This window comes from Podarcis melisellensis, assembly GCF_964234715.1.
Source record: "Podarcis melisellensis genome assembly, chromosome: 11".
NCBI lineage: Eukaryota > Metazoa > Chordata > Lepidosauria > Squamata > Lacertidae > Podarcis > Podarcis melisellensis.
This window is the reverse complement of record NC_138543.1, coordinates 11237812-11375091: the sequence shown is the minus strand read 5'-3', so window position 1 is coordinate 11375091 and position 137280 is coordinate 11237812. Positions and strand designations below refer to the sequence as shown.

The 137280-nt window shown below is 43.7% G+C and overlaps 1 protein-coding gene across 3 annotated transcripts; it reads right to left on the bottom strand.

Moving 5' to 3' along the window:
* Positions 1 to 41513: 41513 nt before the first annotated feature.
* LOC309380555 (kelch domain-containing protein 3-like) lies at positions 41514 to 127256 on the bottom strand. Of its 3 annotated transcripts, none has more exons than XM_081930658.1 (19): positions 127058 to 127256; positions 125525 to 125596; positions 123854 to 123926; positions 123436 to 123478; positions 121151 to 121229; positions 114776 to 114864; positions 110438 to 110584; positions 108765 to 108816; positions 99669 to 99769; positions 91541 to 91626; positions 86434 to 86515; positions 82435 to 82520; positions 76220 to 76304; positions 71398 to 71446; positions 65237 to 65327; positions 57147 to 57247; positions 52043 to 52127; positions 48317 to 48421; positions 41514 to 41803 (listed from the first exon to the last, which is right to left on the bottom strand). In XM_081930658.1, the coding sequence occupies exons 2-19, from the start codon at positions 125584 to 125586 to the stop codon at positions 41699 to 41701; spliced, it is 1521 nt and encodes a 506-aa protein (XP_081786784.1). In that variant the 5' UTR covers positions 125587 to 125596; positions 127058 to 127256; the 3' UTR covers positions 41514 to 41698. The 3 variants fall into 3 exon arrangements, with proteins under 3 accessions (XP_081786784.1, XP_081786785.1, XP_081786786.1); XM_081930659.1 differs by having other exon boundaries at positions 125525 to 125593; positions 127058 to 127201; XM_081930660.1 differs by lacking the exon at positions 48317 to 48421 and having other exon boundaries at positions 127058 to 127201.
* Between the last annotated feature and the right edge of the window lie 10024 nt (positions 127257 to 137280).

The following is a 137280-nucleotide window of genomic DNA, read 5'->3' as shown; positions in this document are numbered from 1 at the left end:
CAAGAAAATCTTTAATAAAAAGTTTTTTTTTTAAAAAAAGTCACCATTTGTTAAGCAAACAAGATGTCCATCTTTACCCGTTTTTCACGAAGGTGGGTGAGGAAAGGATTCATCAGGAAACAGTGCCAGATTACCGAACAGGCAGAGCAGGAACTGGCCCATGGCTCCCCGCGAGAACAGGTCAAAATAATATTTATTTGATCTGGAAAGAAAATTACAAAAATGTATTGGGAGATAATTTGCAATGCGCCCCCCCCCCACTCCAAGATTTCGACTGCCTGGGGGCCTCCACAGGGTTTAATCCGGCATTGGCAGGAAATTCCAGAAGGAACTATGGAAACTGAAGAATCACTCATTTACAGCCCCCTCTCCACTGACATGCCTTGGCAGAAAAGTTTTTTTTTTTTTTTTTTTAACTATTAGATTCAGAGGTTAGTTAGCTTGAATCGTTCCAACAGGAGAGAACTTATACAGCTTCACTTTAATGGCAGGTATATTTTCCTTCCCTCTCTCTCCTTCCAGTGTGGGTTTATGGCAAAATTGTCATGCCCATGTATGCCTCTTAGAATAGTTAGGGAATGTTTTACTCTTTAATTAAGGTGTGTATTGGCTACCTGATTAGTCTGTGACATTGTTGTCTAAAGCAACATTTTATGTGGAAATTGTTTTCCATTTGGTTGTGTACCTATTCATGCGTTTTATTTATTGTTTATGATTTTTATTATGTTGGTAATTATGTAAATCTTGTCATGTTGTATGCCGCCTTGAGCATTGTTTTAATTATGGAAAGGCGGCATACAAAAAAATTAAAATGATGATGATATATATTCTGTCACTCCTGTTTTATATAATAAACCAAGCTTTCTTTATTTCTTTGTGTGAGAACTTCTTGCGGGTCAAAGAGTTAAGAGAGTTAAAATCATAGAATTTAAGAGTTGGAAGGGACCCTGAAGATCATCTAGGTAACCCCTTGTGATGCAGGAATTTGCAGCTGCCTCATAAGGAAATCGAACCTGCAACCTTGGTATTCTCAGCACCAAGCTGCAGCCAACTGAGCTAACTCTTTTAACTTAGTTCGGGTCAGGGTTAAGGTAAACTGAGTTAGAGTTAACTCAGGGACTGAGTTAGAAGTTAACACACATCTAAGGTAAAGGTAAAGCGACACCTGACCATTAGGTCCAGTCGTGGACGACTCTGGGGTTGCGGTGCTCATCTCACTTTATTGGCCGAGGGAGCCGGTGTACAGCTTCAGGGTCATGTGGCCAGCATGACTAAGCCGCTTCTGGCGAACCAGAGCAGCGCATGGAAACGCCATTTACCTTCCCGCCGGAGCGGTACCTATTTATCTACTTGCACTTTGACATGCTTTCGAACTGCTAGGTTGGCAGGAGCTGGGACCGAGCAATGGGAGCTCACCCCGTCACGGGGATTCGAATCGCTGACCTTCTGATCGGCAAGTCCTAGGCTCTGTGGTTTAACCCACAGCGCCACCCACACCCCTAACCCACATCTAGGGTTGCCATATTTCAAAAAGTGAAAATCTGGACAAAAAGTGAAAATCTGGAGTTGAGCATTTTTTTGGCCAAAGTCATTGAACTTTTTTTTTGCAGAATCACAAAGAAATTGGATGGTTTTTGAGCTATTTCTGAAGGAAGGAAATTGGCAAAAATGGCACTCCCGGACATTTCACCGATTTCCGCCCACATACTGCTTGAGGCTGCAGTATTCCGAATATATCCGGAAAATTCCGGACGTATGGCAACCCTACACACATCCCTAGCAAGAGCACATCATAACTCCAGCAAAAGATCCTAAACCTCTCAGCTGGCCGCACACAGGTGAGTCCAGGTACACACCCATAACAGCATCTCATGAAATCTAGCATGATGTAGCACATCACGGTACCTCTGGAACATTTGTGTTAGGTAGGAATGGGCTGGCATGATTGGAAGAACCCGCATGGGAAGTTGTGCAGGAGGCAGATAGAGTGGAAGAAGGAGTTTGCCATAGTGATATAATAATGAGTTGACCAAATCTGCCACAGTTAAATAGTCAAGCTCTTTTCACAATGGTAGGGCAGGTGGAAATCATACCAGAAAGCTCACCATAAAACCTATGGAAAGCTAGTCAGCACCAGGATTAACTTCCTTCCTTGAATAATTGCCTAAGGTGATCAAAGAGAACTTTCAGGACTCATCCTGTGAAGGTATGTTTTGTAAATTCTAATGATCAAGTCTTGACAGCAATTACCATATGAATACACAACTTTACCTATGAATGCCTCTTGATTAGTTTTTAGTATGCACCTCTTGTTCAAAGAATCAAGGTAGTGAAGGAATAATAAAGCTTTTTCTTTCTTTCAGTCTATGGTTATACTTGCTATGTTAATCCCTGTCTTTATTGACTCTGAGGACAATCATAGTAATTCAGTTTAAAATAACAGCTCTGTCTTTAAAAACTCATTGGGGGGGATGTAGTAGCTGGTCCTTTTACCATTTTTAGCCATCCTAGCAGCATTGAAATGATGGTTAACAAGCATGTTCCTTAATCTGCACTATGAATGCTTCACTGGACTCAGGCCTATGGACACAAATCTTCTAGAAATCTAAGGTACCTACACAGGCACAGTGACATACCTGTTTCCCTCAGTGACATCAAATCATCAAATTGTAGAGCTGGAAGGGATCCCAAGGGTCATCTAGTATAAACCCCTGCAATGCAGGAATCTCAGGTAAAGCATCCATGAGAAATAATCCTACAACATCTCCTTAAAAACCTGCAAGGAAGGAGAGCCCACCATCTTCCAGTGGAGTCCGTTCTACTGTCAGACAGCTCTTACTGCCAGAAATTTCTTCCTGGTGTTTAGTTGGAATCTCCTTTCTTGTGACTCAAGAGACGTTAGATGTTGGGGAGGCCAGGCATAGGCAAACTTGGCCCTCCAGATGTTTTGGGACTACAACTCTCATCATCCATGACCACTGGTCCTGTTAGCTAGGGATGATGGGAGTTGTAGTCCCTAAACATCTGGAGGGCCAAGTTTGCCTATGCCTGGGTAGGCTCAGCCCCCTTTCACCCCAAACTCCCTCCTTCACTCATTTTCTCTCTTCAAAGCCCCCAGACAAACTCCCTTGCCTAGACTTCTCCCATTGCTCCCATGGTCTCCCTAAGGATCACCTTGACTGAGCCTCTTTGAAATTGGTTTAGATCATGGCTGTCACTCAGGAAATGTTGGCTACATGCCGAACTTGCAGACAGGGGGATGTTTCTCTGCATCCCTGTGGTTCCTCAACACATGGAGGATCCACTCTTCTCAGTGCTAAGATGTGTCCCATCCTGTTCCCAGTACTGGCTGGCCTTCGCCTCCATGGGCCCCTCACAATCTTTGTTCCCTGCAAAACTGGGGTCCCCCAGCTGTGCTCAGTTGCGGTCCTTCCGCACACACCCAACCCTTCCCGTGTTCCATTTTTCTATGCAAAGCTTGGTTTAGGACTAGCAAAACAACAACAAACAAACCTATGATCACGTAAAGCATACTCAATAAGCACACGAGACGTAACCGGCTTTGTTTTTAGATAAATAATATTCATGTATCAAATCATAAATTTCAACGGAAGTAACTCATAAAGTTCAACCAACGAAGAAACCAGAAGACCCAGTGGATCAGATCATTCGCTAATCAGTTCATGCATAAAGTCCATCCGCGTAATAGTGTCTATTCCACCTGTCTGTTCATAAGGTCCAAACAATCCACATTAAAGGTTGTTACAGTTCCACAGAATCCTTTCACAGAGTCTAAGACAAGGATTTCCAGAATATTGGCCTTGTTTCGCCATCCTGGGCTTCATCCGGAAAGCTCATATGTTCATACAGAACAGTGGATCTTATGGGATAGTTTGCCATATAGGGCAGCATTTCTGCAGGCCCTTCTCCCCACAACCTCCATGCCCCACAGCAACTAGGATTCACTAGCTGGGCTCTCTTGGGGCCTTCCATCTAACCAGCCCCTTGCTTCCTGCTTCTCTCCTTTTTTAGCCACCCATAGTGGCTGGGGAAACCCAGCCAGATGGGCAGGGTATAAATAACAAATTGTTGTTGTTGTTTTGCTTTCATGCCCCCATGTAAGAAACACCAACCCATCCTTGGACACCGTGCTTGGATCTGGAGGGTTTGTCGAGGCAGCACCTGCTTAAACTGGGGTACCAATGGGTGAGCCACTGAATCAGTGCCGGATTTACGTATAAGCTAAGCAAGCTATACCTTAGGGCAGTGTTTCCCAACCTTTTTTGGGCAAAGGCACACTTCTTTCATGAAAAAAATCTCGAGGCACACCACCATTAGAAAATATTAAAAAATTTAACTCTGTGCCTATATTGACTATATAAAAAGTACAGTGGTGCCTCGCAAGACGAAATTAATTCGTTCCGCAAGTCTCTTCGTCTTGCGAGTTTTTCGTCTTGCAATGCACGGTTTCCCATAGGAATGCATTGAAAATCAATTAATGCGTTCCTAGGGAAACCGCCTTCAGACCAGGTCCGGGGACAGTCTGTCCCCCGACCTCTTCTGAAGGCTGGGGGGGACGGGGACAAGGGCTTTTCTTCCCACTGCCAGCCTTCAGAAGGCTGTTCTGAAGGCTGGCGGTGGGAAGAAAAGCCCTTCTTCCCACCTCCCGCCCCGCAAGCTCCGGGGACAGGAGGGCTTTGCTGCCGACCGCCAGCATTTTAAAAGCCCCTGCTGTCCCGGGGCGATTTTAAAATGCTGGCGGGCGGGAGCGAAGTCTCCGCTGCCCCGAGGAGATTTTAAAATGCTGGGGGTCGGCAGCGAACGCTTCGCTCCCGCCCGCCAGCATTTTAAGATCGCCCGGGGCAGCGGAGAAGTCTCCGCTGTCCCGGGAAGGCAGGCGGGGGGAGCAAAGACTTTTGCCCCCGCCTGCCTTCAGAAGAGGTCCAGGACCTCGTTCCGATGCCTGGCGGCGGGGTGCGAGGTTCCCGCCCCACCGCCCGGCATCGGGGCATTGTTCCGATGCCCGGCGGCGGGGTGCGAGGTTCCCGCCCCACCGCCCCGCTTCGGAGCAGCGTTCCGAAGCGGGGCGGCTGGGGCAGGTGTTCCCGCCCCCCCGCCCCGCTTCGGAGCAGCGTTCCAAAGCGGGGCGGCTGGGGCAGGTGTTCCCGCCCCCCGCCCCGCTTCGGAGCAGCGTTCCGAAGCGGGGCGGCTGGGGCAGGTGTTCCCGCCCCCCCGCCCCGCTTCGGAGCACCGGGAGAAGCGATCTCCCCGCAGCCCCTTGCTTCAAAAGAGGTCCGGGGGCAGCGGGGAAGAAGTGCTGCGCTTCCCGCTGCCCCCGGACCTCTTTTGAAGCAAGGGGCTGCGGGGAGATCGCTTCTCCCCGCAAAGCCTTGCTTCAAAAGAGGTCCGGGGGCAGCGCTTCCTGCTGTCCCCGGACCTCTTTTGAAGCAAGGGGCGGTGGGGAGAAGCGATCTCGGGCGCCGCGGCGTGCAGGCGCACTGCTCGCTCCTCTTTCCGCGCAGGCGCCTTCTCTCGCTCTTTCGCCTCCTTTTCTTTCTCTCTCGATGGTCCGCCTACAAAGGAGCGAGGGAGGCGCCCGCCATGTTTGGATTTGCATCCAGCAGGAGATGCCGCCGCCGCCCCGCCTCTCCCGCCTCCCTCCCACGGCACACCAGGCAAGGTCTCACGGCACACCAGTGTGCCGCGGAACACCGGTTGGGAAACACTGCCTTAGGGTCCCACTCTCTTGGGGGCCCTCAAAAAATTAAAGGAAAACAACCACTGGGTGTACATTTCCAAAATACCTCAGGATGATTAAGCATTTCCGGGTTGCACACTGCGGCAACCAGGAAGTAACGGAACGCGTTACAGTACTTCTGGGTTTCGCCTCTCGTGAAGGCTCAGACGCTCAAAATGACGTCACGTGCATGTGCGGAAGCGGTGAAACGTGATCCGCGCAGATGCGTCTTATGTTCGTTTCAGGATGTGAATGAGGCTCCGGAACGGATCCTGTTCGCATCCAGAGGTACCACCATATAAGATAAAAAACAAATACAGTAAAATAAAACCTACATACAGCAACAGTGTTTTGTGTTGGGTAGGCTCCTATGATGTAAGCCTGTTATATAAAGGGCCCCATTACCTTCAGTAGCTTAGGGCCTCATCAAACCTAAATCCAGCCCTGCACTGAATGAATCTTCCCCAACACTGAATGGACTGAGCTTTGCAGCCCCAACAGCAAAGTGGATTTTGCAGGGAGGACCAAAGATGGAGACATGTGGATCTGGGTGGGGGGCTGCACACCCACTGGGGTGCAATGGGGAAAGGGAGAGGGTTGCTCTGGCTTGCCTCTGGCTCAGGACCCCCTGCAATTCCCTGGCTGGGCATCCTATTCTATATGCCTCGCTTTAAAGTCTAAACCACAGAGCCTAGGACTTGCCGATCAGAAGGTTGGTGGTTTGAATCCCCGCGATGGGGTGAGCTCCCATTGCTCGGTCCCTGCTCCTGCCCACCTAGCAGTTCAAAAGCACATCAAAGTGCAAGCACATAAATAGGTACCACTGCGGTGGGAAGGTAAATGGTGTTTCCATGCGCTGCTCTGGCTCGCCAGAAGTGGCTTAGTCATGCTGGCCGCATGACCCGGAAGCTGTACGCTGGCTCCCTCGGCCAGTAAAGAGATGAGCGCTGCAACCCCAGAGTCACCTGTGACTGGACCTAACAGTCAGGGGTACCTTTACCTTTACCTTTTAACATACACATAGGTGGAATCTATAAGAAACGCTGTGAAAATGCTTTTTTTAAAAAAAGTTTCGGAAAGCACATTGAATTTCGCATAGCTCACACATTCAGAACATTTTAATTGCAGCTGAGTCCACAGACATCTAAAGGGGTAGCTATACTAATCTGTTGCAGCAAAAACCTTAATGAGTGATGCAGTAATTTAAAGCCTAACACAACTTATAAATGCATAAACTTTATGTCAAGCCAACCACAACAGATAGATGCATGGGTGCTCTCGATGGGTTGGTTGGTTGGTAGGTAAACATACAGTGACACCAAAACATCCCCTAGAGGCACAATTAGTTTATAGAGTAAGGTTTCTTGTTCCTATTAAGCCATAGCTGTCAACGTTTCCCTTTTTCTTAAGGGAAATTCCCTTATTCCAAATAGGATTCCTCACAAGAAAAGGGAAAAGTTGACAGCTATGTATTAAGCCCAAGATGGAGGGATTCAATTGCAAATATGGCACAAAGTCAGCCACTTCCCTCAAATCTCTCCCAAGCATTTCTTTTTGTTGTCCTTCGGTATAGTGGTACCTCAGGCTAAATACTTAATTCATTCTGGAGGTCTGTTCTTAACCTGAAACTGTTCTTAACCTGAAGCATCACTTTAGTTAATGGGGCCTCCCACTGCTGCGTAATTTCTGTTCTCATCCTGAAGCAAAGTTCTTAACCCGAGGTACTATTTCTGGGTTAGCTGAGTCTGTAACCTGAAGTGTATGTAACCTGAAGCGTATGTAACCCGAGGTACCACTGCAGAAGCTTTTTTGTTGAAGAACAGGCACTTTCGTTTGTTACAAAACATACTGAACATTGAAATACACCTTCCTCAGTTTCTGTATTGCTGGTGCTGCCTGCTGTGCTGGAGTTACTTGAATATATAGGGAGACGGAGGGTCCCCCCCAATTTTTATATTTGATTTTCAATTTATATAGTTGGCATCACAGTCTGTTGTAGCAGCTGTTTGCTCAGTTTTGATGAATCAAGCAGAACTGTTAAAAATCACAACTGAAACAGGTCCCTCAAAATTCCATATCCAATTTTGTATTTTAGCAGGAAGGTATTTATTGGAAGGAATCAATAATAATAATAATAATAATAATTGTATCCTGCCCTCCCCTGCCGAAGCTGGGCTCAGAGCAGCTAACATCATATAAATAATACAATATACATAATATACATAAAAACAAGCAATTAAACGATTAAAATGAATCCTAAAATTAATTCAAATAAATTGAAATTAAGATTAAACTGGACAAATAGGAATCCTCAGATTAAAATTGAAAACAGTTAAGGACCTGTGAGCAGGCTGGGAAACCTCCTTCGTGTTTGTTCTTATACAAAGAGAAAATGAGTCAGGCTGGTAGAAAAGTTGGTAGAAAACATGATTAAATAGAGAACAGAATTATAAGCATATAGGAGAGCAAGCTTTGCTAAGGAAGACTTGGAATGATCCGGCAAGGAAAAGTCCTGCTTCATGACATTCTTTGGATTAAAGAAGTCATCATCCATTAGATAAATAACTGGTTAAAGAACAGGAAGCTGAAGGTAATAATAAGTAGGCAGATCTTGCAACGCAGGCAAGTAAATAGTAGGATCTCTCAGAAATTTCTAACAACAATTCTTCTTCTTCTTCTTCTTCTTCTTCTTCTTCTTCTGTGATCACTCGTAGCTGAGTAAGATTGTCTTCCATAAACGTGGTTTTAACAATGAGTCTGTAAGTGACTGTGGAGGTCAATTTGGGAGCCACACGTCCTTCTATAGTGGGGACATTGGTTTCCGGGCGGAAGTTGATCACCCAAGCATGCCTTCCTCTTAGCGTGTTTCTCCCTTGCGTCCTGAGTCTTCAAAGCCCATGATACCTTGGCTATTCTCCAACTGGAGTGCTCGCATGCCAGTGTTTCCCAGTTGTTGGTGTTTATACTACATTTTTTAAAAATTGCCTTGTGACAGTCTTTAAACCTCTTTTGTTGACCACCAGCATTACACTTTCCATTTTTAAGTTGGGAATAGAGTAGTTGCTTTGGAAGACGATCATCAGGCATCTGCACAACATGACCAGTCCAACGAAGTTGATGTTGAAGAATCATTGCTTTGACATTGGTGATCAGTTCCAAAAAGATGTGTAATACAGTGGTACCTTGGGTTAAGAACTTAATTCATTCTGGAGGTCCGTTCTTAACCTGAAACTGTTCTTAACCTGAGGTACCACTTTAGCTAATGGGGCCTCTCACTGTCGCCGCACTGCCGGAACACGATTTCTGTTCCTGAAGCCTGATTCCTGAAGCAAAGTTCTTAACCCAAGGGACTATTTCTGGGTTAGCAGAGTCTGTAACCTGAAGCGTCTGAAACCTGAAGCATCTGTAACCTGAGGTACCACTGTACACCACATGTTCACACACAACAATCATTCACAGTATGCTAATGAAGCCTAAGGTGGGGGATTAACCAAGAAACAGATGTTGCATCATATTGATTAGTTCAATGAAAACATCAACTCGCGAGAGAGAAATGTGTAATCCTGTAGAGCAGGACCTGTTGTGCTGCCAAATTCTTTTTTTTTTTTATAAATATTTATTAAGATTTTTAAAGAAAAAAAAAAGTACATTAATAATAAACAGTATTGTTTTGCTTTAACAAAGTTTCATGTCATCTTTGAACTTCCTCACGCCTCCCGCTCCCATTTACATCATTAATAAATTTTTGTCGAGCAAATTATCATCTTATTTCCAACTTGTGTACCAATAAAATACATTAAAATAATTCTCCTTCAGCTTTGTTTCTCTTAATCTCTCTTATCATCATTTCCTGATCTATTTTAGTGATGGCCAATTGTTTATAACCAAGCATCTTTTTTAACATTCCATTAAATCATAATATTTTTGTAAATAAGTCTTAAATTTCTTCCAGTCCTCTTCCATCCTTTCTTCTCCCAGGTCTCGGATTCTGCCAGTCATCTCCGCCAGCTGCATATAGTCCATCAGTTGCATCTGCCATTCTTCCAGTGTGGGTAGATCTTGAGTTTTCCAATTCTTGGCAAGTAGTATCCTTGCTGCTGTTGTCGCATACATGAAAAATGTTCTATCTTTCTTTAACACCTTCTGGTCGACAATGCCCAGGAGGAAGGCCTCTGGTTTCTTAGTGAAGGTATACTTAAATACCTTTTTCAACTCATTATATATCATTTCCCAGAAGGCCTTCACCTTAGGGCAGGTCCACCAGAGGTGGTAAAATGTTCCTTCATTTTCCTTACATTTCCAGCATTTGTTATCTGACGAATGGTATATTTTGGCAAGTTTAACTGGGGTCATGTACCATCTGTATATCATTTTCATTACATTTTCTTTCAAAGCATTACATGCAGTAAAATTCAGCCCAGTGGTCCACAACCTTTCCCAGTCCTCAAACATAATGTTATGCCCAATGTCCTGTGCCCATTTTATCATAGCCGACTTAACCATTTCGTCTTGTGTGTTCCATTTCAACAGCAAGTTATACATTCTTGAAAGTACCTTAGTCTTAGGTTCTAACAGTTCTGTTTCCAACTTCGATTTCTCCACCTGGAACCCTAACTTCTTGTCACTTTTAAAGATTTCCTTGATCTGAGCTGTTGTGCTGCCAAATTCAACACCTGTCTTCAGCCCAAACTAGGAGGACCCCACCCAAAACACATTCATAGGCACCTATGAGTCAGTGCAGGGTCAACCAGAGGGACTGAGGCTCGACCAATAGCCTAATTTACCCAAACGGCTGACTCTTACATGCCTCAAAGCGCCTACTCTTATTCTGCACCTCTTCCTTCGTCTAATCCAGCCTCACATTTCCAAGTTCATTTGGTTGATTGCTAGCACCTGCTGGTTAATAGCCTAGAAGATATTACTATTCATCTCGGAGACTGCAGGGGTGCCAACTGGAATAAAATATTTGAGAGGGGTGGTGGGGAACGAGACAGGTAAGTTCTGCTCTACTTAATCAATCGCAAGACGTGGCGCATGCACACCATTTGAATGGCAATACCCATCAACTTTGGGGTGCCCAACCCTCTCAGATATGTTTTTTTTGGGGGTAGCCAAAGGGACCTCGACCCCTGGGACTTGGCTCCTATGTCAGACAGGCAGTGTGGTGTAGTGGTTACAGTGTTGGGTTGGACCTGTGAGATCAGGGTTCAAGCCACCACTCAGCCACGAAGCTCACTGTGTGACATGGGGGCCTGTCAGTCTCCCTGAGCTTAACCAACCTCACACAGTTTTTGTGTGGATAAAATGGGGAGATGGGGACTGCTCTGGGCCTGGGGGTAACCTGTGAAATGCTGTCCAGGTCCAGTCCAGGATCCAAAGGTTCTGCTGGGAGACAGTCTGACAGGGCCAATGCAGGACACAAGGCAGGAAACCAGGCAAAGACAGGTACAGGATCTCAGGCAGGATCTAGCATACAGCAATGTTGCTTCCACAACCCAGGGCGGCGGCTGACAGCCTTTTATCTTTGTCAGGGTAGTGGCCGGTCCTGATCCCCCAGTGACTCACATTCCTGTTTTACCCTAAGGCGAGCACTTAGGTCTCTCCTTCTCTCAGACCTTAGTCTCTGCAGCTCAGGAGACGCCGGTGGGTTATAGAGCCAGGGGCCGCCTCAGCCTCCCCTGACCCAACCGGTAGTGGAGCAGCTGTAAGTGATGTCCCAGCTGAAGGCAATAATGTAATCCCCGCATCTGGAACCAGGGCAGGCTCAGGCCCCTGACTTGGCCCAGCTGGTGTTTGTTGCAGGGGAACCTGTGCAGACTGGGACTCTTCAGGATCAGGCCCCAGACTGGGTTGAGATGATGCCTGAAGCAAAGGATCCAGTGCAGACTGAGTCTCCTCTGGTTCTGAGTCCGAGTCCCAGGCCATCACAGGGACCATGCATGCTACTTTGAGGAAATATGGGATATAAAGGCAATATGCTATTACTAAATATCAACTTCAGCTCCTCCACTGTACGCTGCACAAAATGACTTGCACATCGCACCAACAGGGCGTTGTGAGTTGTCGGACCCTGCCCTGCTTTCCTTTGACGGCTCTCAAGCGATAAAAGGAGGCAATATCTGGCAGATGAAGAGTCCAGAGATTCATCCTGAAGGCAGGTGAGTAGCAAGCAGGTGAAGGCAGGTGAGTAAGAAGCAAAAAGGTTCCTTTTTAACCAGGCCTTTGGTTGACCTGACTGATATCCTATACCCTTTTAAAACATGACTCTTTTTTGGAGGGTGTTACTGGTTTATTGTTTTTATTTTGATTTTATATATTGCGATCTTTTTTGTGAACCGCCCTGAGACCTCTGGGTATAGGGCGGTATATAAATTCTAATTCTAATAATAATGAAATATACTCAGAGTCGAGTGTGGATTTCACGCTCTTTAATCAGCTCATAGTAGTGAGGAATGAAAGTTTTCCCCAAATATCTGCTGTATATACATTCTTTACACAATGGGCCCCACGTGATTGGCTAATTCCTGGATTCTCCTGTAGTCCCAATCAGGTTGCGGATTTACTTCCACCTGGAGCTGGATTGGGTGGCTCCTGCAGACCAATCATACTGCTGCATTGTTCTAAGACCAATCAGACTGCTGCATTCTGAATCCTATTGTTCTAGGACCAATCAGACTGCTGCATTCTGAATCCTATTGTTCTAGGACCAATCAGACTGCTGCATTTTGGATCCTATTGTTCTAGGACCAATCAGACTGCTGCATTTGGATCCTATTCAACTCAGTACATAACTAATAATAATAATAATAATAATAATAATAATAATAATAATAATGAGTTGCAGTCCTCCAGATGTGGCTGAACTCCATGTTTGCCATCATTGCTTTGTAAGTTGCTCAGAAGTAAGCATTACGGAATGAAGTGGTGCTGATTTCTGAGTACCCATGCACAAGATAGGCTACCTGAGAGACTCATTCCAACTACCATTCTGCATAAGTTTTTCATTGCCGTCCAGGAGGGATCTCTACAGAAAAAACAAGGTGTGCTCTTGTCCTTCACAAAAATACTAAATACAGAATATATTCCATCTTTTCCAGAATGGCTGACTTGATAAAGAACAAGCTAAGCGCTCCTTAATATCTCATGCCACAGTGTGGTCAACACCACCCTCTGGTATTACACTTCTCAGATTTAAAAGCAACCCTAAAGGCCATTACTTAAAATTAAATAATCACTCATTTTTGTAATACCCTTCTGGGCCTCTGATCTCTCTGCGTGTTCTACCTCACTTTCCCTTATTAAACCATCCTTTTTCTCTTGCTATCTCCAGGATGATGCACTTCCTTTCTACTCTCTGTGAACAAAATAATTGCAGTCTTTTGGAGTATCACAGAATCTTGCACTATATCTGGGATGCAAATACGCAATTACAGAGAAATGTAGCGCATCTTTATAGAGTTCTGCTTTTTGCCAGGTGGTCAATGCATTTTTTAAAAATTTTATTCTTAAGGTTCAGCTGCTGTCTGTTGTTTTTGTCACATTTATTTACCCCTTGAAGAAACATTGTTAGCTTCACAAAAATAATGTACGGTGGTACCTTGGTTCTTAAATGCCTTGGTACTCAAACAACTTGGAACCCAAACACTGCAAACCCGGAAGTAAGTGTTCTGATTTGTGAACTTTTTTTGGAAGCTGAACGTGTTCTGTTTTGAGTGTTACGCTTCTGATTTGAGTGCTGCGCTTCCATTTTGAGTGCCACACTTCCGTTTTGAGTGTTACGCTAAGGTCTGTCTGTTTTTGCTATTTATTTTGCTTTTTTGTTTTTGCAGGTCTTTTTGTTTTATTTTTGTTATGTACTGAGTTGAATAGGATCCAAACTGCAGCAGTCTGATTGGTCCTAGAACAATAGGATCCAAAATGCAGCAGTCTGATTGGTCCTGGAACAATAGGATCCAAAATGCAGCAGTCTGATTGGTCCTAGAACAATAGGATTCAGAATGCAGCAGTCTGATTGGTCCTAGAACAATAGGATCCAAAATGCAGCAGTCTGATTGGTCCTGGAACAATAGGATCCAAACTGCAGCAGTCTGATTGGTCCTAGAACAATAGGCTCCAAAAGGCAGCAGTCTGATTGGTCCTAGAACAATAGGATTCAGAATGCAGCAGTCTGATTGATCCTAGAACAATGCAGCAGTATGATTGGTTGGCAGGAGCCACCCAATCCAGCTCCAGATAGAAGTGAATCCACAACCTGATTAGCCTACAGGAGAATTCCGGAATTAGCCAATCACGTGCAGCCCATTGTGTAAATAATGTATATAAAGCAGATACTTTGAGGGGGACTTTCATTCCCTCCTCACCACTATGAGCTGAATAAAGAGCATGAAATCCACTCTCGACTCTGAGTATATTTCAGCTTTTGTGACTGTGTGGAACTCAGTTTAGCTGCTGATGGATTGATTGTGTGACTGCAGTACATTGTTTATTGCTTCCATTTTATGGATCACTGGTCTCGTTAGATCGTAAAATTCATGTTAAACTGCTGTTTTAGGGATTGTTTTTAAAAAATCTGGAATGGATTAATCCATTTTGCATTACTTTCTATGGGAAAGCACGCCTTGGTTTTGGAACGCTCTGGTTTTCAAACGGACCCCGTAACGGATTAAGTTTGAGAACCAAGGTACCACTGTAGATGGAGAGATAGCAGCCTGTCCAGGAAGCAAGTTGCTAAGCTTTGTAGCTGAACAGGGATTAACCTAAGTTTTTTATGCACACATTCATATTTGCTGCAGATGCATCCTGCATCCACAAATTGCTCTGGGAATTTAGTTGTGTTCCTATGATGAAAATACACCAACTCCATAAAAGTCCAGGCTACCTGATATGAGCCTTGAACTGAGATCATCCAGAGATGCCCTTTTCTCTGCCCTGCCAACGCTTGACATGGAAATAGAGGCGTTCTTAGTGCCCAGATTTTTGAATTCCCTAAAGAGTGAAGCCAAACTAGCCACTTCATTGATAGCCTTCTGCCAACAGATAAAACTCTGTTTATTTAAATAGTTGTTTGATCTACTGGGCCAATTTTTGTTTGTTTGCTGCTCTGTGGTTTAATATGCATTCATCCTTTTAATTACATTTTTATCTACTCTTACTTGACTTTTATTGTCACATTGCTTTCGTGTTTGTGGATGTTTTAACCGGTCTTAATCTTTCTTACCGTGCCATACTATAAATATAAACTCTGTTAACAGGAGCGAATAACAGCAAAGGCATTGTGGCAGTGCTTCTGTAATCATTGACAAAATAGCTGTGCAAAGGAGGCCCGGTCTGGGATGCTCTTGGCAGATACTCAAATATAGGAGATAATAAACCAATTAGATGCCCACTATTGTTTGTTTTCGGTAGTTTGCCATTACATGGCACTGTAACAAACTGATTAAGGTCATTCCCGGAGCAAGTTGCAACAGAGTTAGGATGTTTGCAGAAGCGATACAATGGAGGCGATTCTCTGTACCTTACTTAAAGGGATGCTGAGGATTTTTTTCTGAGTAAACGTACATAAAATCAGTCTGCAACAAAGGCTTTGAAAAATCTGCAGTGGCTCATTTATTTGCATTTACTATTTTTTCAGGGCCAGTGCTATCATTAGGGCAGCTAGAGTGCTCAGCTCAGAGGAATGCAGTATGCTACAGATTAGTTTTTGTTATATTTTATAAATTTCTGATAAAGTTTTACTTTCATAGTTCGAAGAATTTTATCATTTTAAAGCCATTCATAAATTGCATTTTTTTTTAATGTATATACAAAATAGACCGTAGAGTTGATTGGAGGTTTTGCTATACACACATAAAAGGTGAAAATCCACTTAATTTTAAATCTTACAGGTACCGGCACATCTAAATCTTATTTAGAAAATGGCTTCATTTTTTTCCTACAATTTTTATTAAATTTTCTGTTTACAATTTAAAATACTCATTTAAACATCTTTACAACATCAGTGACTTCCCTTCTTCTCTTTCCATGGTTCATTTTGCATAATATAAATCCCTGCATATTTTATATAAACCATTCAGTATTCCATTATTACATCCTTTGAAACTTATTTACACTGATGAATTTATCTTAATGCTGCCCACGTTTTCAAATATACACAATTTTCCTCCATATATTCAATAAACATTTTCCAATCTTCTCTAAAGATATGTTCTTCTTGTTCTCTTATTCTGAAAGTTAGGTCCGCAAGCTGCGCATATTCCATCAGTCTAAGTTGCCATTCTTCTTTAGTTGGGACTTTGCTCATTTTCCATTTTGGGGCTAACAAAACACTAGCTGCAATAGTGGCATACCTAAATAACCTTTTTTGACAACTGGGAATTTCCATATGAATTATCCCCAACAAAAATGACTGGGTTTTTTTGGGAAAGTACTTTTAAACATTTTTTTTAATTCGTTTTAAAAATAGATTCATTTTTCCAGTGAGCTATGGCTGGTAAAAAATTAACACCTGGAGCCCAGTACAACAAACGAGAGGCAGATAACAAAGCAAAGAGGGACTTTTCCTGAAATAGCTTTGCACACAGAAAGCAACTGAACAACAAGAATATGACGAGGCTCTTATCTTGTCGAAGAAAGCAGTGCGGGAACTGAATGTGGTGCTCCTACTACCAATGATATAAACTTTGAGACAGAAGTCTCACAAATTGGAGATATCTCTAGAAAACACACAGGCAAAAAAGATGTCATGAAAAAGTAAGAGTACTGCAAAAGATTGTGCCTGACTTACAGTGAAGGTGCTAACTATTGCAGTGATAATTTACAGTTTATAATATAACATGGATCACAGCAGGTTGTATCACGTGTCGTAAACAAAATCTGCCTTTTTTCCCTTATGGGATATCCAAGAGCCCATATAGAGTCCTTATGTGGGTTCCCTGTTGGTAGGAGAAAATAACAGAGGCCAACCAGAGAATATTGAGAAGCAAAGCAGCTAGTAAGCCTCATCTTTATTGATTGTTTGCAACAGGGTGCTCCTCACACGCAGGAAAAGAGGAGGATCCCAAACAAAGGTGTGCCTGCCCTTATATAGACATTTTAAATTCCCTGCCCTGGAGCTCAAGACCACCACCACCCCATACATCACACATATATCACAGAAGGGGTGTAACCCAAGACCACCCCCACAAACATCATACCTACATCACAGAAAAGGTGGTCTACAACAGAAATTTGAATGTTGTTGTTTTTCCTGTCTGCCAGGTTATCTGATAATGCCTTATCTGATTGCCTTTCCAGGTAGTTTGCCCATTCCTTTGAGATGGTGATTTCCCACTTCCTGAGACAATGGGAAAGTTCCCACACCCCCTTCCTCCTTGCAGAGAAAACATTTGGTCAGTTTGAGAGTCAAAATGGTTTAGGGAGTCAAAATGGTTTCAGGAAGGTCTTCCTGTGCTGCTCCAGACATTGGTACATTTATGAACATTTATTATATAGATATATGACCTTAAAATTCTATTAAAACATGCTTTTCCCAAAGACAAAATAGTAATAATTTCCCCCTATATAGTACAAAATAATTTCCCCCTATATAGTACAAAAGGAGACTAGCAAATGGTGAAGATGTATGCAATCAATGGTTGATATATTCAGCCTCAAAATGAGTTTTCTTTAAAAATAAAAAAGTTGCAAGAAACATGGTCAGAAGACTAGGATAATATTGGAGCAATTTTGTCTTCACATGAGAGGAATACTAACCATTTGAAAACCAACCGGGGGGAAAGCGGAATTGTGCTTATCTAAAGGAAAAACAGATGAGATGTCTGAGCCTGAGGTTATCATAAGAGAACATTTCTTGGGATTTGTTCCACTAAAGGAGAATGCAGGTGCCTTTATGAAACTCTTTTTCGACAGCTTGAGCAGATGGAATTAGCATTTGAGAACCTGTATGCTCAAGGTTATAATAAGGGGAGTAAACATGGCAGGCAGGCAGGCAGGCTAAAAAAAAAAAAAATACCGACGAAGAAAAGAGTGTCACGGCCAACCACATGTGCCAGCCTTCCCTTGAATGTGGGGAATCGTGGTCTGCCAGGAGGTATGACAAATTTAGAAAATGATTCCTATTTTTCTAAGGATCACAAATATTTTGAGAGAATTTTAAAGCATCAAAGCAGTGTTTGCACTGCTGCATTATTACTGTGATGGAAGTGTTATAAGAATTTTAAGGTCTTAGATATATAATAAATGTTCATAAATGTACCAAGCAAACACGTACATAAATATATAAACCACATGTCTGAAGCAGCACAGGAAGACAGTTCTGAAACCATTTTGACTAACCAAATGTTTCTCTGCAAGGAGGGGTAAAGATAAAGGACCATTAGGTCCAGTCGTGACCGACTCTGGGGCTGCGGCGCTCATCTCTCTTTATTGGCAGAGGGAGTGGCATACAGCTTCCGGGTCATGTGGCCAGCATGACTAAGCCGCTTCTGGCAAACCAGAGCAGCCAGAGCGGTACCTATTTATCTACTTGCACTTTGACGTGCTTTCGAACTGCTGGGTTGGCAGGAGCAGGGACCGAGCAATGGGAGCTCACCTTGTCGCAGGGATTCGACCCGCCGACCTTTGGCAAGTCCTAGGCTCTGTGGTTTAACCCACAGCGAAAAAACCTTCCTTATTACAGGAATTGGGTAATTACCATTTCAAAGGAATGGCCAGACTACCAGGAAAGGCATTCAGATAAGGCATTATCAGATAACCTTGCAGACAGGAAAAACAACAACATCAAATTTCTGTTGTAGACCGTCTTTTCTGTGATGTACGTATGATGTTTGTGGGGGTGGTCTTGGGTTACATCCCTTCTGTGATGTATGTATGATGTATGGAGGGGTGGTCTTGAGCTCCAGGGCAGGGAATTTAAAATGTCTGTATAAGGGCAGGCACACCTTTGTTCTGGGTCCTCCTCCTTTCCTGTGTGTGAGGGGAGCAGCCTGTTGCAACAAATCAATAAAGATCAGGCTTACTAGCTGCTTTGCTTCTCAATATTCTCTGGTTGGCCTCTGTTATTTTCTCCTACCAATAGGGAACCCACGTAAGGACTCTATACGGGCTCTTGGATATCCCATAAGGGGAAAAGGGCAGATTTTGTTTACAAGAGAAGTCACTCTTTAAAAAAGTGGAAGTGAAATAGGGTGATCTCGTGCTGACACCACTCTTGACTGATTAGTACTGCTGCCATTCAGCACAGTATAAAGATTCCACAGGGACCTGCACAATTCTATAACTGAAGACATAATGTCTTGGGCCCCTCTGAGCTTGATACTGCAAGCAAGACCCTAGTTTTATCCTATACCAAGTGAAGAAGGAGAGTGGACAGGGGGCTGGTGAAAGAATTATATATATAATTTTTATTTAAATTTTCCGTTTTACAATTTAAAATACTCATTTTACATCTTTAAGATACCAATGACTTCCCTTCTCTTTCCATGGTTCATTTTACATATCATAAATCCCTGTATATTTTAGAAAGACTGCCATTCATTATTCCATTCTTGCATCCATCAAAACCTGTTGACACTGTTGAATTTATCTTAATGCTGCCAGCGTTTTCAGCTGTACACAATTATTTCCCACATATTCAATAAATGCTTTCCAATTTTCTTTAACCGTATGTTCTTCTTGTTCTCTTATTCTATATATCAAGTCTGCAAGCTGTGCATATTCTGTCAATTTAAGTTGCCATTCTTCTTTGGTTGGGGCCTCGCTCATTTTCCATTTTTTGGCTAACAAAACATGGGCCACAGTAGTAGCATACATAAGTAACTTTTTTCCTGAAACCTGGGAAATCAGTCTAAATTATCCCCAACAGAAAAGACTCTGGTTTTGGGGGGAAAGTACTTTTAAACATTTTTTTCAATTCATTATGAATCATTTCCCAATACAGTCGTACCTTGGAAGTCAAACGGAATCTGTTCTGGAAGTCCATTCGACTTCCGAAACATCCGGAAGCTTCTGAAGCCAATCAGAAGCCTCGGAAGCCCCGTCCGACTTCCAAAAATAGTCCGCAAACCCAAACAGTCACTTCCGGGTTTGTGGTGTTTGGGAGCCAAAACGTTCAAGAACTAAGCTGTTCGAAAACCAAGGTACAACTGTACTTTTTTACCCTTTACAAGTCCAAGGGAGCTGGCGAAGGAATTAGGCATGGAATAGCGGCAGGTGCATTGCTTTGGAACCATTAAAATTGTATACAGTGGTACCTCTGATTGTGAACGGGATCCGTTCTGGAGCCCCGTTCGCAACCTGAAAGGAACGCAACCCGCATCTCTTGCCATGTGGGTTGCGTTTTGCCACTTCTGCACATGCGTGTGACCTCATTTTGCGCGTCTGCGCGCAAGTGAGTGGCGAAACCCGGAAGTAACCCTTTCCGGTACTTCCGGGTCGCCGTGGGACACAACCTGAAAAAACGTATCATGAAGCAAACATAACAAGAGGATTTGTACAGGATTTGTCGGTTGCAATATGGCAACTTTATGCAAAGGGAAAAGCAGCAGTCTTCTGGCATAAGTCAGAGGTAGATTTAGGGAATTGCAGCCGGTTCTGCCACACTGGGCACGGAGCTTTGAGGCTACTGCAGTGCACCACAACTATGGCGTAGTGAATTGAGCAGAATGAAGGGTGTGAGGCAGGGGGCACCGCTAAAATTTGAACGCCCAAAGTCCGCCCCTGCGTAAGTTGGAAGTAGGGAACCGGTGGCCCTCCAGATAGTGTTGGACTACAACTCTTACCAGACGCAGTCAACATGAATAGCAACAGAGGAACATGAGAGTTGCAAATGCAATCCAGGAACATCTTGTTACGGTAAAATCTGGGTGCGAGGCTGCTCTGCCACCCAGCTCATCGGACTAAGTCCACGGGTCCCTGCGGAGGGAAATGAGCTCAGCCGGAGACAGGAGCAAGCTGCAGAAGATCCAAGTTTATTGCACAACAAGTTCAAGGCGAGATTGAACAGCGAGAAAGGGGTGACATGAACTTTTGAAACTTCCCTCCATGTCCCAGAATACAGTGCAAAATACATCCCAGTTACATCATGAATACATTAAGAAGAGGTTGGGTTACACAGATTACATCATGAATACATTAAGAAGAGGTTGGGTTACACAGGATTAACATATGGAGGAGGGAGGGGGGAATATGCAGAGCTGGAGATATGCGCAGATAAGCACATCCTGAGTACCGGTGATGAGAAGACAATGGTCCATGTACTGGCATTGCCTGGAGGAAAGGCTTGGCAGAGTGATTTGACAGGATTAGGGTCTTGACACCTTGCTTGAGGGATTATGGAGGACAGGGGAGGTGTCATGGAGTCCTAGAGAAATTGAGCAAATTGGCACTTTGATTTTCTATGAATTTTATAGATTTTAGTCCCTTTTGACATTGACAATTGGAAATAAATGGATATATTGTAGCGAAGAAGAAGGTGAAGAAGACATGCCCCCCCCCCTTCCGTATCAATCTGAAGGGTGAAAAGTTCCTTCCATAAGCTTTTTGTGGACTAGCACCTGTTCTTAACAATGGAGCACTGTGAAGAAAATGACAGAGCTGCATTGTGAAGAGAATTCAAATGCCCCGACATCGCTAAGTATGAAGGACGCCATGGACTGTTGTATTTTACTTGTATGGGAATACATATATAACCAGGCTTCATTTCAATAAATTATAATGATAATAATAATTTATTATTTGTACCCCGCCATCTGGCTGGGTTTCCCCAGCCACTCTGGGCGGCTTCCACAAAGACCAAAAATACACATTAAAAACTTCCTGAACAGGGATGCCTTAAGATGTCTTTTGAATGTCAGGTAGTTGTTTATCTCTTTGACATCTGATGGGAGGGCGTTCCACATAATTGTTTGTATGGATTTTTTGCACACTATAAGGCATGCATAGGCAAACTAAGGCCCAGGGGCCAGATCTGGCCCAATCGCCTTCTCAATCCGGCCTGTGGATGGTCCGGGAATCAGCGTGTTTTTACATGAGTAGAATGTGTCCTTTTGTTTAAAATGCATCTCTCGGTTATTTGTGGGGCCTGCCTGGTGTTTTTACATGAGCAGAATGTGTGCTAGGGATGTGGGTGGTGCTGTGATGTAAACCACTGAGCCTTGGACTTGCCGATCAGAAGGTCGGCGGTTCGAATCCCCACAACAGGGTGAGCTCCCGTTGCTCAGTTCCAGCTGCTGCCAACCTAGCAGTTCAAAAGCATGTCAAAGTGCAAGTAGATAAATAGGTACCGCTCCGGCGGGAAGGTAAACGGCGTTTCCGTGCGCTGCTTTGGTTTGCCAGAAGCGGCTTAGTCATGCTGGCTACATGACCCGGAAGCTGTCTGCGGACAAACGCCAGCTCCCTCGGCCAGTAAAGTGAGATGAGTGCCGCAACCCCAAAGTCCTCCACAACTGGACCTAACGGTCAGGGGTTCCTTTCCCTTTAGAATGTGTGCTTTTATTTAAAATGCATCTCTGGGTTATTTGTGAGGCATTGGAATTCATCCATTATTATTTTTTTCAAAATATAGTCCAGCCCCCCACAAGGTCTGAGGGACAGTGGACCGGCCACCTGCTGAAAAAGTTTGCTGACTCCTGCTATAAGGGGTGCATATTTTTATCTGTTTGTTCATTACGGATAGTAGGGTTTACCTGGAAACCTAGCAAACAATCTGAAGCTCAAACATCAAGGTAGCAACTCATTTGCGGATGTGATAGATGTTACATCCCTCAGCAGCTTCTTGACTTCCTGAGGCCCACTGGGAGGAACATGTAACAAACTCCCTCAATAAAAATGGGAGTGAAGTAATGTCTGGGTGATTTAAACTTAAACTTCTGATGCTCCCTGTCAGAAACAACTTTGAATTCAGAGATTCTATGTATGTGGTAGCATATCTTATAATTCCACAACAAGGACTCTTATTGTTGTGGGGTTCTTGGGACCACTTATTCCTTGAAATGGGAATAAATTTAAGAGGAGGCACGATGAAAACAAAACTGGAACTTAATTAGCAAGCATCCAATGTAGGATAAAGCTTAGTGGTTTTGTAGTGTAATTAGTTTCAGTTAAAACTTCTTTTACAGATGTGATTGAAAACTTAAGATTTTTTTCCTATAAGACAGTTCCTAATAAGTCCAATACCTTCTAGAATGGCTCTGTTTCACCTCCAGCCTCTTTCTAGGATTGTTCAGGAAAGTCAAAAATAAAAATAAAAGGGTTAATTCTGAATAAGTTAGCAGAGATAACTCATTCCCTATAATGCAGTTTCAGTCATCTTGTGACTGTCTTATCAGTGTTGCTGGGCGGAATTGGCAACACTAACTCTGTGTAGATAAGGAGCACAGGTTACAACATTCGGTGTGCGGGAGAAATTTGTGAGACTGCGTGGGGCAAGAAGAGGAAGAACTGGAATTGTGGACAAGACTTTGTGAAGAGTTGCAGGACCTTGAAAGCTACGGAACTAAGGACTTAGCTGCAGATTTTAACCCAGAAAGGACTTTGAAGAACCCTCTCTGGGCTCAGAGAGAGAAGACTACTTGTAACATCTGTGTGTATGCATAGTGGTGTACATTGGTGTCAGCCTAGTAAAGACAACTCTGCTAAATGGCATGTTTACCATAAGCTTAACCACTTGATTTTCTGCAGCGCATATACACAACACCTAAAGAAGTGCAATTGGTGTCCTTTGACAACACTGTTTCTGATGGTAAGGCATGCCTGTTAATACCTTAACTTCTAATTTCCAAGCTTTGTGGAACTTGAAGGCTTTAGCTCTGATAAACAAGAAGGCCTTGGCTCTGATAAACTAGGTATTTTTAATCATTGAATTGAGATTTTTAAAAGACAAGTGTCAGCAGAGTGTAGAACACGGGGCTTATACTGACTTATACTTGGTTAGCGTATTTGTCCCCTCTAGCCCACAATGTTGTCTGCTCTGACTAGTTGCAGCCCTCCAGGATCTCGGGCAGAGAGGAGTATTTCTCATTTCCTGATCATCTTATTGCGAAGGAGTGCATCTCGGGCCTTCTTCATGCTTAGCATGTGGTCTGCCACTGGCTCCAGGTCTTCACTCTATTTATGATGTGGTGTAGGACGTGGGTGGCGCTGTGGGTTAAACCACAGAGCCTAGGACTTGCCGATCAGAAGGTCGAATTCCCACGATGGGGTGAGCTCCCGTTGTTCGGTCCCAGCTCCTGCCCACCTAGCAGCTTGAAAGCACCTCAAAGTGCAAGTAGATAAATAGGTACTGCTCCGGCGGGAAGGTAAACGGCATTTCCGTGCGCTGCTTTGGTTCGCCAGAAGCAGCTTAGTCCTGTTGGCCACATGACCTGGAAGCTGTACGCCGGCTCCCTGGGCCAATAAAGCGAGATGAGCACCGCAACCCCAGTCGGTCACAACTGGACCTAATGGTCCCTTTACCTTTTAGCAGCAGCTGAAACTAGAGGTTAGGAAGCAGACAACTCTGACTCATCTCGAGGTGGATCTACACACAGGGAAAACACACACACATGCTATAAATAAGAAATTAAATGATTATAACAACAACAAAACCACTATGGAAAATTGCAAATAATTTATTTTTTGCTCTCCAGCGCCATCTGGTGCTTCATGTTTATAATGCATTCAAAACACTGTTTTTTGACTAATGTAGCTGAGTCCCAACCACAAACTCACAGGATGGCCTTTAGCAAGTTATCGCCTTTCTCTCTCACACCCATCTCCTTTCACTATACTACTGACTTAATTTAGAAGGCCTTAATAGCAATCCCAAAAGTTAACATATGTCAAGCTCCTGAAATAATAATAATAATAATAATAATAATAATAATAATAAAATAAATGTTTATTTATACCCCACTCTCCCCGGCCAGAGCCGGGCTCAGGGCGGCTAACACCAGTAAAATTGCCGTATTTTTTGCTCTATAAGACTCACTTTTTCCCTCCTAAAAAGTAAGGGGAAATGTGTGTGCATCTTATGGAGCGAATGCAGGCTGCGCAGCTATCCCAGAAGCCAGAGCAGCTAAAGAGATTGCTGCTTTCACTGCTTAGCTATCCCTCTTGCTGTTCTGGCTTCTGAGATTCAGAATATTTTTTTTCTTGTTTTCCTCCTCCAAAAACTAGGTTCATCTTGTGGTCTGGTGCGTCTTATAGTGCAAAAATACGGTACATTAAAAACATAATGGGGGGGGGGGGGAGAAAAAAGAAAAAAAAAACCAATTTAAAATACAATTTAAAATGCAGCCTCATTTTAATAGTAGCCCACAGATCAAAACCATAAGGGGAGGGAAACATAAGGGTCAGACTGAGTCCAAACCAAGGCCAGGCAGAATAGCTCTGTCTTGCAGGCCCTGTTGAAAGATGTCAAGTCCTGCAGGCCCTAGTCTCTTGTGACAGAGCATTCCACCAAGTCGGGGCCAGTACTGAAAAGGCCCCGGCCCTAGTTGAGACCAACCTTGCGACTTGGGACCTCGAAGGTGTTGTCATTTGTGGATCTTAAGAACCTCCATGGGGCATACCAGGAGAGGCGGTCCCATAGGTACATGGGTCCTAGGCCGCATAGGGCTTTAAAGGTCACTCAGTATTTATATGCAGCCCTGTCCCTAAGTAGTAGTAGTAATTCTATACTTCATTTACTTCACCTGTTTAATAAAAACCTGGTAGCAATTATGTAGACTCCCCCCTCCCCCAATGCAATAGACTGAAGCAGGACTTTTATTTTTGGAGTTTCAGTTTGCATCTCTCCCAAATAAACTTGGTTTGAATTAGTCTTGAGTTTGGTGTTTGTTGGGCAGGCGGGCTGGAGTTATGTAACCAAATACATTTTCCTTCCATGAAAGAGTTTTCTTGTTGAAAGGGTGAGAGGTTCTTCCATGATTCATAATACTGGCATTTTGTTCTGAAGCACTTTAAAGTCAACACCTCGGATGTCTGCAACTTGTATCACCACAGGAAAATTCTTGGTTCTTTTTTTCCTTTGTAGGTTTGGGAAAATTGGAATGAAAAAATAACAGTGAAAAATGAAGGAAGTTGTGTGTGATGAGGAACAGCTGAGAATTTTATGGTCAACTTGCATAAACACTTGTAACCCAGAAACTGAAAGTGAGTTCAGCTCTCCTCAAATAAAGCAAAATAATAGTAAGTTATCACAGCTGTAATAGTTAAAAAGAAACCCAAAAACATTGGGATGCAGTTCACTCTCATAATGCAACACAATTGCGTTGAAACACATGTAAGAGATTTCCAGAAAATGGGAGAAGACAGCATCTTCCCATGTCAAATCCTTAAATTCAAGTTTTAGGTTACGGAATTCTATTTTTTCCCCCAAAAGATTTTTATTAAAGTTTCAACAAATTTTATCATAACAAACAAAACAAAACAACACAATAACAAACAATAAACAATATAAAACACAAAAATCAAACAAAAATATATAAATTCAACTCTTAATTTCGTATAACTTACTTTCCCAACTTCCTCACACCTCCCTTTTCTGTATTCCAATTTCCAATTTAGTTTCAGCAAATTCTTCCTCTATTTTGACTGATTTTAATATTACTTAATTTCTTTTAAATTAACCATTACTGCTGCTCTCCACTTATCTTCTAATCCCCCATCATTGATTAAATTTGCTGTATTTCTTTACTTGTTACTTATAAAACATCTTTGCACATTCCTTTCAACTTTGTCACTAATGCCGCATTATCTCTATATCCTGCATCACTTTAACATTCAAATAATTTACAATGTTTTTGCAGATAATCTTTAAATTTCTTCCAATCTTCTTCTGTTTGTTTTTCTCCCATGTCGCGGATTCTGCCAGTCATTTCCGCCAGTTCCATGTAGTCTATCAGTTGCATCTGCCATTCTTCCAAGGTGGGCAAATCTTGTGTCTTCCAATACTTTGCGATAAGTATTCTTGCTGCTGTTGTTGCATACATGAAAAAGGTTCTACCCTTCTTTAACACCTTCTGGCCAACAATGCCCAAGAGAAAGGCCTTAGGTTACGGAATTCTATCCTGTGTAGATAACAGATAACATTAAATCTTTGCAAAGGGAGCCTGGAGGCTGAGGCAAAATATGTGGCTTCTCTGGCCTTCTATTCAGCCCTTGGGACCCTCCACAAGTGACACCCCTACTTGGCCTTTCCTGGTGCTTCCCAGGATTTCTGAAATGTATCTTCTGGTCCTATCTGCTACCAGCCTATCAAACCCTTCAACTGCCCCAAATAAATTGGACATCCTGTTTTTGGCAAGTTTTGGGTTGTTTTCGAACTGCTAGGATGGCAGGAGCTGGGACAGAGCAGCAGGAGCTCAATCCGTCGCCGGGATTCGAACTGCTGACCTTCCGATTGGCATGCCCAAGAGGCTTGGTGGTTTAGACCAGAGCTCCACCCGCTTCCTGAATAAACAAGCACACAATCACTGATAGGTCCACCCACCATTGTGAGGCTCAAAGCAATGAAGATGATGTCTCCCCAGCTGTTGCCATTGGCTGTGGGTTTCTTGTGATGTCACAAAGACACTTGGCAACTGAGTGGATGTAAAGGCAGGCCAAGGGGAAAGCCCTTTTCTGTTTCCAGCAGGACAAACCTGGCAATGGATGTGACATTCAGCACTGCCCAGGTTTCTTTCACTTGGGGGAGGCAAACTGGTGAATGGAAGGAGGCAATCGTCTGGCAGTGGGATGCCTAGAGATCAATAATAAGGCAAGTTTGCTTGCTTGAAGGCTGCTGGTATCTGTGATCAGAAGCTGGTGGACATCTCATGATGGACCTGAGAGAAGCTGGCAGATGTTGGTGAAAACATTATCTGGAAAGCTCATCTCAGACTGCAGCAAGCAGAAGAAGGGTAAAGGTAAAGGACCCCTGGGCGGTTAAGTCCAGTCAAAGGTGACTATGGGGTGCAGTGCTCATCTCGCTTTCAGGCCAAAGGAGCCGGCATTTGTCCACAGACAGCTTTCTGGGTCATGTGACCAGAATGACTAAATTGCTTCTGGCGCAATGGAACACCGTGATGGAAACCAGAGCGCACAGAAACGCCGTTTATCTTCCCATCGCAGCAGTACCTTTTTATCTACTTGCACTGGTGTGCTTTCAAACTGCTAGGTTGGCAGGAGCTGGCAGGGATTCGAACTGCGGACCTTCTGATTGGCAAGCCCAAGAGGCTCAGTGATTTAGAACACAGCGCCACCCGCAGCTCTGAGGTAGTCTCATATATATTACACTCTGGCATGAGATGACGGAGTTAAAAAACCAGACTTGAGTTCTCTCAGATTGTTGTCGAGGTATTGTGTCTGGGAATGTTCAGAAGTGATTCAGCTGCATCACATTTCTACAGTACGATATTCGGCTATTGAGAAATTAAACTACTCCCCCCCCCATTGCCATGGCAGCCTCCATCTCCCACATAATTCTCCCTTTTCTTAGTATATTTGTTACTAATGCATGTTTTGTTTCCAGTACATTAAAAAGGCTACGTTTGAAGATAAATCATCTACTTATACCGCTTTTCCTGCCGCCGTCAAGAACACCAAGAAAAAAGGAAGTAATTTTTTAAATAAAAGAAACCAGAGCAGAGACTTTTTAGAAGTCTGGAAGGAAACGAAATGGAGTTTTCTGTGTTGCTGGGAAAGGCTGCTTGACTTCTTAGCATTCTTAGCAGTCAGTCAGTAATTGTCAGGTTTGCTGAACTAGACTGTGGTTTTGCCTCCTGAGTTAGAAAACCACAGTTCTACTTTTGGACACCCCCAAGTAGCATAAAAGGGGAATTTCTTGGCAGCCAAGGAGTAGAAAGAAAAAGCAGAAATGGCTGGTGAAACAAGGAACAAAAGATTTCATGTTCGTGGAAATTTTGTCTCTTATTCTCTAGTAAGTAGTCTGATGGCGCTATATGAAAATGTTTTCTTGAATCTTTCACTCCGGGAACTCAGTCATTCTTTTAGATCTGTTGCCTTGTGATGGCTCCCTGAGTGACAAAAATTAGATCTGTTAGGATATGGGAAAGATCCTCTGCACTGTGGCTCCCACACAGTGGAACACCCTTTCTGAGATCTCTATCAGGCCAACATATCTCAGTCTCAGGAATGGCAAACCTATCACTTTCAGTTTCTCTATCTTTTTGCAAGACTCTCCTCCCCCCCAACATCAAGCTCAGTTTGCCACCTTCATGATTTAAAGGGGGGGGGGGAAAGTCCTCACGGAAATCAAGCAACATTTTAGTGCAGATTTCTCATATATACATTGGGCAAGGCCCACTCAGTGCACGACTCCTGAAAAGTAAGGTAAAGGTAAAGGAACCCCTGACCATTAGGTCCAGTCGTGGCCGACTCTGGGGTTGCGGTGCTCATCTCGCTTTATTGGCCAAGGGAACTGGCGTTTGTCTGCAGACAGCTTCCAGGTCATGTGGCCAGCATGACTAAGCCGCTTCTGGCGAACCAGAGCAGCACACGGAAACACCGTTTACCTTCCCGCCAGAGCGGTACCTATTTATCTACTTGCACTTTGATGTGCTTTCGAACTGCTAGGTGGGCAGGAGCAGGGACCAAGAAACGGGAGCTCACCCCGTCGCGGGGATTTGAACCGCCGACCTTCTGATCGGCAAGTCCTAGGCTCTGTGGTTTAACCCACAGCGCCACCCGCTTCCCTTAAAAGTTCAGGACCCACGTCCTGAAAAGTAAGGATGCTCAAACAGGGGCTGTTCCAAGGGTGTGATTAGATTAGATAATTTATTACGGTTGGATACCAGCTTATAAAACACACATGGGGGTACCATCCCAGAAGGGAAACAAATATTTAAAACAAAGTACAACAATAAATTTAAAATTTATAAATGTGATAAACGTATAGACACGTAAACTTTAAGATAAGCTACCGCAGAGAGATGTCCCAGAGTCACCCATGGAACCGAGTTTGGGGATTTTCTTAACGAACTAGTTTGGGTTGGGGGATGCTCTGCACCTATAGATCTGTACACAGAATCTGGCAACCATCCGGGTCGTCTTATGTTCCAAGGGTGTGGTTCAAGTATATATGCTTTTGCATGCATGCGCCATCCCCAGAACACAGCCCGCATGCAAGACACAGTTGTACTATTTATGGTTTTTGTTTAGACATATCTAGAAGTTGAGCATAAGCTGGGAGGGCTTAGAGCAGTGGTTTCCAATTAGCTGCGGAACCCCTGTTCCCTAACCATGGACCCCCTACTTTTGAAATTTTTGGCATCTCTATTGTAGTTTTCGTTATGTGAATGGTGCCACAACCCCCCCCTGGGTGGGTTTTGTCCAAAGACCACCAATTGGGAACCAGTAGCTTAGAGCATTCACACTCCAACAGAGCTTGCTGCCCGGTTTGGTTTCTAGAGGAGCTCTTCAAGTTATCGATTTGGATCAGCACAGAGAGAAAGTCTTCAGAATGTCTTCACAGCTCTCAGTTCTGCTTGAGATCAGCCCCTGGTCTATTGCTATCTTACACACCCTGATTACGTTTTATATATATATATATATATATATATATATTATATATAATTTTTTTTTACATCCTTGAAATATCAGTGACTTCCCTTCTTCCCTTTTCATGGTTAATTTTACATATCACAAATCCCTGCATATTTTACAATAGCTATACCATTCAGTATTCCATTATTACATCCATCAAAACTTTTTGACACTGTTGAATTTATCTTAATGCTGCCAGCATTTTCAGCTGTACAAAATTCTTTCCCATATATTCAATAAACATTTTCCAGTCTTCTCTAAACGTATGTTCTTCTTGTTCTCTTATTGTATATGTTAAGTCTGCAAGTTGTGCATATTCCATCAACTAAAGTTGCCATTCTTCCTTGGCTGGGCCTAGCTCGTTTTCCATTTTTGAACTAACAAAACACGGGTCACAGTAGTAGTATACATAAATGACTTTTTTTTTACACCTGGGAATTTCAGTCTTAATTATCCCCAACAGAAAGGACTCTGGTTTCATCCAGGGGTGAGCAGAAAGACCTGCCTTCCTTTAGCATCTTTGACTTAGTTTCTGTGGCAATTGCACACCTGTACACGTTAGCCATGTGAAGAGATGCTTAATGGCTTTACCTAAGTTTGTTAATAAAGTGACTAGTTTGAGGAGCCTTGGGTGGAACCCAAATATGATATCCAGACCAACCCACCAATCCTATAACAATATTTTAAAATTATAGTTAATCATGTTTTATTCCCCCCGCCTCCTTATTAGTTCTGCAAGTCTGTTTCAAGTGTTTATTTTTCATGGAAAATTGATTTACATAGCAATTGACATACCCAGGTGAATGGGTAGTCCACATTTTCAGCAGGATTCACTTTGCTGTTGTTTTCCCGACAAACAGGAGACTGATATATGGCTCTCCGAGGAATGGGGCAACAGCTCATTAAAACAACCACACCATGAGTCTCCTATTCCCTGCACAAACAACATGAAGATTTAAGGCAGAAGGCAAACATGCCCTCCAATTCAACTCTTGGAAGCACAAAATATTTCCCCCTTGATCCTTTTATCATCTAATCAAATTCATTTGGGAAGGACCACTGCTTAGTATCGAAGTACACATTTTGCATGCAAAGGTCCCCAGTTTAATCCTTGCTGTGTCCAGGTTTCTGTCTGAGTCCCTAGAGAACTGCTGCTAATCTACGTTGACTATGCTAAACCAAATGGGAGTATGGTGTGACTTGGACAGTCTTGGTGCTGTTCATAATGCCAGCCTATATTTTGTGTTCCTTTAATCTGGACGTTTCCTTACCATGAAAAATAAAATAAGCCGATCTGTTATACATCTGCAGTCCATGTTGCCGTGAGAGCTCCTTAGCACTTTGGGGGGTTTTGCAGAATGTTTGTTGACATTTAAAAGGGTGGCCTCTATTGCCATAACCCTCTTTTTCTTTGCTCCTCAAATAAGTAAGTAAAGGTAAAGGGATCCCTGACCATTAGGTCCAGTCGTGACCGACTCCGGGATCATCTCGCTTTATTGGCCGAGGGAGCCAGCGTACAGCTTCCGGGTCATGAGGCCAGCATGACTAAGCCGCTTCTGGCGAACCAGAGCAGCACACGGAAATGCCGTTTACCTTCCCGCCAGAGCGATACCTATTTATCTACTTGCACTTTGACGTGCTTTCGAACTGCTAGGTGGGCAGGAGCAGGGACCGAGAAACGGGAGCTCACCCCGTTGCGGGGATTCGAACCGGCGACCTTCTGATCGGCAAGTCCTAGGCTCTGTGGTTTAACCCGCAGCGCCACCCGTGTCCCTCTCAAATAAGTTGATTTGTATTAATAAAAACAAATGTTGGGGGCTGCTTAGTGCCCTGAACGAAATGATTTATGTGTGCCAACCTTTCTGTAAACTAAGATATTTCCTCTTTCCCATCCTCCTCCTTCCCCCCATCTGCTTCCTTTGCCCACACATTCCCCCACTCTTCAGGCCAATCGCTGACAAACTGCTAGGTCTGCATGGCCTTTCCCTACCTAGCATGCTACCTAATATTAATCTCCAGCTTTATTCCTTTTTTAAAAACCACTTAGTTTTTCCACATTCATTTTCTTCCTGTGTGTTTCCCCTGTAAGAAGGAGACAGATGTGGGAAACACCTGGATTTTGAATTTTCAAAAGAATACTCAAGCACTGAATGTTTCTTTTTCCCATCAGCCTTACATGGAACCTGAAACCTGCAAAGCATGAAAGAGAGGCTCATATGAGTATCGGCTACCTCTTTGCACTTTCCTTCTGAAGTGTGTAACTCAATGCAGGCTCTATCCATGGATCAAACAGCAGCGGATTCCCTCCCTTTTGTCTATAATCCCCACACTTGTTTTGTTTACCATCTTGTTTGATTAAGAGTCCCAAAGAAATCAAAAGCTTGTGTGCTATTTTGTAATGTTTCGGCTACCCTAATAAATATATCGCCCTAATGTGAATTATAATATTTTATTTATATCAATTTTTCCCTCTGGGTACAGTAGGGTGAAATTGGTTCCATTTAATGGAATAAGATCACAAATAGGATGAACCATAATCAAGGTTGATTATTATTGTCCTGAGATCCTATGTAGAGTTGTTGGAACATAAAAAAGGTAAAGAACCCCTGGAAGTTCAGTCAAATGCGACTATGGGGTTGTGGCGTTCATCTCGCTTTCAGCCTGTGGGAGCCAGTGTTTGTCCACAGACAGTTTCTGGGTCATGTGGCCAGCAGGACTAAACTGCTTCTAGTGCAACGGGACACTTTGGACGGAAGCCAGAGTGCACAGAAATAGTGTTTACCTTGCCATCACAGTGGTACCCATTTATCTACTTGCACTGGCGTGCTTTCAAACTGCTAGGTTGGCAGGAGCTGGGACAGAGCAACAGGAGCTCACCCAGTCATGGGGATTCAAATTGCTGACCTTCCGATTGGCAAGCCCAAGAGGCTCACTGGTTTAGACTACAGCTCCAGCAGCATCCCGAATAAACATGCGCACAATCACTGATAGGTCCACTCACCATTGTGAGGCTCAAAGCAATGAAGATTATGCCTCCCCAGCTGTTGCCATTGGCTGTGGGTTTCTTGTGATGTCACAAAAGCCCTTGGCAGCTGAGTGGATATACAGGCAGGCCAGGGGGAAAGCCCTTTTCTATTTCTAGCAGATCACACCTGGCAATGGATGTGACATTCAGCACTGCCCAAGTTTTTGCCACTTGCAGAACACAAACTGGTGAATGGAAGGAGGCAATCCTCTGGCAGTGGGATGCTATAAAACGATAATATTGCAAGTTTGCTTGTTTGAAGGCTGCTGGTACCTGTAGTTGGAAGCTGGTGGATGTCTCATGATGGACCTAACAGTAGCTTCTGGCACAATGGGACACCGTGACGGAAACCAGAGCACAAAGAATCGCTGCTTACCTTCCTGCCTCAGCAGTACCTATTTATCTACTTGCACTAGTGTGCTTTCAAACTGCTAGGTTGGCAGGAGCTGGGACAGAGCAACAGGAGCTCACTCCGTCGCAGGGATTCGAACCACCGACCTGATCGGCAAGCCCCAGAGGCTCAGTGGCTTAGACCGCAGTGAGTGCAGTGTGTCCCTCTATAGGTGCATGAGATCTATTGAAAACCTGTGGAAATGTATGCTGTATGTTTTTCAACAATGGAGGTCAAAGAAGCAATGCCCAACCAATCTACCGAATAAGGGAAGTGGGAGAACTCCTAATCCTTTGGTTGCAGTTTCAAGCACAGAAAAAGAATTGGAAGGCTGGAAAACCACTAGAGTACATGATGACTTCAGTTTTGTACTGAAATGTGTGTTTAGAAACATGGGAGAGAAGGCTCAGTACCTCCCGAGACAGAGGCCAAGACTTTTAAACCCTTACAATTTTAGACCAAATAGCAGCCTTGCTAGAGTGTAGCTGCACCTGCAAGAAACCATAAATGTATCAATAACTATCTATGTAGTTGGCAGACTTTGTTTTGAGATTTCCCAGGATTTGAACAGCATGATGCTAACTGAAGCTGAATAGACGCCTCTTCGATTGGGGAGGGGGCTAAACGCTATAGCAACCATTTTTCATGCTAGTTGGAACTTTAGCATTCTTACAGATCCGAGGAAAGTGCTTTAAGATATATAGCTTTAAGGGCTCACCATAGAATACCGATGGGATGACATACTAAATTCTTGGAAACGTCTTCTTGTTGATGTTGGGGGATGGGAGAATAAGTCATCGATCTTGTATTCCTGAAGAATGATCTGCTTGGAGTCAAATGCCCCTTAGAACAACTCTCTATTGTTTAAAATGCTTCCAAGGACAAAGGCAACATCCACTAAGAAAGCTAAGCTTTTCCTTTTTTTCACTATCAATTTTGATGTGATTGTGTGTGTGTGCGCGCGCGCAACAACCCTCAAAACCATCCAGAGTAGCTCTACCAAAGTTAGCAAGATACCTTCAAAGCAAATGGTTCTCAATAATTTCTAGATAACAAATGTGCTACTGTGCAAAGCCTCTTTAGGCCTGGCCATAAATTGTTTCAGTCTGGATGGTCTACTCTACCACCCAGAACATAACTTTAAAGCCAGCTACCTATAGAGTGACATAAGAACTTAAGTTGAGTCAAAGGCCCATGTACGAGGGTCGCTCATTAAAGATTTCCCCTGACACACTTCCGGTTATCGTAGGAGGATGAAATTGCACATGTATAATAATACATCTCTCCATAGGTAACGTGCTAATTTGTGGCTCTGAACTCCTAACAGTTTCTCTGCTACTGGTGCTAATGTGGAGTAACATCTGATAATGGAACCAGTTGAATGCAGAGCAGTCATCAGGTTCCTGTACTTGAAAGGGTGCACACCACGGGAGATGTTCAACGAGATGGAAGGGACTTATGGGGAGGATGCCCCATCGTATGACATAGTCGAGCACTGGCATCGCCAGTTCAAGTGTGGTTGGACTTTGGTGGAATGGCTCCAATTCCTGGGCCATTGCTGAAGACACCATACGGCAAGTGGAGGACGCCATTTTGGAGGATCGCTGCATAACTGTTCACCAACTAACTGCAGATGTCAAGATCAGTGTGGGCTCTGTAGAAAAAATCATCCATGACCATTTGCACATGGGAAAGGAGTCCGCAAGCTGTCCAGCATGAACTTTGGTTGTGGAGTGGCAGGGAGTAATTTAATTTAATGCAAGTACACATTTCAAAGTTGAGAGTGTGCCTTGTGCACAACCCTCTCTGGTTGTTCCTTTCTCTCCTCCTTTGGGCCACTCCCTCCCATTGCAAAAGGTAAAAAAGGTAAAGGACCCCTGGACGGTTAAGTCCAGTCAAAGGCGACTATGAAGTTGTGGTGCTCATTTTGCTTTCAGGGCGAGAGAGCCAGCATTTGTCTGCAGACAGCTTTCCAGGTCATGTGGCCAGCAGGACTAAACAGCTTCTGGTGCAATGGAACACTGTGACAGAAACCAGAGCGCACAGAAACGCCATTTACCTTGCTGTTGCAGTGGTACCTATTTATCTACTTGCACTGGTGTGCTTTCAAACTGCTAGGTTGGCAGGAGCTCACCTCGTTGTGGGGATTTGAACCGCCGACCTTTTGATTGGCAAGCCCAAGAGGCTCAGTGGTTTAGACCACAGCGCCACCCACTTCCTGAATAAACAAGCACATAATCACTGATAGGTCCACCTGCCATTGTGAGGCTCAAAGCAATGAAGATGATGCCTCCCCAGCTGTTGCCATTGGCTATGGGTTTCTTGTGATGTCACAAAAGCACTTTGCAACTGAGTGGATATACAGGCAGGCCAAGGGGAAAGCCCTTTTCTGTTTCCAGCAGGACACACCTGGCAATGGATGTGATATTCAGTACTGCCCAGGTTTCTTCCACTTGGAGGAGGCAAAGTGGTGAATGGAAGGAGGCAATCCTCTGGCGGTGAGATGCTAGGGAGCGATAATAAAGCAGGTTTGCTTGCTTGAAGGCTGCTGGTATCTGTGGTTGGAAGCTGGCAGACGTCTCATGATGGACCTGAGAGAAGCTGGAAGATGTTGGTGGATGGAAGCCAGCGGCTATTGGGTTCAGAAGTTGGTGGAGGCTACAAGGCTAAAGCAGACTGATGTTTGTGGATGTCAGCTGATGAAGGTTCACCTTTGGAAGACAGTCAACAGAAGCCACTGAATATTTGGGGACTGAAGCCAGGGCATGAACGTGAATGGATGTCATGTTTTTGGATGTCGGCTAGTATATGTTTGTGTGAGTACATGGGAGGTTTCAAATGGGGTTGAGGCAGAATAGTGTTTGCTTGTTCACGAATGTGATGTGTGGAAGGTAGATATTCATGAACAGATGGAACTCCGGGGAGGGGGAGATATTGGTTCCATGGAATCAGAGAATCAGGGAATCGAGTTTGGGAGGGATCATGAGGGTCATCTAGCCCAACCCCTTACAATGAATTAATCTTTTGCCAAATCTGGGGCTCAAACCTACTGGCGTGCTTTTGAACTGCTAGGTTGGCAGGAGCTGGGACAGAGCAACGGGAGCTCACTCCGTCGCAGGGATTCAAACTGCCGACCTTCCACTTGGCAAGCCCAAGGGCTCAGTGGTTTAGACCACAGTGCCACCCATGTCCCTCCCCGTGCACATATGCTCACACACACATACACGGGCTCTTTGTTTTCCCATGGTGTCTGGGTGAGAGCTGGATCTGAACTGGAATGGGTCCTCTTGAGTTTGCGTTACTATGCATGCAGCCCTGCCAAAACACAATCAAATTAAAGCTTACATTGGTAGACTGCCTAGCAAAAACTAGGGCTGTGTGAGATCCGCCCCCATCACTTTGGATCAGGTGTCTATTCACTATGAATCACTTTGGGGGAGGGAGCTCCCCATGGAAGACCTCGGCTCTGGGCTGAATATGTCTGTTTCACCTCAGTATTTGGGAGTGGGATGAATGACATCACCATCAAATCGCAGGACATATCTGTAGATAAAGAGGTAACTTCTGATTATAGTTTTGAGATCTAAATTCTAATTCTAAAAATTATGCGAATCCATAAGGATCTGTGGCTTGGAGCCATATTTTTTGTACTATGGCAGTGATGGAAACTACAGTATCCATGGTTTTATGGTTCATTTAATGGAGACAGATGTGATGTGTGTTTTGATGTTCATGGGGGATGCAAACCCACAAAAAATGTCATTTCAAGAGAATCCATTTTAGTGGCTCTAGCTTGTGTGCATGAGAGTTGCATTCTCTCCCGATTCCTGCGACGCTTTGCTTTCTCTCCCTACTTCCCCCTGGTCACTCAATTTTCCTCCTTCCTACAATTTTCAGCCTTCTACAGCAGTGGCCACCCTGCTTTCTGTTCAGCTGCTGATATGAACACAGAACTGAAAAAGCAAGTGAGAAAGAGCATTGTTCTTCCCACTTTCTCTTTCACCCTCCAATGCTTTCCAGGGTTCTGATTGGCAGCTTGGTGCTGATTGGCAGCTCGGCACACAGAGCTTAAAGAGAACGTTCCCTATACTTCTGAAGGATGGCTGGATATAACTATCCTTGCCACCTTATGGGAAAGGGGACAAGGAATGGTGGGGCAGTGGTGTCCTCAGAGGCTTTGCAGGCAGGAAGACAAGTCCTTAAGGCAGTGGTTTCCAACCAGTGTGCCATGGCACCCTGGGGTGCCCTGAATGATGGTCAGGGGTGCGTGGACAAGCTTGGCCTCTGTCCTTCTTTCCTTGTCCTCCCTCCTCTGATGTCCTCTCACGTCTCTGCCTCTCGAAGTTTGTTGCAACAGCCCTGGCTACAAGCTTCCCAGGCGTATGGTGCCTCTAGGGTACGGCAGGGGGTGCTTCCCAGGCCTCTGTGGGGCAGTGTGAGGAGGTACCTACTCTTTGGGGCAGGGGCAGCAGCAGTGGCTGCACAGAGGACACTCGGGGAGAGGGGAGAAGAGAAGAGGAACACTTCACAAGGGAGGGTGCTTGAAAAAGGGTGAGGAGCTGCCAGCTCTGCAGGCAAGTGGTGACATAACTGGGCTCCTGAGCCCCACAGGGGTGCCGCAGAAAGAATGCAGTTGGTCAAGGGAGCCATGGACTCAGAAAGGTTGAAAACCACACAGTAGCTACATGCAAGGCACTGCGAACTCCAGTTGTAATGCTTGTTGTTGTTTAGTCGTGTCCGACTCTTCGTGACCCCATGGACCAGAGCACACCATGCACTCCTGTCTTCCACTGCCTCCCGCAGTTTGGTCAAACTCATGCTGGTAGCTTCAAGAACACTGTCCAACCATCTCGTTCTCTGTCGTCCCCTTCTCCTTGTGCCCTCCATCTTTCCCAGCATCGGGGTCTCTTCCAGGGAGTCTTCTCTTCTCATGATGTGGCCAAAGTATTGGCGCCTCAGCTTCAGGATCTGTCCTTCCAGGGAGCACTCAGGGCTGATTTCCTTCAGAATGGATAGGTTTGATCTTCTTGAAGTCCATGGGACTCTCAAGAGTCTCCTCCAGCACCATAATTCTTTGCCTATTAAGACTGCTTAACTTCACAGGGAAAGTTTTACTGGACTTATTTCTGTGTTGCCACACTTAAGTTGATGATTAATGTGAAGTTCAAGGCACTAAATAAACAAATATTATGAACACAAACTTTATTCACATAAAAACTCTCATTTTCTTTCTCTCACTGTATGGCACAAGGTGCTTTCTGATCCTCAAACTACCTGCAGGAAAGTGATTTTCAAATAATCACATCAATGGTACGGTATGTTTTTCAGACTCTTCCACTGACACAGTAGTGACCTATCTTTGATTCCAGCATGATTGTTCTACCAATCCTCCCAAATCAAGATGCATCAACACACACAAACTGGTAATGACTATAGAAGATCTGGTAATGACTATAGAAGAACCAATAGAAAGTGTAAAAGAGGTTTTAGAAGAAATGGAACAATTTGGAAAGCTGGCAGGATTCAGATTGAATAAGAACAAGACGAAAATGATTGTTAAAAATATGGAGCAAAATAAGATTGAACTATTGCAGCAACAAACTGAGATAGAGGTGGTGAAAAAGGTTAAATATCTGGGAATTTGGCTAACACCAAAGAATATTGATTTGTATCAAAATAATTATATCCCGGTTTGGAAAGGAATAAAGAAGGACCTGGAGGTGTGGGCCAGAATGAAAATGTCATTTTGGGGAAGAATCTCTACGGTAAAAATGATGGTGCTACCAAAAATGTTATTTTTATTTCAGAATATACCCATACTAAAGGGTATAGGAATTTTTAAAGAATGGCAAAAAGTAATTTCAAGGTATATCTGGCAGGGCAAGAAGCCCAGAATAAAATTTAAGTTACTGACAGATGCTAAAGAAAGAGGGGGCTTCGCCCTGCCAGATATGAGACTGTACTATGAGGCAGCATGTTTATGCTGGGTAAAAGAATGGATAAAGTTAGAAAATAATGAATTATTGGATCTTGGAGGATTTGATAACAGATTTGGATGGCACGCATATCTCTGGTGTGAAAAAAGGAGGGCTCACAAAAGTTTTGGAAACCACATCTTCAGGGGTTCATTAATTGAGGTATGGGAAAGATATAAGAATATTTTGGAACCAAAAGTCCCGCACTGGCTGTCCCCATTGGAGGTAATGAGTGTTAAGAAAATTAATATGAGGAAAAAATGGGGTACATACAGTGAGTTGGTGACTAAGGAAGAAGGGAAATGGAAACTGAAACCATATGAACAAGTTAAAGAGTATACATATGATTGGCTGCACTATCGTCAGGTAAATGAAATATTTAAAAAAGATTTGAAGGAGAAAGGTTATGTAGAAAAGGAATCAACTTACCAAAAAGAGATACTAAATAATGAATACAAAATTCTGTCAAAAATGTATAAGATATTGCTGGAATGGCATACTAAGGATGAAGAGGTTAAATCGGTAATGATACAGTGGGCAAAGGATTTTGGGTATAATGTTCAATTTGAGGAATGGGAAAGATTGTGGAAAGAGAACATGAAATTTACAGCATGCACATTGTTGAAGGAGAATGTAATGAAAATGTTTTATAGGTGGTATATGACTCCTGTAAAATTAGCAAAGATGTATAAGGTTGATAACAAATGCTGGAAATGTAAAGAGAAAGAAGGGACGTTCTTTCATCAGTGGTGGGAGTGTAAAAAAGTTAAAAGTTTCTGGGAAATGATTTACAACGAGATGAAAAAAATGTTAAGCTATACTTTTGTGAAAAAACCCGAAGCTTTTCTTTTAGGGATGATAGGAACGGACATAAGAAGAAAAGACTTCAAACTTTTCCAATATGCAGTAACGGCAGCCAGAATCCTGTTGGCCCAGAAATGGAAACAAGAGGAGATACCGACGATAGAAGACTGGAGATTAAAACTAATAGACTATGCGGAACTGGACAAACTAACCGGGAAAATTAGATACACTAAAGACCAAAAGTTCATCGAGGACTGGGGAAAATTGGTTGATTATCTGAAGAATATCTGTGAGATGAATACAACGTTAGTGGGTTTACAAGAGGCACTGTAAAAAGACAAACAAGTATTGTTTAAGGAAAATAAGGGGACTAAGGAGCAACAATGACAATATTAAAAAGAGGGAATGCGTTATAAAGATAGAAAAATGGATGACTTGCAAAGACGCTGAGGGAAGTCCAAAACAGACACAATTTGTTGAATTTGGGTTTAAATGTATAATTGTTGGAAAATTAATAAAAATTTATTTAAAAAAAAACACACACACACACCAACACACACACACCCCTACCTCTTACTGCAAACTCACAGAACACTGTAGCTATGAAGCTCACGAAAAGTTAAGAGTTAATGTGCACAGATCCAACATGCCCAAATTTTTGACAAGGAGGAAAAAATGAATTTACATTTCACCCTTCCTCCACCTGTCCTTTCCTCCTAAAGTCATATGTTCTCAGTAGTCCTCAGTACTGTCATTTCTGATAGTAACTTCTACCAGGAGCAGGATTAGAGCAGAATTCGTGGTCTCCTAGTGTATCCCATTCCAAAGTCTGAAAAAGGGAGAGGGAATCAAAGCGGCTTTCTGATCATAATCTCTCTCCCTGTTTCCTAGCTTTGCAAATCCATTAATCTTTCTTAACAAGAACAAATTTCCTAAGTTATGAATATAGCATTATATTCTGTCTGTCCATTTTAAAATGCCATGTCAGCACATACAAGCACCTGAGATATATATATATATATGCACATGCATATAAAATACTGAATCAAAAACTCAGAATATTTCCCAAAGTGGGTGGGGATTTAATTGAACCATCGTCCTGGGGCCGGATGGAAAGTTATCGAGATCAAACTTCAGTTTGTATGGTAACGGGATCTTCGTTACATAAGAGCTCAGTTGTTCAAGTGGTGCTGTGTAGCTGCTATGATTTAGGGCATGTGACCAGGCTTTATTCAGCAAACGGTTCACATTCCTTTGAACTGCTGCATTATAGAAAGGAGCTGCTGATTGCGCTGATAAACGCTTTGCTGTTCGTCTCTCAATCTTTCCTGGTCATTGAGAATCTCTTCCTGTGACAAAACAAGAAAACCGGGTTTTAGATGATTTTTTTCAGCCACGGGAATGAACTGCAAGATAGGACATCTTCCTTTAGACCTGCCCTGCAATGCTGTAATTTGAGCATGTGATTTACAACCAATCCATGTTTCTTGCAAAAAACAAATAGCAGGTTGTTGTTGTTTTTTTTAAAAAAGAAGTCTCTTGGTTGTAGTTAACACTGTGTAACACTTGCTTATGCAGCAAGACTTCCTGTTATTCTGCCCTCCCCATCATCCCAATCTGCTCTACAAGGTCTCTTGGCGCATATTTTGAGAGGTGTATGGTTGGTGACAGGGAAGAGAAGGGAGAAGTTATGTTGGGCAACAGGAAGCCTGCTGTACAAGCAGAACAGCGCAGTTGGATACAACCCTCTGTCTCAGGCCATGAACACATTAGCTGCTTAGAACACAGTGAGGTCATCCCACCGTTCTCCTGTGCTTCAAGTTGCATTGGTACATTGCAGTACACGCCAGAGGGGGGAGTGGGCCAATGTTCAGGGATGCTAGAACTTGTAGTCCCATGACATCTGGGGAATCACAGATTTCCAATTCATGCTATGGAGGATTAAGTGGAGTTGAAAGAATCCAAAAAGAATTAAAATACTTGACGGCAAAATCCAACTCCAGAGTGGACCAAACGAGGCTCTGTTGGTTTCTCAATGGGCCAACTCATAGAGAGTTTATTCATTACTGAGTTGCTAGTTGTACCTTGGAAGCTGAACGAAATTGGTTGGAAGTCGGTTCGACTTCCAAAATGTTCGGAAACCAAAGCGCAGCTACTAGTTGGCTGCAGGAAGCTCCTGCAGCCAATCAGAAGCTGCAGAAGCCCCGTTGGACGTTTGGGTTCCAAAGAACGTTCACAAACCAGAACACTCATTGCGGCATTCGGTAGCCAAAATGTCTGAGTACCAAGGTACGACCGTATTTGAAGCTCAACAGATCACTCTCCTTCGCAGGCTGAGAGAAAAATGGCGAAAACAGGATATTTATTGGGAGTTGGACAGTATGATTTTTGCAGCTGCTGCTAAAGTTGCAAAACAATGGGGCACGGGACGGAGCAATGGAGAACTTCTGAAACAACAGTGGGATATTAGCTCTGCCCAAGGCATGTTGGAGAACAGCAACAACCGGGAAACAGTTGACATAATATTTTACAAGGACAGGAAGAAACATCGCGGACAGAATAATTGCCACGCACAGGGAGAACAAGGATATAGTTTGAATGCTTCACCTGTAGATGTATAAATCATTTAATGTGTCAATATGAATAGAAGTCGTTAGTATTGCAGTTGTTGTATAAGGGAGTGTAGTTGAAATTAAAAATATTTTTGAATGCAGAAATGAAGTAAATAATCAAACTATCAAATCTAGCACGTGGAAGGCCAACTAAATTGTATAATTTGGCATCTGAAGGATTGGTATTAGTAATTGTATTATTATTTGGCATTATTATAATGAGGCTATTATTGGATTTTTGTAACTGAAAACTAATAAAAATTATTATAAAAAACCCAAACTCATAGAGACCTTAGATAGGCCAACTGGCTTATGCTTTACCTAAACTAACGTTTTCAGCTCAGGTTCAAGTGGGCTTTCAATGGAGCAGTTGTTTTAAGCTGCAATCTGATACCCACAAGAATATGCCCAGCTGAATTCAACGGAGCCTCTGAGTAGATACATAGACAGAGCTATGAGTCTGCCATCAGAGGCACCAACCGCGATTCAATTCAACATCACAAAGACATGTGATGTGCAGAGAGGCAACCTGAAGCCAGATGATCTTGCAGAGGTGCACCTTGTTTGCAGTGCTGGTGTACCGCAGCATGGGTTACATGAGTTAATAATAATAATATAATAATAATTTATTATTTATACCCCACTCATCTGACTAGGTTTCCCTGGCCACTGTGGGCAGCTTCCAGCAAAATATTAAAATACAATAATTCATCAAATGTTAAAAGCTTCCCTAAACAGGGCTGCCTTCAGATGTCTTCTAAAAGTCAGATAGTTGTTTATTTCCTTGACATCTGGTGGAAGGATGTTCCACTGGGCAGGCGCCACTACCAAGAAGGTGCCTTTTTCCCTGTAACCTCACTTCTTGCAGTGAGGGAACCATCAGAAGGCCCTCAGTGCTGGACATCAGTGACTGGGCTGGACAATGGGGGTGGAGATGCTCTTTCAGGTCTACTGGACCAAGGCCGTTTAGGGCTTTAAAGGTCATCGCCAACACTTTGAATTGTGCCCAGAAACATTAAAGTGTGGAGACAATCCTTCTTGGGAGGCGATGGTTCGAATGCATGGCTTCTTAAGTTCTTCCAACCTTGAGGCTATAGTTTCGTTTGAGGGTTCTACATGGAAATGTCAAAAAGGCAGACACGTGGAAAAATGGTCCTCTGCAAAGCATCAGTCTGAAGAGATTCTCTCTGAAAGCAAGTGCAGCATTCCATTCCACCCTTGCTGCAAATATGTGGGATTGTAACATGTCACATGTCTGTTTACATTCCAGCACAGATTGCTGGAGTCCTGTGAGCGGAACATCCGCTCTGCATTGCTTTTGTTTTTCTCTGTCTCCGAAAAGATCGACAAAGAGAGAGGCCATGTATTTCTTTGTCCTGATTTACCTTATTTTTTGCCTAGTTTTTAGAGGGGGATATCAAGAAAAAAAATATTATTGGAATATTTCCCCCGCTCGCTGTCTTGGCTTCTTTAGCCGTGCGCAGCCTCTCCGGCAATTCCCCCACCTCCCGCAAAAGCCCACAGGAGCCGCGCACCCTTTAAGGAGCGGGCAGCTCCTGCGGGCTTTTCTACGAGGAGGGAGAAGGGACTGACGCTGCCAGTCAGTCCCTTCTCCCTCCTGGGGAAAAGCCCGCAAGAGCCTCACAGAGCTTGTGTGCGGCTCTTGGGGGCTTTTCCTGCCTGCCTCCCCCCTGCATTCGCTCCATAAGAAGCACACACATTTCCCCTTGCTTTTTAGGAGGGGAAAAGTGCGTCTTATGGAGCGAAAAATACGGTATGTGTAATAAATGCATAGTTTAGTATAGTATCCACGCCTCAAGCCTGGGCTGTTGTGTGTTTACTCTGCTGAGTAATGTGTGCTCTTGCATGCAACAGCAGCATGAGTCATGGATGAACGTCGGAGGAGCATGACTGATGGATCTCCGCAACAGCAAGACTGAGAAGGGAGACGTTCCAGCTGGGGCCAAGTCAGCTAGCTTTCCATCCCACAGTTCCGACAGCCTTTTCCCCACTGATTGGGCACATGCCCACACCATTTTGTAGCCCCATCTCTTCTTCTGCTCTTTTGGCAGCCATTTTCTTCTATGTCATGTCCTCACAGCGGTCATTTTGGGACTGGTTCCCATGGTACTTTCTCAAAAACTCCAACTGTACTAGGAAAAGATAAAAAAGGACTGTGGAGAGGACTGTTGTTAGGCTATGGCTCAGTGTTGCAAAAAAAGTGCTGAAATTGATCTAATTTCGGTTATTTATGCCATAGTTGCCACAGTCCTGGAGGGAGAATTATAGCACAGTTCCGTTGTTTTTACCATTTCTCAAGATGCCTGGAACATACCGTACTTGGATGTGCTCTCAACAAAGAAAAAGGAATGATTCTGACTTAGATTGGTAGCTGCGCACCCCGATCTGTATGACTTCAGGATAACTTATTTCCAAATAAGTGAACAAAGAGTTCTCTTTAACATTTCAAGGTACATATGGATTTTAAGAAAGATTTAAAATGACATAAAAAGTAAAGCTGCTTTAGTAACAGGCCCATATCTTTCTGAAGAGCAGAATTATGTGCTTGGTTTAAAGTGAACAGCAAAAATGAAAAGCATATTTCAGAACCTCCAAGTGTCCCTATTTTCCAGGGACGTCCCTGATTTAGAGAAGCCATCCTAGTTTCTGATTTGATCCCGGAATGACCCACTTTTCCTTAGCATGTCCCTATTTTAATTGAAAAAATGTTGGGAGGATATGGTATCTGAAGGCAATCCACTATAGGGAAGTATTTTAAAATGTTCTATTTTTTATTATGTTTTTATAATTGTTGGAAGCTGCCCACAGTGGCTGGGGCAACCCAGTAAGATATGTGGGGTATAAATAGTAAAATTATCATTGTGGAATGGGACGTCCCTATTTTTACTGGAGAAATGTTGGAGGGTATGATATTTTACATGCACAAAGCCAAAAATAAATAAATCACTTGTTTCATTTACTGTTTTGTTTAAATAATATAAACAGTAGGCAGCACAAGAACTATGGTTTTGTTTTAAAAACCGAACCCTCAGCACAGGAATTCTCTAAAATCAGTGATGAATATAGGTCTGAATGGGAACAAACTATGTTTATGGCCCCACCAACATGGTATCCCTGAAACACTGACAGTAGAAAAGTCTGTGCACACACTCACACACCAAGGAACTGCAGGCTATAGCAAATTACACTCTCCGAAAGCAATTTAATGCTGTGAGTCAGAACAAGCAATATGTGAGTCATCTCTGCATTTCTGTTTGGGTCACTTCCTTGTGTAAAGGCAAAGGGAAACAAGGCCCATCCGTTAAACTGTGCTATTTCTACTTCTGCAGTCAAAGAGAGATTGCTGCTGATCTTTTAATCTTGGAATACTGTCTTTGTGAAAAACATACGGTAACTTTTGGTCCTTTCACCAGGCACATGGCAAGTGAGCTAACTCCATATAAGGGCAAACTTGCATCGGAAACTTGCAGTGTGGCGAAGACTGGAAATTTAGTACCATGAGAAAACACCCAGATAGCATAAGAACATAAGAAGAGACTGTTGGATCAGGCCAATGGCCCATCTAGTCCAGAATCCTGTTCTCACAGTGGCCAACCAAAAGCCCATGGGAAACAGGTGAACAGGAACTGAGCAACCCTGAGCTCTGTGAGGGGTTAAGGTTTCTCCTGACAACTCCCATCACCCTTGACAGTTCCCAAGATTACACTGGGGAACATTTATTTTTTTCATTTTCTGTTGCGTGAAATTTTTCCACTGTTCTTATATGTTCTTCAATGCTGATTTCAAATCTGAAATCGATTTTCGTGTACATGCTATAGTTATCTTTCAATTTCCGATATTTACACTGGGGATAAGTAGACGCTGACACGTTGATCTACCCTACCCACATGGTAATTATGGTTTTGCAAACTTAATTTTTCTTTATTTTTATAGTTTTGTAACCTAAATATTTGTATTTTTCAGATCGGACCATGGCTTCTTCAAGTTGACAAAAATGTGTAAACAAGCCTGATGCCTTTTGTTATGCTATTTTTGTCTGGTCAATACGAAGGGTATCGGCAAGAAAAACTGACATTCTGTCGCCTATCCCAGTATTCTTTCAGCATTTAGACCTATCCCGCACTCTGAGGAACTCCCAATTCCAGTTGCAAGTGTCAATGCAACAAAAAATTTGTTTCCCAGTGTTATTTGAGGGAAGCCATGCATGTTAAAGTGCTACAAGACTGCCTTAAATATAAGGTATGAAACAGATTAACTAACAAGTTTTATGGCTGGCAGAACTAAAGATGGACCCCTCAGTGCTGGAAGTACAGTTCTTGCAAAGCGTGTTCTCCCTCACGGAGAGCACGGGTTGCGGTTGGGGATGACAAGACACCTCACTGCTGCTGGGCAAAAGAGTTTGGCCATCCTTTAAGCAGGGGCGGGCTGTTACTGGGGAGATTTATATGTTGCCATTTATTGATTGACAGCCCTATTTGTTAAATACAAGGCACGCAGTGACAAACTTCCTCTTTTCGCTGCGTGCTTCAGATCACCCGCCCTCCCTTCCCTAATTTTAGGCTGTTCACTTGACCTTGCTATGCCTGTCACGGGGTCGTCTGCTTTGGGGCAGGGGCCCGGTAGGAATTTTGTCCATTTGGCCGATTAGTATGTGCCACTTGGTTTTTTGCCTACTGCGTAGCAAATCGTCACAACTTGTAAGGTTTGCAGTTAGGCATTGGTCTGGGAATTGGTTGGTGGAGGGGTATGGATTTGGCTGTGCCTGCCCCTCCAAAATGCTGCTGCTGCTGCAAGGGTTTTCCGTTAAAAGAACCCAGGGGCTCCCCCATGCTTTTGTCCGAAACCCCCTGGCAAGGGGCTAGGGCCACGCAAGCCCCTGGGAGCATTCTGGAGAGAGGTGAGGCATGGTTCCCAGTCCCGTCTCTCTCCCCAGGTGGCTTATCCTTGCTGACTTCACGGGGGGTGCGAATGTCAGAGCTGTCCCCGTGTGGGGTCAGTTAGTGCTACCAATGCCTAAGCAACCACTCACATTGCTGTAATTTGAATAAAGTTGTGGCCAAAATTATGCCAAAAACCTTAAACAAAAATTGTGTTTTTCTTTGGGGGGGTGTCTTGGGGACCTTGACGCGCAACAGCAGTGTACAGTTCTAAGTAAATGTTCCGCGAATAGCCTGTAAAACAAGCCTTAGGGACAGGGCATCAGGAAAAGTCCTAACTTGTAATATTTACCCTCAATTTGCAGAGCTCTTTTCTTTCTTTGTCGTTCTCTTCGGCTCTGGCTTGGAGCCACGCTTCATTCTGAGCTTTGTGCTTCTCCAGCATCTCTTGGAGCTCCTGTTTTTTTTTTTGCAAATAAAATAAAATCCACAGTCGTAAAGGTTTTCAGTGTTTTTCAGTCACACATTTAAAGTTATAGGATGAGATCCAACAGAACAGTGAAAGGAATGGAAGAGCTGGCACAGCTCCACAAGCTATTTTCATTGTACAGCCAGGAGTGAAAGCAGAAGTAGCAGAACAGGACCAAAAAGTATATGATAAATCAGGGTGGTCCGACTTTCAGTATGAAGTGGGCCGCAAGAGAACTTTGACACAGAACCCACACACTGAATTAAATTCCCATGTCATAATTTAAAGTTACAGGTAGGTAGCCGTGTTGGTCTGCCATAGCCGAAACAAAATAAAAAAATTCCTTCCAGTAGCACCTTTGAGACCAACCACCGTATTTTTCGCTCTATAAGACGCACCAGACCACAAGACGCACCTAGTTTTTGGAGGAGGAAAACAAGAAAAAAAATATTCTGAATCTCAGAAGCCAGAACAGCTAGAGGAATCGCTGTGCAGCGAAAGCAGCAATCCCTCTTGCTGTTCTGGCTTCTGGGATAGCTGCGCAGCCTGCATTCGCTCCATAAGATGCACACACATTTCCCCTTACTTTTTAGGAGGGAAAAAGTGAGTCTTATAGAGCAAAAAATACGGTAAGTTTGTTATTGGTATGAGCTTTCGTGTGCATGCACACTTCTTCTAAGGTGCTACTGGAAGGAATAATTTAAAGTGTTTGCAATATATTCCATACTATTTAATATCATTTTAGATGCACAATTAATACATATAATTAAATACACAATAGATTTAATAGATTTAATTTTCAAAAAAACTTAATACAAAAACAGATGTGTGCGCTTTCATTAACAATGCATGATATTGGAAGATAACAAGGGGACAACAAAGATGGATTCTCCGTGCTTCAGTGGTAGCCAAGAGACTCACACTGATGAACTGGAAGAATAATGATATGATCCCCTTTAATTAATGGATCGACAATATGATAACACTCACAACTTATGAACGGACTACTTACAGACGGAGATTTTGCTTGAATAAATATGACAGTATTTGGAATGAGTTTATACAAAATGTAGTAAGCTGTTAACATTTATATACGTATTGGGATAATAATATCAAATCTATAAAAGAGTAGGGTATTTTTTATATATTCATATATTGGTTTTTTCTCTCTCTACACATTTTTTGCCTTTTATTTTTTGTCTTTTTTCTTTGTATCACTTTGCAGTCAAACCTCTGTTCTCTTTTTTTTAAAAAAATATTTATTAAGGTTTTGAAAGATTACAAAAATAAAGAGCAAAAAAGAACAAAAAACCCCAGAAAAGTAAAAACAATTAAAAAAAGACAGATCAATCCTTGCATAACTTATCTTTCATTTCCTTGTTTCCTTGACCTCCTCACACCTCCCTTTTTTGTGTTCTAGTTCAATTTGCTATTTCAGCAAATCCTTTCCATCTTTGTTTTTATCCTAATAATTTATCTTAATATAATGTAACTTTACATTCTCACCAATTAACAATCTATTTTTACTTAATCCTTTATAACATTTCTACTAAAACCACGTAACTTCATTCCAACATCCTTCTAACATTCCTTAATTTTACAATGTTTCTGTAAATAAACTTTAAATTTCTTCCAATCTTCTTCCACCGACTCTTCTCCCTGGTCTCGGATTCTGCCAGTCAAACCTCGGTTCTCAAATAGCTCCGTTTTCAAACGTTTCAGCTCCCGAATGCCGAAAACCCGGAAGTAAATGCTCCGGTTTTCGGAACCCAAACGTCCAAAGTGGCTTCCACGTGAGTGCAAGAAGCTCTTGCAACCCATCGGAAGCTGTGCCTCGGTTGTCGAATGTTTGGGAAGCCAAGCAGTCTTCCGGAATGGATTACGTTTGACAACCAAGGTTTGACTGTATTTCTTTATACAGTGGTACTTTGGGGTTAAATACTTAATTCATTCCGGAGGTCCGTTCTTAACCTGAAACTGTTCTTAACCTGAGGTACCACTTTAGCTAATGGGGCCTCCCACTGCTGCTGCATCACCGCTAAGTGATTTCTGTTCCCATCCTGAAGTAAAGTTCTTAACCTGAGGTACTATTTCTGGGTTAGCAGAGTCTGTAACCTGAAGCGTATGTAACCTGAAGCGTATGTAACCTGAGATACCACTGTAACTGAAAACTTTTCAACAAAATATCAATGCCATAAAAAGGCACAAAAATATAAACTCATGCTTCATGTTTGATGCTTTCTCTTGAATGCTGATCTTGTGGCCCACAGGTGACTCAAGGTTGGACTGTCCTGTGATAGATTAACACTGGGCCTTGCCAATGGGGTCTCTACCCATCGGATTCAACTCTTGCGCTATGTTAAGAAAAGGGCTGCCCCTGCTAGCAAGGGACTGTTGTTCCAATGGCCACAACAAGATCTCAGTGACAGAGATCAATGAGACATTCAGAATAGCTCCAGAGAACCGATTTAAAATGCTCACAGGTGGTGGAAAGATAGATTCTTATAACTCTTGCGTGATTTGCAGTGGATCAGCAAGGAGACCTTACTCCCAAATGTTTAACCATAGCAGCAAGAAAATCCCACCCCCAGACAAACCCTAAATTATATGCCTGAAATGAAGGGAGTTTGGTATAACCGTCAGTGGGTTTCTGTGCAGGGGGGCTGTGAGCTCCATTCAGTTCCGATACTTAGATATATTTATGGGCTCAGAATTCTTTAATTTTCAATGGAAATCTTTTTGCACCAGCCTCTGATTGGTGGATCTTGGGGTTGTGGTTTAAAAAGTTCCCACAAACCGAAAGTCCACCCATCCCTGGCCTAGAATTCTTCAAACTATTTTAAATATTATTTTTCCATAGGTAGCAACAACAACAAAAGCCAAGCAGGTGGACAATATTTCAAAACAATCTAGCAACAGAAGCATCACTGCATCAAACCATTAAATCACAATTAAGGTAAAAGGTAAGGGATCCCTGGATGGTTAAGTCCAGTCAAAGGTGACTATGGGGTTGTGGCGCTCATTTCACTTTCAGGCTGAGGGAGCTGGCGTTTGTCCACAGAAAGCTTTCCGAGTCGTGGCCAGCATGACTAAACCGTTTGTGGCGCAACGGGACACCATGATGAGTGCCAGAGTACCTGGGAACGCTGTTTTCCTTCCCACTACAGTGGTAACTATTTATCTACTTGCACTGGTGTGCTTTCGAACCTGCTAGGTCAGCAGGAGCTGGGACAGAGCAATGGGAGCGCACTCCGTTGCACAGATTCAAACTGCCGACCTTCCAATCGGCAAGCCCAAGAGACTCCGTGGTTTAGACCACAGCGCCACCCGTTCCCACAAATCACAATTAGAGGGACTCAACCCTCAAACATCTCTCCAGAGCAGGTCATGTGTTGATGGTTGCTAACCATGTTCTCCATGTCAAATGTACCCCATTAAGCAATACCAGCCATCCTAAAAGTTTACTATGGTCATCACTGGATTTCCTCTTGCTTCAACCTGTTTTGACCATTTACTCATCAGTGTACCAAACAATTGTCACATGTGAAAGCTACCTAAGAAGATGTTGGAGTGCTGAGCCCAGTATTTCATGGAGGAGCAGGAACTTACCTTCTGTTGATTTTTAAAATGTTTGTTGAACTGCTCTTTTTCACGTTGAAAAGTCAGTGTTTCCTGGACCAGTTCAGCTTTGGCACTGAAAAGACCATCACAGGAGAAAATAAAAGGTTTAAATGTTTGGATTCAAGAAGCCACAGTGATCATGAAGACTGGAGAAGCAGGAAAGATCCTCCTTGAATACAGGGATCATTCTTCCTACCATACAGATGTTGAGATAAAAACAGTGGTAGTCTCTACATCTTCCTTTGAAGATGAGTCTTGATGGTTGATTGAGCTTGAAGAAACCCTAGACAAGTGAATCCTGCCCCCCCTATTTTAATTAAAAAACAAGGGGGGAAAGAGAGAATCTCTGTGACTGATTCAGGCCTGTGCCAGGACAACACAGAACTTTTTGTTTAATTAGGGATGAAATACCTTAATGCTTTAAATATTTTTGAGAACCTTTCCATTTTACAAGTTTCCTGCTCAGGGTTAAGAATGACGGTACCTATGCTTCTGTTTGGTTAAAGTGGGAAGCAGTAGTTCACGGAAAAGCACCATAATAATAATAATAATAATAATAATAATAATAATAATAATAATAAATTATTTTAAACCCACCCATCTGGCTGGGTTTCCCCAGCCACTCTGGGTGGTTTCCAGCAAAATATTAAAATACAGTAATGCATCAAACATTAAAAGCTTCCCCAAACAGGGCTGCCTTCAGATGTCTTCTAAAAGCCTGGTAGTTGTTGTTCTCTTTGACATCTGGTGGGAGGGCGTTCCACAGGGCGGGTGCTATAGAAGATAGGATGAAAGGGCAGGGATCTAAAAATATGAACTGGACACGTCAAGGTCAAGGCAGGTGAGCAATCACTTTGCCTCTTGACTGGTAATTACTCAAATGTGTGCTTTTATGTTAAAGGTAGAAATCCATAGATCACTTTTAAGTAAATCATAGTTACAGATAGGTAGCCGTGTTGGTCTGCCAGAGTCAAAACAAAAAAAAATTCCTTCCAGTAGCACCTTAAAGACCAACTAAGTAAATCATAGTTAAATGTTACGCTAATATAGGTCCAGAAGATTTAATTTCAGGGCACGGGGGAGTAGAAAGCTGAGCTTCATTCATCTGTGAATTATTTTAGTGAGGTTGGCACCACGTGTTTGTTAAAAAGAAATATTGTGTTTCTCTCAGACAACTCCTCCCATCCCCCATTTAGAGACAGAAGCTTTTGGTCTGGGCAATTAGTTTGAGAAAAGTGTGTCAGGGAGTAAAGTATCTCTTTCAGAGAGAGACAAATGCTTGCAATTTTTTTTTCCTGGCTTGGGTGGGAAGTATGATGTAGTTTTGACAAGATTCAGGGACAGAATTAAAGGAAGGGGAACGAAGAAGACCTAGAATCTTGGTATAAGTCCTTAATTAAGAGAGGACTAATTTTTAATGTGGGGACGCGGGTGGCGCTGTGGGTTAAACCACAGAGCCTAGGACTTGCCAATCAGAAGGTCGGCGGTTCGAATCCCCGCGATGGGGTGAGCTCCTGTTGCTCGGTCCCTGCTCCTGCCAACCTAGCATTTCGAAAGCACGTCAAGTGCAAGTAGATAAAAAGATACCGTTCCAGCGGGAAGGTAAACGGCGTTTCTGTGCGCTGCTCTGGTTTGCCAGAAGCCGCTTAGTCATGCTGGTCACATGATCCGGAAGATGTATGTCGGCTCCCTTGGCCAGTAAAGCGAGATGAGCACCGCAACCCCAGAGTTAGTCACGACTGGACCTAATGGTCAGGGGTCCCTTTACCTTTACTTTAATTTTTAATGAGGAGTAAAGTTATTCAGGGGTGTAACCAGAATGTAGACCATGAGTTGAAACGAGAGGGGTTTTATATTAGGGAAGCTTATAAAGAAGTGGAACTTAGTTTGGCTGGGGGCTGACTTTTTCTCTCCTGGTTTTTTTCACACAACTTTTCAGCTTGCCTTGGTTTTCCTCCGTGGATATTTTTATCCCTCCTCCAACTGCGCCTTCCCGGGTGGCATGCCGGCTTGGTGTTTCGGAGAGCTGGAAAGTGGCTCTGCGCTTTTTGCATTTCCTTTGGCAAGCCTGTCTGTTTGCTAAGAGGAGACTTTGGGCTGGAAACCAGGGAGCTATTTCCACCAGCACCCCTGCTGTGTATCAAATCCCATTTGTATGTCATTGTACACTTCAGCAAAGCCTGGTGTGTTTCCAAGTCAACCACGATTTGTCCACGTGAAGAGACACAAAGGGGGCATGGATGTCTTCATGTGGCTTACATTTCCTTTCTCCCCCCCCCCCATTTATTTTATTTTTTATTTTAACAAACAAACAAATGCACAACCCAACGCCCATTTAAATTTTCGAATTAGATCCAATCTGGGGGTTTTTCAGGGGACAGATCAAAACGCAGTATTTTTCAAGAAACTACAGGAACAGATGTGGATTGCGGCTAAAGTCTGAGTATACAGCTTCACAAACCAGCAGTGGGAGCATGCTAGATGCAGAGGAAAGCGGAATGTGTACTCCTTCCAGGCTAGGCCTCATAAGCTGTGTACATAAAGGTAAAGGGACCCCTGGCCATTAGGTCCAGTTGTGGCCGACTCTGGGGTTGCAGCGCTCATCTTGCTTTATTGGCCGAGGGAGCTGGCATACAGCTTCCGGGTCATGTGGCCAGTATGACTAAGCCGCTTCTGGCAAACCAGAGCAGTGCATGGAAATGCCATTACCTTCCCGCCAAAGTGGTACCTATTTATCTACTTGCACTTTGACGTGCTTTCGAACTGCTAGGTTAGCAGGAGCTGGGACCGAGCAACGGGAGCTTACCCCGTCGGGGGGATTCGAACCGCTGACCTTCTGATTGGATTGGCAAGTCCTAGGTTCTGTGATTTAACCCACAGTGCCACCTGCTTCAAGCTGTGTACATACTAGAGTGCAAATTTTATTATGTGCGCTTTTGTCCAAACCTGAGGTGAACTCAGTTTTGGACGAAACTTGTGTTACAAGTATTCTAAGGTCCCAAATATATAATGATGTACAAGGCAAACATAAGTATATAAACCACGTGTCTGAAATAGTACAGGAGAGCAATCCTGAACCCATTTTGACTCTCCCAAACCATTTTGACTCTCCCAAATTGACATCAAATATTTCTCTGCAAGGAGGAAGGAAATGGGAAAGCCTCTCCATTGTCTTTTGCTTACCTGTCTTAAGGGCATATTTGTGTATGAATAGGGTGAGCTGGATTCAGGAACCAAACATATTTACCATCACAAAAGAGTGGCCAGGCTGCCCAGATAAAGCAATCAGTGACCATTAACAGATATCCTGGCAAACAGGATTTCTGCTGTAGACCATCTCCTGTGATGTATTTCTGCTGTAGGCTGCCCCCTTCTGTGATGTATGTATGATGTTTTGGGAGGTGGTCTTGAGCAATTTCAAAAGTCTATATAAGGCAATTTCAAATGCCTATATAAGGGCTTGTGGACCATTGCTTGGGGTTCCTCCTCCCTCCTGCATGTGGTGAGTGAGGACCCTGTTGCAACAGTTAATAAAGATCAGGCCTACTAGCTGCTTTGCTTCTCAATATCCTCTGGCTGGCCTCTGTTATTTTCTCCTACTGATAGGGAACCCACTTAAGGACTCTATACGGGCTCTTGGATACCCCATAAGGGAAAAGGAGAGGGTTTTTACCCCGTTATAACACCTGATTTCTCAGTTGAACTCTTGTCAGTGTTTCCTGTCCACACTAGTGGGATGTATTGATGGGATCTAGTCACACTCTGTGTTGTCCCCCCTCCTCAATTAGTACTTCCCCACTCTCCCTGAGCTCTGGAAACCTGAGATCCACTGTGGGCATGTCCTCAGGTTTTTGTTGACCTATGCCAAGGCCAATCACTTTGTAAAATATTTAAGATACAAGCTTTCTGATATACCAAACGTGCACCAAACATTGGGTTAAAAACTGGGGCAGGGGAATACATGTGTGTCGCGCCCGGTCCCACCAACAAGGAGCTCACCAATGTATACAGAGTGTAGTGTGGTGATAGATGACACCCTACAAAATGACACCCCCACAAGGTTGGGTAACATGTGATTTTATATTGGATTCTCCCTCTCCCCCACCTTACCACATTGGGGAAATCCAAATTAAATTTGCAGTGAGGTTTTCCCATGCCTTAAAGTAATGAGAACCATCACCCAGCATTTTCACAGCAATAAACTTTCTATAACTTATTGTCAAACATATGCTGATTTCAATCATCTAAAGACATCGACTGCTGTCCTTCACTGGAGACCAAACCTGGGTCTCCAGTTGTTTTTGGACTACAACTCCTATCGGCCCAAGCTAGCAGGACCAGTGGCCAGCGATGATGGGAACTGTAGTTCAAAAACAGCTGAAGACCCAAGTTTGGGAAACCGTGCAATAGATGCAACAACATTTCCATTAAGTGTAAAGAGAAAGAAGGCACATTCTACCACATGTGGTGGAGATGCAAGTGACAAAAGCATATTGGGAAATGATTTATAATGCGTTGAAAAAAATGTTTAAAATTACTTTTGTGAAAAAACCAGAAGCTTTTTTACTAGGAATTCTAGGTCCACAAATATCAAAGGAGCAGAAAAGATTGTTTATGTATGCTACGACAGCTGCACAGATGTTATTTGCCCAAAGATGGAAGGAAGACAAAGTACCCACAAGAGAAGAATGGCTGGTAAAGATGATGGATTATGCCGAAATGGCAAAAATAACTGGGAAGATCAGAAATCAAGAAGATGATCAATTTAATAAAGAATGGGGAAAATTTATATGTTACTTAAAAGAACACTATAAACAATTAAAAACAATGGTAGGATTATATATTTTAAAAAAACAACACTTGCAATGTAAGGAGAACTATGGTGAGATTGGAGTATTAAGTAAATACCATAGACGATGCAGTTGGAAAAGAATAACGAGGGAAACCACTGAGGGGTGGAGGGAAGTCTGGGGATTTGTGATGATAATTGTTAAAGACAAAAACGAATAAAAAAATTAGAAAAAAAATGAAGGATCCAGAAGAAGAAGAAGAAGAAGAAACAACATTTCCATTGAGGCCAAACAATACCTACGTGCTGAGCTTCTGAAACTCGGAGTCCAGCAAAGTAAAGGCCTTTGTAATCATGTCCATTGCTTGGTTACGCACTGAATGTAAATCCTGCAGCTGAGGTGTCTGGGTGGAAAGCCATTAAGTATTAGTTAAAATGAGCTACTATAAATAAGGATTAACACACACACACCCTGCCGCCTCTTTTCTAAAAATTAACTTCTCTACTATGAGAGACAGCAGGCTTTCAGTGTTAAGAGTCACATTTCTCCCCCCTCATAGCGCAGCCCCCTTTTCGGCACAATTATTTCCTCCTTGGTGGCAGTGAAAAGGGAGAGATGAATATTGTTGTTACAATATTGATCCAGAATTAAAGTGGTCCATAATCTTGTTCTCTCATTCATCCTACTGTCGAACCCCCTCTGCAACAACTTATTAGGAGATCTTACTCTGATTTTGTATTTGATTATCCTATCTTATGTTCCAGCACCTAAAGGGATTAGGGCAAATCCTCGGCATTTATTTAATTAATAAAGCTATTATTAATAAGTCGTAGCACAATGTAACCAAACCTATTCTTTTAAACACAATACCCTCCTGCTTAACAAGTCATTTCTCAACGTTCACTACTAATTAATTCATTCGCCAAGGAGTATGTTATGTAGACAAATATTTAATTGGTGGTTTAATTGCTAAGCAAATTAAGTACAGAGTAATTAATCTGCTAAGCAATGGTGATAATGGGGCAAGCCGGGAAATGTATATAAGCAAATGATTCAAGGATCGTTTAAATGGGTCCCTCCAGCAAATAGTTTATTTGAAATAGCATCTGAGCAATGCTTTTCAATTCACATCTGCAGGAGACAATATATGTAGATTGTAGAGAGGTGAAGACTTTCTCTTGCAGTGCTGGAAGAAGTACAAAAAGGAGACCTGAAGGGTTTCTAAGGGCTTCCTATACACAACAAGAATGGCAAACACAGCTGCGATAGAAAAAGGGTTCATTTATTTATATTTGTTAAATTTGAAGCCTGCTGTTTGGTCCTCTGGGGCAGGGATGTAGGCAAAACTACTCCAGTTGCACCTGTGCATGGGAATCAGTACTTACACAACAGCAGCCTGCAGAATTTAGCAGCGGCAAAGCATCTCAAGGAATATCTCAGCACCCCAATATGTGTGCAAGAAATCAACTATGCCCTTGGATCCATTTGTTTAAAATTTGCAAACATCACCCTTAATCAAAACTGACTGCAGGACAGTTTACAATAATATAATACTTCGGACTCAGCTATTGAAAAAACAGCACTCTGAATGTGTTATAAACATGCAACACCAGATGGCGATGCAGAGTAAAGAAAAAGTCTTTGCGGTTTTACATAGTGTTTCCCCATCCTTTTGTCATAACAATTTAATTTTTGACTTATTTATAGTATTTTCTTCCTGTGTGTAGATCCACCCTGAGTTAGATATGTGCTTTCAGCTGTATATCATGCACCCCGTGTTAACGTGGAGAGCTCACAGGAGGAAAAGGTAATTCGATTTTTCAATTTTGAAAATCGAATTAAGTCTACAAGTCGATCTCTTGGCTACAGAACTAACTTAGCTTTTGAAAAATGTGTTGTTTCCCCCTTGCACACTACCCTGTGTGACATCTTGCCTGGTGAAGTTCTAGAGAACTTGAAAGCTTGCTGTGTTCTTGTAACAGCTTGGTTGGTCTCGGTAGAAGTGGGGTTCTGGAGGGGTTTTTCTCCCTTAACAAAACTGCCACCTTTGCTTCTTTTTCAAGGGGCAGTTCCCACACTTCCAAATTTAGCATTTAATGCAAAGGGCGGGAAGCTGGGCTGTGGGTGTGTTGTGGGAAAAGAAAGCTATGTCTCTCCTTGCTGTTGCTGCCCAGTGTCGGGAATAGCCACATCGCCAACAAATTACCACGTTGGGGCTCTGTGGGTCAGAGACAGACAGCCTGGGCTATTTTGGTCCGGAGGCAGAAATCCAAATGAGGTGGGGTAAAAATATAATCATCTTTCATGGTACCCCAAAATCTACTTTTTGAGGCAGGATATCTCTTGGTGCCCAATAGCACAGGTTGCCAAGGGGGTCAGGAAGTGATGCAGTAACCACGAGCCTGTGAAATATTATCTGTCTCAGTAGGGGAAATAGCAGACACTCCAGGGACAGTCCCAGATTTACAGAAGCCATCCCGGTTTCTGATTTGAACCTGGAATGTCTTACTTTTCCTTAAAGGTAAAGGTAAAGGGGCCCCTGACCATTAGGTCCAGTCATGGCCGACTCTGGGGTTGCGGCGCTCATCTCGCTTTATTGGCCGAGGGAGCCGGCGTACAGCTTCCGGGTCACGTGGCCAGCATGACTAAGCCGCTTCTGGCAAATCAGAGCAGCGCATGGAAACGCCGTTTACCTTCCCACCGGAGCTGTACCTATTTATCGACTTGCACTTTGACGTGCTTTCGAACTGCTAGGTTGGCAGGAGCAGGGACCGAGCAACGGGAGTTCACTCCGTCGCAGGGATTCGAACCGCAGACCTTCTGATCGGCAAGCCCTAGGCTCTGTGGTTTAACCCACAGCGCCACCCGCGGACATCTCTATTTTCATCAGATAAACGTTGGCAGGTATGGAGTTATCGGACCCCTGAGCCATCTGAAGACAGCCCTGTATAAGGAAGTGCTTGGGTTGTTTTTTTTAATGTTCAATGTTTTATTATGTTTTTATATACGTTGGAAGCCACCCAGAGTGGCTGGGGCAGCCCAGTCATATGTGTGGGGTATAAATAGTAAAATTATCATTGTGGAATGGGGCGTCCCTGTTTTAATTGGAGAAATGTTGGAGGGGATGAAATAGTATTCTTTCCTTACTATTCTTTAGGAAAAAAACATTGCTTCTTTCTTTCTTTCTGATGGAAAAACACTTGCAAAAACCAACCAAGTCATTAACAGGAAGTCATTCTTTTTAAATTAACGTAAGGCTTACGGCACTAAAGGAAGAATGCTCAAGACATTCAGCACACTTTACCTTTGTCTTATTTTTCACCGATGCCCCTGTGAGGATGACCTATGGCACCAGAACCTGGTTTGTCTCAGTGGACTGGGGCCTGGCATAAGCCATGTCATACCCAGCGATATATACCGTATTTTTTGTACCATAACACTCACTTTTTTCCTCCTAGAAAGTAAGGGGAAATGTCTGTGTGTGTTATGGAGCGAATGCCTGCAGGTGGCGGGGGGGGGGGATCTGCTGCAGTCGTGAGCAGAGGATCCATGGTTCCCCTTCCTTCCCTCCCCCGTGGTTACAAAACATGGATCCACATGGATCCACAGGATTTTTGCATTGGGCTACTCCAAACTCACTGTCAGATCACATGTCTGTGGCCACAGCATGAACCACAAAAATCATATATCCACTATTTCGTTTAGAATATTTTTTTTCTTGTTTTCCTCCTCTAAAAACTACATGCGTGTTATGGTCTGGTGCGTGTTATAGAGTGAAAAATACGGTATATATATATATTCCCCTTTTGCATTTTCTCCTGCTCAAATTGTCTCCACTGAATACCCCATGACATGATAGAGATACCTTGGCTTGAAATGCAGGAGAACGGCCAGGCAACAACAGTGGCAAACCATCGGATGCGTCCTTGAAACAGGTCCATACCCTCTAGGTGCCCCTATTTTCCAGGGACAGTCCCGGTTTCTGGTTTGATCCCAGAATATTCCGCTTTTCCTTTGGACGTCCCCAGTATTGGAGAAATATTGGATGGTATGGAGTTAAGCAACCCTGGAGCCCAGGAGATAAGTAACTATATAACCTTTAGAAGACATCTGAAGGCAGCCCTGTCTAGGGAAGACGTGAGGGCCTTGATGGGCCATATCTCCCTGGCAGTATCCCAACATACCGGTCTTGAAGAATTCTTATCTAGCCCTGTGGGCAAATCACTCCCCCTGGCTAGGAGTGATTTTCTCCCAATTATAAATTTTATATGGCAAGGCTCAAGGGTTGTGTATCAAAAAGGTGTTCTGACAAGCTGAAGCCATGCTGCACAATTGCCTGGGGTGGCGACAGTGGCAGGGAAGATGAGTCAGAAACATACGATATGCCCCCTTACCATTTTCTGAGGAGAGTAAGGAAACGCTCTCTCTAGGGGTCACCTTTCATTTGGATCTCCCTAACAGCCCTCCCTCATATAATACAACTATGAGAGGGAAAAGCGCATTTAGGCAGTTGTGATTTGTTTTTTAAAAAAATGTCTATTGGCCTTTTTTAGCTCCGCCGTGTCACTTTCGCTCTGCCCTCGCAAAGACAGCTTTCATTTCATTTTAGGCCATGAAGCTTTGCAGAAGGGTTTTGATGCCTCAGGTTCGGAGCGGAGAGCGAGAGCGAGAGACCTTGCAGGCCTAAGGCACCCTGATTCTGATTAAGAGGCTTCCCCCCAACATTTTTATCCTTCTGCTGACAAGTAGTGGCTCAGTTGGAGCCAGAAAAAAGGTCTAACTTGGCAATCCCAGCCAATTTCTACAAATTTGTAGGAATGTCCGCCATTGTTCCAACCCTCGCCATTTTCCTTTTCCTAGCATGGAATATCTTAAATTGTTTTGCTTAAGAGTTATCAATGTGTCAGGACTACAGTGGTACCTCGTAAGACGAAAAACTCGCAAGACGAAAGAGTTTTTCGTTTTTTGAGTTGCTTCGCAAGACAAATTTCCCTATGGGCTTGCTTCGCAAGACGAAAACGTCTTGCAAGTTTGTTTCCTTTTTCTTAAAACCGTTAATACCTATGGGAATCCGTGCTTCGCAAGACGAAAAATTCGCAAGACGAAAAAACTCGCAGAACGAATTAATTTCGTCTTGCGAGGTACAGTGGTGCCTCGCAAGACGAAATTAATTCGTTCCGCAAGTTCTTTCGTCTTGCGAGTTTTTCGTCTTGCGAAGCTCGGTTTCCCATAGGAATGCATTGAAAATTAATGCGTTCCTATGGAAATTGCCTTCAGACCAGGTCCGGGGACAATCTGTCCCCCGACCTCTTTTGAAGGCTGGGGGGGGGGCGGACAAGGGCTTTTCTTCCCACCCCCAGCATTTAAAAAAAAACCCCGGGACAGCAGAGGACTTCTCCGCTGGCCCGAGGTTTTTTAAAATGCTGGCGGGCGGCAGCGAAGGCAGCCCCGGGGCGATTTAAGACAGTCCCGGGGTGATTTAAAAGCCCCGGGAAGGCAGGCAGGGGGGACAAAGACTTTTGCCCCCCGCCCGCCTTCGGAAGAGGTCCTGGAAGGCAGGCAGGGGGGACAAAGACTTTTGCCCCCCGCCCGCCTTCGGAAGAGGTCCAGGACCTCTTCTGAAGGCTGGCAGGGGGCAAAAGTCTTTACTCCCCCCCGCCTGCCTTCAAAAGCCGTCGGGGGCTTTTAAATTGCCCCGGGACAGTCCCGGGGCGATTTAAAAGCCCCCGGGAAGGCAGGCAGGGAGGACAAAGACTTTTGCCCCCCGCCCGCCTTCGGAAGAGGTCCTGGACCTCTTCCGAAGGTGGGCGGGGGGCAAAAGTCTTTGTCCCCCCTGCCTGCCTTCCGCGGAAAGCGGGAAGGCAGCGCTGCGTTTTCCGCTCTCCCGGGAAGGCAGGCAGGGGGGAGCAAAGACTTTTGCCCCCCGTCCGCCTTCAGAAGAGGTCCTGGACCTCTTCTGAAGGCTGGCTGGGGGCAAAAGTCTTTGCTCCCCCCGCCTGCCTTCAAAAGCCGTCCGGGATAGCAGGAAGCGCTTCCCTGCTATCCCGGACCGCTTTTAAAATGCTGGCGGTGGGGAGCAAAACCTTTCGCCCCCACCGGCCTTCCTAGACCTCTTCTGAAGTCCGGAGGGGGGGGGGAAAGGCTTTGCTCCCCACCGCCAGCATTTAAAAGAGGTCCCCGGATATTTCCCTACGGGCTTTCGTCTTGCGAAGCAAGCCCATAGGGAAAATCGTCTAGCGAAGCGACGCAAAAAACGAAAAACCCTTTCGTCTTGCGGGTTTTTCGTCTTGCGAGGCATTCGTCTTGCGGGGCACCACTGTACCACTGTATAATCAAATGCATCTACAATTGCGACTACAGTGGTACCTCTGGTTATGTACTTAATTCGCTCCGGAGGTCTGTTCTTAACTTGAAACTGTTCTTTATCTGAAGCACTACTTTAGCTAATGGGGCCTCCTGCTGCCGCAGTGCCACCAGAGCACGGTTTCTGATCTCATCCTGAAGCAAAGTTCTTAACTGAGGTACTATTTCTGGGTTAGCGGAGTCTGTAACCTGAAGCGTATGTAACCCGAGGTACCACTGTAGATGCCCGTTTTGCCATACTTAAATTAGTCCTAAAACTGCACTGTTCTTTATATGCTTTTGATAACAACAATATTAATTTTATTATTTATACCCTGCCCATCTGGCTGGGCTGCCCCAGCCACTCTGGGCGGCTATAAAAACATAGTACAGTAGTATCTCGGTTTGTGAACTTAATCCATTCCAGAAGTCTGTTCTTATACCAAAATTGTTCTTAAACCAAGGCGCGCTTTCCCTAGTGAAGCCTCCTGCCGCCAGTGCCTTTCCACTGTCCAGATTCCATTCTAAGATTGAGGTAAAGTTCGCAAAGCGGGACACTACTTCCGGTTTTGTGGAGTTCGTAAATCGAATCATTCGTAAACAGGGCTGTTCTTAAACCGAGGTACCACTGTAAAAGATCAAACATTAAAAGCTTCCCTAAACAGGGCTGTCTTCAGATGTCTTATAAAAGTCAGATAGTTGTTTATCTCCTTGACATCTGATGGGAGGGCTTTCCACAGGGCGGGTGCCACCACTGAGAAGGCCCTCTGCCTGGTTCCCTGTAGCTTCACTTCTCGCAGTGAGGGAACTGCCAGAAGGCCCTCAGAGCTGGACTCCTGTTCTAGGCTGAACGATGTGGGTGGAGACACTCCTTTTATTCTTCAGTTTCAATAAATGAACTTTTCCTTTTCCAAAACTTGGTTTGTGTGCTTGTTCTTGGGTCAGACCTCACTCAAGGCACACTTAGAGCAGTGCCTTTTGCAGGGCCGTCTTTAGCAGATGTGGCGCTGGGGTGCAAATATCCATTCAGCGCCCCAAAATGAGCATGGATAGTGGGGTGTGTGTGAAGCTGCGCACTGCCAGCCATGTGTGTGTGTGTGTGTGTGTGTGTGTGCAACTCTCCCCCATGCCGCTGCAGGAGAGTGATCCCCGCAGAGGCTTGGGAGGGAAGCTGCGCACCCGCCCGCCATATGGTTGACAGGGCACAGCTGGCGGGTGTGCTGGGAAAGGGGAGGCTGCCAGCAAAGCCGCGCAGCTCCCCCACTTCTTGGGGCACCCCTGAGAGGCCGGCGCCCTGGCGCAACGCACCACTAAGCCGTATGGGAAAGACGGCTCTGGCAAAAGATCTCGTTCTTCGCTGGGAGGTGGGTGAGTTGGCAGATACACACAAGGATCCCCTCAAATACTTGAAGCACACCTAAGGTGTAATGTCACAGTGTTAAACATATCCTGCAAATCCACAGGCGCTCAGCTGCAAGGCAAAGAAGCCTCTCACATGGGCAGATGAAGGTGATGGATTATATGGAACTGGCGGAAATGACTGGCAGAATCCGAGACCAGGGAGAAGAATCGGTAGAAGAAGGTTGGAAGAAATTTAAAGACTATCTACAGAAACATTGTCAAATTAAGGAATGTTAGAAGGATGCTGGAATGAAGTTATGTGGTTTTAGCAGCAATCTTATAAAGGAGTGTGTAAAAATGGGTTGTTAACAGGTGAGAATGTAAAGTTACAATATATTAAGGTAAATGATTAAGATAAAAACAAAGATGGAAAGGATTTGCTGAATTAACTAACTGAACTAGAATACAAAAAAGGGAGGTGGAAACAAGTAAATGAAAGATAAGTTATGGAAAATTGATTTGTTTTTAATTGTTTTTATTTTTCAGTATGTCATCTTTTTTGTTTTATTATTTTTCTCTTATTTTTTTTAATTTTTTGAAACTTTAATAAATATTTTTTTTTTAAAGAAGCCTCTCACATGTTCCTATGTCCAGCACTGACAAATTGTAAATATTTCTTGATCAGGCAAAATGGAAATAAGGCACTTACCAGAACAGGAGGCGGCGGAGAAACAGATCCAGTTAGCAAAGGAGATTCTGTCAATTCGTATTTCACTTTGGGGATTTTGGTGGGAGTAAACCTGCACATTCAAACACGAGGTTTTTTTTAAAAGATTGATTTTAGGATTATACTAATTTCACACGATCATAATGAGACAGGGAGAGGCAGAGAGCGTATTTCACCCGCTTTGCACATAAAATATGCACGTAATTGGAGATAAGGTTTTGGAAAGCTAATTGCTTAAGGGATTTAAAGCTGTTCCTGAACGTGTCTCTCATCTATATTGTTATGAATCTGTGGATACAAGACACCCTAAATTCCAGATTAAGCTAGTGTTAGAATTTAATTAAGGTTGGAGCATTAAAAACTGGTTGTTAGACCTGTTTATGAAGATATGTATTAGACACATACTATATAAATAAGATGCTATGAAAAAAAATAAGATTTTCAGAGGTGAATATTCTTTTGAACTATATACCTATTTTATGGAAAGTGATAATGGGACAGCAAAACTGGATTTTACATGCCCTAATGGTGGCTAAGAGATCGATACTGATGAACTGGAAGACCAGAGATATGTTTCCCCTTAATGAATGACTTGACAACGTGACAATAGTAGCAACATGTGAACAAACCACTTATAAACACAGACTTTCTTTGGATAAATATAAAGATAATTGGAATGACTTTATACAGAATATAGGTTATTGATAAAGAAATTTTTACTAGGATAATAAAATTATATACATCTGTATACTAATGTATAGAGATGTAATTGAACATTTTTCTTTTCTTTTCTTCTCATTTTCATTCACTTCTCTCTTTTCTTTTCACCACTAAAAAAGAATAAGAAAAAAGAGACACTTCCAAATCCTAGGAAATTAAAATGTGTTAAGAACTAAGCCAGGTTTAGTTGCCATGTGTCCTCTTTTTCCAGGACATGCCCTCTTTTTCAGGGATAAAAATTCTGCCTGGGTGGATTTAAAAAAAAATTGCCAAAACATTTCTGGCTGTACTTTTTGGATGAGACATAGACATAACTTGTGGTTGAAGACTTGCTTTCCTCTTCTCCTCTCCTGCCCCCTTTGGCAATATATTTCAGCTTCTATAGCCGCATATGTTGTTGTTGTTGTTTAGTTGTTTAGTCATGTCCGACTCTTCGTGACCCCATGGACTAGAGCATGCCAGGCACTCCTGTCTTCCACTGCCTCCCGCAGTTTGGTCAAACTCATGCTGGTAGCTTCAAGAACAGTGTCCAACCATCTTGTCCTCTGTCGTCCCCTCCTCCTTGTGCCCTCCATCTTTCCCAACATCAGGGTCTTTTCCAGGGAGTCTTCTCTTCTCATGAGGTGGCCAAAGTATTGGAGTCTCAGCTTCAGGATCTGTCCTTCCAGTGAGCACTCAGAGCTGATTTCCTTAAGAATGGATAGGTTTGGTGATCTTGCAGTCCATGGGACTCTCAAGAGTCTCCTCCAGCACCAGAATTCAAAAGCATCAATTCTTCGGCGAACAGCCTTCTTTATGGTCCAGCTCTCACTTCCATAGCCTGCATATAGCAGGGGTATTTAAAATGAGAGTCGTCGTCCTAGCACCCTCTTTTTGACTCTTCAAAATATGCCAACCCTACTCAGGCTGTGCTCCTGCATGAAGTGGCAGCCTGCAGGGTAATGAGCCATTAGAACACAAAGCATGAAAGGAATTCAGTGTGTGAGCTTGCGAATAGGTGGGGTGCAGATAAAGGGAAGCCATGTGTTTTAGAATAGGTCAGTGTTAGGAGTTAAGCAACAGAGAAGGTAGTAGTGGTCTAGACCAGGGGTCAGCAAACTTTTTCAGCAGGGGGCCGGTCCACTGTCCCTCAGACCTTGTGGGGGGCCAGACTATATTTTGAAGGGGGGGGGAAATCAACAAATTCATATGCCCCACAAATAACCCAGAGATGCATTTTAAATAAAAGGACACATTCTACTCATATAAAAACATGCTGATTCCTGGACCATCCGCGGGCCGGATTTAGAAGGCGATTGGGCCGGATCCAGTCCCTGGGTCTTAGTTTGCCTTAGTTTGCCTATCCATGGTCTAGTAGAGAGAGACTCAGATGGCTATGGCTGGGGGCTGTATGAATCCAATGCTGAGCTTGGGGGGAGGGCAGAACCTCTTGGAGTGTGACTGCTGTGGATACCGCCATCCAAGGATCAGGCTGTATAGATTTGTAAATAAACCATATATCATAAAGACACCACATTCTCCGCTGTGCCTCATCTTTCCCAAAAGGAAACACAGACCCTGGGTAAGTACCTCTAACTCCCTGGGATCCCACGTTGGAGATTGGGGTGTGTGTGTGTGTGACAATATATACTAGGAATAGCTGAAATGACGAACATTTTGAAAGTGGCAGGACCTGAATTGAGGTTTTTGTCAGTCTTGTCCTTGAATCTTTAATCACTCCCTCTTCTCTCCCCTTCCACAGCAAACCTCTTTGAAAAAAGTCAGAGACCCATCCCTTCCTTTGACGTCTTCAAGCAATTTATTTCATCAACATCCCATTATGTAAAAAGGAAGTCAGCTAGATATTTATAGGCACAGGGGGGTGTTGTATGTGAGCAACCAGATATCTAACGACATTTGGAAACTGTGCAGATAACCTGACCATGTTCGTATGGAACCATTGAGAAACAAGAAAACATTTTCTTCTCCCGTGGTAACAATTCTATTGTTGCACGTGCAAAAAGCAACATCTGAGCGCTGGATTCTGGCATGCCAATTTCACGCTCATTTTCTTGAATTTATGTGCCATAGGTTTTAATAGAATCTATGAAGAATAAGACTGCATTAAGGCAGTGATGGGTTTATGGCTTATGGTTTGCCTTTCTGTATCATCAAGTTTCCATAGTCCATATTTCTTTTTAACATTACTGTATGATGATTTGCTTCTTTTTTTACCATGTTTTTCTCATGGTTGGATTTTCCTTTATTCCACTTTTTGTTAGCTCGTTTTAGATTTATGCAGTGTGCTGTCCCATACAGTGGTACCTCTGGTTACGTACTTAATTAGTTCCAGAGGTCCGTTCTTAACCTGAAACTGTTCTTAACCTGAAGCACCACTTTAGCTAATGGGGCCTCCTGCTGCTGCCGCGCTGCCGCCGAGCGATTTCTGTTCTCATCCTGAAGCAAAGTTCTTAACCTGAGGTATTATTTCTGGCTTAGCGGAGTCTGTAACCTGAAGCATATGTAACCTGAAGCGTATGTAACCTGAGGTGCCACTGTAATGCTTTTTAAAACTGAAAAAATGGCATACATGGTGACTAGTAAGTATACACACAAAGTATCAAATGTGGTGACAGTAATAATAATACAACAAAACAACAACACCACAAACTGGCTTATAAGTCTAAAACCAAATTTACTAACATACTAAGGTGCCATGTGCAAGACGAAACCTGGAGATACTGAAAACATGGAGTGGATAAATGTACAACTCTATCTTAACAAGTTACACGTGCAGTGAACGTTATACAGACTGAGCTGCAACTCTGATTATCCCTGACCAGTGGCCTTGTTGGCTGGGGCTATTAGTGGTTGGAGTCCTAACCTCTGGCGTATAAGCATGCGGCCTAACAAGTCAACTCTATACATGTCTGCTCCCACTGAGTCCCACTGAGTTCAATGGGGCTCAATCACACGGAAGTGGATATAGGTTGCAGCCTAAAAGCTGAGGGGACAATCCCAAACTCATTGTGTCGATATATATGGGAGAGAAGAATGGCAGATTAAGTTGATGGATTATGACGAAAGGGCAAAAATGACCGGAAGGATCAGAAATCAGGAAGACCAAGATGTTAATAAGGAATGGGGAAAATTTATAATTTATCTTAAAAACCATTGTAAACGGTTAAAATTGTTAGTAGGTTTGGAATAATTGGTGAATTTTGGACACGGTGGAGAAGTAAAAGATTTGGATTATAAAAAAAGATGCAGGAGGAAATGATTAACAATAGGAACCACAAAGGGGAGGAGGGAAATCCAGGAGATTCCTTGGAATCTTGTTTTTATGTTGTATGTTGGATATGTGATTATAAAACTTTAATTTGAAAAACCATATATATATATATATATATATATATGCTTTCGTAGATTTTCACGGGTACAGGAATGCAGGTTTTGGTGTCCTCGGGTGTCTTCCCGTGTAAAAGTTGGGGTGTCTAGGCGACGTTTCGACGAGGTCTCACTCGTCATCTTCAGGCTGGTGCTTTCGGCTTCTTGTTACTGGAACAGAGCAGGATCTCAGTGTTTGAGTTCCTATAAATACTGTTGAGGGGGTGTGGTGTATAGCCTCCAATGTTCTGGGCAGAGAGGAAGTTCCCAGGCTAGTGTGCCTTTTCTTCTTTTGTTCCTTAATTACTTGAGGGATATCTTGAGTGATTTCTTGAGTGATATCCTGAGTACCACTTAGGTGGGTCATTAGGTGTGGATTAGTTGCTAAAGTCTTTGTGTCTTGACCTCTTGAACTTTGTGAAGAGTTTTTCTGAGAAGATGGCTGTACTGCACTTAGTTGTGCTCTGGCTTGGCTTCGTGTATAGGGGCGAGCTGTGGTTTTGTGGCCTGTGTCAGCCAGATCTGTGTAGGGATTGCAGGGGGGTGCAGCATCCGGAGGTGCCACCATGGTTTGGCTACTGGATGGTGTCTGTAATTTATCTGTGGAGAGGGTCTGGGTTTGGGTCTGGTGTGGTTGATTGGTGATAGCGTTCTGTGTGCCTCTGGATCTGGTGTCAGTTTTTGTGGGGAGGGCTAATTTCCAGATGTCTGGCAAGCGGGATGTGTCGTCACGCTTGTTCATGTTGTGAGGGTGTTTCTCTATCTCGATGGCTTCCATGATTATTCTCTTGTGGTGATGTTCCATGTTAAAGAGCAATTTGGAATCTGCAAAATTAATTTCGTGTCCTGTTTCTTTCATGTGTTGGAAAAGAGAGGAAGTTTTTTCTTCTTTTTTGACGGCATTCTTGTGTTCTGCGATACGTGCATTTATTCGTCTGTTTGTTTGTCCAATGTACGTGGCTGGGCAGACTTTGCAGGGTATTTCATAGACCCCTTGGTTTTCCAACTGGATTTTATCCTTGGGGTTTCTGAGGATATTGGCTATTTTTTGGTTGGTGCAAAAGGCTGTTTTGATATTGTGTTTATGGAGGATTTTGCTAATTTTATCTGTAGTGCCCTTGATATAAGGGAGGAGGGCCATGCCATTGTTTTCTTCTGTGTCTTGGTTTTTGGGGGGTGTTTCTTTTTGGATTAGCTTCGTAACCCTGTTTTGCTGGTATCCATTGGCAATTAACACATTTGAGAGATTCTGTAACTCAGTTGTCAAGTGGTCTTTGTCAGCCAGGCGTTTGGTTCTGGAGATGAGAGTCTTGGCTACGGAGTTTATTTGTGCAGGGTGGTGGTGTGATTGTGCATGTAAGTAGCGGTTGGTGTGTGTTTTTTTCCGGTAGATAGTGTGTCCTAGGGAGCCATCAGGTTTTTTGTAGACAACTGAGTTACAGAATCTCTCAAATGTGTTAATTGCCAATGGACGAGTGAGACCTCGTCGAAACGTCGCCTAGACACCCCAACTTTTACACGGGAAGACACCCGAGGACACCAAAACCTGCATATATATATATATACACACACACACACACACACACACACACTGTATGTGTGTGTGTGTATGTATATATATGTGTGTGTGTGTGTGTGTGTATATACAGTGGTACCTCGGGTTAAGTACTTAATTCATTCCGGAGGTCCGTACTTAACCTGAAACTGTTCTTAACCTGAAGCACCATTTTAGCTAATGGGGCCTCCAGCTGCCGCTGCACCGCCGGAGCACGATTTCTGTTCTCATCCTGAAGCAAAGTTCTTAACCCGAAGCACTATTTCTGGGTTAGCAGAGTCTGTAACCTGAAGCGTATGTAACCTGAAGCGTATGTAACCCGAGGTACCACTGTATATATACACACACACACACAAAAAACAACAACCACAGATATACGGGAGAGGTTTTCCTTGCTATTTCCTTACATACAAACTACCATTACTACAAGAATAATTGGTGTTTCCATCCCCCTTCCCTCTGAGAATGTATAAGAGGAAAAGAAGAATGACAGACACAATACCTGCTGCTCACTCCCTGGATTCCCAGTTCTGAAAGAATCTCCTTCATAACTGAAAAGAGACAGAAACATCCATTGGCTCGGCACTAGGTTTCAGTTAAAAAGAAATCAACAGCTTACCATTTGATCGTTAAGAAAAAACCGTGAGGTCTGTTTTGTCCAAGGCAACGCAATTACAATTATGCATATACAGGACTTGCTTGGTAGCTTCTGCAGGTGATAAATGAGCCTAGCAAAAATGCTATGGCTTTCTTCCTCCAAGACTGAGGGTATGTTCACATCAGCAGCGTAACACTTTATATCTTTCAATATTTATTTTTACAATATTATAGCCACCTTGGGTGCCTCAGGAGAAAGGCTGTACATAATGCAATACATAAATAAGTCTAAAAGTATAGTCGTTTTTTATCTATTTGTTTGCTGACAAAATTTAGTCTGAGAGAGTGGCGTCTAAGCACTAATAACAGATACGTTGCTGAACATCCAGCTGTCAAAAACAACAGCTGTGTGTTTTAAATTCTACCCCCCTCTTTGTAACAACTGAACAGAACGTAATACGTTTCATGATATCGGAAATTTCACATTTAACTCTCTATCCCACGCGGCTGCCAAAGATGCGGAGTGTGGGAGGAGAAATGCAGAATGTTGTGATGTTCCGCTAAACGTAACAGAGATGGAGCCGGCTCAGGTATTAGGCAGAGTGAGGCAGGTCCACTCTGCCTCAGGTGGTGCCCCAGTCAGCTCCTTGCTTGCCCTACTGGCAGCATTCGTGCTGATTTGGGGCAAGATCATGCTGAAATCATGTGAGATTTTGCATAGCCCCAAACCAATGCGGATGTTGGTGGGGTGGGGTGAGCAGCCTAGATGGTGGTTGCCATGCGGCACTTCCCATTTTACCCAAAGTGGCGGAATGGGAGGTGCAAAGGTAAAAGGTAAAGGACTCCTGGACAGTTAAGTCCAGTCAAAGGGGACTATGGGGTTGCTGCACTCATCTCACTTTCAGGGCGAGGGAGCCGGCGTTTGTCCGCAGACAGCTTTCCGGGTCATGCGGCCAGCAGGACTAATCTGCTTCTGGCACAATGGGACACTGTGACGGAAACCAGAGAGCACGGAAACGCCGTTTACCTTCCTGCCACAGCGGTATCTATTTATCTACTTGTACTGGTGTGCTTTCGAACTGCTAGGGTGGCAGGAGCTGGGACAGAGCAACGGGAGCTCACCCCGTCATGCGGATTCGAACTGCTGACCTTCTGATGGGCAAGCCCAAGAGGCTCAGTGATTTAGACCACAGCGCCACCCGCATCTCTGCACACAGAACTACATATGCCCCTACAGCTTTGGCTGAAACAGCACATTTAGTATAAAGTCTACTTTAGTAGCTCTGTGCAGATATCCAGGCACTAATTTCGTACTCTGTTTCATAGGGTGGAATAGTGACATTAATTCTTCAGGAACATATGAGTGTTCAATGGCTTTCAATAAAGCCACAAATTATCATTGCTTCTGCACAATGGCAAGGGTCAAGTCAATGTAATATAATTCCATTATATCCGCAATGCTAACATTATGGTGTTCGCTGTTTTAATTTACAGAGAGAGATCTAAGAGGATTTGTTTCTTGTTTTTAAATAATGTTCCAATGCTCAAAGCAAAATAAAATTGGTAGCTTATATGGACCTCTCAAGCCTTTGATGCATAAAATGTAGTTAACTACTTGGAAGAACCTCTGAAATGGATTTCAAATATCAATCATTTCTACAGCAGTTTTAATGTTCAAAGTGCTTTTCAATCATGATAAGTCAGCAATAATCTTATCAATCCCCTTTCTGTGATAATTCTGTGATCATTTATCAGTCAAGGAGAAATGGCAAGTTGTCCAATGAACTATAATTTGTCCTCTTTCTCCTCCTGTGTTTAAAACCCTTTTATATTTTTGGATTATCAATTGATTTAAAGCATTTATATATTGTCTTTCTTTAAAGAGCTCAATGTGGCTAATGAATAAATTAAAACAATGAGTGATATCCAAGCCCATTCTTCTAACAGAGAAACATGATTGTAGTCTTTCACAAATTAGAACCTAAAATAACATTAAAATGGGCAAAGAAACTAAAGTCTATTGATTTCAGTGGATCTACTCTGAGTATGACTTAGTTCGCTATTGCCCAATAATGTTACAATGAAAAGAGACAGTTTGACAAGAACAGTAATTGATTTACATGGTTTTAACATTGTATTTCATATTGCTCTAACCTGCCCTAGTGGGTAATAAACCTAATAATAACAATACACAATGAAGCACTCAAACCACAGCTAGAAAACACAAACAACCATTAAATAACGTTTAATCACAGCAATTAAAACCACTTCAAGAAGGGAGCAAACACTTATAGCCCCACTTCCACCATTCTGCATAAGGCCACAAGAGAGAAGTGTGGTGTAATGGTTAGAGCATGGGTAGGCAAACTAAGGCCCAGAGGACGGATCCGGCCCAACTGCCTTCTCAATCCAGCCTGCCAACAGTCCGGGAATCAGCATGTTTTTACATGATTAGAAGGTGTGCTTTTATTTAAAATGCATCTCTGGGTTATTTGTGGGGCATAGGAATTCGTTAATATTTTTTTTTAAAAAAATATAGTCCAGCCCCCCACAAGGTCTGAGGGACAGTGGACCGGCCCCCTGCTGAAAAGGTTTGCTGACCCCTGGGTTAGAGCATTGGACTAGGACCTGGGAGACCAGGGTTTCAATCCCCACTCAGCCATGAAGCTCACTGGGCGACCTTGCGCCAGTCACCATCTCTTAGCCTAACCTGCCTCACAGGGCTGTCGTGGGGATGAAATGGGGAAAAGGAGAACCATGTCCAACGCCTTGAGATCGGGGGGGGGGGAGAGGTGGTATATAAATGTAACAAACAAACAAACAAACAAGTGCTTTTCAGAAAGCAGCCTGAGGAGCTGCTGTATAGGGTCCCCCCCCTCTCCAGACCAGATATGTGGGGGGAGAGAAAGGGAAGTTTTGCCATACAGAGATGTCCTTGCAAATTGACACAAAACCATGAAAACAGGCAATAGCATAGAAATGGCACCAAAAGGAAATAATAATCAGCCCAGCAAAACCATAGTACAGTGGTACCTCGGGTCAAGAACTTAATTCGTTCCAGAGGCCCGTTCTTAACCTGAAACTGATCTTAACCTGAGGTACCACTTTAGCTAATGGGGCCTCCCGCTGCTGCCACGAGATTTCGGTTCTCATCCTGAAGCAAAGTTCTTAACCCGAGGTACTATTTCTGGGTTAGCGGAGTCTGTAACCTGAAGTGTATGTAACCCGAGGTACCACTGTAGAAGAGTAGAAGAGGGTGTCCCAGAAGGTCTCCCTCAAACATTTGCTTAGTTATTGCCATAGTTCAGTCTTTTTCGGCACAAATTTGCAGGAAGGTGGATTCCATATCTAAAAGGCAATCCAGATTGTAATGTAACCCTAATTACACAAGAACTTGAGAAGCTGCCTTTTACGGAGTCAGTCCATTTAGCTCTGCACTGTCTGAAGGAATGGGTTTCCCAAACCCAAAACTGACTGTGCAGGCAGTTTGAAACAGGCACCAAAATCCCTATTTTCCCTTAGCTAAAATCCATTAACTTGCGCTCTGAGTCAATGTATAAACAAAAACCCGGCTGAATAAACAAGTGCTCAGAGCCCTCTCCTTTATCCGTCCATGACGGGAAGGATGGCCTTGACTGTTCCAGTAGAACAGGGATGACACGTCTAGGTCTTATCTTACGTCCTGGACACATTCTGACACACAGACCTAGTCTGGGAACAGCGCCAGAGTGTATTCTTGGAGTTGGTGACCTCTTGCTCCAATATAAGAGTAGGAACAGGAATAGCCTTTTATGGTTAAGAATACCAGAGCAGGAACATATGTGATGTCAACCTCCGTGTATAGGCTGATGTGGTTGGATTCCTGGGGAAGGGGGAGAGGGTGCCTGGAGGATATATATACTGCATGAAATTTCTCATTTCTTTGGACTTGCTGTGGACACACCACGCAGGTGCCTTTCTGCTGTTCCGGAGAGCAGAAATAAAGAACTCTTTCTCTGAACCAACCCTCGGTGTCATTTGACTTCCTTCCTCCTGTCCGGGAGCAACGCAGAGCCCACCAATCGGTAAAGTCTAATATGGCTACAGTCTACTCTGGCTATAGATCATCGATTCATACAATTGTTGAGCTGGAAGGGACCTCAAAGGTCATCGAGTTCAATGCTCTGCAATGCAGGAATGTGGCGGGTTTCCATGGCTTCACACAGCAGCCTCTCCTAACGCAACCTGGAGATGTCAGGGACTGAATCTAGTTCCTCCTACATGCAAAGCAGTGCTTTACCACTGAGCTACAGCCTTCCACAGCAGCAGCAATCAAATCACATTATTCCATCAAATATGGTTAGCTAAGATTTATAGCGTATAGAAATTTACTTTTGGTGAAATCAGTTTTATGAGGCTTAACTCATTCTGTGATACTGATTCATGAGACAAACTAATAGAGCATATTCAGCAATGAAATCAGGTGAGCAAGGAAGTTATGCACTTTGAGTCTGATATAATTTTTTAAATAAAAAGCTGGACAGCAACACTTTACATGAATATCCAGCACGCAAAACTAACGTTAGAGAAGTGTGTTCAATGATTAGTTGGTTCTGTGAAGAATAAATGATTTTGGAAACCTAGAACTTTCTAGTTGCCTCTTCACAATGGTAAGAGTGGTGCGGAACTGAGTGATGGGAACGGGTTCAAATTTAATGGCGCGTCATCAAAAACTTAACGAAACTTACTAGGCTGTCTGTCAGAAGGATTTATCAGTTTCATTCCCATGAGATCATTTAATTCTTTTTCATTTGTGCCGCCAAGGATATAGAGCTGTGAATACAGAAGAGTAAGAATGCGCAGTAACGTATTAGCTGAATATGAATTCAAACAATGGTAACACAAATCACATTTATGGAAGCTTTTGGTCTGGAGCACACACACAAACAAACACAAACACAATTTCTTAATTTCACAATTGTCTCTTTGGAAATTGCCATCGTGGAGGGTTTATCCCACAAAGACCAGGGATCTGTGGTGCCAGTGTGGTGTAGTGGTTAAGAGCGATAGACTTGTAATCTGGGGAAACGGGTTCGCGTCTCCGCTCCTCCACATGCAGCTGCTGGGTGACCTTGGGCCAGTCACACTTCTGTGAAGTCTCTCAGCCCCACTCACCTCACAGAGTGTTTGTTGTGGGGGAGGAAGGGAAAGGAGAATGTTAGCCGCTTTGAGACTCCCTAGGGTAGTGATAAAGCAGGATATCAAATCCAAACTCTTCTTCTTCTTCTTCATCTCCACTTGTCTCAGATAATAAACTGTAAGCAAACTCCCACTCTGAAATCTGCACTTTGAAATTAGAGCGGACAGTGTTCAAATTTTGCTGTCATTTGCCCTATGCTTGCATAGTGTGCTTCATCAAAGAGCAGAGGAGGCTTGACATATTGCAAATTAACAGTCTTTCCCCCCAAACCGGGCCCGTTAGGTATGACTAACAAGCACTTGAAAACACATGGAGCTTATAAATTTTGCTATCCTTGCTTGGGTCCTGTAAGTTACTTTCTCTCCTCCCCCCCCCCCCGCCCAAATCCCGACATTGTCTAATGGGGAAGTGCTGTGCCTGCTTATTGCTTTCTGAAGAACAAAAACAGCACCAGCAACTCTTGAACCTTTCAGAAATATGATAGGATAAGACAGTCTTCCTCAAGTTAATACCCTTCATAAATTTGGGGTTATGGGGTTACAAGCAATGACCATCATCCTTCCCCATTAGCCATCTTGGTTGGGGCTTCTGCGCTTTTAGTCTAAAATACCCGGGGGAAGGAATCAGGTTAGAGAAGGCTGGTGTAAAATTATTATTATTATTATTATTATTATTATTATTATTATTATTATTTATACCTCCCTATGCCCGGAGGTCTTAGGGCGGTTCACAGAAAAGATCAACTTGAAAACCACAATATATATAATAAAAATAAAAACAATAACCCAATAACACCTCCCCCCCAAAAGTGCCACATTTTATTTTAAATTTTAAATGTATCTAACATAATTGTTACAAAATATAAGCAAAATATTGCAAATACATACATACATACATATTTCAAATAAGCACATACAGTGGTGCCCCACAAGACAAATGCCTCGCAAGACAGAAAACTCGCTAGACAAAAGGGTTTTCCGTTTTATGAGCTGCTTCGCAAGACGAATTTCCCTATGGGCTTGCTTTGCAAGACGAAAACGTCTTGCAAGTTTGTTTCCTTTTTCTTAACACCATTAATACAGTTGTGACTTGACTTCAAGGAGCAACTCATAGAACGCAGTGTACATAGTAGCCTTTTTTGAGGTTTTTAAAGACTTTGGTGATTTTTGAAGCTTTTCCAAAACTTCTTTTGCAGCCATTTGGTAAGTCAAGCTTTTAAAACCTTTTTTGGGGGGGTTGGATTTTGGGTTGGGGTGTTTGGAATTCAAGGACTTGGTGTTGGGGAGGGGTTTGCAAGAATCTGGAAGCTTGTTTTTTTTCCTGCATTTTTATGATTTTCTGTGACCATTGGGGCACTCTGCTGTTTTTTAAAAAAATTCTGGATTTGAATTTCTGTGTGCTGGGTGGCTGGGGGAACAGTTGGGGAGGGGTTTGCAAGAATCTGGAAGCTTGTTTCCCCCCCCCTGCATTTTTATGATTTTCTGAGCGCATTGGGCCACTCTGCTGTTTTTTTAAAAAAATTCTGGGTTTGAATTTTGAAATGCTCTTTACAGTATGTGTGACTTTAAAGAGCACTTAATAAACTCTTGTTGTACCAAATTTGGCTTTGTTTGGACTTTTTTTGACCATAGGAACGCATTAATTGATTTTCAATGCATTCCTATGGGATTTCATGCTTCGCAAGATGAAAAATTCGCTAGACGAAAAAATTCGCAGAACGAATTAATTTTGTCTTGCGAGGCACCACTGTATATATGAAAAAAGGAAGAAAAGAGGGAAAAAAGAAGAAAAGAAAAAAGAAGAAGAGAAAAGAAGAAGAAACATTGGAAGAATTTCTTCCAAAGAGCCACATTTTAAAAAGGCTGAGGATCTGTTGGGTTCTTGGCCCCTCAAGCCCAAACAACGTCTTATGCACAAATGCATGTCACAGCAGTCCGATTATCCTTTCAAACAGGAAATGCCTTTTCTAAGTTGCAAGCTTACGCTTGACACTTGGCAGAAGGAAAGTCGGGGCTCTTCGAATGAGAAAACAGTGGCTTAATGTGGAAATGGGCAGCAGTTCACCCCAGCAGTTCAAAAACTCTCCCCCATTTCCTGGGACATCATAACAGTGGGCAGCAAAGATAGAAACTACCAGGTAAATCTCCTGAAAACTAATCTAAAGCGAGAAATGCAAGCAGATTGGAAGATTTCACGAGAGAGAAGCGATTTTAATAGCTTCTCCTGAAGATAACTTCCTTGTCGAGCAAGATCCCCATATCTTTCACAGCCACTTCTGTACCTCTGGGAATGTTGACCTGTTCCATCAACAACCCTGTTTGTATTTCTACAAATACCTTATTCTGTTTTATCCACTTAGATGCCTTAAGAACTGATTTGGCAGATTCATGGAACGTACATCTATCAATGGCCTTTTGCACTGCCAGTTAAGAATACAGTCCCACACACTCTCACTTGAAGTAATTCTTCCACTTCTAAAAAGACTGCCAGGCTAGTATTTATACTAGGCCTAATCACTCTGAAAGTTTGAACAGGAAGAGAGGACTATAAATGGCGACTAGGCTTGAGGGCCATGGTCCACCTCCATGGTTGGAGGCAGAGTACTTCCGAATATCCATTGCTTGAAACTATGGGAGGAGAAAGGGATCTTGTGCTCCAGTTCTGCTCCCTGGTTTCCCACGGGCACCTGGTTGGCCACTGTGAGAACAGAATGCCGGACGAGATGGACCAGGGGCCTCATCCTGCAGACTCTTCTTATGTTTTTATTGAAGCTATCTTCCAGTTGCAGCCTGGCCAAATACAGAACACCCTGTTTGCTTGTGTGTCTCTGGGTTGCCAGATTCTGAGGCTCCTCAAGGCCAGCATCAGTGACCTCAAGGAGGCCCAGGAGGCTCTACAGGCAGGGGTGCAAATTTATGTTGTTCATTGAAGGATCACTATATCGGTCTTTTCAGAAGTTTAGCACAGCTTCCCACACACAGCTGCCGCCATGAGGTAAACCTGGTAGTTGTGGGAGGGCCCCATCAGCAGGCCCCATCAACTGTCTCATTGCTGAGGACCACCAGACCAGTCAGCTGCCCTAAGATTGATGAGGCCTTATATCATCTCCCTCAGTATTGCCTCACCCTTTCCTGCCTTCCTCTCACTGTCCTTCAACTGTCAACTGTCTCCTTCCCCGATTCACACCTCTCCAAGGTTCTTTTTTCCCCAATGATCTCCCATTGGCCAGTCTTCCAATCCAGTTGGCTCAAAAGCAGAAGGCTGGAATTTATTTATTTTTGCACAGAGTGCATTATTGCATGGGAACCAGATTCCTAAAACCAGGGATCTTGTGCAGATTGTGTCCTGTTCTTCAATCTGAATCACTGGTGCTGGTTTTTTCACTCTCCTTAACACTTGTTGACTTTTTATTAAACGCAGTTGTACAAGAGCAACTATTTATTCGTTTTCCTCACTGCGCGGCCTGGCATTTGGATGGGTGACTTTGACAGAGAGCTGAGCTGCTCTTTCCACAATTATCTTCCGATTCTTGGATGAAACATTGTGAGCAATCTCTGCACAACAGGACTTGTTGCACAGCAGCTGCACTTCCAGCTCTTTGACGTTGTAGACAAGGAACTTTCTGAATGCTTAAGGCAACATGTGCTTTGTCTTCTTACTGCTACCGTACCCAACGTTGGGCATCAATATTTGGCCCTTGAACCTTCTGAGAACTGGTGCCTTTTTAATGGATCTGGCTTTAACTGCAGTGCTCAGGCCAGGATCCAGGCATCCCTCACACTCCCAATATTCAGTTCTCGATATCAGGAAATCCCTCTGCCATCCCAGTAACCAACAGACCTTGCCTTTGACTCTCCCAAAGCAGATAGGATGACAGGAAACGGCGAACAGTGAAAGCACCTAGCTAAATACTCCAAAATGATCAGAACACATATAAAAATATAGCTAACATCCAATAATTGGGTGACATTATTGGAATTCCTAGTATCATTTTGTTTTAAACAAAATGGGGGTGGAAGTCAGATCAGGACTGCAATACAGGGGAAGGTTAGGGCGAATTAGGAACTGTGTCCCATTAATTTCTTTTCTATTCTCTCTTCCACGTTACACCCATTTTCACCCTCCTAACCTGCCACCCAGAGGGACGCGGGTGGTGCTGTGGTCTAAACCACTGAGTTTCTTTGGCTTGCCGATCAGAAGGTCGGCGGTTTGAATCCCCGCGACGGGGTGAGTTCCCGTTGCTCAGTCCCTGCTCCTGCCAACCTAGCCGTTCAAAAGCACGCCAAAAATGCAAGTAGATAAATAGGTACTACTCTGGTGGGAAGGTAAATGGTGTTTCCGTGCACTGCTCTGGTTACGCCAGAAGTGGCTCAGTCATGCTGGCTACATGACCTGAAAAAACTGTCTGTGAACAAACACCAGCTCCCACAGTCTGTAAAGCAAGTTGAGTGCCGCAACCCCAGAGTCATTCGCGACTGGACTTAACTGTCAGGGGTCCTTTGTTAACCTGCCACCCAGGGCACATGCAGTGCCGGATTTACGTATAAGCTAAACAAGCTATAGCTTAGGGCCCCACTCTCTTGGGGCCCCCAAAAAAATTAAAGAAAAAAACAACCTGGATGTACATTTCCAAAATATAAGGTAAAAAACATAAAATAAAACCTACATATAGCAACAGTGTTTTGTGTTGTGTACTCTTCTATGATGTAAGTACAGTGGTGCCTCGCAAGATGAAAAGAATCCGTTCTGCGAGTCTCTTCGTCTTGCGGTTTTTTCGTCTTGCGAAGCAAGCCCATTAGCGGCTTAGCGGATTAGCGCTATTAGCGGCTTAGCGGGCTTAGCGGATCAGCTGATAAGCAGCTTAGCGGCTTAGCGGATCAGCTGTTAAGCGGCTTAGCGGCTTAGCGGCTCAGCTGTTAAGCGGCTTAGCGGCTTAGCGGATCAGCTGATAAGCGGCTTAGCGGCTTGGGGAAAATGGGGGGGGAGAAAAAAAACTCCACAGGAACTCACAAGACATTTTCGTCTTGCGAAGCAAGCCCATAGGAAATAAATTTTGCGAAGCACCTCCAAAACGGAAAACCCTTTCGTCTAGCGGGTTTTCCGTCTTGCGAGGCATTCGTCTTGCGGGGCACCACTGTAATGGGCCCCACTTGCTAGCCCAAACCCCAATATATCACTGGTTTGCTCATTTCTATATACAGGGTGCCTACATTCTGCATGTGCAAATGGCTTTAGCTACCTATTAGGTCTATAAATTGCCATATAACATATATTCAACACAAAAAACAGCGGCAATTTGTTGTTGACAAAGAACAGCTGGACATATCAAAGGGCCCCATTACCTTCAGTAGCTTAGGGCCTCATCAAACCTAAATCTGGCCCTGGGCACAAGTCAACTTCCCTCACCCCCCCCATGGTCCTGATCTTGATCGCTCCCATCCCCCCCAGCTGATTCTCTGAAAAGAGAAAAGATGACAGGAGTATTGAATTCAATGGGGCTTACTCCCAGGTAGGTGGGATTTGGGTTGCAGCCTTAATCACCAAACCCATATGATACACCCAGTCTTGCTTTCTGAGAGTGATCTAGTAGTCCCCGTTACCTGTTTCCATTTCAAAGCTCAGCATATTATTTAGGTGGTCTCTTGTATTCTGCATTCTTTCGAAACATGGAAAAGCTCTATGGATCCGTCCACCGAGAGAGGCTGAAATGCAGTAAAATTCGAAGAATAGCAGGCTCCTGGCTTCAAAATGATTTTCACTTACATGGCTATGAAGAATAAACGCCACATGGTTCCGTCTGCAAGCAGGGGGGATTCCTACGTAGAGTGGCATCTTCCATTTCATCCGCGCTGAACGGCACAAAAGAAAATAATAATAATGAAAGCAAACTCGCTGGCAATAATCTAAACAATGATTCTTTCCCGTGGATTATGCCGAAGGTGCTCTCAGTGCTATAAATACAGTACTGAGTAACCTCTGAATGCCTGAGCTTTGTATAATTGTTGTAAGGAAAGCTACAAGGGATCTGTAACAAAAATGAGTTAATCCTCCATTTGTGCTTGGGTAGTGGAAAAAGAAAAAGAAAGATCATTGGAGAGAGATTATTGCCTCTTTTTTTTTTTTACGGAGTGCAGTTACTGAATTTAAAATTACTAAAGCCAGCCACAACTTCAATCTAAATAGGCTAGATTCAGGAACAGAAGGGGAAACCAACTGTACTGCAATAAACCTGCCACCTATATAAACTATCTTGCATTTGTCAGTTCTCTCAAAATGCTTTACGAGTGCTGAGAATAAGAATCACATAGTACATTATTTTGACCCCTTGATCTAAGTCATTGATCATTTAGAATAGGTCTGCATACACACGATACACTTAATTTTTTAAAAATTATTAATCTAGATTTTCAAGATAGCCTACAAAAGAGAAGCATAAAACAAATATAAAACAGATCAAAAACATCAGAAACAAAAGCAATTATCATAGCAATAGTAAAAAACAAACAACCAAACAACAAAAAATTCCCCACCAACAATAGATATAAAATCAGTTAAAATCCTGGGCAAACTTTTATTTTGTTGAAAATGTCTAGAACTTGGCTTGCCCGGAGAGACACGATACACACCGAAAGCACACAAAGTCACCCCAAGAATGCTGGAAACTGTGGCTTATTCTTCACAGAGCTGTAATTCCCAGCGCCCTTAACAAATTAGAGTTCCCAAGTTTATCTGGCGAAAGTCATCTAGTCCAGCAATGTCCAACTGGTCGACCACAATCGAGAGGTAGATCGCCATGGTACTCCTGGTCAATTGCGGTAGTTAAAGAAGGGATCTTGAGCGATTGCGATGCGCCCTGCCCTCAGCGCTATGTCCCATTGCCGCCGCTGGCGCTGTTGTAAAAGGTTTTATTCCCTGTGTCTGTGACAGAGTGGGGGGAGGAGGGAGGGCAGTGGACTGTTGGGTGATCAACAACTCTGGTCAATGAGTAGATCACTGCCAGTTTTATTATACAGGGAGTAGATTGCAGTCTCTAGAGAGTTAGGCGTGCCTGATGTAGTCGAACCCCCTGCAGTCCAGGACTATGCAGCTGCCCCATACTGGAATCAAACCTGCAACCGTGGCAAACAACTGAGCTAGCCAGGCTGGCCAGCCAGTAATTTGCTCCCCTTCTGTTTACCCTTGTATCTTGTTCATGCAAATACAAGTGTAATAAGAATTTTAAGGTCTTAGGTAAAGGTAAAGGTACCCCTGCCCGTACGGGCCAGTCTTGACAGACTCTGGGGTTGTGCGCCCATCTCACTTAAGAGGCCAGCGCTGTCCGGAGACACTTCCGGGTCACGTGGCCAGCGTGACATCGCTGCTCTGGCGAGCCAGAGCCGCACACGGAAACGCCGTTTACCTTCCCGCTGGTAAGCGGTCCCTATTTATCTACTTGCACCCGGAGGTGCTTTCGAACTGCTAGGTTGGCAGGCACTGGGACCGAGCAGCGGGAGCGCACCCCGCCGCAGGGATTCGAACCGCCGACCTTTCGATCGGCAAGTCCTAGGCGCTGAGGCTTTAACCCACAGCGCCACCTGCGTCCCCTGAGGTCTTAGGTATATATTAAATGTTCATAAATGTACCAAGCAAACAGGTACATAAATATATAAACCACATGTCTGAAGCAGCACAGGAAGACAGTCCTGAAACCATTTTGACTCCCAAGCTGACCAAATGTTTCTCTGCAAGGAGGGAGGAGGTAAAAAATCCCTTCCTTGTTACAGAAATTTAGTAATCACCATTTCAAAGGGTGACAGACTACCAGGAAAGGCAATCAGATAAGGCATTCTCAGATAACCTGGCAGACAGGAAAAACAACATTCAAATTTCTGTTGTAGACCACCTTCTCTGTGATGTAGGTATGATGTTTGTGGGGGGTGGTCTTGGGTTACACTCCTTCTGTGATGTATGTATGATGTATGGAGGGGTGGTCTTGAGCTATAGGGCAGGGAATTTAAAATGTCTATATGTCTGCACGCCATTGTTCGAGGTCCTCCTCCTTTCCTGCGTGTGAGGGGAGCATCCTATTGCAACAGATCAATAAAGATCAGGATTACTAGCTGCTTTGCTTCTCAATATTCTCTGGTTGTCCTCTGTTATTTTCTCCTAACAATTGGGAACCCATGTAAGGACTCTATACGGGCTCTTGGATACCCCATAAGGGGAAAAGGGCAGATTTTGTTTACAACACAAGGAAGGTTTGGGAATACGTTCTAGTGCTGACACAAGGAGTTCCTAAGTGAAGAAGTCTTTTTTCCCTTTTAAACTTGAGAGGTTCTTGTGGTTTAGACTCCTCGGAGCCTTTTTGCTGGAGCATGCGGTTTCGACGGCAAAAAATCTTTTCATTCCGATGTGTGAAACGGATGTTCAGAGTTCAAACGTGGATGGAACAATTATCCTCAAAAAGATATGTTTGAGAATTTGCGTTCTTTGTTCTCCAGTCATTTTTGAAGTGGCAGGTTAAGGACACAACCTGTAAAGCATATGCATCATAGCTCTTAGATCAGCCCCTGAAGAAGGAAATAATTGTTTCCGAAACACATCTGGTACCAATAAACAAATTTGGCACTTTTTGGGAGAAACAACTGTTTTCTCTCTTGTTCTTGTGTCGATCTTTGTTTTCCCAAGTTATTCTGTTGCCAAAGGCAGTAACTCCCATAAGCGCTCTCTGGCAGTAAAAATAATAATGCAACAATAGTGGATTAAATAACTTCTAGACATAGCTGTCACAGGTGGCTGCCTCATTCTGCATAATATGAAGGCTGGCTCTGATTATGTGAACCAGGTCTCTCTCTCTCTCTCTCTCTCTCTCTCTCTCTCACACACACACACACACACACACACACACACACACACACACTTTTCCACAGTAACATGTAAGCACTTGCTAAGCACTTTCTGTCCAGAAAGGCTTCTGTCACAACAAATACCGTATTTTTCACTCTATAGGACGCACTTTTCCCCCTCCAAAAATTAAGGGGAAATGTTTGCGCGTCCTATGGAGAGAATGCAGGCTCCTTGGCTTCAGCGAAAGAAACGCAAAGCCTCCAAAGCACAGAGGGAGCACTTTCTGGCTTTTGGACAGCCCCACGAAGCCTCCACAGGGCAAGGGGATGAAGGCTCCCTGTGCCCTGTGGAGGCTTCATGCAAAGCTAGACCAGCTATCCCAGTGGCTATCCCAGAAGCCAGAACAGCAAGAGGCTATCCCAGAAGTCAGATCCTTCATGCTGTTCTGGCTTCTGGGATTCAGAATTTTTTTTTGTTTTGTTTCCTCCTCCCCAAACTAGGTGCGTCCTATCATCTGGTGCATCCTATAGAGTGAAAAATACGGTATGTTAGTCTTTAAGGTGCCACAAGACTCTTGAATTGTTCCCCCCTCTTCCCTGCGACATGATAAATTAAGAACAATAATCAGAAACTACCCTGGAGTTATAAATGCACAGCAAATTTTGCTGGAGGAACTATTTTTGGTTGCTACATCCCCCCCCCCCGAAGTGGGGACAAAGAAGCGCAGATTCAAAGAAAACAACATTATAAGGGATAACCAACAGACAAATGGATCAGCTGAAATGGAAAGAACTCGGTGTGTTTTGAAGTGTAGAGATAAAGGCAATATTCAAATAGCATAGCAAAAATGCACCTCAAAAATCAGTAACTTTCAAACAGGCATCAGTGGACAACGTTATCTAATCCACCCATTCTTCCACTGCTCACCCATCTCACCTAAACTTAATTTCATAATATCATTCCTTGGTATTTGACTCCCATCTTCAGACTTAGAAGCTCCTCCAAACAAATAAATGTCCTGAAAGGAAGAACAAAAGAAACTGTAGCAAAAGTAATAAATAACTCAGCTTTATCTTTGCATTGTCCTTCTTTACGGCAACATCCACACAAAAACATAGTTACTGGAGTTGGGTTTTTTACATGTCTCATTAAAGGCCTTCTTTCGACGAATAGTCAGAAAGTCCATTTTTTAATAACAGTAAACTGTTCCTGCCAAATGTCTTGCAGAGGCTTGACATTAATACCTATGCTGAACTTTATTGGTAACGTTATTTGTCCACTTTTTAAAAAAGTTTTTATTTTTACTTTTCAAGTTTATACATTAGTTTCACAATCAATTTAACATTTTGAAGTTTGACTTCCTTCCCCCTCTTTCTGTGGTTCCTTAATATATATATTTTTTATAAAATACCTTCTGTATATCCAAATTCATTTAATTTGCTCATTTAATTACGGTATCTACTTTAAATATATACTCTTATGAAACTGCAGGTTATTACAATAATTCTGCCAATGCTTTTATTGGTTTGCAATTTATCTGTAAATATTCCATAAACCATTTCCATTCTTTTATAAAACGTTTGTTATCTTGATTTCTTACTCTTCTGGCAAATTTCGCCATTTCTGCATATTCCATAAGTTTTTGTATCTATTCCTCCTTTGCTAGGAATTCTGATTCTTTCCACTTTGGGCAAGTAGCATTCTCGCTGCTGTAGTAGCATACATAAATAAATTTCTATACAATTTAGGTAGTTCTGTCCCTATAATTCCCAAACACATATATTTGCCCACTTTTGCTGGTGACAGAGAAGCAGCTAGCTATCTGCTAATCTGAGTTACCATTAGAAAACACAGATGGCTATGAACAACTTCCATCCTACAAAGTAGGCTCGAGGGATCCCTTGATCCCTTCTCATTGTTGATGTCTGGGCGTCTGGTATAATCCTTTGTCTCGCCCTACACACCTCAATGAAACATCTGGGGACACATGCGGACCAATACTGCTGGTTGCCTTGGAAATGGCTGGCTTCTGCTAATTAACAATCTGCTAAAACACTCTGGGATTGATTGGACTGCGGCCAACTCGCCTCGCCTTGCATTTCGGAGGACTCCCAATGACAGGTGTGGCCTGGCAAACCAATAGGGAGGCTTTTCTGCATAGACATGGCGATATTCCGCATAACTAAGCACTGGTGAAATTCAAAGCGCAATGAGGAAGGATGGGGGATGGAAGAAAACAACAACTGCTCTTTAGTGCTCAATGGGAGCTAACAGGAATTTGGGTTTACCCTAGATTGCCATTTGTTCTGATATACCACGAAAGAGCAGGTTTTCCCTTGGAAAGTAATGGGGCAAGGGGGAAAACTCCTCGGACCCATGCTTAGAAAGCGTGGGTCAAGCGGGAAACTGCCAGGACTTGTGCTTTCTAGGCACAGCACATGAGGAAGTGTGGATGAACCCTGTATTTATATTTACAGTGGTACCTCTGGTTATGAACTTAATTTGTTCCAGAGGTCCATTCTTAACCTGAAACTGTCCTTAACCTGAGGTACCACTTCAGCTAATGGGGCCTTGTGCTGCTGCCGCAGCGTGATTTCTGTTCTCATCCTGAGGTAAAGTTCTTAACCTGATAATGTTAATATATTATCTGTTCTTCCAGCTTTTCCCTTAAGGTCCTCTTGCTGCAGGAATCATTCGAAAATAAGAAGGAATGGGATCGTCCAACAATTGATGTATTTCTTATTATAATTATTATTTAACTATAACCATCAGTGTTGTAGTAACACATGCAGAAACGACAGGTCGCTGCGCCAATAAGCTTATAGGTCCAGCGCTGAGGGCCTTCTGGTGGTTCCCTCGCTGCGAGAAGTGAAGTTTCAGGGAACCAGGCAGAGGGCCTTCTTGGTGGTGGCACCTGCCTTGTGGAACGCCCTCGTATCAGATGTCAAGGAAATAAACAACTATCTCACATTTAGAAGACATCTGAAGTCAGCCCTGTATCGGGAAGTTTTTAATGACTGATGTCTTAATGTATTTTTATTCTTTTGTTGGAAGCCACCCAAAGTGGCTGGGGAAACCCAGCCAGAAAGGCAGGGTATAAATAAATAAATTATTATTATTATTATTATTATTATTATTATTATTATTATTATATAGTAAAGTATAACTAATATCTACGTGGTCTCATCCTGTGGAGCACATCAATATAGCATTACCTATAGTGGTCTCTTTCTTGCCTTTGGGCTCTTCCTGATTATCTATTTATTGAGCATTAATTTCTTTGCTCAATACATGGAGGTGAGATTATATCTGGCCTTTATTCATTCTGATTTGTTTGTGAGGCAGTTATATGACAAGGAGAATTCACTCCGCATCCATCCCAATTTGCTTAGAGGGTGTCATGTCATTCCACACTTTTCATTGCGTTTCCCTGTCATGCTTCTCACTGCAAAAAGTCTGTTTCGTTTTTAAAGTGGATTTGTTGCAGTAGGGCGGCAGGACACTTTAATCCACTTTGTTTGTGCATACCTAAATCTACAGTATGAACTTGAATCCTTCCTGCAGATAGCAGCAGTCTGGAAGCACCCTATGAGACTCTTGTGCAGATTATCGGCAAAATTTAACCCTGTAACTTGATACGGGTTCCTGTCTTCAGAACAGCGATATTTTCTGCCCTCTACACTCCTACAATAAAGTAGAAGCGCTGCTACGGATTTTTAATTTTTTATCGTTCAACGCAGCTACTTTCCCTTTAGCTTCAGTGCTATAGGTCAGGGGTATCCCAAGAAAATTGTTGTGGTCACCACACACACCCATTTCACAGAGCAAAAAACGGCAATGCTCATAACATCCCCCCCAAAAAAACAAATCCAGACAAAACACCTGTACACCCCCCCATTCAAAACAGGCACCCTCTCCCCTGAAATCCTTCCAACCAAATAAAATAAAAACGAAGAAAAGGCTTTTCAAATGGGGGTTCCGTTGGGTCCATGCAAGCAAGATTCCCCACTCTGTCAAATTCAATGAAATTGAAGGCAAAGCGTGTTCTCCTTCAGGGAGAGCACGTGTTGCGGTGGGGTCTACTGAGCCACCCCCTTTGTTGCTGGGTAAGTTCTCCAAGATGGCCAGGGGGCATTGATTGGATTGCCGAGTTGCTGGGGGGAAAGTTATGTTGCAATTTTGGTGGGAGGGGTAAAAGGTTTAAATACTCTGCACTCAGCCTTGTACTTTCTCTTTGCTGCGTGCAACGGATCACCCGCCCACCCACCCTAGAGTAAGGGGTTGTTGCATTGACCTTGCTATGCCTGTCATGGGGTCGTCTGCCTTTGAGCAGGGGCCTGGTAGGAATTTTTCCACCTGGCAAATTGGCTGGCTGGGTTGTTTTTGCCTACTGCGTAGCAAATCGTCACAACTTGTAAGGTTGCGGTTAAGCATTGGTTATAAATTGGTGGAGGAGGGGTTAGGATAGGCTGGGCCTGCCCCTCCATGGTTGCTGCGGAAAGGGAATTCCGTTAAAGGAATCCTGGGGCTTGCCATCTTTTCGTCCAATCCCTGGAATGGGACTAGGGCCGGCAAGCCTTCGGGGAGCATGCGGGTGAGAATTGACGGTCTGTGACTCAGCTCCATTTCTCCCCGACTTGCTTTCCCCCGCACTGTCTTTCGGTGGTGCCCGGAAGTCAGTTCTGTCCCCAGGCGGGGGGACAGATAGTCTTAACCAATGCCTAAACAACCACTCACAGTTTGTATTTTAATAAAGTTATGGCCAAAATTGTGCCAAAAATCTTAAACAAAAAATTACGTGTCCGTTGTGAGTTATTTTGGGGGGTGGATTGGGGACCTCGACACGCAAAGCATGTTCTCCTTCATGGAGAGCACGTGTTGCGGTGGGGTCTAACAGGACCCCCCTTCTCGGTTACTGGGCGGGGCCGTTTGGATGGCCAATTTGGGTTGTTGAGGAGATTTTGATGTTACCATTTAGTGGGTTGGCCCGAAGGTTATATATTCTTGGCACGCAGCTTTTTTCAGTCTCTTTTGCTGCGTGCAATGGATCGCCTGCCCACCCTCCCTAATTTAGGGCTGTTGCGCTTGACTTTACTATGCCTGTCATGGGGTCGTCTGCTTTTGGGGCAGGGGCCTGGTGGGAATTTTGTCCATTTGGCAGATTGGCTGGTGCCATTTGGTTTTTGCCCACTGCGTAGCAAATTGTCACAACTTGTAAGGTTGTGGTTAAAGGTAAAGGGACCCCTGACCATTAGGTCCAGTCGTGACCGCCTGTGGGGTTGCAGCGCTCATCTCACTTTATTGGCCGAGGGAGCCGGCGTACAGCTTCTGGGTCATGTGGCCAGCATGACTAAGCCGCTTCTGGCTAACCAGAGCAGCGCACGGAAACGCCATTTACCTTCCCACCGGAGCGGTACCTATTTATCTACTTGCACTTTGATGTGCTTTTGAACTGCTAGGTTGGCAGGAGCAGGGACCGAGCAACGGGAGCTCACCCCGTCACGGGTATTCAAACCGCCAACCTTCTGATCAGCAAGTCCTAGGCTCTGTGGTTTAACCCACAGCACCACCCGTGTCCCAAGGTTGCGGTTAGGCATTGGTTAAAAATTTGGTTGGTGGAGGGTTAAGGGCTGGCTGTGCCTGCCCCTCCAATGCTGCTGCTGCAAGGGAATTCCGTTAAAGGAATCCAGGGGTTTGCCATGCTTTTGTTCGAACCCCTGTCAAGGGGCTAGGGCCACGCAAGAGCCCTTGGGAGCATTTGGGGAGGGGTGACGGTATGGTGCCCAGCCCCATTCTCTCCCCAATATTGTTTTCCCTTACTGGTTTTCGCTGGAATCCGGAAGTCAGTTCTGTCCCAGGGCGGGGACAGATAGTCGCAACCAATGCCTAAGCACATTATGTATTTTAATAAAGTTGTGGTCAAAATTATGCCAAAAACGTTAAACAAAAATTCTGTGTGAATTGTGATTTATTCAGGGGTGGCTTGGGGACCTCGACACGCAACATCATTTGAAACAGAAAACTGAAACTGACAGGCTTTTACCTTATCATGGTGAGCTGTAAATGTGTGCTGCGTCCTTCCGATTGGCTTTTCTCCCTTGACATCACACTTCTGCCACGTTAACAATACTTGGGAAGAGGAGAGAAGAAAACGAGCAAATAGAACCTGCATTGCATCCTGGGGTTTTTTTTTTTGCAGCAGGGAACGCAGTTCATGGCCTTCGATATTTCCACCCATTTATTCTTATAAAAACAGAGCTAACCTCCCATCGTCCCAGACTGGAACTTATTGAGAAGCCAAATAACTAAATAATTTAGGGAATTCTAAGCATTCCTTTTTTTTTTTAATAGATATTTATTGGAGTTTTTAGAAAAGAAATACAGTAATAATAAACAGTGTTGCTTTGTTTTTACAAAATTTCATAACATCCTTAGACTTCCTCACGTCTCCCGCTCCCACTTGCATCATTAATAAATTTTTGTCAAGCAAATTATCATCTTATTTCCAAATTTATAACCACTTATTTAAATACAATAAAAAAATTCTCCTATAAATTTTGTTTCTCTTAATCTCTCTTATCATCAAATTCTGATCTATTTTAGTGATGGCCAATTATTTATAACCAAGCATCCTTCTTAACATTCCACTAAATCACAATGTTTTTGTAGATAAATCTTGAATTTCTTCCAATCTTCTTCAATCCTTTCTTCTCCCAGGTCTCGGATTCTGCCAGTCATCTCCGCCAATTGCATATAGTCCATCAGTTGCATCTGCCATTCTTCCAGTGTGGGTAGATCTTGAGTTTTCCAGTTCTTAGCGAGTAGTATCCTTGCTGCTGTTGTTGCATACATGAAAAATGTTCTATCTTTCCTTAACACCTTCTGGTCGACAATGCCCAGAAGAAAGGCCTCTGGTTTCTTGGTGAAGGTATACTTAAATACCTTTTTCAACTCATTATATATCATTTCCCAGAAGGCCTTCACTTTAGGGCAAGTCCACCAGAGGTGGAAGAATGTTCCTTCATTTTCTTTACATTTCCAACATTTGTTATCAGACAAATGGTATATTTTGGCAAGTTTAACTGGGGTCATGTACCATCTGTATATCATTTTCATTACATTTTCTTTCAAAGCATTACATGCAGTAAAGTTCAACCCAGTGGTCCACAACCTTTCCCAGTCCTCAAACATAATGTTATGCCCAATGTCCTGTGCCCATTTTATCATAGCCGACTTAACCATTTCGTCTTGTGTATTCCATTTCAACAGCAAGTTATACACTCTTGAAAGTACCTTAGTCTTAGGTTCTAACAATTCTGTTTCCAACTTCGATTTCTCCACCTGGAACCCTAGCTTCTTGTCACTTTTAAAAATTTCTTTAATCTGAGCGTAGTGTAACCAGTCTCGCACTTTATCCTTCATTTTCTCCATACTCTGCAATTTCCAATTATCTCCGTCTTTTTCTAACAGTTCCCAATATTTTGGCCAGTAGGCTTCCATATTGGGTCTTTTCCAGGCCTTAGCTTCCAAAGGTGAGAGCCACCTTGGAGTTTTATTTTCCAGTAAGTCTTTATATTTTGTCCAGACATTAAACACTGCTTTCTGACAATATGGTTCTTAAAGGCCTTATTGATCTTAACCTTATCATACCACAAGTATGCATGCCAACCAAAAGCATTGTTATAACCTTCCAGGTCTAACACATCAGTGTCTTCGAGAAGTAGCCAATCTTTTAGCCAGCAGAAAGCTGCGGCTTCATAGTACAACCTTAAGTCTGGCAGGGCAAAGCCTCCTCTTTCCTTCGCATCTGTTAATATCTTAAACTTGATTCTGGGCTTTTTGCCCTGCCAGACAAATTTGGAAATATCTCTCTGCCACCTCCGGAAACACTCCGTTTTGTCCACAATTTGCAATGTTTGGAACAAAAACAACATCTTTGGCAATACATTCATCTTAATAGCAGCAATTCGGCCTAACAAAGAAAGTTTCAGTTTTGCCCAGCTATCCAAGTCTCTCTTAATTTCAGACCAACATTTTTCATAATTATCCTTAAATAGACTCAGATTTTTGGCTGTTATGTTGACCCCTAGGTACTTTACCTTTTTCACCAATGATAATTCTGTTTCTCTCTGAAACCGTTCTGACTCTGTATCTGTCATATTTTTCCCTAACACCTTCGTTTTTTGTTTATTTAGCTTAAGTCCCGCCACCTGACCAAAATCATGTATCAGTTGTAATACTCTTTTCGTACTAGATTCTGGCTCCTGCAGTGTCAAAACTAAGTCATCTGCAAAAGCTTTAAGTTTACATTGTTTCGCTCCGACCTGAATCCCCTGCACCAACCGGTCACCTCTGATCAAGTTCAAGAGCACCTCCAAGACTGAAATAAATAACAGAGGGGAAATCGGGCAGCCTTGTCGTGTTCCTTTTTCGATTTTAAATTCTTCCATTACCACATTGTTAACTATCAATTTAGCTTTTTGTTCTGAATATATTGCATCAATCCCATTTTCAAAACCCCGCCCCGCTCCCATTTCTTTTAAATTTCCCTTCATGAATTTCCAAGAGATGTTGTCAAAGGCCTTCTCCACGTCTATAAAAATCAGCACTGCTTTAGTGTTTATATCTGTTTGCAAAAGTTCCAAAATGTCAATAATGTTCCTTGTGTTTGCAAACATGTGTCTACCTGGGAGAAAGCCGGCCTGGTCTTTATGAATTACTTCATTTAAAACTCTTTTAAGTCTGCCTGCTAAAACATCAGCAAATATTTTGTAATCCACATTTAAAAGGGAGATGGGGCGGTAGTTCTTAAGTTGTGTTTTTTCAGTTTCTGATTTTGGTATCAACGTGATAAAAGCTTCCTTCCACGATTCCGGCGCCTTCTTTCCCTCCAGAATTTCATTGCTGACCTCCATCAAGGGTTGAATCAAATAGTCACTCATTGTCTTATAATACTTGGAGGTCAAGCCGTCTGGCCCTGGAGATTTGCCCAGTTTCATGTTCTGAATGGCGTGTTCAATTTCTTGTCGTGTTATTTGACTATTCAGGAGTAGTCTATTTTCTTGTGTAAATTTTTTAAGACTGTTTTTTTCCAAAAATTGTTCAATCTCAACCTCATTTTGCGGCCCTTGAGTGTATAGTTTCTTGAAATATTTCTGGAAAGATTTTCTAATTTCCACGGGGTTCTGAATATTTCTTCCTTCAATTTCCAAATTTGTTACTGTATTCAACTTTTGTCTCTTCTTCAACTGCCAAGCCAGCAGTTTCCCACATTTATTTGCCGATTCAAACGTTTTTTGTTTCATTGATTTAATCTTCCATTCTATTTCCTGATTTATCAGTTTGGAATATTGTGCCTGGTGAAGTTTAATTTCTCTCAGAATCAGCTGTGACTTCGGATTTACTCTTAGCTTCTTCTCTAATTCTTTTATTTTCTCCAAGATCTTGTCTTTCTTTTCATTTTGTTTCCTTTTCTTAATAACATTCTGTTGTATTAAGAACCCTCTCATCACGGCTTTACTTGCGTCCCAAATTGTTCTTTTTTCCACCGTTGTGTTCAAATTTATTTCAAAATAGTCCTTCAAAACTTTTTGGGCCTTTTTAGTAATCTCCTGATCTCTGAATAAGTTGTCATTCATCTTCCATCGAAAGGAACCGGTTGGTAACAATGTCAAATCCATTTTCAAGGCGTTATGGTCGGAGCAGGTCTTTGGGCAGATTTCCACTTTTCTGACCTTAGGTGCCAGACCTCTAGTAATCCATATTTGGTCGATTCTTGTCCAAGTCAGATGGGCTTCAGAGAAGAATGTTCCTTCCTTTCCCAAGGGGTTTCTCGTTCTCCAAATGTCAATCCAGTCCATGTTGTCTGTCATTTCAAAAAAGGTCTTTGGTAGTCTGCCATCTTTGGTAACTTTTTGACTTTGCGACTTATCCATGTTAGTTGATACAATCCCGTTCATGTCTCCCATCATAATGATGTTGTCAAAGTCCAGATACTCCAGCATGCTCTCATGCAACTTCTTATAAAATTCCGATTTCCCTTCATTTGGTGCGTAAATTCCTAATAGCATAATTTTTTCTCCTTGATGTTGTATTTCGACTGCCAAAATTCTGCCATATTCATCTTTAAACAATAATTTAGGTGAAAGGCTCTCCTTTACATATATCACCACCCCTCTCTTCTTTACTCTATCTGAAGATATAAATTCCTGGCCGAGTCTTTTGTTTACCAAAACTTTTCTATGGAGCCTAGTCACATGTGTTTCTTGCAAGCAAATAATGTCCAATTGTTCCTTTTTTAATATATGAAAGATTTTCTTCCTTTTTTCCGGAATGTTGCAGCCATTTATGTTCCAGCTCAGAAGTTGCAGAGACATCCTGTATAAATCTGGTTATTTTTCAAGGGGTGGTACTTTGTCTTCAGAGTCCAAGGGTGCCGGTTCCTTTGGTGCTCCAGGCTCCGGCAATGATCCAAGTCCTTTATGAAGGTCTTCTCCTTACTGGTTCAGAAATTTATCTCTGTCTTCCAATGTTCTAATTTTAATCTTCCTCCCTCTAAAAATAAAAGATAATCCTTGAGGAAAGTCCCACCTAAAGATGATTGAGTTGCTCCTCAGTAGTTTTGCTAGTTCCAAATATTCAGATCTCAAATCCAAAAGCTGTCTAGGAATATCCTTGTAAATTTCAATTCTTTTACCCAGAATGTCCAGTGATTTTCTGTAATGTAGGCCCAAAATCTTGTCCCTTTCCTCCTTTGATCTCACTGTTATCAAGCAATCTCTGGGCTTGTCTTTTCTTATCAGTCTTCCCAGTCTAAAAGCTGATGTAATTTTAAAGTCTTTTTCCTCAAGTTTCCACTGCTCAGAAAATATTTTGGTCAAAAACTCAGCCAGGTTGTCTTCTTCTACTTCGGATACAGATCTTATCCTTAAATTGGTCTCCCTATTTTTCAATTCAATCATCGAAAGATAGGTCTGATGTTCACCTACTTGTTTATTGAGTGGTCTCACCTCTTTTTCTAACTTTCCAAGTCTTTGGCTAGTGTCTTCAGCCAATTTCCTGTTCTCTCCTGTAGCCTCCTCCAATTTTGCAATCGTTTGAGTGTTCTGTGCCACTTGCCCAGTTAATCTATTTAGACATTCTGTGTTCTGGTCTATTTTCGCTGTTTGTTCATCAGCCTTTTTATCCAAAGATTCCACTCTCTTGTCCAAAGATTCCAATTTTTCATAGATTTTTTCTAAAATGGAAGCAGCTGATCCTGAGGCCATATCCTCCAATTGTAAATCCTCTGTCTCTCCTCCCCCTGCCTGTGGCAAGGAGGCAGCTTCTTCCTCAGAGTGCAAAATAGGCACAGACGATCTGCGTTGTTGTAAAGTTGAGGCTAGAGTTGTTTGTCTCGTTCTTGGTCTTTGTTCTTTTTCTTTAGTCTCCTTTTTCTTTGCGCCACTCATTCCAAGATTATCTGGTAGTCAAGGTCAAGCTGAGTTGTTCCCATGAAAAAAAGACGGCCCAGGTGCAGCACTCAGCCGGCAGGCCGAGAAATAGAAAGTAAAACAATATCACTGCTGTTAAGTCCAAAAACCTCTAGGGGGAGCTTAAAATGTCTTTCAGGAAGGATTACCCAAAAATAATAAAATTTAATGTCCAAAAACCTTCAAATGTTAAATTTTTAGCAGAGTTGGTGTTATAAGGACACAATGTCTCAAAACAGTGCTTGCTGGTACTTCAATTGGTGTTATAAAGTAACAAAGTCCAAACCTCTCAAATTTTTCCAGTTTATGTATCAAAATGCTTGAGTCTGCAAACTGACTGCTACTGTTACCGGGCAGTTCCAGCCCCTGGTTTCCTTCTTTAAATTGTAACTTCAACAGAGGAAGATTTCACAGTCCATGCTAACACATAAATCCAATGCTTACACTCCTTTTCTGCCTTTAGATACAGTTCAGTAAATGCTCAGATCCAATCAATAAAAGATTCACTTACAGCCTCCACTCCTCCAGCTCTTTGCTTTGAAGTTCAATGGCAGCGGAAGACGGACTTCCTTTTCCTTTTCGTCCTCCGCTTTCAGCCAAATTCAGTTCCTTTTTAGTCTCAAATTGATTGAAAGTCTTTATTACTCACGGGTTGCTATTTTTCAAAGTGCCAAATCCAGGAAGAAAGGTCAGCGCTCACCGGCAACAGCTTCGCGGCTTCTCTCCGCCGATTGCGGAACGACCCTCAGCGCCGCTGCCTCCTCCGCGATCAGGAGCCCCTTACGGGGTTCCTTCAACATTTCGGGGGCAGCTCCTGGCGCCCGCCGGGTCCCAGGACTGCAGGCTTCTGCCGCCTGCAGTTTTCCGATGTGGGTCTCCGCTTCGCCGTAGCGGACGGCCCGTTTTCGAGCGGAGCTCCCTTCCCGGTTAGGAAAGGGCAGCCATTACCCTTCGCGCCGCCTCCGGAAGTCCGGGAATTCTAAGCATTCCTAACAGCACCTTTTTTTTAATAATATTTATTAAATTTTCTGTTTTAAATTTTAGAATATTCATTTAAACAACCTTAAAATATAAATGACTTCCCTTCTACTCTTTCCATGGTTCATTTTGCATAACATAAATCCCTGCATATTTTATATAAACTAAACCATTCAGTATTCTATTATTACATCCATCAAAACTTATTTACACTGTTGAATCTATATTAATGCTGCCCTCGTTTTCAAATATACCGTATTTTTTGCTCTATAAGACTCACTTTTCCCCTCCTAAAAAGTAAGGGGAAATGTGTGTGTGTCTTATGGAGCGAATGCAGGCTGCACAGAAGCCAGAACAGCAAGAGGGATCGCTGCTTTCGCTGCGCAGTGATCCCTCTTGCTGTTCTGGCTTCTGAGATTCAGAATATTTTTTTTCTTGTTTTCCTCCTCCAAAAACTAGGTGTGTCTTATGGTCTGGTGCGTCTTATAGAGCGAAAAATACGATACACAATTTCCCCCCATATATTCAATAAACATTTTCCAGTCTTCTTGTTCTATATTTTCCATTTTTTGGACTAATAAAACACGAGCCACAGTAGTGGCATACATAAATAACCTTTTTTGACACCTGGGAATTTCCATCTGAATTACCCCCTTCAATAAGGACTCTGGCTTTTTGGGGAAAGTACTTTTAAACATCTTTTTCAATTCATTATGAATTATTTCCCAATACTCTTTTACCCTTTTACAGGTCCACCACATATGATAGAACGTACCCTCAGTCTCTTTGCACTCTTAAGTTGCATTATCTAATTTTACGCCCACAACTTTTGGAGTAATTGATCAGAGACTGCAGGCTTGTGAAGCAACCGTCAGCCTAGTAACGGCTGACATTATTAAGGGAGAAGATTTCAGAGCTATTTTTAGGCAATCTGAGAAAGGACTAGTTTTTGGAATCTTTCCTGGCAACACGGTACCATCTTTGAAAGCAAAGCATTGAAAAAGCCAGTGTCCTGACAACATCAGTCGGTGAGGGTAAGGGTGGTATAAAACTGCAATGAAGAATTTCACAGCATTTGACATCATGAAGAACTGAGCTCTGTGGAAGCCAAGGACCCAACATGGCTTTTTTCTTTTTTTGGGAGATGGCCAGTGAGCCAACAGGAAATGGTGTACATTTATACATAAGGGAACTCTTTAAGAACTCTTGAGTTCTTAAGGGATCGAAACCAAGTTAATAATGCTTAGTTCCCATTATAATCAAAAGGACAGGCTAGTCATAAGTAACTTTTTACAGAAGTGTAATTAATTTGGCCTGGATTCACTAAATTTTTAATACAGTTTAATTGCATTAATTGTATAATACAATTTTGACACAATTAAGTGTCAAATGTCCCAGTGCTTATCAGTTATCCAAGTGCCTTTGCAGAAAAGTGGAAACTGGGAGCAGGCAAACTTCTTACAGAATGAATGTTTTTACTTATATCTCCATAAATTGTGGGTTTTTCCTGGTTTATAGTGTGCTCAAAGCTGATTTTCATGAGTAAAGATCCATCTGAAGTCTGGCTCTGATTTTCTCAGAGGTTTGTACTGAGATACAAACAAAAGTGGTACAGTGTTGTTGCATTGCCTTTCATCTATTTGTAACCCCACCCAACTGCCCCCCCAAAACACCCCAGTTATTCATACAGTGAGGGAAATGATCTGTAATAATGAAAGACACCTGTGTCCAGTGCAAACAGATCAGTGCAATATTCATCTTCGTCGGAACAACCTCCAAACATATAGATGACTTCTCCGATCGTTGCAAAAGCATGGCCTGATCTGAAAGGTTAAAACATCATTTGTATTTAACAGTGTGCCTCGCTGCTCACTCAGAATTAGAAATGCTATGGAAATCAAAAGTATTTAAGGTTGCCTCCCCGACTGTTCTCTTTTTTTTGGGGGGGGGGCAGGTGTATTCTTCAAGATGCCATTGCTGCTGTTATAAGAATTTAAGGTCATATATAAAAAAATTAGGGGACGCGGGTGGCGCTGTGGGTTAAAGCCTCAGCGCCTAGGGCTTGCCGATCGAAAGGTCAGCGGTTCGAATCCCCGCGGCGGGGTGCGCTCCCGTTGTTCGGTCCCAGCGCCTGCCAACCTAGCAGTTCGAAAGCACCCTCAGGTGCAAGTAGATAAATAGGGACCGCTTTCTAGCGGGAAGGTAAACGGCATTTCCGTGTGCAGCTCTGGCTCGCCAGAGCAGCGATGTCACACTGGCCACGTGACCCGGAAGTGTCTTCGGACAGCGCTGGCCCCTGGCCTCTTGAGTGAGATGGGCGCACAACCCCAGAGTCTGGCAAGACTGGCCCGTACCGGCAGGGGCACCTTTACCTTTACCTTTATAAAAAAATTAAATGATCATAACTGCATATATAAACCACATGTCTGAACCCCCACAGATTAGGTCCCGAACAAATTGTCCTCAAATATTTCTCTGGAAGGTCAAAGTGGGAAACTTCCCCATTGTCTCTTTCCTCACAAATCCTGTCTTCAGGGCACATTCAAGTTATGAAGAGGGTGTGAGCCTGTGACCTGTGACCTAGATTCAGGAATTAAGTAGCTATAACAACAAAAGACCAAAACCCAGATAAGGCAATCAGGTAACTTGCCAGACAGGAGATAAACAATGCACTCAGGTTTCTGTTGTAGACCGCCTTTGCTGTGATGTAAGTATGATGTATCTGGGGGGTAGCCTTGGGCTACCTCCCTTCTGTGATGTATGTATGATGTTTCTGGGGGTGGTCTTGGGCTCCAGGGTGGGCAATTTAAAATGTCTATATAAGGGCAGGCACACCTTTGTTCTGGGTCCTCCTCCTCTCCCCTGTGTGTAGAGGAAAGCAGAAAGAGATGGAGACAGAGACAGAGAGAACACAATGGCCAGCTACATTATGGTTACCAGATTTTTAAAAATGAATTCGGGGACCCCCCCCTTTTTTAAGCTGAGTAGCAATAGGGAGTCAGTAGTGGGGATGGTGAGGCAAAACATCCTGGGCCCAAGTACACATACATATTGTATAAAGGTGCAAAGCCCTTCTTTCACACCCTGTGAAAGGTAAATGCACAGCGTTTTTTAAAAATTGGGCAATGGCCGCCCACTAACAACTTCCGAGCCTCCCCTGATCAATCAGGTACAGATCTGTACCGCCAGACGTCCCCAGTTCCCCTTCAGGAGTGGTAGCAACAGTGGCAGTCAGCAGTCCAGAGCCAGCCTGGTAGCACAGTTGACTCTGGCTGGCTTCGGGAGCTGCTTGCCGCTTGCTGCCGTGGCGCTCGCCAGTTTGCCTCCCGGAAGTCCCCATATGATGTGTCTTGTGCAAAACACATCATATGGCGACTTTCGGTGAGGAAGAATGACGGGCACCACAGCAGCGAGCAGCTCCTGAAGCCAGCCAGAGCCAACTGCGCTACCAGGCTGGCTCTGGGCTGCTGAGGCTGCCGCCGCCACGTTTCCCAGGAACAGATTTGCAAATCTGGGGATGTTCCAGGGACAGATTTGCGGAACCAGGGATGTCTGGTAACCCTAAGCTAGATGCCTCTGGGAAGCCGAGCAGCAGAATATGAGTGCAACTGTGCTCTCCTGCCGTTCTTCCTGAAGCATGCCGCTCAGTCACTTAGCCACTCCTCTAGACCTGCACTCTAGGAAGCCCTGAGAGTTGTGTTTATATAGCAGCAAGTGTGCTTTTCATGAAATAACTGCTATCAAAACTCACCACTGTCATCTCCTCTGGCGGCAGGTCTGCAGAGGTCAAGTGCTCTCTCTCTTACCATTTTGCTGATCCCTTCTGCTCTCTACCATCCAGACCCTCTGAATTAACTCTAAGGGGTTTCAAGTGCACAGCAACTATATCAAGTACCTGCTAAGGAGTTGTGCGAGAAGACCAGGAGTTTATGTGGACTGTCAGTAGGCCCTTGTTTCCTTACTAAGGTAGCTGTTAAGTTGTGGATGAACATATCAGATGACACAGTGATTCCTCCAGCAGCTCTTGTTTATTCACAGGTCAGGACAGAACTGAACTGAAGGGTTCAGTCAGCCTGTTTATATAGAGCTCCACTAAAACGCAACAGTAACCATTTTCTGTAACCATCCAATCACTGAATGTCACTTTCAATCCCTTATTTGCATATGTGGACCTGAGTGAAAACTATCTACAGTATCCCCCTGCTGGCCCAGGGTGAGAACTTCAGTACATAACAGTAGCCATGCGTCACACTGGCTTACCCTCAGCCATGTCTCCTCTTCTGTTTCTTACTGGTCATCCTCCCCATTCACTAAGTCAGAATGATTTCTAAATCTGCATCTATGCATCAGAACCGACGCAGGATTTTGTGCAAATCGGTGCCTTCTTCTGTCCTCTTTTCCGGTGATGCATTCCCTGTGTTTTGGCAACACACCCTGTTCCTGAACTTCCCCCTTCCCAGTCTACTCACTATATGCTCAGTCCTTCTTCCCAAATACAGTGGCACCTTGGTTCTTAAGCTTAATCCATTCCGGAAGTCCGTTCCTAAACCAAGGCGTTCCAAAACCAAGGCGCACTTTCCCATAGAAAGTAACGCAAAATGGATTGATCCATTCCAGACTTTTAAAAACAACCCCTAAAACAGCAATTTAACATCAATTTTACTATCTGACAAGACCAGTGATCCATAAAATGAAAGCAATAAACCATGTACTGCAGTCACACAATCAATCCATCAGCAGCTGAACTGGGTTCCACACAGTCACAAAAACAAAACACAAAGAGCCGCAAAAACAAAAATGCAAAATAAATAGCAAAAACAGACATCAGTGTAACACTCAAAATGGAAGTGTGGCACTAAAATCGGAACTGTAACACTCAAAACAGAGCACGTTCAGCTTCCAAAAAAGTTCACAAACCAGAACACTTACTTCTGGGTTTGCAGTGTTTGGGTTCCAAGTTGTTTGAGTACCAAGGCGTTTGAGAACCAAAGTACCACTGTATATGCTCCTTCCTTTCCTCCCAAATACCTGCTGCCTCTTGCTCCTCTCCCTCGCTGCAACTTTCTAGCCTCATTCCCTGTTTGTGTGTCGTGGCTTCTCTCTACTGTCCCAGCAGCACCACCTCTGAAGCTCAGCCAACATGGCCTCAGCCCAGTATACCTGAAGGAGCGTCTCCACCCCCATCATTCTGCCCGGACACTGAGGTCCAGCTCCCAGGGCCTTCTAGCGGTTCCCTCACTGCGAGAAGCCAAGTTACAAGGAACCAGGCAAAGGGCCTTCTTGGTAGTGGCACCCACCCTGTGGAGCGCCCTCCCACCAGATGTCAAAGAGAAAAACAACTACCAGAATTTTAGAAGGCAGCCCTGTTTAGGGAAGCTTTTAATGTTTAATAGATTATTGTACAGTCATACCTCAGGTTACAGACACTTCAGGTTGTGTTTTTTTGGGCTACGGACACGCTGAAACCCGGAAGTACTGGAACGGGTTACTTCCGGGTTTTGGCGGTCATGCATGCGCAGAAGCACTAAAATCGGGCTTTGCGCATGTGCAGAAGTGCTGAATCGCAACCCGTACGTGTGCAACCCGAGCATCCACTGTAATTTAATATTCTGTTGGAAGCTGCCCAGAGTGGCTGGGGAAACCCAGCCAGGTGGCCGGGGGTATAAATAATAAATTATTATTATTATTATTATTATTATTATTATTATTATTATTATTACAACACGGTCAATGCTCAGGGATTTGTAATCCAATAAAATCTGAAATGCCCCAGGTTAGTCAGCTCTGCTATAGTTGGCCTCTGAGCCTCACTAATTCCCAATAAAAGCAGCGCCAACAACCCATGACTTTGCCCACCTGCTATGCCAGTCCCCACCCTGAATAGTACTATGAAAAGCAATGGGAACAATGAAACTTATTATATGATACACCTGTCAAATAGCTGTGTGAGGGGCCAGTAACATCTTGCTTCCTGGTTGCTCTGCCACACGTAAGGAGACATTCATGTTCTGCAGAAAGCCTATTTTGTATGCAATCCTATACAGTCATACCTCGGGTTGAAGTAGCTTCAGGTTAAGTATTTTTGGGTTGCGCTCCTCGGCGACCCGGAAGTAAAGGAGCACGTTATGTCCGGGTTTTGCTGCTCGCGCATGCACAGATGCTCAAAATGACGTCACGCGCATGTGTGGAAGCAGCGAAACACGAACTGCACACGTGCGCAGTAGCATGCTATAATTACTTCAGGAAGTGAACGGGGCTCTGGAACGGATCCCATTCGTATCCAGAGGTACTACTGTATAGGCAAACCTGGAAGTAACCCTCATGGAACTTAGTGGGACTTACATAGGAGTAGACCTGTACAGGATTGCATTGCTGCCACATTTTCAAATATCAAAGACCTGAATGTGTATACAAGTTCCCTTACTGTAAATAAATAATAATTGCATTTTGAAGGAGCACCACGTCTCCTAAGGCAAGTGAGCTGAAGTGTAATAAGGCTATTATTATTATTTATTGAATTTATATACCGCCCTATGCCTGGGGGGTCTCATGGGGGTTCACAGAATAAAATCAAGTTATAAAACCACAAAAGGCATAACAAAAACAAAAACAGTTGGGATGGGATGGGATGTGGGGTGAGTTGAAGTAGGAACAGGGAATTGGTAAAAATGTATGTGTGTGAGGAGAGGAATCTTGTTTGAGCAAAAGGCACCACTTCCTCCCATGATCAAATTATTGCTTTCCTTGTAGTAAATACAAATATACTGAATAATTTGTTCCATCACAATAACTGTTTCGTTGCCCAACTCATAAGGAATGTGATTATACAACTGGAACAATACCCATTATTTTTATGCTGGGAACTACATTTGTCGATTCCTTAAACTTATTATGTTTATTACAGTAGTTTAGTAACAGAAAAAAACACACAAAATCAATCTTGGCAAAGGCAAGGCATAATAATGTGTTTGCGCAAGCTTATGCCAAGGCAGAATTTCATCCAAAGCTACTTAATTGTCATTTATTTATAAACACGGCCCAAAGATTTCTGCTATGAAGCATTCTGGTAGCAATCGTATCAATATCTCGCATGAGTTTTAGTGTCTGAAATCTGACGCATCTGCATTTGTATCAATAGCCCAACTCCATGAATTGTGACAGTGATGAGACTTTGTCACTTGCAGATAGACAAAGTAACACTACGATTGTTAGCTTGAACTCTTGTGTGGGCTACCTACGCCCAAATTTAACTGGAATTTCGTTCAAAGGTATTACAGCTCAATGTGTACACCAGGGGCAGAGAATCTCAGGCCTGGTGGGGAAGGTAAATGTAGCCCTCCAAGTCACTCTATCTGGCCCCCAAACTCTATACCACATCCCCAGTGCTTTGCACCCTCTTTGCATGTTTTGGCTGGCTGGAATGCGTCCCTCAAACTCTGATAATGCCTTTTGCTGGTCTGGCTGCAGGACAGAGATGATGATGGTGATGATGATAATAATAATTTATACCCCACCCATCTGGCTGGGTTTCCCCAGTCACTCTGGGTGGCTTCCAGCAAAATATTAAAATACAATAATTCATCAAATAATTCATCAAATATTAAAAGTTTCCCTAAACAGGGTTGCATTCAGATGTCTTCTAAAAGTCAGATAGTTGTTTATTTCTTTGACATCTAGTAGGAGGGCATTCCATAGGGCAGGCACTACTACTGAGAAGGCCCTGTAGCTCTGCTTCTCACAGGGAGGGAACCAACAGAAGGCCCTTGGAGCTGGACCTCAGTGTCCGGGCTGAACTATGGGGGTGGAGACGCTCCTTCAGCTATACTGGGCCAAGGCCATTTAGGGCACCAACACTTTGAATTGTGCCCAGAAACGTACTGGGAGCCAATGTAGGTTTTTCAGGACTCGTGTTATATGGTCTCGGCAGCCACTCCCAGTCACCAGTGTAGCTGCTGCATTCTGGATTAGTTGTAGTTTCTGGGTAACCCTCAAAGGTAGCCCCACGTAGAGCGCATGGCAGTAGTCCAAGGGGGAGATAACCAGAGCATGCACCACTCTGGCAAGACAGTCCGCGGGCAGGTAGGGTCTCAGCCTGCGTACCAGGTGGAGTTGGTAGACAGCTGCCCTGGATACAGAATTGACCTGCGCCTCCATGGACAGCTGTGAGTCCAAAATGACTCCCAGGCTGCGCACCTGGTCCTTCAGAGGCACAGTTACCCCACTCAGGACCAGGGAGTCCTCCATACCCACCCGCCCCCTGTCCCCCCCAAACAGTACTTCTGTGGTTCTTTGTGCGTGTAGAAGCTCACCTACTCCACAAAGTTGATATGTACATTATTTGCTCCTCCTCCTTTTCCTTCTGGTCCCACCCACCACAGGAATTTGGCCCCCTCAATGTTGCCCAGGGTGGAAGAAGCCGGGGTCTGAAAAGGGTTCCCCAACCCTGCTAGTCTTATCTACTCAGAAGTGAGCCCTGTGAAGTTCAATGGGGCTTACTTCCTTTTGCCTGCCTGGCACGCATATCAGAATTCGTGGAGGCTGAGGAAAAATCGCCACTAATTTGTCATGCTTGTGTTTTGCGCCAGTGCATTGTGTTGCCTAATGATTTTAGGTTGGTGGCAATTTGTCACGTTCAGGTTCCTGGGCATTCTCCAGAGCGTTATTAATGAACAAAGCGTTCCTCACTGCGCTCTGAGTGAGCAAAGAATAATTTTTCATAAGCTGGTCTTAGCTATTCCAGTTATGGTGGTACTAGTGGAAGAGAAAATGGATCCAGCGAAGGAAAAAAACCATATTGGGAACAAGACTCCTTTAATATAGTTAAGCAAACATCTGAGGTGAGCAGCAATTATTCTCGGCCGAGCACTTGAGGAGCAAAATGTGCCATTTCATTTCATTTTTATTTATTTATTGAATTTATATACCGCCCTACACCCGGGGGGTCTCACAGTTTATTATTTACTTATTATTACATTTTTAACCCAAGTTTCCTCCAAGGACCTCAAAGTGGTATATTTGGTTTCTTCCCTTTCCCATTTTATCCTCAGAAGGACCCTGTATAGAGGCATAGAGGGCCAGGAATCAAAGGAAATTATACACTATTAGCCTTCCCCAAAGTCAAACCCTCACAATTGTATCAAACTCCCTGTAGAACTAGTTGAAGACCCTTCAAGTGCCCCCGTTTTCCTTTTAAGCTATTTCTCCTTTCCTTCAAAAGAAGACTCGGCAATATTTAGCCAGGCAATAAAAGTCACATCCATTCATGACATGGCACAGAGTGTTGACTAGGTCATAAAGGCAGCATTCAGATACCATTACCGGTATGGTTGAATATTTCACTCCCAATTAAACAAAAATTATGCGCTGTTCCAGCTCAAGCTTCAATGGGTCACAGAGATAATTATATTCTCTTGTTTCCTTGTTTATTTGGAATGGCAAAGGAGGGTATTTTCTCAGAATCCATTTGGTGCCACCATTAACAGAGCTCTCCCCTTTGTCAGGAAAAGAATATATAGGGATCAACTTTTTATGATAGGAAGAATGACCACTGTATTCAAGAATGTTTGGTCAGCATCTTTTCAGCTCCTAGGGCCTTTTGCCTATGCATAGAAGAAACTCATGGCTTCCCAAAACAACCTTAAGTGGGGCTTATCCTTCTGTACACCACCCCAGAACCCAGAAAACAAGTCCCCACAGACTTGCTTACTCATTTTTATGGCCTCTATCCTCATGCTAAGTAAGATGCAAGGGCAGAATTATTTTGACAAAGCAAAAATCATAAATAAGTAAGAATAAAAATGTGCACCCCACCAATGAGATCATTCCATTGTAACTATCCAAACCTTCCAAAATTTCAACACCTCTTGAGATAGTTTGACCCCTTCTGTTTTAACAGTACAAATTCTACAAACACCATCCATATCTTCTTAAATAATTTCTTCTGTGTATTCCCCATCTAACCTTAACGACACATGTTACTTTATCGTTAATAGCTATATCCCACACCTCTTTATACCGGGGTGTACGAAGGGGTGGGGGTGGGGGGCAGTCCACCCTGGGTGCTACCCTGGGGGGGTGACAAGATGGCCTGCTGCCTTCCCCCAGCTGTAGAGCAGCCGAGGGTGCGCGCAGCGTCTGTACGGTCTGCCACACGTGCGTCGTCCGCATGTGCGCTGCGCATGCACAGTCTGTATGGGCGCTGTGCATGTGCCACCGGGCAGTTCGCCCCGCTCTTCGGCACCCTGCACCAGATGCCAGAGAGGCTTCCTCCGCCATTGCTTTATACCATCCTTCCATTTTATATTCTGCTTGCCCCTTCCAATTCCTTGCTATAATAATGCGTGCAGCTGCCAATAAGTTTGTGGGCAAGTCCTTCGTAGCCTGTGAACCTTCCACCCCATTGTAAATTGATAGAATGCTACTGTACCTCTGGACTTTAATCCAGTGATTTCTGTTATCTCCTTAAACACCCTTTGCCCCCAAAATTGTACAGATTTACACCCCCACCACATGTGAACATAATTTCCTATTTCCTGGCAAACCCCTCAACATAGCACGGAATATTCCCTTTGTACTATTAAAGCAAGACCTTCCTTTACTCTTCTTCTGTATATATGAATGGCAAGGTCACACGAACAGTGGAGGGTCTGACAAATGGTCCTTACACTTCAAATATTATTCCACCTTCATCAGCAGTTTCTCTGGCGGAGAACATGACTAAATTATCTTTTACTTGTGCTTTTCTTATTCCGGTTCAACTCTAGTGTTAACAAGCAACTAACCTAAAAATTAAAAATATTAAAAAAATCAGCAACTAACCTGGCACCAGGGGCTGAACCAGAGGTTTTGACTGGGGTCCAGCTTTGGGACACTGAAAGATAACATAAAGTGTCACAATAGCAAAAGGTACTTCAGGACGTTATGACAAAAAATGCAACAAAAGTGGCAGAATGGCATTCCATATAACAGTGGGTGGGAGGCAAAAATAGTGGCCCTCAGGTATTCTGGACTCCAGTTCGCATCATTCCTGGCCATTGGCCTTGCTGACTGGGGCTAATGGAAATTGGAACCCAAACGCACTGGCTACCTCTGCAGTTTAATATTATTTTTTTTCCTATCAAAACAGGGAACCATATGAGTGAAGGTGAGTCTATGTACCACATTTTTCGCTCTATTGGACACACTTTTTCCCCTCCAAAAATTAAGGGGAAATGTGTGTACGTCCTATGGAGCGAATGCAGGCTCCCTGGCTTCAGCGATAGCAATGCGAAGCCTCCGAAGCCTGTGCTCCGGGGGCTTTGCGTTGCTTTCGCTGAAGCCAGGAGAGTCTGGTCTTTGAGGCTGGCGGTGGGGGAAAGCAGCGCTCTCCCCCCAAGCTCAATCGAAAAGCCCGCAGGAGCTGCACGCTCTTTAAAAGGTGTGTGGCTCTTAGAAAAGCCCTACCTCTTAGAAAAGCCCACAGGAGCCGTGCAGCCTTTAAAGAGCGCACTGCTCTTGGAGGCTTTTCCCCAAGGAGGGAGAAGGGACTGACTGGCCGAGTCAGTCCCTTCTCCCTCCTGTGGGCTTTTGCGGGAGATGGGGGAATTCCCCCACCTCCCACAATAGCAGGGAGAAGGTCTGGGAGAAGTGTACAGGCTGTGTGCAGCCTGTCCGCTGCTCCCAGAGCTTGGGGGGGTGTGTGGAAATCATATTTCTTTCCCCTGATTTCCCCCTCTGAAGACTAGGTGCGCCCTATGGTCAGGTGCGCCCTATAGAGCGAAAAATACGGTACTTTTTAATCCACAGTTACCGACATAAAAAGGTGTGTGCCCTCAAAAAGAGTGCCTTCTCTACGTGCCGAAATCCCAAGGGAGCAGAAAAGACTATCTATGCGACCAAGGCTGCACGGACGTTATTGGCCCAGAGATGGAAAGAAGATAAAGTTCCTTCCAGAGAAAAATGGCAGATCAAGTTGATGGACTATGCTGAAAAGGCTAAAATAAGCGGGAGAATCAAAAATCGGGAAGACCAAAATGTTAATAAGGAATGGGGAAAATTTATAACTTATCTTAAAGACCATTGTAAACAGTTAAAATCGCTAGTAGGTTTGGAATATCACTTGTAGTTTAAGGCTGAATTTTGGACACAATGGTAAAAGATTTGGATCATCATAAAAGATGGAGGAAATGATGTAGCAAATAACAACAAAGAGAAATCAAGGAGAACTTCTATATATTATACTGACAATACACCACCCTGAGCTTTGACACCAGAGATATTTTAATTTTTAGGACCCTCCCTATTTTTCTAATGTAAATTATTTTAACTGATCTTTAGAAATATATCTTTATATTATTTTAACCTGACGTAGGGCTTTATGCTGAAGAGCAAGAAAGAACCCTGGAAACAAGTTCTATTTGCACTTATGGCTATAGTCTGCACTATTGCATGATTGCGGATTGATTGACCACATATGAAACCAAATTTCTTAAAGACGATTTAATTCTACTCACCCGTGTTGAACACGTGCAGGTCATCAACAGTTTTTCCGCATAGTGTACCCCCATATACGTAGATGTTTTCTCCAACTGCAGCTGAACTGTGATTGAGAGTCTGAGGTGCGATGCCAGTGGCTGCAACTTTCTGCCATATTAAGGAACCTTAAGATAAGGAAATAACAGTAAATTAGTCTCTTGTCGTAGAGTGGGCTGGGGGGAGGAAGGAATTCACTTTCTCATTCTGCTTGTTCTACAAAATACTGAAACCTGGCTAAAAGAGGCTAGCTGTGTGGGCAATTTCAAAAGTTGGCGAAAACCTTGCCTTTTCAGGAAGGCTTTCGGTTTTTAAATGGCTATTTTATCTGAATTGTTTCTTTTTTAAAAAAAAAACAACCTGTCTCTTTGTATTTTTTAAAAACAGTTTTTACTACTTCTGTATTGCGCTAAATCATTGAGAATTTACTATCTGTTTTGCCATGAAATTATGACATCTATTCCACTACTCCTCTCATGCATATTTCAGCAAAATAGCTCATAAATTGGGTATTAGCTTTCAGTACTGTACAATATATACAGTGGTACCTCGGGTTAAGTACTTAATTCGTTCTGGAGGTCCGTTCTTAACCTGAAACTGTTCTTAACCTGAAGCACCACTTTAGCTAATGATGCCTCCCGCCACTGGAACATGATTTCTCTTCTCATCCTGAAGCAAAGTTCTTAACCCGAGGTACTATTTCTGGGTTAGCGGAGTCTGTAATCTGAAGCGTATGTAGCCTGAGGTACCACTGTACTCAGATGTGCAATCAGATGCAAAAAGATGTGTGTTGTAGTATGTGGTGATCTTGTAGTCAGGTTAAAGCTTACTGGGAAATGATATATAATGTTTAAAATAACCTTTGTAAAAAAACACACCAGAAGCTTTTCTTTTGGGAATTATAGGGCCAGAACTATCTAAAATGCATAGAAATTATTTATGTATGCTACTACAGTGGCAAGAATGTTACTGGCTCCAAAATGGAAAGAAGCAGAAGGAAGTCCCAGCAAAGGAAGAATGGATACAAAAACTTATGGAATATGCAGAATTGGCAAAACTTACCAGAAGAATAAGAAATCAAGCTAACAATTTTTTTTACAGAAGAATGGAAATGGTTTATGAATATTTACAGATAAATTATAAACAGTACATTGGCAGGATTATTGTAATAACCGGCAGTTTTATAATAGTATCTACTTAAAGAAGATGAATAAATGAGTAAATTAATTTCATTTGGATATATTAAAAAAATAAATTGAAGGAACTGCAGAAAGAGGGGGGAAGGAAGTCAAGTTCTGAAAAGTCAAAATGATTGTAAAATTAGTGAAATGTATAAAATTAGTGGAATGTATAAATTTGAAAAGTATAAATTAATAAATTTTTATTCTTATTAATATTATTATTATTATTAAAAAGATAAGGAAGACACCCCAAAAGATGTGTGTTTGCTTAGGATTTTACTACATTTACAAAACTGGTCCTTTTCAGACAGAATGCCAATGCATGCTTCATCACTACATGAATGAGACAGGATGCCACCTGACATGGGTAGGCAGGTATCTTTGCCCTGGTTCTGTGGAGTAGTGGAGAGTAGCATAGCCTGAAATAGGTATAAAAGGTAAAGGACCCCTGGATGGTTAAGTCTAGTTCAAGGCGACTATGGGGTTGCGGCGCTCATCTCGCTTTCAGGCCGAGGGAGCCAGCGTCTGTCTGCAGACAGCTTCCTGGGTCATGTGGCCAGCAGGACTAGACTGCTTCTGGCGCAACAGAACACCATGACGCAAACCAGAGTGCATGGAAACGCCATTATACCTTCCCGCCAGAGCGCTACCTATTTATCTACTTGCACTGGTGTGCTTTCAAACTGCTAGGTTGGTAGGAGCTGGAACAGAGCAACAGGAGCTCACTCCGTCGTGGGGACTCGAACCGCCGGCCTTCTGATCGGCAAGCCGAAGAGGCTCAGTGGTTTAGACCACAGCGCCACCCACGTCCCTATAGCCTGAAATATCTCCAGAGCATGGGCCAGAAATCGGGAGCAATGGTGGCTGATAATAAGACTACCAGTATCTGCCACGGAGCAACACTGGACAGAAGAAGGGGAACTGGCACCCTTATCAGGCACAGGAGGAGGGATGGCATCTCCTAGCATAGCACCATGAAGATACATGACAACGGTGGGGCCATAACACTCTGGGTGCTTTCCCCCCCAGCTGCTATTTGCTCTCACAGCGCTGAGTTAATGGACTCCACAGCCTGCTCTGCTACTTTGAAACTCTATAGCAGGGCTTTCCAAGTTATTGTACTAAGCAGGCCACAAGAGTACTTTGACATGGAATGTGCGGGCCTTGTCGTGTAAACTAATAATAATAATACTACACTGGACGCTCGGTTTGCAAACGTGATCCATGTGGGATGCATGTTCGCAACCCGCAGCGTTCGCAACCTGCATCTGTGCACACAGGGGTTGCGATTCGATGGTCCGCAACCCGAAAAAATGCAACCTGAAGCGGCTGTAACCCGATGTATGACTGTAATAATAATATATTTATACCCCGCCCATCTGGCTGGCTTTCCCAACAGAATATTAAAAACACGATAAAACTTCCCTAAAAGGGCTGCCTTCAGATGTCTTCTAAAAGTCAGGTATTTGTTTATTACCTTGACATCTGATGGGAGGGGTTCCACAAGGCAGGTGTCACTACCAAGAAGGCCCTCTGCCTGGTTCCCTGTAACCTCACTTCTTGCAGGGAGGGAACTGCCAGAAGGCCCTCAGAGCTGGACTCAGTGTCCGGGCTGAATGGGGGTGGAGACGCTCCTTCAGGTCTACTGGGCTGAGGCCGTTTAGGGCTTTAAAGATCAGCACCAACACTTTGAATTGTGCTTGGAAACGTAATGGGAGTCTTTCAGGACCGGTGTTATATGGTCTCGGCGGCCACTCCCAGTCACCATTCTAGCTATCACATTTTTTAGTTGTAGTTTCCAGGTCACCTTCAAAGGTAGCCCCATGCAGAGCACATTGTAGGAGTGGGGAGCGAGGCCAGAATTTGTCATGCCCCCCATTTCTCATGCTGCCTTCCCAAAGCCAGCTAAGCGAGATACCAGGCTTTGGGAAAGAGGCACAAAGCTCTGGCAGGGTCCCAGAGACCTTCTACCTCCTTTCCAAACTGAAATAGGTTTTGGGGAGGACTCTAGGACCCTGCTAGAGCCCTCATGCCTCCTTCCCAAAGCTCAGTACCTCACTTACCAAGATTTGGGAAGGCAAAGTGGGGGCTGCAAGGGGGGGCCCTCAAATGTTGTTGAGGGCCACCCAAAAAGGCATTGAGGGTCGCATGTTGCACCACCCTGCTCTGTTGTAAAAGTGCCAGTTTTGTTCGCCCCTGCAGAGACGCTCAGTGGAAGTGAAGTTGAAAACCTGCATGAGCTGCTGCTGACCGGGAGTGCCGAAACTGCACCCCGAACCATCCATTCATGTAACCTTGTGCAGCAGATCTGGGAAAACGTACATTTTTGCTTTCCAGAAAGCAGTCAGCGTTTGTTTTCATTGCAATTTCTTTAAAAATTCCAGCCAAAATTGGGGTTGGGTTGTTGCTCCAGGCGAAACTCCCCAGGCTAAACACCCAGCGTCTTACAGTATTTCCCCTTCTGGAACTAATCAGTCTAAAGTGGGATTTAAAATATGGTACATTATGAACTGGCATTCAGTAATGAGGGAGCCTTTGATTTGGAACATTCTCAGCAGGGAACCCAACCCAAGAGCCAAATCACCTTCACTGAGCAAAGGGAAGATATATCTTAAAAGGAGCTTGAAATGAGCTACATTCCTTTCCGTTCTCTAGGTGCCCTGGGAAAGGCAGCTTCAGAGCTCCATGGCAATAGACCTAATTGAATGGCATTCATCTTTCATTTGTTCAACCACTATGAGATATATTTGTGCAAAATGAGCTCCGGTTTGCCATGAATAGAAATAATAAATAAACTTACTGGAGGGAAATAATAAGTTAGGAACAAGGAGCCGGGACACCCAGTCGAGTTTTTGTTTCTATCTTTCAAAGCTTGCAATTTTAAAATGATTAGCTTTTTCAGCAAAGCTGGTTTGTTCCTCCCCAATCCCACCATCATGACCAAGTTACATCAGAAAGACAAGTTTGAGGGAAAGGATGGGATCATCAAAATTCATAGTTCCATGCTGCCACGGTCGCCCCCAAACAATAATAAATTAATAAATGCTTTTTCTTCTACAAGAGCAAAAGGCTCTTTGACTTGCCATTAACTAAATGAACTATAAATCCCTGGCAATCTAATTCCATGTTTTTACTCACCAAGATCAAAGGTGTAGACTCCTGGAAGGCAACGCTCAGCATTCATGCTTGAACAACCTCCAAATAAATATATCTTGCCTTTTACTACACTGTAAAGCAAAGTTGAGAAATTTTTACAGTCGGCCATAAACCACCTCCCCCATGGCTAGAATTTTGTATGGAAAATATACACTTATGGTCACAGTGGACGTTACCAAGCTCTTTTATCCTTTGGCAGCACAGTTGTATCTACAATCTACATTCTGGGCAGATTTTACTTTTGACCGGCTCATACAACTCCCTATTTCACTTTTGGCAATGGGCTGACTCTGTGTATACATTAGTAAACAGATTGCTCTGTGGGAAACAGTTACAGGAAACCAAAAGGTGAACAATTCCAGCGAGGAAAGATGTAAGTGGCAGAATATAGCACTACCTAACTAATGAAGTGGCTGGGCTGTTGGTGGACAAACTGGCATGCTCTGTGAATGCTACCTTGGATGAAGAAAAAAGTATTGGTGGTATGGAGAGGGGGTGTTCCCAGTGGCATAGCGTGGGGGGTGCAGGGGGGCCGGCTGCACCGGGCGCAACATCTGGGGGGGGCGCGCGCTCGCACTCGCAGCTCTCTGCCCCTACCTGGCTCACTCACTCTCTCTCACTGCAGTGCTGGCTGTGCGAATCTGATCCGAGCCGCCGGGTCGCCGCCCACTGTGGAGGGGGTGGGTGCCAGGCGTGCGGTGCGGAGAGAGAGCGAGGGACTATCTGGGGGAGGGACAGTGCAGCGGCCGCCCAGCGCAGCGCTGAGCGCGGGAGAGAACCACACCAGACCAGACCAGGCAGCAGCAAGAAGAAGCTGGCAGCGGCAGCAGATTAGGGGTTAGGGGGCGCAAATTACTTGCCTTGCCCCGGGTTAGGGGGCGCACATTACTTGCCTTGCCCCGGGTGCTGACAACCCACGCTACGCCACTGGGTGTTCCACGTGTCTCTAAGACCCTTAAACATGCTTGTGAGGTAGAATAAGCTTTTGGGAGGTCAGTCGGTCATGTACTGCCCAGAGAATGCACCTAAACAGCTCAGGGTCCAAGAACTCACACCTTTGAGAATTTAGGTTGAAATAGCAGAGGATCCATTTATTACAGCAGGATAGGGAAAGAATTTCAATTGTACATTAAACAATATGGCGCTGCACAAAACCATTTGGGCATTTTCTCAAGGGAATGTTGTCAAGGCCTCCATGCCAGAGGCGCATAGACACAAAGTCCAAAGCAGGCAGGGCAAGACACACATACATGCTTCTTCTTTGGCGATCAGTCATAGCCGAGTAAGATTGTCTTCCATGAACATGGTCTTAACAGTGAGTCTGCAAGTGACTGTGGAGGCCAATTCTGGATCCACACATCCTTCCACATTGGGGACATAGGTTTCTGGGTGGGAGTTGATCACGGTGAGGATTTGCCAAATGTGCTTTTCTCTTAGCACATTTCTCCCTTTTGTCCTGAGTTTTTGCTTCTTCAATATTCATGATGTCTTTGGTACTGGCTATTATCCAATTGGAGTGCTTGCAGGCCAGTGATTCCCAGTTGCCAGTGCTTATATTACTTTTTTTTACATTTGCCTTGAGAGCGTCTTTAAAACTCTTTTGTTGTCGACCGGTATTATGTTTACCATTCTTAAGTTAGGAATAGAGTAGCTGCTTTGGAAGACGATAATCAGTTGATGTTGAAGAATCACTGCTTCGACACTGGTGATCTTTACTTCTTCCAGCACACTGACATTAGTTCACCTGTCTTCCCAAGTGATGTGTAAATTTTTTCAGAGACACCATTGATGGAATCTTTCGAGGAGTTGGAGATGGCATTTATAAGTGGTCCATGTTTCACAAGCGTACAGTAAAGTTGGTAGTACAATAGTTTTGTAAACAAGCAACACGCACACAAAACTCTCTCTCTCTCTCACACACACACACACACTCATAAACACACACACAGATATGTGATCCAAAAAGAGGTCCCTCTAAGACCTTTTGTGCATATTGGACATAGTGATATATATATTCAAATAAGCTATCTAGTTAGAAATACAAATCCAGACATTTCTTTAAAGAAAAATTCACTGTTTTTTCAAGCTAGCTGACATATTTGGGGGAGGAGTGAAATGCCCCAAGTAGCTTTGACAGCTGTTGGCTCACAAATGTTTGTAGACCTTTTGCACATTTTTGCTAGTGTCATGCTCAAGTTGGCAGAGATATGCATTTTATTTGTGAACATTTTTTTTTAAAAAAAAACCCTCAAAAGAGAAGCTTTTAAAAAAAAATCAAGGGAAAATAATTGCACGCTATTCCAAAAGTGAAATGCAGTGCTTTTTTTTCCTTCTAAAAAAATATTTATGGGTACTCTCATTTTCCTACTCGTATTGAAAGACTGCCCCTCAATGAGGCCAAACCTAGATTCACAAAATGTTTAGAGCTATGCATACCCCCGCGTACCCCCAGAAAAAAAGTACTGGTGAAATGTTTTCTAGGCCAGCCCCCCCCACCATAAAAGACTTTTTAAAAATATGAATTGTGTTGGCATCTATCCGTAGTAGATATTTGAGGGAGGAAAAAAGCTTCATTGTTATTTAGAGAAAGTTGTCCCAGTGTTGACTTTAGGAGGACTCCGATTTAGATGGTGCAGCAGTTGCCTTTCACGAAAGGGAGTCATAGAATCATAGAGTTGGAAGGGATCACAAAGGGCATTTAGACCAACCCCCTGCATTGCAGGAATCTTTTGTCTGACATTGTCTGACATTGAGATTGTTGTAAACAAAAATCTGCCCTTTTCCCTTATGGGGTATCCAAGAGCCCATATGGAGTCCTACGTAGGTTCCTTATTGGTAGGAGAAAATAACAGAGGCCAACCAGAGAATATTGAGAAGAAAAGCAGCTAGTAAGCCTGATCTTTATTAACTGTTGCAACAGGGTGCTCCCTTCACACGCAGGAAAGGAGGAGGACCCAGAACCTAGGTGTGCCTGCCCTTATATAGACATTTTAAATTCCCTGACCTGGAGCTCAAGACCAGACCACCCCTCCATACATCATACATACATCACAGAAGGGGTGTAACCTAAGACTACCCCCCCCCCATACATCATACCTACATCACAGAAAAGGCGGTCTAAAGCAGAAATCTGAGTGGTTTGTTTACCTCCTGTCTGCCAGGTCACTTGATTGGATTGCCTGGGGAGCCTGGCCAGTCTTTTGATAAATACTTAGTTCCTGAGCCAGGTCACAGCTCACGCCCTATTCATATCTTAAATGTGCCCTTAAGACAGGATTTGTGAAGGAAAAGACAATGGGGAGGTGTTTCCATTTTCCTTTGACCTTGCAGAGACATCACCTTGCCAACAAAGGTCCGTATAGTTAAAGCTATGGTTTTCCCAGTAGTGATGTATGGAAGTGAGAGCTGGACCATAAAGAAGGCTGATCGCCCAAGAATTGATGCTTTTGAATTATGGTGCTGGAGGAGACTCTTGAGAGTCCCATGGACTGCAAGAAGATCAAACCTATCCATTCTGAAGGAAATCAGCCCTGAGTGCTCACTGGAAGGACAGATCCTGAAGCTGAGACTCCAATACTTTGGCCACCTCATGAGAAGAGAAGACTCCCTGGAAAAGACCCTGATGTTGGGAAAGGTGGAGGGCACAAGGAGAAGGGGAGGACAGAGGACGAGGTGGTTGGACAGTGTTCTTGAAACTACCAGCATGAGTTTGACCAAACTGCGAGAGGCAGTGGAAGACAGGAGTGCCTGGCGTGCTCTGGTCCATGGGGTCACGAAGAGTTGGACACAACTAAATGACTAAACAACAACAAAGACCTCAAAATTCCTATCACAAGATCCTTGCCCTAGTGCTGGGACATGACTGGAAGCAGCTGCTTCCTTGGCCACTGCCACCGTCCTGGGTCTTAAAAGTAGCAAAGCTGAGCTGCACGGGTGCCATTTTTCCCCACTCTCAAGTGGGCCAAGCTGCAGGACAGAGGTGCTACAATGTTCACTACTGAAACCCATGCAGTTCTTCTCTTAAACTTTCCTCCCCCAACTTTCCTCCAGCATTTTGAAACCTGTTACAGGCAATATGGTTTCCATATGGGCCATGCCTGTGCAAAAACAGCAAAAGAAACAGCATAAATCAGAATCCAAATGATTAACATATGGGAACAGTTAAATGTAAGGGGAGCTCAATGAGCAGATATTAGCTGCTTAAAATAGCTCCTGAGCCCCTTCGTCTGGGTTTGGAAGATTTCTATGCTTTGTTTTACTTCCCTGGGCCAATGGTGAATGCAAAGACATGCAGCCTGATCTTATTCTTGCTTACTAGGCCTGTTGTCCATTTTAATGGAAATTAAGGTGCTTTCAGGTGTGAGTGATTTAGCAGCATCAAATAATTGCTCTTCAAGCTGCAAACAGAATAGCAGCTCTGCTGCTAGACCTCTGGAAGACAAAGGGCCAGGGCAAGGATTCCCCCTTTTCCCAGACTGAAATTTGGGGGGACAATTTTCATGGGTATCACATCCTCCCTTATTACAATCATGTTTGTGGTTGAAGCTGCCCGCTCACTTGTTTGGGAGAGTTTGAGAAGGAGAAAAAAATTAAAGCAATGCTATTTGTAAGGGGAAAGGTTAAAGCGTTGAAGATGATTCCTAGAGTGGAAGACCACAGAGAAGGGAATGGCTAGAGCAGGCTGGCCTGACTTTTCATACCTTCCATGAGTTCTGTAAGCCTGAAACACCTTGAGGGCTCTGTCCCTGGTCGCAATGTAACAGACTCCATTAGGAAACTGCTGGATCTGATTGAACACAGCAAAACAACCAAACTCCCACTGACGATCATGTCCCTGGACATCCTCAAAGCCTTTGATTGTCTGGAATGGAAATACTTAATAGCAGTATTAACCCACATGAAATTTGTCCCCATCATCCTACAGTGTGGTTTATCTGGGCCTGCACATTCCTTGCTGTGATGGGGTGCAACACAGCCTTCAACACACTTTTTTATTTTCTTAACCTGCAGTTTTGTCCAAATCAGAGAACGACAACTCAGGAGTTTTTTAAAACCAGTGAGGTGTAGTGGTTAAGAGCGGTAGACTCATAATCTGGTGAACCGGGTTCGCTTCCCCGCTCCTCCACATGCAGCTGCTGGGTGACCTTGGGCTAGTCACACTTCTCTGAAGTCTCTCAGCCCCACTCACCTCACAGAGTGTTTGTTGTGGGGGAGGAAGGGAAAGGAGAATGTTAGCTGCTTTGAGACTCCTTCCGGTAGTGATAAAGCGGGGTATCAAATCCAAACTCCTCCTCTTCTTCTTCTTCTTAAAAAGGCATTTATGAAAATTTGCTTTGGGATAAGTTTGCCAGTGTTGCAAAAAAAAAAAAAAAAAAAAGGCAGGCAGGCACAGGCAAACAAATACCTGCAAATGCCCTTGAAGTGTTTCAAGCTTCCAGAACTCATGGAAGGTAGGGAGGTACTAACTGAGGAGAGAAGCAAACAATAAACTGTGTGAATATATTCCACCAAGCACTGCCCACCAGTGTGGATGGAAAACATCTGCATAGTTTCTGCACTGGCATTGAAACTGCTTGTGTGAAAGCACAAACCCAAACATGGAAACAGTGAGCCACATCTGTATTAATGCCACAGTGAGGAGGACATAGCTGGAGTGGGAAGCACAGCAAAGGGAAGCACAGCAAAGGGACTGAGAGGATTAAAGCAATCACTGCCAAGCTTATCTGAAACAGGATACAGGTGAAAGAAATAGCACCTCTAGGGCGACTAGAAAATGGAAATCAGGAAACCAAGTGAGGAGTAAAGAAAACAGCAAAAATCGGACCAGAGAAGACTGGCATCACGCCTGTAAATGCGCTCTCTAAATACATTTCTCACTACCAAAAACGTAGCTATAGGCTTTCTTTTGTTATAAAGTTAAAACAAAAACATGAGCACCATGTTAATGTTACCAATTTTATTGGACTGGGTGACCCTGTGTGCAAGCTGGATATGACAGCTTTGTCTGTTACGTGAAGTGCACGGCTAACACTAATTGAGCATTTTCATCTTCATAACTGCTAAACACAAAGCTCTGGATTTTGGTCATTGGTTTTCTCTCAGATTTGTCAATTCTCAGACGCGCTCAAATTAATAATAATATATGCTTGGTGGTAGTTGGGTTTTCTTATGGCTGTGCAGAGTGATTAATCACTGTAACTATTTGCATTTCAGTCAGATGTAGGTTTACATGGATGGCAGGCTCTTAATTCCAATATATTTTCTTCCACATACGCGCAATAGGCTCTTGTCATTGCAGTGATTGACATAAAAGTACTAGAAATAACCAGCGTTTATTTTGCTGAATTGTTTGCTTACCAAAGTGAATGACCTTCTCTTGGACAAGGAATGTGCCCATCTTGTGGTATCCTTTCCCATGTCAAATCAGTGGAAGTAACTGCAAATGAATGAACTTGAGATGATTGGTACATTTACACACATACACGAACATATATCTATACATCCATACAGTATTTTGGTTTCAAAACATACTGGCTAAAGCTACAAATGTTAACCAGAAGGTTGGTGGTTCGAGTTCGCCCAGGGATGACTGTGGTCAGGATTCCACATCCGACCTCTACAATTCTATGATTCTACAAGCATCTATTTTAATGTGCAGTCAATTTTAGTTATTCCTGCCATTATTTCGGGGGTATTGTCGTGGCGGTGGCAGAGATGACAACAAGAGGAGACCATTCCCATTTTGCCTCAGGTGGTGAAATGGGACAGGTTACCCCAGGGAGGGGGACGCGGGTGGCGCTGTGGGTTAAACCACAGAACCTAGGACTTGCCGATCAGAAGGTCAGTGGTTCAAATCCCTGTGATGGGGTGAGCTCCCGTTGCTCGGTCCCTGCTCCTGCCAATCTAGCAGTTCGAAAGCATGTCAAAGTGCAAGTAGATAAATAGGTAAATGACATTTCTGTGCACTGCTCTGGTTTGCCAGAAGCGGCTTAGTCATGCTGGCCACATGACCCGGAAGCTGTACTCCGGCTCCCTTGGCCAATAAATCGAGATGAGCGCTGCAACCCCAGAGTCGGTCATGACTGGACCTAATGGTCAGGGATCCTTTTACCTTTATCTTTACCCCAGGTAGCAGCACTGCATCTGATGGCAGTGCTTTGAATTGCTTAAAGCTAAACTTGGATCTTATCCATTAGAACTACTCCCTGCAGCAAGTTTTCTAAAGTTAACATCAAAACGTCAGCAATTGCTCTCAAGTTTATACGTCTCTTTTAAAATCTTTATTCCCATAATTCTATCATATTGTCTAATACCTCTAAGCAAGACTTCTAAGACCAGGATGAAAAGTAACAGGAGAATGGGCATGCTTGCCATGTCCTCTTCTGTATATCACAGGATCAAGTCAAATCTCCACTAACCACTATCTGTGCTTTCTGTGATGTATAAATTGATTTCACCCATTTAATAACATTATTTCCAAGTTCATTTCTTGCAAAACTTCAAAAAATAAATTAAAAATCCCACTTCAGGTTGTCATAGGCCTTTTCCTCATCCAAAAAAATCGGAACAGCTTGCTTTTCAGTATGATGATTCAAATATTCAAGATGTCTAATGCAGGCATAGGCAAACTGCGGCCCTCCAGACGTTTTGGAACTACAATTCCCATCATCCCTAGCTAACAGGACCAGTGGTCAGGGATGATGGGAACTGTAGTCTCAAAACATCTGGAGGGCCGGAGTTTGCCTATGCCTTGTCTAATGCATTTCTTACATTGTCTCTTAACTGTCTTTTAAGCAAAAAGCCACATTGAATTGCTTAAAGCTAAACTTGGAAATGAGATGTAAGGCCAGCAGAATGACTATTTCTATAGGAAATACTACGAATATGTACAGTACATACCGTATTTTTCACCCCATAGGACACACCTTTTCCCCTCCAAAAATGAAGGGGAAATGTGTGTGCGTCCTATGGGGCGAATGCAGGCTTTCACTGAAGCCTGGAGAGGGAGAGGGGTCGGTGCGCACCAACCCCTCCCACTCTCCAGGCTTCGCGCAGCTCTCCGCAAGATGCAGGAGTCCTGTGCTGGGCTCCCGCGGCTTGCAGAGAGTTGCCTGTTCTGGGGGCTGGGGTCGGGGGAAGCTCGGGCTTCCCCTGCCCCAGCCCCACATCTGGGGAAAAAATAAATCCCCCCCTTTATTTCCCCCCCCAAAAAAACTAGGTGCGCCTTATGGGACGGTGCGTCCTATAGGGCGAAAAATACGATATGTGGCTCAATAAATAAAAAGGTATGTTTAAGAAAATCACAAAACCTGCGAGTGCGTGATCACACTTGCACCCAACAGTTCTCCCTATGCCTTATTGACCAAAAAACCTGGACCACAGTAGGTGCATTCATACCAGGGGAAAATATAACTTTGTTGTTGTACAGCTGTTCCAACTAGCCTGGGAAGAGAGGAAAAACCCCTCTAACCGTAATCCATTCTACTCTCATTGTTTGCAATACACTTCCACAATTTTATAGTGATAAGCCTTTTTTTGCATTACAAATGACTGGTCTATTATAGTGAAATATGTGCCGCTCCAAAGGGAGGAATAAACCCACAGAAAAAGCTGCCTGCTAGAAAAGATTAATAGCATCTCACTTGTCAACATGTAGAAGTCATTGAAATATGTTGGCTGATCATCCTAGGAGAGAAAGAGAAAGAGAGATTTAAGCTGATATCTTTATTTACAGGGCATCAATATTGTCATCTAGATAAGGAGCGCTTTTAAAATTACATTCAGGTTTAAGCTATCTCAAGTGACTACCAGTAGAAATAATAGCTAAACAGTTACCCGGACAGAATCTGCAGGCATGTCTCCACAATGCACATTAGTAGACAATGACTGGAATGCAGTGATTCTTCAGTAAGCACTTGTGTACAGTGGGAAATTGCGGAGATTTAAAGCAAACAGCAAGAGTACAAGAGGCATGCCATTTATTATACTCCCAACAACAGCAAAATGTCAAACGGTAATGAAATTAACAAAGGACAGCAAACATCAACTTGTGGTACTTACAGACGTATCATTAAAGGAACAGCCTCCAAATATAAATGCTATATTTCCTGCGATTGCCAATGCATGTCCGTGTCTACAGAGCAACATGAAACAATGGTAAATGAATTTGGATGCAGCAATAACAGTGAATCTTTCCCCCCTTGCTCAGAGGAGAGGCCAGCCTTACTGTGGGAGCCTATTTATACAGCTCCTTACTCAGAGTATAATATGGGTATTAATATGAGAGAGCAAGCTAGCAGTTTCTCATGACCTGAAGCCGACGCAGCTTGGGACAAATGAAGCCTATCCACAAAATCTGTCAGAGAACAACAACCCCTTCACTTAAAAAAGAAAAGGGTAGAAAAAGAAAAAGAAACCAGTTCTGTGAAATATGTAGAGGGATTATCTGTAGTTTTCCACTTTGATGTCATTATTGCAACAGGGATGATGACTGCTTCTGTGCTGCAATCCTTACACACACACACACACACACATTTAGTTTTTCAAATTTTGAAATTTACGAACAATTGTCAAACAAGCAAAATAAAAACAGAATTCTGTAGAATCCCCTGGACTTCCCGCCACCCCTTTGTGGATTCCTCCTGCAACTTCTCTATTAATCCAAATCTATTAAGTCTCCATTACAACCATAGTTCTACGTTATGCTGCAAGTATCATTCCAACCCTACTAATAATTTTAATTGTTTACAGTGATTTTTAAGGTAAATTATATATTTCCCCCATTCCTTATTCAAAGTTTGATCTTCCTGGTTTCTGATTCTTCTGGTCATATTATGCATGACAGCTGCTACCTTTCATGGTGTGCTTTATAAAACAATGTTCGGCAAATATTTGATGTGATAAAAAACAAAAGAAGAAAATGGTAAAACTGACCGAGAAAATCTAGACATCACTGTTTAGTATCTCAAAAGTTTTGCTATGGACCATTAATAGCCCCCTTGGTTTAACTATGCACATATTCATAATATATACTCAGAACATCAGTATATATCTCATCTGGAACTTATCCTGTTACTATTTAATGTTAAGTGATATCACAAGCCAATTCAACACAATAAATGCAAATAATAACTGATGTTCTCTAGACAAAAAAAATATGCAACAATCTGCGTATTTTTCGCTCCACAGGGCGCACCGGACCAAAGGGCGCACCTAGTTTTTAGGGGGGGGGGGGAAATCAAGAAAAAAAATCTTATTTCCCCCCCAGCCCCAAAGAGCAGCGTACAGACTAAAGAAGCCATACATAGCCCCATGCAGCTTCTCCCTGCCAGAGGGGTTGCACGCAGCTATGTCACAAGCCAAGGCAGCCAGCAGGATCCATCCCGCTGGCTGTTTTGGCTTCCTCTTTAGCCCCACGCAACCTCTCCCTGCTGGGAGAGGCTGCGTGGGGCTCTCCCTGAAGCCTGGAGAGTGAGAGGGGTCGGTGCGCACCAACACCTCTCGCTCTCCAGGCTTCAGCGAAAGCAACGCGAAGCCTTTGGAGCATGAAGGGAGTGCTCCATCTGCACTTTGAAGGCTTAGCGTTGCTGTCGCTGAATCCAAGGAGCCTGCATTCGCTCCATAGTACGCACACACATTTCCCCTCAATTTTTGGAGGGGAAAAAGTGCGTCCTATAGAGCGAAAAATATGGTATGTTTCATTATGATACCAGTTTGACCATTATCCCATACCTAGGACTTGGAGCGTCCCCAATCACTTCTTTTGTAATCCAATGTCCACTTGCTAATGCCATCTTGGAACTACTGGAAAAAACCTGTATTCAGAAAAAGAGGTATGAATTGTCTTGAGAGTATAGTAGGTTAAAAAAAAAAGTTTACAGGTAGATATTTATTATGGGATCCAACAGTACAAGTGGAAATCTACTCCAGAGCTGTCCCTCCACCCCAGTTTTTAGGGGTGCCTCCAGCCTGCCACTATTTTGCGGGATTCATGTGCAACCTGGAATTTTAAGTTTGCGTACTTAAAGTGGATTAAAGAACTCCGTCAATCTAGCACAACAAATCCACTTAAAAACACAGACACAATCAGACTTGTTGTAGTTTGGAAAGTGACTGGGAAATGCATTGGGATGGACAAATGACTAACAGGAAGAGTTTAAACTAAGGTTACCAGATTTTTTTTCAATGACTCCAGGGACACTTTAGTTAGTTAGTTAGTTAATTAATTACATACTACACATTTGGCACATTGATGCTGCAGTGATGGCAGTGGCAGAGGGGCGGCCACCGCCTTGACCTCAATCGCCACGTTTCCCCTTCCTCCTAGGTTTCTATCTCCTTTCTCCATGAGCCTGGGCAGCCCCTGAGTTGTTGGTTCTTTGGTGGGGGGCGGGGGGGAGCGGTGCACGGTGGATCAGGCATGGAAGGCGGAGAAGGGCCGAGAGCGGCGGCGAGGCTCAGGCAGCGCGATGCCTCCCTTCCCATCAGAGCAGCACCAATCCCATTCCTACTTTTGTGCAAGCAGGAGGGGTGGGGATCACTCAGTTAGGCAACGGGAAGCCTCCCTTCCCAGCTGAGGGATCCCTGCCCTGTCCTGCTTGCACGCAAGCTCTGATAGGCAGCATGAAGCCTCCCTTCACAGCTTAGTTGCTGGGGTCAGGGAAGGTAGAGGCAGCCCGGAAGCTGCATCTTCGAGCCCCTGCACCACCATCATATGGGGACTTCCAAGCAGCTCCTGAAGCCAGCCAGAGCCAACTGCTCCGGGCTGCTGAGACTGTCGCTGCTGCATTTCCCGGGGACATTAGATGAAATCCGGGGACGGAATTTGTCTGAGGACTTAGTCGCAAATCCGCGGACTGTCCCCGGGAAACGGGGACGTCTGGTAACCCTAGTTTAAACACTCTGAAAGCAACCCGGGAAGGACGCAGGAAGGATGCTTAATGTCCTATAACTGTCCTGCAAGCAAATCAGAATGAAGACTCAGTAAAGACTGTCTGTATACAGTGCATTATACATGTTAACTTTGTGCAAGCAGATCAGGATGAATACACAGGTTGCATGGAGAAGCTTCTAGAGAAAGCAAACGGCTGCAATAAGAAAGGGAATCTGGGTAACACACAGTTGCATTTGCAGAAGTCCCTCTGGATTTCAATCTGTAAAGAGCCTAATAGTTCTGCTAATTGGCTGTTGCTTGGGAGGGGAAAAAAGTCATTACAAAGCATGAATAAGAACTGACTTCCTTTCTTCTCCCCATGTTCCACTCACCTGTGGTTCCTTAATCTTTCATCAGGAGCACCGGAAATAGGTATCTGCAAGCTCTATGTATGCCGCCAGATATTAATTTCTAGTCTGCTTTATTCGCCAGCTTTATCTAGCTCTCTGCCTTGCCTGACATCAGTTGCTATGACACTGTGGTACACAGAAAGAAACACACACCTCACAGTTGCCTTTCTGACTCCACATTATTTCCGGCTTACCTGGAGCCATGGCAACTTAAACAGAGCCTTCCCATACTGTAAATTCCGGCCACACAATGTAAAAAACTCACATCGTTTTATCTCCAGGACAGGAACCACCTGTTACATCTCTGCATGGCAGGCTGCCATAAAAGCCACAGTACTATGCTAAAGGTGCTGGAAATGATACCTCTGTGAGGTAGGAACTCCAATTCCCAGGATTCTTTGAGGGAAGTCATGTGGTTTCAATGTGCATGGAACAAGCTTTAAATACATACAGTGGTACCTCAGGTTAAGAACAGGTTAATTCGTTCTGGAGGTCCCTTCTTAACCTGAAACTGTTCTTAACCTGAGGTACCACTTTAGCTAATGGGGCCTCCTACTGCCACCGTGCCACCAGAGCATGATTTCTGTTCTCATCCTGAAGCAAAGTTCTTAACCTGAGGTACTATTTCTGGGTTAGCGGAGTCTGTAACCTGAAGCGTATGTAACCTGAAGCGTCTGTAACCCGAGGTACCACTGTAGTGCAGATCTGGGGAATCAGAACAGGAAATGGGTCTAGGAGTCCAGTTTTTATACCCTTCTGGACAAAGGCCGCAAAGGAAAATTCAGTATTGATGGGATCAAAGGGGGTGATGAAAGAGATGACCGAGTGGGAGTTGTGGGGTCAGGAAGATGGGATGTTCTTTTGTGGAGACAGGTTTTCATATTCACTTTCCAGCTAAAACAAAAAAAAAATTCCTTCCAGTAGCACCTTAAAGACCAACTAAGTTAGTTCTTGGTATGAGCTTTCGTGTGTGTGCACACTTCTTCAGATACCTGAAGAAGTATCTGAAGAAGTGTGCATGCACATGAAAGCTCATACCAAGAACTAACTTAGTTGGTCTTTAAGGTGCTAATGGAAGGAATTTGTTTTGTTTTGACTATGGCAGACCAACACGGCTACCTATCTGTAACTTTCCAGCTAGTCTGATTAGATCTAAGTACGAACAATGTGCTTCTCTCTTACTGAACCAATGCTTTTCCTGGCGGGCCAGGATGTGGTTTTCTTTTTGTGGAGGCAGGTGGTGTTAACATCACTCTTCAGCTAGTCTGATTAGCTCTAGATTGGAACAATGGGCTGCTCTCCTGACTATTGCAATTATTTTTTTCCATCACATTGATTGAATTGTGAAAAGTCAAGCCCTCTGCATATGAGTAGGGACATAATGTCCATCAAAGTGACCATTATTATTATTATTGTAGTAGTAGTAGTAGTAGTAATAATAATAATAATAATAATACTTTATTATTTATACCCCACCCATCTGGCTGAGTTTCCCAGCCACTCTGGGCGGCTCCCAATCAAATGTTAAAAACAGTACAGCATTAAATATTAAAAACTTCCCTAAAGAGGGCTGCCTTCAGATGTCTTTTAAAGATAGGATAGCTGCTTATTTCCTTCACATATGAAGGGTGTTCCACAGGGTGGGCGCCACTACCGAGAAGGCCCTCTGTCTGGTTCCCTGTAACCTCACTTCTCACAATGAGGGAATCGCCAGACGTCCCTGGGCGCTGGATCTCAGTCAGCCACCTGACTGAGCCACCTGGCTGAACGATGGGGGTGGAGACTCTCTTTCAGGTATACAGGTCCGAGGCCATTTAGGGCTTTAAAGGTCAGCACCAACACTTTGAATTGTGCTCGGAAACATACTGGGAGGCAATGCAGAGAGCCTCAAGGTCCATAAATAACAACACCCTAGTGGTCCCAGGCCCTAAGGAAGTTAGACTTGCTTCAACCAGAGCCAGGGCTTTTTCAACTCTGGCTCTGGCCTGGTGGAACGCTCTGCCTCATGAGACCAGGGCCCTGCAGGATCTGATTTCTTTCCGCTGGGCCTGTAAGACACAGTTGTTCCGCCTGGCCTTTGGCTTGGAGCCAATTTGATTCCCTCCCCCTCTTTTTTTTCTTTCTTTTCCTTCTCCTCCTGCGATGGTGTTATGTGGTCTTGGCGGCCACTCCCAGTCACCAGTCTAGCTGCCGCATTCTGGATTAATTGCAGTTTCTGGGTCACCTTCAAAGGTAGCCCCACATAGAGCGCATTGCAGTAGTCCAAATGGGAGATAACTAGAGCATGCACCACTCTGGCGAGATAGTCCGCGGGCAGGTAGGGTCTTAGCCTGCATACCAGGTGGAGCTGGTAGATAGCTGCCCTGGACACAGAGTTAACCTGTGCCTCCATGGACACTCCCAGGCTGCGCACCTGGTCATTCAGGGGCACAGTTACCCCATTCAGGACCAGGGAATCCCCCACACCCACCCGCCCCGTTTCCCCAAAACAGTACTTCTGTCTTGTCAGGATTCAACCTCAATCTGTTAGCTGCCATCCATCCTCCAACCCCCTCCAGGCACTCACACAGCACCTTCACCACCTTCACTGGTTCTGATTTAAAGGAGAGGTAGAGCTTAGTTGCTGTTTAATTCTCTAAGCTTTATTTGTTTTTGCACATTTTGGTCAGTAGGAATAACATAGCATTGATTAAAATCACATTTTACTTAAGGTAAGTCAAGTGAGTTATGCCGTTGACGGCAAAGCATAATTTTCCAAGTACTGCTCTTCCAAGTAGATATGGACTCTATGCATGTGTGTCTTCTTAACGTACGGCAGCAGTCAGCACTGCTCCACCAGCTGTCACTGCAGCTTTGGTAGCAACGGATAGCCCAACAGCACCGACTGACTGAAGCAACACCTTTCCCAGCTGCTACTCCTTCACCATTGGTGATGGCCGCTGCTGACAGCATTTTTGCAGCCAGAGCCAGCTGCAATTCCAGCACCAGTGAAACCTGCTGCTCCCAGTGCTGCTGGGACAGCAATTGTGGCCACTGCTAAGCCGGCTACACCTCCCAAAACTGTAGTTACTAGATCAACCATGCTGCCTTCCTAAAGACCCACTCCTCTTCTTGCGTATCTTGAAGTGACCCATTTAACTACAGTGGTGCCTCGCAAGACGAAATTAATTCATTCCGCAAGTCTTTTCGTCTTGTGAGTTTTTCGTCTTGCGAAGCACGGTTTCCCATAGGAATGCATTAAAAATCAATTAATGCGTTCCTATGGAAACCGCCTTCAGACCAGGTCCGGGGACAGTCTGTCCCCCGACCTCTTCTGAAGGCCGGCGGGGGGCGAAAGTCTTTGCTCCCCCCTGCCTGCCTTCCCGGGAGAGCGGAAAACGCAACGCTGCCTTCCCGCTCTCCCGGGAAGGCAGGCAGGGGGGACAAAGACTTTTGCCCCCCGCCCGCCTTCGGAAGAGGTCCAGGACCTCTTCTGAAGGCTGGCGGGGGGCAAAAGTCTTTGCTCCCCCCCGCCTGCCTTCAAAAGCCGTCCGGGGGCTTTTAAATCGCCCTGGACAGTCCCGGGGCGATTTAAAAGCCCCCGGTTAGGCAGGCAACGCTGCCTTCCCGCTCTCCCGGGAAGGCAGGCAGGGGGGACAAAGACTTTTGCCCCCCGCCCGCCTTCGGAAGAGGTCCTGGCAAAAGTCTCTGCCCCCCCCCGCCTGCCTTCAAAAGCCGTCGGGGAGAGGGAGAATCGCAGCGCGTTTTTCCGCTCTCCCGGGAAGGTCAGGCAGGGGGGAGCAAAGACTTTCGCCCCTGCCGGCCTTCAGAAGAGGTCCAGGACCCTGCTATCCCGGACCGCTTTTAAAATGCTGGCGGTGGGGAGCAAAGCCTTTCACCCCCGCCGGCCTTCCTGGACCTCTTCCGAAGTCCGGAGGGGGGGAAAGGCTTTGCTCCCCACTGCCAGCATTTAAAAGAGGTCCCCGGAGATTTCCCTATGGGCTTTCGTCTTGCGAAGCAAGCCCATAGGGAAAATCGTCTAGCGAAGCAACGCAAAAACCGAAAAACCCTTTCGTCTTGCGGGTTTTTCGTCTTGCGAGGCATTCGTCTTGCGGGGCACCACTGTACTTATTCCATCAGGCCTCTTGCACCCTCTTTACAAAGAGCCATTAAAAAAACCCCCAAAAACCCCCATTTTTATTGGTTTGTAAACAAATATTAATACCACAGAATAATTAGCCAGCAGTACTAATTGTCTTTGTTTTATCCATTGTTTCTAGACATATACTTGCATATTCAATATTCACACATAATACTTAATATAAACCCTTCACTGAAATATTGAGCGGTTGGTATAACAAGGTCTTGAGTTGGGTCATTAACATAGTTAAAGAAAGGGGTCCATGTTTCTTGAACGGTGTCTCTAATTGTTATGCCCTTATTTGCCCTCATGTGACTGGTGAAACACTCAGATATTGCTGTATCCCAGATCTTATTCCCCCATTTGTGGAGGGGTATTTCAGTCTGGTTCTCCTGTTGCTGCGGTCAGTACGAAGCCTCTGTGGTGCAGAGTGGAGCCCAAGTCTATATCCAAAGATAGCAGGGCTAAGAACTGGAGAAAGGGGTTGGCCTGTAATTGCGGATATAATGGAGAAGGCTCTACTCCAAAAGTTTAACATGGGGGCATTCCCACCAAACTTGACTAAATGAACTAAGCCTTCCATAGCCCTTCCAACATAAAGGGGAAAGGGAGAGATTAATTTTTGCCAGTGTCCAGTGTGATCGGAGGATGACTTTGAATAATGCCTCCTATAAGGCAGCAGAGATCGTTTTGAGGAGGGTGGGAGAGGTCCAGATGCCCTCCCATTTGTGATATTCAATTAGGAGGCCTAAATCTGATTCCCATATAATTCAAAGGCCTCTGGCACCCCCTGCTTCATGATCTAAAAGACTGCTATATATTAGGGATGCAGCACCTTTCAGTTTTATGTGATGGCACGAAGCATAGAGGTACCGTATTTTTCGCTCTATAAGACACACTTTTCCCCTCCTAAAAAATAAGGGAAAATGTGTGTGTGTCTTATGGAGTAAATGCAGGCTGCACGGCTAAGCCAGAAGCCAGAACAGCAAGAGGCTATCCCAGAAGCCAGATCCCTCTTGCTGTTCTGGCTTCTGGGATTCAGAATATTTTTTTCTTGTTTTCCTCCCCCCAAAACTAGGCGTGTCTGATCGTCTGGTGCATCCTATAGAGTGAAAAATACGGTACCTTTGGTGAGCTTGCAGAGGAAATCCCAAAAAATCCAGTTGTCCAGAGTGTAGTTTACTGCCCAGAAAGGAAGAGTGAGAACAAACAATATGTCCAGAATAGCCATATTGCAGAGGCAGACATCAGTTATAGAATCAGACCTCTTATATAAAACAAATGTCATCACTACAAACATATTTCCCACCAACCCCAGGACACAGATCAGGGAAACAATGGGAAGAAAGGCTTTCATAAAGTTTCTGACTTCATCCTTGTCACATGGCATTGCAATCTCAGCATACAAATCGGAATAATCTGCGATGGTTGATTCTTCCTGAAAGGACAATGGATTCTCTTAAACTCACATTTCGGCAAGCTCTGGTTTAGGTAAGGAAAACTCTTGGTAAAAACATTTGGTCTTCATCTGTTTGGTTCTTAAATGTACATTCTGAGGCAGGGGGAAATCCACGCTCCATAGGAAAGGCCTGGAATATAGCAGGGGAGAGGATGTACTGTAGTGGGAATGGAGAATCATAAAAATTAGGGCAGGGACAGAATTTCTTTGTTCTGGAGAGAGAAAGGTACATAGAATGGCACACAGGTCTGTCTCAAACTATGACTCAAAAAAACTTCCTGTACGAGGCTCAACACACTCCCTCACTCCATCTATTCTACCAGAGAACATGGGCTGGCAAGCTTGTCATTCGGAATGTTGTCAATTCTATTATAACACTGCTTAACTTCTGATTTCGCTTCAATCTGCATAATTGCAAACATAATTCCCCGCTGTGGAAGGACATGTGGATCCAGAAATGGCCTCCACAGTCACTTACAGACTCACTGTTAAGACTGTGTTCATGGAAGACGATCTTACTCAGCTGTGAGTGATCACCAAAGAAGAAGGAGTTCTAGTTTCACTGTTGGGAGGCAGTATGCCTCTGAATATGTTACTGGGAATCACAAGGGGGGGAGGATGCAGTTTCATTCAGCCTATTTCCCACAGGTATCTCATTGGCCACTGTGGGAACAGGATCCTAGACCCAACAGGCTTGCGTCCTGATACAGTAGGTTTCTTTGTTGTTAAATGCAGATTACCGGTATATCTTTAAGGGAATGTGGCGTTTGCCCATTCATTTAGAAAATGTTTGAACAGGTGGGAAAGATAGGGTTAAAAATATAGACCAATAGGAAAGCCGGAGGCGGAGCCTACCTGTGTATAAAAGGGCTTAGCCTGAGGTTTGAGTTAGTTGTTGGTGGTGGGTAGTTGGTTGGTTTTAGTGGGTTGGCTGGTTGGGAAAGGGATCTGGAGAAGCAGTTGGTAATAGAGAGACAGTTAGGGCAGTGGGTTCTTGAGTGAGGGGAGGTAGAAGAGATAGAGAGAGGAAAATAAGACTAAGAAAGTAAAGAGTAACAATGTTTGGAATGCCATAAAAGTTTGTGACTGAAATAAAATACACTCTTCTCTATTAATTGAGAACCTGACTGAGGCTGAAGTGATTTTACTGGAGAGGACCTGGTTGGTGGCACCAGATTAGCGGTGTATGGGTCAATAGTCCGTGAGACGACCGGGGGCTCCGCACGAAAGCCACAGGGAGGAATAAACAACTACCTCTCACATTATCCTTAATCATTAGCCATTACTGGGAGGGGAGGGTATGCTGTCGGATTTGTAGATCCTGAACTCTTGGCATCGGTTAGCAGCTGCACTGGCCTCCCATCAGCTCTGCTCTCAGGATACTCTCCTTTACCCTCAGGTTGGTCATCTGCAAAAGACACTCTGCGCTCTGTTGGTGTGAAAGATCCCAAAGTTTCTGCATCCGATATGGATAACACTTACCTTGGCCTCAAGTCAGCTAAGCTCCCAGTATGTACACTTTCAGCATCATCATAAAAGGTAAAGGTAAAGGTACCCCTGCCCGTACGGTCCAGTCTTGACAGACTCTAGGGTTGTGCGCTCATCTCACTCTAGAGGCCGGGAAGTCCAAAGACACTTCCAGGTCACGTGGCCAGCATGACGAAGCTGCTCTGGCAAACCGGCACCAGAGCAGCATACGGAAACGCCATTTACCTTCCCGGCAGTAAGCGGTCCCTATTTATCTACTTGCACCCGGGGGTGCTTTTGAACTGCTAGGTTGGCAGGCGCTGGGACCAAGTCACGGGAGTGCACCCCGCCGCGGGGATTCGAACCGCCGACCTTTCGATCGGCAAGTCCTAGGCCCTGAGGCTTTTACCCACAGCGCCTCCCGCATCATCATAGTCATCTGCAAAAGCCACTCTGTGCTCTGCTTGTTTGAATGATCCCAAAGTTTCCGCATCTGATACTGGTATCTCCTGCACTGGCCTCATATCAGCTCTGTCCTCAAGATGCTCTCCTTTATCTTCAGGTTGGTCATCTGCGGAAGCCACTCTGCGCTTGGCTGGTTTTGTAGATTCTGGAGTTTCTGCATCTGATCTGGTTAGCACCTGCACTGGCCTCAAGTGAGTTACACTACCAAAGTGCACATGTTCATCATCATAATGGTCATCTGCAAAAGCCACTTTGCGCTCTCCTGACATTTCTGCATCTGATATGGGCAGCACCCATATCAGCTTCGGCTTCAACTCTTTTGTGGTATCAGGTTTCTCTTCTTCTTCTTCACCATCATATTCATTGACGAAAGCCACTACATCTTCTCTTTTATGGGGAATGCGTTCTGTTTGTAGATTCAAAAGTTTCTGAATCTGACATGGTTAGTTCCTTTTTTGGCCTCAAATCAATTTCACTTACAAATTTCTCTTCATCATCAGCCTCATAGAATCATAGAGTTGGAAGAGACCACAAGGGCCATCGAGTCCAACCCCCTGCCAAGCAGGAAACACCATCAGAGCACTCCTGACATATGGTTGTCAAGCCTCTGCTTAAAGACCTCCAAAGAAGGAGACTCCACCACGCTTCTTGGCAGCAAATTCCACTGTCAAACAGCTCTTACTGTCAGGAAGTTCTTCCTAATGTTTAGGTGGAATCTTCTTTCTTGTAGTTTGGAACCATTGCTCCGTGTCCGCTTCTCTGGAGCAGCAGAAAACAACCTTTCTCACTCCTCTATGTGACATCCTTTTATATATTTGAACATGGCTATCATATCACCCCTTAACCTCCCCTTCTCCAAGCTAAACATGCCCAGCTCCCTTATGATCCTCATATGTGTTCGAAAAGCCAACACATCTTCTTTTTTGTAGGAAATGTATTCTGGATGTTTTATCAATCCACTTTCACTTTTAAATGATGTTACTGGTGTGCTTAGCTCTTGCATTGGAATCAAATCTGTTTTTCTTTCAACCTGTTCTTGTGAGTCACTATCCAATGTCCCAGCGGAAGATTTTGGTTCTGCTTTTGTCAAAGGCCCTGTTGCATCTGACTTCATTATGCTTTTTAACGATTTCACACTGAATGATTTAATACTGAATCTTTTTGAATGACAAGATTGAGTCTCATCACCAGCATAAATTGTTTTTGTGTATGAGGAAGTTAGACTCTGAAAGAAAAGAAATACAGTAAAATTATTATAGGGACTTTTAATTTTTTTAAAATTAATTTCCTTTTTTTCTAATGAGAAATTGTCATAGGGACTTGATAGGATGAAGAATCTGATGCAAACAATATATGATCATAAGAATTGTCTCTGACTTCATATACCCTGTCCCAAGAATCATCACTATTCTTAGAAATTAAGAAAGCTTCATCAAATTATATTGAAATCTAAACACTTGAATATTAAGTAACAAAATCACCAGAATCTTAATGATGAGAGGGCAGAGAGCAGGACCTGCATGTGTTATGCATTACACCCTCAGTCAAGTTACTAGGTTTTCAAAATGTGACCATTCAGATCCAGAATTCTCATTTTCAATCATGGGACAAACTCAATGGGTCCATCTCTCCACGAGAACCTTGTTGCTTTAGCTCTTGACCTTTGTTGACCTTGGAAGATGACAGTCACATGAAAACCTTTTGCATGTTAACTACACAATGCCATTCTGTTTATCTTCTCCCGCTTTCTGAGTCGGCAGAGGCTTAGGTTTCAGAATGTCTCTGAACTCCAGATTTGACATTCCCAGGAAGGCAGTTGATCCTTTTCATTTTCATTTATAAATTTATTTATTTGGTTTTTCAGATTAAAGTTTTACAACCATTATCCAACATACAACATAAAAACCAAGATGCCAAAGAATCTCCTGGACTTCCCTCCTCCCCTTTGTAGGTCCTATTGTTAATAACGTCCTCCTGCATCTTTTATGATAATCCAAATCTTTTACATCTCCATTATGTCCAAAATTCACCATTACTGTATACTACAAGTGTTACTCCAATCCTACTAACAAGTTTCGTTTCGTTTATACAGTGGTACCTCGGGTTAAGTACTTAATTCGTTCCGGAGGTCCGTTCTTAACCTGAAACTGTTCTTAACCTGAAGCACCACTTTAGCTAATGGGGCCTCCTGCTGCCACTGCGTCGCAGGAGCACGATTTCTGTTCTCATCCTGAAGCAAAGTTCTTAACCTGAAGCACCATTTCTGGGTTAGCGCAGTATGTAACCTGAAGCGTATATAACCCAAGGTATCACTGTAATTTATCTTAAGAAGCACTGTAATCCCCCCCATTCCTTATTAAAATCTTCCCAATTTCTGATTCTTCCAGTCATTTTAGCCATTTTGGCATAATCCCTCAACTTCCATCTGCCATTCTTCTTGGGCCAGGATTTTATCTTCTTTCCATCTTTGGGTTCCTTTTCAAATGCAATGCCTAAGTTAATATCGGTGCTCCTTTTTTCACAAATACGGCTAGCGAAGATAGGAATATTACAATCAGAAATTTTAACAAATTGTTAAACTCCAGCACTGGGTTCTTGGGCCTATTGAAAGAAAAAGGGTACAAGAAATGGAAGGCCTTTCTTGGCTTAAAAAAAACAAACAAAACCCTGATAAAAATGGATTTTAAAAATAGA

Coding starts and splice junctions, on each gene's coding strand:
- LOC309380555 (XM_081930658.1), bottom strand. CDS start 125,586: ATGGCATTAGCAAGTGGACATTGGATTACAAAAGAAGTGATTGGGGAC. Junction 91,627..99,668: donor TCTGTTTGCACTGGACACAG/GTGTCTTTCATT, acceptor CCTCTTCCCAAG/TATTGTTAACGTGGCAGAAG. Junction 41,804..48,316: donor AAGAGCTCTGCAAATTGAGG/GTAAATATTACA, acceptor GTTTTGTCACAG/GAAGAGATTCTCAATGACCA.